Source organism: Oncorhynchus mykiss, chromosome 1 (genome assembly GCF_013265735.2).
Source record: "Oncorhynchus mykiss isolate Arlee chromosome 1, USDA_OmykA_1.1, whole genome shotgun sequence".
Classification (NCBI taxonomy): Eukaryota; Metazoa; Chordata; class Actinopteri; order Salmoniformes; family Salmonidae; genus Oncorhynchus; species Oncorhynchus mykiss.
The window spans coordinates 27204582-27316248 of NC_048565.1; the positions used below are offsets into that span (position 1 = coordinate 27204582).

At 42.6% G+C, this 111667-nt stretch overlaps 2 protein-coding genes and 1 pseudogene across 3 annotated transcripts; 1 reads left to right on the forward strand and 2 right to left on the reverse strand.

The window, feature by feature from the left end:
- Positions 1–1329: 1329 nt before the first annotated feature.
- On the reverse strand, positions 1330–10670 carry LOC110520098 (interleukin-34). Of its 2 annotated transcripts, XM_021597149.2 has the most exons (7): positions 10057–10670; positions 8812–8955; positions 6757–6860; positions 6482–6559; positions 6069–6251; positions 5806–5968; positions 1330–3492 (listed from the first exon to the last, which is right to left on the reverse strand). In XM_021597149.2, the coding sequence occupies exons 2-7, from the start codon at positions 8849–8851 to the stop codon at positions 3437–3439; spliced, it is 624 nt and encodes a 207-aa protein (XP_021452824.1). In that variant the 5' UTR covers positions 8852–8955; positions 10057–10670; the 3' UTR covers positions 1330–3436. The 2 variants fall into 2 exon arrangements, with proteins under 2 accessions (XP_021452824.1, XP_021452832.1); XM_021597157.2 differs by having other exon boundaries at positions 8812–10670.
- Positions 10671–21581: 10911 nt separating this feature from the next.
- On the reverse strand, positions 21582–95278 carry LOC110532124 (annotated as a pseudogene).
- On the forward strand, positions 67319–104134 carry LOC110520111 (CMP-N-acetylneuraminate-beta-galactosamide-alpha-2,3-sialyltransferase 2). Its single transcript, XM_021597170.2, has 7 exons — positions 67319–67828; positions 93430–95690; positions 99444–99637; positions 100752–100931; positions 102647–102692; positions 102836–102955; positions 103055–104134. The coding sequence occupies exons 2-7, from the start codon at positions 95277–95279 to the stop codon at positions 103226–103228; spliced, it is 1128 nt and encodes a 375-aa protein (XP_021452845.1). The 5' UTR covers positions 67319–67828; positions 93430–95276; the 3' UTR covers positions 103229–104134.
- Positions 104135–111667: the final 7533 nt, after the last annotated feature.

Sequence of the window (111667 nt, forward strand, 5' to 3'; positions counted from 1 at the left end):
AAATACCTATATTTCCTCTCTCTACCCTACTGATGTTACATTTGCAAACCCCTTGGTTAACATAGAGATTATGGGAACTTCAGAAGGTGGGGGGAAATGAACTCTATTCTGGTAATCCGACCAATTGAACATATGCGGTGGTACTTAATGAATATGATGTCAGTTCGGTTGTCATCTGAGATATTCTCATCAATGATAAGGTGACAAACTCTACAGTGGAAAGTCTACACATCAGAGTTATCGGATTCACATGGAAGCCAACATCAGCGTGAGCTTTGGTTGCGAATGGTATGAACTTTGAACTCTTATTCACTACAGAAGTAATACCTCCTAGCCGCTGAGTTAGCAACAGCCGCTGCAAACGAGGGTTAGGAAGGAACAGACAGAGTATCCCGTCTATCACACAACGACGTTACTACAACGTATCCAACTGACCACCAGAGACATTCTTCAAAGGACAAAGGACTCGGTTGGGCAACACGGCCTTCCATCTACCACCAACCTACCGAAGCGCAGCACAGAGTAAATATTTATTGCATTTTCCTTTTCCAAATGGGTGGTAATTTAGAATGCATAAGATACTGTATTTTTACGATAGCACAGCTTCGCCCTTTGTTCCTCAGTCTTCCCGCTCTTTCACTCAAACCCAGCCCTTTTCTTTTGTGTAACAAGCTGTCATATCTGTTCTGCTCGCTAGGGACGTTTTCCTTTATGACGTAATTTGTAATCAAGTTATGATTTAATGTGTATGTGTAATTCTGTGTGATTAGTTAGGTATTTAGTAAATAAATAATTAAACTCAATTTTGTATCGCTGATTCAACTTGTTAGCCAGGGTTCGTGCAGATAACCAAGAATTTACAACTTTCAGATGAAACTGAATTAAGATGACGATTAATATTGACTGCTATTGATGTAAAATATTACTAGGTCTTTAAGAGTTTATTCGGAAGATAACAGCTCTATAAATATTATTTCATGGTGCCCTGACTCTCTAGTTAATTACATTTACATGATTAGCTCAATCAGGTAATATTAATTAGGGTGAAATTATTTTATAGAATATGTCATATCACTTAATCCGGCATAGCCAAAGACACGACAGTGGGAATAACTTTATGCAGTGGAGTTTTGCAATGTTTCTAATTAACTGAAATGTATCCAATGTTTTTTTTTAAATACATGGCCCAATCATAGTTATGTCGAAGACATTAAACTTATTTTTAAACATAAAAAAGAGAACACAATTTCCAGATGGTAAATGGCATGTATTTTTCACAATGGCTGTCACATATTATATGAATAGCTTTCCAAATAAATAACTTGACACTGTCTTGTGTATATAAAAACTCTTTATTTTAATGTAACCATACAAGAAATGCAGCATGTCCCAACTCTCAACATGTTGAACCTGTGAATAGATTGCACAAATAGCTTTATTTCAGCATCAATAAACAGTAACAAAACCATGAGTGGCTGGACATTGTTGGAATTCACTGACAAAGCCTGCAAGTCAGCAAAATATCTTAAATCAATTTTAAAAACATAGAACAAAGAAATATCATAATTGCTTAAAATGTCAAAGTGTAAAGTGTTGGTCCCATGTTTCACGAGCTGAATTAAAAGATCCCATACATTTTCCATACGCACAAAAAGCTTATTTCTCTCAGATTTTGTGCACAAATGTGTTTACATCCCTGTTAGTGAGCATTTCTCCTTTTCCCTGAAAGTCCATCCACCTGACAGGTGTGGCATATCAAGAAGCCGATTAAACAGCATGGTCATTACACAGGTGCACCTTGTGGTGGGGACAAAAAAAGGTGAGTGTGCAATTGACATACTGACTGCAGGAATGTGCACCAGAGCTGTGGCCAGAGAATTTAATGTTAATTTCTCTACCATAAGCCACCTCCAACGTAATTTTAGAGAATTTGGCAGTATGTCCAACTGGCCTCACAACCGCAGACCACGTGTATGGGGTTGTGTGGGCGAGCGGTTAGCTGATGTCAAAGTTGTGAACAGAGTGCCCCATGGTGGCAGTGGGATTAGGGTATGGGCAGGCATAAAATATGGACAATGAACAGAATTGCATTTTATCTATGGCAATTTGAATGCACAGAGATCCCGTGACGAGACCCTGAGGCCCATTGTCGTGCTATTCACCCGCCGCCATCATCTCATGTTTCAGCATGATAATGCACTGCCCCATGTCGCAAGGATCTGTACACAATTCCTGGAAGCTGAAAATGACCCAGTTATTCCATGTTGAATGTTGCGTTTATATTTTTGTTCACTATATGCCATTGACTTACATTGACTTACAGTCATGTGTGCATACATTTTAAGTATGGGTGGTCCTGGGAATCAAACCCACCATCCTGACATAGCAAGTGCCATGCTTTTTTTTAAAACTGAGCAAAAGAAAACGACAACAGTCCTGAAAGTAGCTATAATTGTGTTCTGTTATTATTTTTGAATATATTGGCAACAGTTGCTAATACCTGTCACCAACAAGTGTTCCCAGATTGCAAAAAAAGGTATAGAAATGCCATACTCTGTAGCTCTCTGCTTGAGCATAGCCACCTGCGCTATACCATACAACTGTCAAAACACAGAACATAAACATCAGCAGACAATATATTATAAGTACACATATGAAAACTATAAAATATCTCTTTCAAAGTACTATACAACATAGGAGGCAAAGAATGATAAGTAAACAAAACTGTAGGCAAGCTGTGACAATAACAGTGTGTGGATAAAGCTGCAAAGTCCACAGGGAATGTATTTACTGTGGCATCCATAGCAACAGATGAAGTTTGGGTTGTATACCGTTGGTAATAGTTTTCAGGGCATATTGTTGGTGCAACAACATCAGAACTTCACACAGGAGGGGTATGACATACAGCTCAACTGCAACATTGGACATACACTGAGTGTACAAAACATTAAGAACACCTGCTCTTTCCATGACATAGACTGAACAGGTGAATCCAGGTGAAAGATATGATCCCTTATCGATGTCACGTGTTAGCTAAACCCACTTCAATTAGTGTAAATGAAGGGGGGGAGACAGGTTAAAGAATGATTAAGCCTTGAGACAATTGAGACATTGATTGTGTATGTGTGCCATTCAGAGTGTGAATGGACAAGACAAAATATTTAAGTGCCTTTGAACAGGGTATGGTGATAGGTGCCAGGTGCACCGGTTTGAGTCAAGAATTACAACGCTGCTGGGTTTTTCACGCTCAACAGTTTCTTGTGTGTATCAAGAATGGTTCACCACCCAAAGGACATCCAGCCAACTTGACACAAATGTGGGAAGCATTGGAGTCAACAAGCAAAAATGGATGGGGTGCAACTAAATATTAAGAAGGTGTACTTAATGTTTTTTACACTCAGTGTATATTTGCAATGTTTGGAAATTAACGTCCTCCTCAGGTTTCCTGTAGTTGTCTCTTTCTGCCCTTCCGCCAGTGAAGAGTGCTACAATCTGAAGTAAGAAAATAGTTTAAGTGACTGAGATCAATCATCTTAAAATCATGTCTAAATATTTCTGATAAAAGCATACAAACTATTTTGAGTGATCAGTGACACTTCATTCAACGTTTATGGGCCTGCTTTGAACATCCTAGCCATGAAGTAGGCACTAAACCATTCCAACATGTGGGTTACAACATTGTCGCTGTTTTTTCTTCTAATGTTTTTTTATATTCATGACTCATGTTCTGCACATGAGTGCTTTATACTCCTTCATGCCTTACGTTTTCCTTCTATTAAATTGTTAACAGATGTGCTCTAGCCTCAACAACTCTACTGATCTCTCTGTAAAACAAGGAACAAATATACAGTGGGGCAAAAAAGTATTTAGTCAGCCACCAATTGTGCAAGTTCTCCCACTTAAAAAGATGAGAGAGGCCTGTAATTGTCATCATAGTTACACTTCAACTATGACAGACAAAATGAGAAAAAAAATTCCAGAAAATCACATTGTAGGATTTTTTATTAATTTATTTGCAAATTATGGTGGAAAATAAGTATTTGGTCACCTACAAACAAGCAAGATTTCTGGCTCTCACAGACCTGTAACTTCTTCTTCAAGAGGCTCCTCTGTCCTCCATTCGTTACCTGTATTAATGGCACCTGTTTGAACTTGTTATCAGTTTAAAAGACACCTGTCCACAACCTCAAACAGTCACACTCCAAACTCCACTATGGCCAAGACCAAAGAGCTGTCAAAGGACACCAGAAACAAAATTGTAGACCTGCACCAGGCTGGGAAGACTGAATCTGCAATAGGTAAGCAGCTTGGTTTAAAGAAATCAACTGTGGGAGCAATTATTGGAAATGGAAGACATACAAGACCACTGATAATCTCCCTTGATCTGGGGCTCCACGCAAGATCTCACCCCGTGGGGTCAAAATTATCAAGAGAACAGTAAGCAAAAATCCCAGAACCACACGGGGGGACCTAGTGAATGACCTGCAGAGAGGTGGGACCAAAGTAACAAAGCCTACCATCAGTAACACACTACACTGCCAGGGACTCAAATCCTGCAGTGCCAGACGTGTCCCCCTGCTTAAGCCAGTATATGTCCAGGCCCGTCTGAAGTTTGCTAGAGAGCATTTGGATGATCCAGAACAAGATTGGGAGAATGTCATATGGACAGATGAAACCAAAATATAATTTTTTGGTAAAAACTCAACTCGTCGTGTTTGGAGGACAAAGAATGCTGAGTTGCATCCAAAGAACACCATACCTACTGTGAAGCATGGGGGTGGAAACATCATGCTTTGGGGCTGTTTCTCTGCAAAGGGACCAGGACGACTGATCCGTGTAAAGGAAAGATTGAATGGGGCCATGTATCGTGAGATTTTGAGTGAAAACCTCCTTCCATCAGCAAGGGCATTGAAGATGAAACGTGGCTGGGTCTTTCAGCATGACAATGATCCCAAACACACCGCCCGGGCAATGAAGGAGTGGCTTTGTGAGAAGCATTTCAAGGTCCTGGAGTGGCCTAGCCAGTCTCCAGATCTCAACCCCATAGAAAATCTTTGCAGGGAGTTGAAAGTCAGTGTTGCCCAGTAACAGCCCCAAAACATCACTGCTCTAAAGGAGATATGCATGGAGGAATGGGCCAAAATACCAGCAACAGTGTGTGAAAAACTTGTGAAGACTTACAGAAAACGTTTGACATCTGTCATTGCCAACAAAGGGTATATAACAAAGTATTGAGATAAACTTTTGTTATTGACCAAATACTTATTTTCCACCATAATTTGCAAATAAATTCATTAAAAATCCTACAATGTGATTTTGTCTGTCATAGTTGAAGTGTACCTATGATGAAAATTACAGGCCTCTCTCATCTTTTTAAGTGGGAGAACTTGCACAATTGGTGGCTGACTAAATACTTTTTTGCCCCACTGTACCTTAAGAGGTGCTGATGCAAATAACATGTGGGGGTTTAAAATTGAATGGTACAGTCATGTCTTAACGTATATAGGATGTGTAAATGATTAATGAATAGGCTAACAGTAGATATTAACAGGCCTGTCCAAGTCACTCTCCTTTTAAGGCAGAGACCTCATGGGAACCTGTGGCACAGACAACTATCTCTCTTTAAACAGTGTTGAATAAGAACAACTTAGTGTCTACAAACACTGAAGAGATACAATTGACACAACATGCCAAACCAGTTGAGTAGGTTTGTGTTCCTGGGAAATTGCCAACATAGAGAGGTTAGGGTAGAGGTAAGAGGTAATAGAAGACAGGAAATATAATAAGGGAGTGAAGTGCACTCACAGTCTTGCACTCCATCTTCACTGGGAAAGCAGTTTTTGAAGAGACAGTGCATTGTCCTATAGCAGTTATCCAACAGGGATTTGGGGGTCACGAACCTCCACCCTTTTGAGTTGGGCTCCTTCACTCTATTGTAGATCTCCTCTATTCGCTCTGGGGGCTCTCTCTGAGAGGTAAACATACAGTACATGACCATTATGAGTTAAGTTTGTCCACAGAGAGATGAGCAGAGCAGTGACAGTGACACGATGGCCAGTCTTACACACCTCATCACTCTGTGGTGGGAACACCTGCTGGATCTTCCTGAAGAGATCTTCCAGATCAGAGGTGTACTTGTAGGAGGGATGTCTCTCTGGCAGGACCCTCAAGATTCTCTTCAACACCTCCTGGTTGACCAACAGCCACACATCCTGCAGGTCCCCCTCCTCCAGATCCACCACCCTCACCCTCTGGAGGGACACAGAAAAGAGATAAAGTGACGTAGTGGGGAGCGGGATAGGAGGAGGAACAGCTAGAGATGTATAGAGTGATAAGAGTGAAGATTGGAGATAAAGGAAGGAGAATAAGGAAGCAAAGTAGATGAAGGGTGAGTGAATGGATGGTATGATATGTTGATTTTTCATATGACTGAACAAGTTAGAAGAGTGATAATGATAAGGAAACAAAGGGAGGGACTCACCAGCCTGCTGATGTTGCAGAGTTTGAAGATCTCTTCATAGTGAACTCTGATGGTGTAATTAATGGGGAAATTGTGCTTCTGTTAAAGACAGGAAAGATTTTGGTGTCAGATTGTGTTTGTACAAAAAAATACCACCTTTCTTTTCCACATCTATCAACTTTCAATATAATTATTCTGTGCAGTGATCCACGCACTAGTCTTCCCTAATGTGTGTCTAATTTCATTCATATTCCAAACTTGCAAGTCACTGTCTTGATATCCTGAACCATTCTTACAAAGTTACGTCTTCTGTCGGTGAGTTTTGTTTCCAATGTCTTCAACGACTTGCACTGGGCCAATGTTGTGGGTGTCATCAAAACCGGTATTACCCACATCAAACCTACAGGGGGCACAACACACATATCATATAATACAGGGTTCTTCAAGTATTTTAGCTACCCAAGTATTTTTCTCTGCTCATCCCTGAGTAATAAAGGCCTAGTGCACTAATTTGGTGTTTTTTAATTATTATTTATTTTTTACCACCACCATTGAAGTGGTATAGTGGTGTGAGAACTGAACTCAGATGAGTAAAGACATTGAGACATCTCTCACAGTGCAAAGACAGACCATCGCTCCTAGCTAGCCCTCTGTGGCTGGCTGGCTACTGTGCTAAAATGAATTATGCTGAAATATGACCTCTTCTTTCCATCAGACTCATTATCTCACTGAGAATCCACCAATCTAAGGGAGAGCCCCATCTGAGCCAGATTATAATACTGAGTAAACACCTTAATTTTCACACAACAATAATCTCCTCTAAAACGCTTCACCATAATCAGTGATGTACACGCTAAGAAAAATGGGTTCAAAAAGGGTTCTTCGGCTGTCCCCATAGGAGAACAGGTAGAATCCTTTTGGGTTCAAGGTATAACCCTTTGACATGAAACCCAAAAGGGTTTTTACCTAGTACCAAAAAAAAATCTAGAAAGTGCTATCTTATGGGGACAGCCAAAGAACCCTTTTAGGTTCTAGATAGAAACTTTTGTAGTGGTAAAAAAAATACCGGTCGCAGTGGGGAAAAAAGCAGCACTGCCTATATTTTCAATGCATTTTTCTGCAAAAAAAATGCAAAACAAAAAGTTGGTAAACTCCATTATACCACGGACCATAATCTGCATGTGGTCAAGGGAAGGATACACAGTCACGGTCAGCACAACATTTTTGCTATTATGTTTGTGAACACAGGATTGTTCGGTTTGGGCCTGTGGTCTAAACTCAGATTGAGACCGTAAGTGCCTATTTTGACAAAAGGGTATTTTTTTTCTCAGGAGTAACTAGCTCTGGCTGTACATAGCCTGGGGCAGAATGAGTGGTGGCATGCAATCCAAAGCTAGTCTATTGTTGATCACTGTGTGGTTAGATACTGTGGGCCAGGGCTTGGATGCAGACGGCTGTATAGAGACTCCGAGTCAGCAAAGTCTCCAAGACCTCACAACACACTTCACAAAGCACTAGGAATATGCCTCACCGCACAATCTGTATACACCAAACAAGTCCATATACAGTCAGGAGCTCAAACATCAGATATTCATATACCTCACTCACTCACCCCACCTCCCCTCTATTGTCTTCAATAATTATACCTTCTTCCTATCTTTTTTACTCCTGTATGTCTCTCTCTCTCTCTCTCTCTCTATCTCTCTCTCTCTCTGTGCTACAGGACGTGGTTAGATACATAGATACCAAGATTTAACTGCTATCTTTTTTTTTTGTAACAGAAACCGGACCTACGCAATAACTTTTTTTTGGGGGGGGGGGGGGTTCTCTATCAGAGATAGGAAATACCCATAGATGTTTTCTACTGTCTCTCTCCTTTGAAACTTTCTAGCTTGAGCTCTTTGCAATATACATTGTTTGTCAGTGATGATTTCTGGTAATAGTTGTTCAGTTTACAGAGAGCACTATCATCTCTTAAATCTTTATTAGATTTAGCACTCTCACTCTCCAAAGACAAACTGGGGCTCAGTTGCTGAACGTGCACATGGTACAAACAATTCTCAATGGTCTCCACTGACAGATGTACTTCCTCACACTATTAAGGGCCTCTTAGCTTTAAATGTATAAGTGGTTGATGTGATGAGGTCTCACCCAGCCCATTGCAACAAAAGCATAACTTATTAATGAAACCAGGAATAACATCCATGATGTCAAACTAAACATCATCTCAGTTCTGACCCCACTACATTTGGAAGCTAGATTCTTTCCCAACAATATGTCAAGAAGACTCTAGCCTTTGGCCTGTTACGTAATTCTTCACACATGAACATACACCACAGCACTTCTCTTACCGAATAGCCCACCCAGGAGCCAGGTTGTTGGCCGGCACATAGTCCAACTGAGGTCCCTGTCTAAACACGCTGGAGGCCTCCGACTCAGAGCCCACACTGTTCCAGAGCACCACCAGGCCCTTTTCGCTCTGTGTTAGCCTGTAACTGCAACACAGAGAGGCATTTTTAGACATTTCAACATTCACTTTCTTCATTGGTATTAATTCGATATTTTCTGAATAGCTACAAACACAGTACCCTTGTCAGGTTGAAAGAACAGAGAAAAAAGAAGTAACCCCACACTGCTCTTGCTAGTACCACTGCTCTTTATTACGCTTTATGTACCAGCCTCAAGGCCTTCCTCAGAGATTTATGTACCAGCCTCAAGGCCTTCCTCAGAGATTTATGTACCAGCCTCAAGGCCTTCCTCAGAGATTTTGAGGTTGAACGGACAGGAAATAAGCAATGTACAGTTTAAGATGATATTTAATGGCAGACACACGTGTACATCTAGGGCACCAACCACTTTATGTCAAAAGGAGACATGGGTCATTAGCTGAGTTTGAAGTACTGCATTGCCAAAACCAGTGCATAAAGAACTCCACTCTAGTAATGACTTTCCCTCACTTAACCAGGAATTATTACAATAAATGTCTGTAAATGCCATCTTTGTCAATTAAATAATAATTTGAATAATGTATCTATAACTATAATACGGTTATTACAGACTTATAAATACAACGTTGTTAAGTAAGATTAATATATCAGTGATACAATCTATTAATAATTAATTTGCAATCTAGAGAGACCGTCATCAAGTTCAAATTTGGGTCTATGTACACCGAATGTGAATGATGTGATTATTCATTCACATGTGAATTTCCATGATCAGTTTTCCCCCAAAAATGATGGAAATTATAAAATGGATATCAAGAAAATGAATCACACATCATAAAATAAATAACGCAACACGCCTCTAAAAATGAGGGCAAATGTTACATTCTCTATCCAATGGATGGATGGATCCCAGGGGTCTTTATTATATATCCATATAGCCTACAATATCAAAGGAGCACCTTCGGGTTTCCATCATCAGCGTTAATATTCCGTAATAACCTGTTAGTCTTATTTATTATCTTTTAATAACAATATGTATGACTGTATAACAAAAGTGGGCAGCGCAGCAGCCTATGAAACGCAGCAGTTCCAATATTTGCGCCAAGCGTAACAAATTCGATTTCAATATTCAAACTTGCACAATCACACCTGTAACAACCGAAACCCGTCACTTCAACAATCCAGTATCTTCAGAATAACCCGCAGCAGCACCGATCAAAAGCACACATGCCCCACACAAATGATTTACAAGTCTGGGAAACAACGCGTGCGTTAATCCGGACAGTGACATTGGCACGATGTGTCGTCTTCAACAGATTATCTGAGTGTGGCAACACCCAGAACAAAACCCAGTCTCCGACCAAAGCGAATTTAGGAAAATAACCGAAGCCTCTCTTTCTTGCCCTCTTTGGCCCCCAGCTCTTCAAAATGAGTAAAAATTAATTGCGAATCTGTTCCGTCTCCAGCAGCAGCTCCGAATGAGGGCAGAGCCTGTTAAAAAAACATGCTTCTACAGGCCCAGATGTCACGGGTTTTTACTTTCACTTTCCAATCTCCCCGAAATAATGCTCTCTCATCCCTGACCAGACTGCCCTCTGAAACATTCTTTGCGTTTAATAATTGTAGGCGAGGACAGGACTCCACGTTAGTGTCCATATAGGCTTACAACTTTCCCATGTGCTCAAAAGTCACTGGTCCAGGCATGTATGCGATGTATTCACAATCACATCATTGCATGACATTCACACATCACTGTCTTGCTCTCTCTCTCTCTCTCTCTCTCTGGCCACTCTTCAGAGGCTGGTTCCTCTCTAGGTGTCATCCTAGGTTCCCGCCTTTCGAGGGAGTTTTTACTAGCCACATTGCTTCGACATCTGCGTTGCTTGCTCTTTGGACTATTAGGCTGGGTTTCTGTATAAGCACTTTGTGACAACTGCTGATGTAAAATGGCTTTATAAATACAACTCTATGTCATCTGTGTGGCCAGCATACACTGTCATTTAAAAAAAATAGTTGTTTCAACTAAATATTATTAAGTAGCTGGTTATACAGCTTTGTTTGTTTACTCAACTTTTCAGTCAAAGTATTACCTGAACTTAAAGGGATACTTTGCCATTTGGCAATGATGCCCTTCATCTACTTCCCCAGAGTCAGATGATACACTTTGTATGTCTATGTGTCCAGTAGGAAGGAATTTAGAGGTTGTCTGACGAGTCAATGCTAACTAGCGTTGATGCAGTGATTGGAAGTCTATGGGTATCTACTAGCATGCCAAACTTAGCTCCAACATGAATAAATGTAAGAAAAAACATAGGCAAAAATGTAGTCAATTTAAAATGATGTGTTTGCTTAATTTGTCTGACATGTTCATTCAAATATAAATTATTATTTTGGCATTAGTTACGCACACACGCGCACACACACACACACAGTGATTTTAACATACAATGTTTTCAATTGTCAATTTACATATTTGTATTCAGAGCCTTTACTTGGTACTTTGTTGAAGCACCTTTGGCAGCGATTACAGCCTTGAGTCTTCTTGGGTATGACGCTACAACCATGACACACTTGTATTTGGGGAGTTTCTCCCATTCTTCTCTGCAGATCCTCTCAAGCTCTGTCAGGTTGTATGGGTAGCGTCACTGCACAGCTATTTTCAGGTCTCTCCAGAGATGTTCAATTGGGTTCAAATCCGGGCTCTGGCTGGGCCATTGTCTGTGGTCTAAGTGCTCTGGGAAACAGGTTTTTGTCAAGGATCTCTCTGTACTTTGCTACGTTCATCTTTCTCTCGATCCTGAGTAGTCTCCCAGGCCCTGCCACTAAAAAACATCCCCAAAGCATGATGCTGCCACCACCATGCTTCACCGTAGGGATGGTGCCAGGTTTCCTCCAGAAAATGACACTTGGTATTCAGGCCAAAGAGTTAAATTTTGGTTTCATCATACCAGATAATCTTGTTTCTCATGGTCGGAGTCCTTTAGGTGCCTTTTGGCAAACTTTAAGCAGTCTGTCATGTGCCTTTTACTGAGGAATGGCTTCCATCTAGCCATACCATAAAGGCCAGATTGGTGGAGTGCTACAGAGATGGTTGTCCTTCTGGAAGGTTCTCCCATCTCCACAGAGGAACTCTGGAGCTCCATCAGAGTGACCATTGGCTTCTTGATCACCTCCTTGACAAAGGCCCTTCTCCCCCGATTGCTCAGTTTGGCCAGGCAGCCAGCTCTAGGAAGATTCTTGGTTGTTCCAAACTTATTCAATTTAAGAATGATGGAGGCCACTGTGTTCTTCGTGACCTTCAATGCTGCAAAAACGTTTTGGTACCTTTCCCCAGATCTGTGCCTCGATACAATCTGTCTCGGAGCTCTACGGATAATTCCTTCGACCTCATGCCTTAACAGTGTATGTCGGAGCATAAACTGTTAACTGTGGGACCTTATAAAGACAGGTGTGTTCCTTTTCTAATCATTTCCAATTAATTTACTTTACCACAGGTGGACTTCAATCAAGTTGTAGAAACATCAAGGATGATCAATGGAAACAGGCTGCACCCGAGCTCAATTTCGAGTCTCATAGCAAAGGGTCTGAATACTTATGTAAATAAGGTATCTGTTGTTTTTTTAAATACATTTGCAAAAAAATGTAAAAACCTGTTTTTGCTTTGTCATTATGGGGTATTGAGCCATTTTAGAATAAGGCTGTAACATAACAGAATGTGGAAAAAGTCTTTATACTTTCTGAATGCACTGTACAGTCGTGGCCAAAAAAACTAATATATACACTGCTCAAAAGAACAAAGGGAACACTTAAACAACACAATGTAACTCCAAGCTGTTGTGCAAATGGAATAGACAACAGATGGAAATTATAGGCAATTAGCAAGACACCCCCAATAAAGGAGTGGTTCTGCAGGTGGTGACCACAGACCACTTCTCAGTTCCTATGCTTCCTGGCTGATGTTTTGGTCACTTTTGAATGCTCTCGGTGCTTTCACTCTAGTGGTAGCATGAGACGGAGTCTACAACCCACACAAGTGGCTCAGGTAGTGCAGCTCATCCAGGATAGAACATCAATGCGAGCTGTGGCAAGAAGGTTTGCTGTGTCTGTCAGCGTAGTGTCCAGAGCATGGAGGCGCTACCAGGAGACAGGCCAGTTCATCAGGAGACGTGGAGGAGGCCGTAGGAGGGCAACAACCCAGCAGCAGGACCGCTACCTCCGCCTTTGTGCAAGGAGAGGCAGGAGGAGCACTGCCAGAGCCCTGCAAAATTACCTCCAGCAGGCCACAAATGTGCATGTGTCTGCTCAAACGGTCAGAAACAGACTCCATGAGGGTGGTATGAGGGCCCGACGTCCACAGGTGGGGGTTGTGCTTACAGCCCAACACCGTGCAGGACGTTTGGCATTTGCCAGAGAACACCAAGATTGGCAAATTCGCCACTGGCGCCCTGTGCTCTTCACAGATGAAAGCAGGTTCACACTGAGCACATGACAGACGTGACAGAGTCTGGAGACGCCGTGGAGAACGTTCTGCTGCCTGCAACATCCTCCAGCATGACCAGTTTGGCGGTGGGTCAGTCATGGTGTGGGGTGGCATTTATTTGGGGGGCCGCACAGCCCTCCATGTGCTTGCCAGAGGTAGCCAGACTGCCATTAGGTACCGAGATGAGATCCTCAGACCGCTTGTGAGACCATATGCTGGTGCGGTTGGCCCTGGGTTCCTCCTAATGCAAGACAATGCTAGACCTCATGTGGCTGGAGTGTGTCAGCAGTTCCTGAAAGAGGAAGGCATTGATGCTATGGACTGGCCCACCCATTCCCCATACCTGAATCCAATTGAGCACATCTGGGACATCATGTCTCGCTCCATCCACCAACGCCACGTTGCACCACACACTGTCCAGGAGTTGGCGGATGCTTTAGTCCAGGTCTGGGAGGAGATCCCTCAGGGGACCATCCGCCACCTCATCAGGTGCACGTGGAAGCCACACACACTACTGAGCCTCATTTTGACTTGTTTTAAGGACATTACATATAAGTTGGATCAGCCTGTAGTGTGGTTTTCCACTTTAATTTTGAGTGTGACTCCAAATCCAGACTTCCATGGGTTGATACATTTGATTTCCATTGATAATTTTTGTTCTCAGCACATTCAACTACGTAAAGAAAAAAGTACTTAATAAGAATATTTCATTCAGATCTAGGATGTGTTATTTTAGTGTTCCCTTTATTTTTTTTGAGCAGTGTATATATTCATTTTCACAAAGTTTGCTGCCTCAGTGTCTTTAGATATTTATGTCAGATGTTACTATGGAATACTGAAGTATAATTACAAGCATTTCATAAGTGTCAAAGGCTTTTATTGACAATTACATGAAGTTGATGCAAAGAGTACATTTTTGCAGTGTTGACCCTTCTTTTTCAAGACCTCTGCAATCTGCCCTGGCATGCTGTCAATTAACTTCTGGGCCACATCCTGACTGATGGCAGCCCATTCTTGCATAGTCAATGCTTGGAGTTTGTCAGAATTTGTGAGTTTTTGTTTGTCCACCCACCTCTTGAGGATTGACCACAAGTTCTCAATGGGATTAAGGTCTGGGGATTATCCTGGCCATTGAGCCAAAATATCGATGTTTTATTCCCCGAACCACTTAGTTATCACTTTTGCCTTATGGCAAGGTGCTCTATCATGCTGGAAAAGGAATTGTTTGTCATCAAACTGTTCCTGGATGGTTGGGAGAAGTTGCTCTCTGAGGATGTGTTGGTACCATTCTTTATTCATGGCTGTGTTCTTAGGAAAAATTATGAGTGAGCCCACTCCTTGGCTGAGAAGAAACCCCACACATGAATGGTCTCAGAATGCTTTACTGTTGGCATGACACAGGACTGATGGTAGCACTCACCGTTCTTCTCCGGACAAGCTTTTTTCCGAATGCCCCAAACAATCGGAAAGGGGATTCATCAGAGAAAATTACTTTACCCCAGTCCTCAGCAGTCCAATCCCTGTACCTTTTGCAGAATATCAGTCTGTCCCTGATGTTTTTCCTGGAGAGAAGTGGCTTCTTTGCTGCCCTTCTTGACACCAGGCCATCCTCCAAAAGTCTTCGGCTCACCTGCCTGCTGCCATTCCTGAGAAAACTTTGTACTGGTGGTGCCCCGATCCCGCAGCTGAATCAACTTTAGGAGACGGTCCTGGCACTTGCTGGACTTTCTTGGGCGCCCTGAAGCCTTCGGAACAATTGAACCCATCTCCTTGAAGTTCTTGATTATCCGAGAAATGGTTGATTTAGGTGCAATCTTACTGGCAGCAATATCCTTGCCTGTGAAGCCCTTTTTGTGCAAAGCAATGATGACAGCACGTGTTTCCTTGCAGGTAACCATGGTTGACAGAGGAAGAACAATGATTCCAAGCACCACCCTCCTTTTTAAGCTTCCAATCTGTTATTCGAACTCAATCAGCATGACAGAGTGATCTCCTGCCTTGTCCTCGTCAACACTCACACCTGTGTTAATGAGAGAATCACTGACAGGATGTCAGCTGGTCCTTTTGTGTCAGGGCTGAAATGCAGTGGAAATGTTTTTGGGGGATTCAGTTCATTTGCATGGCAAAGAGGGACTTTTCAATTAATTGCAATTCATCTGATCACTCTTCATAACATTCTGGAGTATATGCAAATTGCCATCATACAAACTGAGGCAGCAGACTTTGAAAATGTATATTTGTTTCATTTTGGAAACTTTTGGCCACGACTGTACATGATTACATTGTGCATGTTCATTTATAAAGTAATTCGTATTCAACATGTCTTCAACTGGGATTTCATCTCACTACCTCTTGGTTCACAGCATTCCAATCTTCCTGCTATGCCACCATGTCTGTATCAATAACTGATGTTATCTGTATTGCTACACTTTGCACTTCGAAGTAAATCTCAGCTGTGTTAAAAGTACACAAAAAAATATTTTACCAGAGTGATTAAGGAGTAACATTAAAAACAATGTAATTTGCCCCACTAACAGACGACTACAGAAATAAATGGTACAGTTAGGGTACCAAATTATCCCACATGTGGATCATTATGGATTCTTTGGCCTTCATCCCATGGTAGTGAGGTGGGCAGGAATGACAAGATCTGGCAAATAATACAGTATCTCAATGGCTTCAGGAGTGGTTAGTTGGTTTTTAGTACAATTTCTACAGCTGAATGTTCCAGTTTAAGGAATATTCAGGTATTGGCTGAAATTAATTTGCCCTCTGACCCAAGTCCATTCATTATTATAATCCATTAGTTAGCTAGCTGTAAGATCAAAGTCTAGGCATAATAAGAATTTAATAAATGTCATCACACTAGTAGGAGTGGGTAGCATCATCACCCCCTTGTTTCCTTCCCATCATTTGCTCTGTGTGAAAACATGCTGGTGAAAGTAAACACCTCTGATACATAATATTGTTTTATTTTATGTTTTCACATCACGATCAATGAAGATCAAGGAGAGGAAGCCCCTTTAGACAATTGAGATGCACCCTCATTTGAGATTTCAGGCAGCGGGCCAAGAGACATTATCTTTACATCATCTGCTAGTCCAGACAAACTGACATCAGGGGGGGAAGTCCCAGAAGATGGAGACCAATGACTCTCCAGTGATGGAAATGTCCATCCTCAACATCCTTACACCCTCAAAATAGGGACAGGGTCTAAGTGGAACGACCCTGGTGCTCAGTAGTTAGTCTTCTAATGTTTGAATTATTGCTTGCAGTTACATCAGGATGTTTGAATTTACTTTAGAACACATTGAAGTAAATAAGAAGACACAACCTATTGAACTGAAGAAATGTCTGAGACAGTTTACCAAGTACAACTTTTTATGCAAAAAAATGCTTGCATTTGTGCATATTTGGGAACTCTTTCCCTGGCCAGCAGAAATTATGTTTTAACCTAATCTTGAGAGTACACATTGACATGGCACAGATCTGGGGAAGGGTACAAAAACATTTCTGCAGCATTGAAAGTCCCCAAGAAGACAGTGGGCTCCATCATTCTTATATGGAAGAAGTTTGGAACAACTAAGACTCTTCCTAGAGGTGGCCGCCCAGCCAAACTGAGCAATCGGGGGAGAAGGGCTTTGGTCAGGGAGGTGACCAAGAATCCGATGGTCACTCTGACAGAGCTCCAGAGTTCCTCTGTGGAGTTGGGAGAACCTTCCAGAAGGACAACCATCTCTGCAGCACTCCACCAATCTGACCGTTATGGTAGAGTGGCCAGACTGAAGCCACTCCTCAGTAAAAGGCACAAAGACAGCCCGCTTGGAGTTTGCCAAAAGGCACCCAAAGAACTTTCAGAACATCAGAAATAAGATTTGTTTTTTTGTTTTTTAGCGGCAGGGAGACTAGTCAGAGGAAAAGACAAACGGAGCAAAATACAGAGATCCTTCATGAAAACCTGCTCCGGAGCGCTCAGGACCTCAGACTGGGGCGAAGGTTCATCTTCCAACAGGACAACAACCATAAGCACACAGCCAGGACAACGCAGGAGTGGCTTTGGGACAAGTCTCTGAAAGTCCGTGAATGGCCCAGCCAGAGCCCGGACTTGAACATCTCTGGAGAGACCTGAAAACAGCTGTACAGTTACGCTCCCCATCCAACCTGACAGAGCTTGAGAGGATCTGCAGAGAAGAATGGGAGAAACTTCCCAAATACAAAAGTGTGTCCATCTTGTAACGTCATACCCAAGAATCAAGGCTGTAATCGCTGCCTAAGGGGCCTCAACAAAGTACAGATTTTTTTATACTTTTGCAAAAATGTATAAAAAACTGTTTTTGCTTTGTCACTATGGGATATAGTGTGTAGATTGTATTTAAAAAAAAAAAAAAAACATTTTAAAGGTTAGCCTAGTGGTTAAAGCGTTGGACTAGTAACCGGAAGGTTGCAAGTTCAAACCCCCAAGCTGACACGGTACAAATCTGTCGTTCTGCCCCTGAACAGGTAGTTAACCCACTGTTCCTAGGCCGTCATTGAAAATAAGAATTTGTTCTTAACTGACTTGCCTAGTTAAATGAAAGGTAAAATAAATAAAAAATACTGGGGCTCGTGCTCAGCCCCCTTCTGTACTCCCTGTTCACCCATGACTGCGTGGCCACGCACGTCTAAACTCAATCATCGAGTTTGCAGACAGTAGTAGGCTTGATTACCAACAATGACCAGACAGCCTACAGGGAGGAGGTGAGGGCTCGGAGTGTGGTGCCAAGAATATAACCTCTCACTCAACGTCAACAAAAAGAGATGATCGTGGACTTCAGGAAACATCAAAGGGAGCACCCCCCTATCCACATTGACGGGACTGCAGTGGAGAAGGTGGAAAGCTTCAAGTTCCTCAGCGTACACATCCCTGACAAACTGAAATGGTTCACCCACACAGACAGTGTGGTGAAGACAGCGCCTCTTCAACCTCACGAGGCTGAAGAAATTTTGCACCTAAAACAGTCAAAGTTTTACAAATGCACAAATGAGAGCATCCTGTCGGGCTGTATCACCGCCTGGTACGGCAACTGCACCGCCCTCAACCACAAGACCAAACGCATCACTGGGGACAAACGACAAGCCCTCCAGGACACCCACAGCATCCAATGTCACAGGAAGGCCAAAAAGATCAAGGACAACAACCACCTGAGCCACTGCCTGTTCATCCCTCTATCATCCACAATGCCAGGTCAGTACATGTACATCAAAGCTGGGACTGAGAGACTGAAAAACAGCTTCTATATCAAGGCCATCAGACTGTTAAATAGCCATCACTAGCACAATAGAGCAAGGGGGGGCAAAGTACGGCCATATCCAGCCCACCGGGCACTTCAATCCAGCCCGCGAGACATTTTTTTGTCTTGTCCCATCGCTGCAACTCCCGTACGGACTCGGCAGAGGTGCAGTGCCTTGCGAAAGTATTCGGCCCCCTTGAACTTTGCGACCTTTTGCCACATTTCAGGCTTCAAACAAATATATAAAACTGTATTTTTTTGTGAAGAATCAACAACAAGTGGGACACAATCATGAAGTGGAACGACATTTATTGGATATTTCAAACTTTTTTTAACAAATCAAAAACTGAAAAATTGGGTGTGTAAAATTATTCAGCCCCTTTACTTTCAGTGCAGCAAACTCTCTCCAGAAGTTCAGTGAGGATCTTTGAATGATCCAATGTTGACCTAAATGACTAATGATGATAAATACAATCCACCTGTGTGTAATCAAGTCTCCGTATAAATGCACCTGCACTGTGATAGTCTCAGAGGTCCGTTAAAAGCGCAGAGAGCATCATGAAGAACAAGGAACACACCAGGCAGGTCCGAGATACTGTTGTGAAGAAGTTTAAAGCCGGATTTGGATACAAAAATATTTCCCGAGCTTTAAACATCCCAAGGAGCACTGTGCAAGCGATAATATTGAAATGGAAGGAGTATCAGACCACTGCAAATCTACCAAGACCTGGCCGTCCCTCTAAACTTTCAGCTCATACAAGGAGAAGACTGATCAGAGATGCAGCCAAGAGGCCCATGATCACTCTGGATGAACTGCAGAGATCTACAGTTGAGGTGGGAGACTCTGTCCATAGGACAACAATCAGTCTTATATTGCACAAATTTGGCCTTTATGGAAGAGTGGCAAGAAGAAAGCCATTTCTTAAAGATATCCATAAAAAGTGTTGTTTAAAGTTTGCCACAAGCCACCTGGGAGACACACCAAACGTGGAAGAAGGTGCTCTGGTCAGATGAAACCAAAATGTAACTTTTTGGCAACAATGCAAAACGTTATGTTTGGCGTAAAAGCAACACAGCTCATCACCCTGAACACACCATCCCCACTGTCAAACATGGTGGTGGCAGCATCATGGTTTGGGCCTGCTTTTCTTCAGCAGGGACAGGGAAGATGGTTAAAATTGATGGGAAGATGGATGGAGCCAAATACAGGACCATTCTGGAAGAAAACCTGATGGAGTCTGCAAAAGACCTGAGACTGGGACGGAGATTTGTCTTCCAACAAGACAATGATCCAAAACATAAAGCAAAATCTACAATGGAATGGTTCAAAAATAAACATATCCAGGTGTTAGAATGGCCAAGTCAAAGTCCAGACCTGAATCCAATCGAGAATCTGTGGAAAGAACTGAAAACTGCTGTTCACAAATGCTCTCCATCCAACCTCACTGAGCTCGAGCTGTTTTGCAAGGAGGAATGGGAAAAAATGTCAGTCTCTCGATGTGCAAAACTGATAGACATACCCCAAACGACTTACAGCTGTAATCGCAGCAAAAGGTGGTGCTACAAAGTATTAACTTAAGGGGGCTGAATAATTTTGCACGCCCAATATTTCAGTTTTTGATTTGTTAAAAAAAGTTTGAAATATCCAATAAATGTCGTTCCACTTCATGATTGTGTCCCACTTGTTGTTGATTCTTCACAAAAAAATACAGTTTTATATCTTTATGTTTGAAGCCTGAAATGTGGCAAAAGGTCGCAAAGTTCAATGGGGCCGAATACTTTCGCAAGGCACTGTAACGCTCGAGAGCCGTGTGTCCTCCGAAACACGACCCAGCCAAGCCGCAGTGCTTCTAAACACAATGCCCGCTTAACTCGGAAGCCAGCCACACCAATGTATCATCCCTGCAAATTGATTTTAACAAACTATTTGCCCTCCCAAAAAATTGGGCCCTCATGAATTACAAAATCCCGATGTGGCCCTCAAACCAAAAAGTTTGCCAACCCCTGCATTAGAGGCTGCTGCCTACAGTATTTACACTACTGTTCAAAACTTTGGGGTCAGTTACATATATATACACACACACACTCAAAAGTTTGGGGTCACTTAGAAATGTCCTTGTTTTTGAAAGAAAAGCACCATTTGTCAATTAAAGTAACATACAATTGATCAGAAACACAGTGTAGACATTGTTAATGTTGTAAATGACTATTCTAGCTGGAAACGGCTGATTTTTAATGGAATATCTACATAGGCATTCAGAGGCCCATTATCAGTGAAAGATTAGTGGAATCTGTGTGGGTAGCTGGACAGGTAGGATGACTGACAGTGAAGGTAAACAGAGGCAGGAATTCCTTTAACCATAAAGTGGTATATTTACTGAGTAGTCTGTGGATTCATGGACGCACAGAACTTCTGGATCAGACGGAGTTAAGGAAGAGAGAGCAGCGAGATCAGGCGATGGCAATTTCCTCCTTTTACGGAGTTGAGATCTGTCTGACACTTTTCCACCTGACCTAATTAAAGCGCCCCTGGCCCAGCTGAGTAAGTGGCAATGAATTAAAGGATTATTCTACCAAATCAGCAACCATCACTCCTGTGTTGCAATTGCACATTGTGTTAGCTAATCCAAGTGTATTTTAAAAGGCTAATTGATCATTAGAAAACCCTTTTGCAATTATGTTAGCACAGCCAAAAACAGTTGTCCTGATTAAAGAAGCAATAAAACTGGCCTTCTTTAGACTAGCTGAGTATCTGGAGCATCAGCAATTGTGGGTTCAATTACAGGCTCAAAATGGCCAGAAACAGAGACCTGAAACTCGTCAGTCTATTGTTCTGAGAAATTAAGGCTATTCCATGCATTCAGATAGACCAGAGTGGGCACACTCGCTATATAACGCAAACAAAGAATCCCATTAAAATGTTGTTTTTTTCGGGACATGGGAATTTAATCGCAAAGGAATTTTTTTGTACACCATGTCATCACGCACAGGCTTTTATCTGCAATGTCAATTTGATGGAAACATCTTTGGTGGGAAACTGCACATTTTTTGGGAGGATTTTAAAATATTCACAAAAATCTTGCCAATTGGATGGAAATCTAGCTACTGTAGGTTGTGAAAGTATTTTTTTTTGTGTGTGACATTACGACCAGCTGTTTTTATGGACAAGATAGTTAAATGGAAACACCCTAGCAGGCAATTGTCACATTTTTTTAAATGCAAACTTTCTAAAAAAAAAACAGAATACATTTTTTTTTAAACACTGGGCTAGTTAATGGGAACATAGCTATAGTGACACAGACATGGCAGTATTTCATTTACAAAATAGCCTGCTCCCATTTTCCCATGACTAATATGGAATGGTGTCTCATCTAGTGTGGTGATTGTGGCTGTTGTTTGAAGTTCACAGGACTATTAAGGGGAAAAAGGTTCACCATCCAGCTGTATTACTTGCTATTGTACACAATCCTGTAATCTTGTACAATAGATGTGGACAATTTGTCCAGCAAGGAATATACCTTTTAAGCCCATAAAAAAAAGAGCTGTTTGAGAATCCAAAATCTTTTTAGGATTAAAATTGACATCAAAAAGAAAAAGTCCTTTTCATTTGTGGCACTCAATTACAGCAAAGACTCAAAATGGATTGTTTCAACAAACACACAATGCAAAAACATTTGACCTAATTATATCAAAGTGTTTACTAGGCCATGCGTCACACGCATTAAAACCCCAAAAATGCTCCTGTATGCGTCTATAGCACTGATGATATACACATGATAAATTCAAAAGAATCCAGCTAGGTTTAAATGGCATCCTATGAGTGAAAACCACAGGGTAAATATTCACCATAGATTATTATTAGTATTATAGTATTTATAGGCCTAACAAACAAATCAGGGCCTAGAGGACAAATCAAAGCAGCTACAGATGAAGACTTCGAAAAATGTGTTCACCTCCCACCTCTTCATGTTAACACAGCGGAACAGGTGTCAGTCTCAACATATCAGGTGTTGTAAATTACAGTTTGTATGTGTGAGTGTATTTGTGCATGTACAGAACACGAGGGTTCTAGAAGGCATAGTGTGTGCAGATGTCCTCCAGTTTCTTTGAGACCTCAGGTGGTGTACGGTCCAGCTCTTCAGCAACTCTTCTGCTTGTGGAGGTCCATGGAGTTGAACTGCTCACACAGATCTCCGTCTGTTACATTCTGCAGACACAGATAGACAGGACAGAGGAAGAAGATCAGATACAGTAGGCAGACTGTCTGGATGTCCAACGAACAAGGCTTCTGATTTATTTCTGCTATCATGTTCAACAGACTTAATTCACAGCATGTCTAATGATCTTGCCAAATGTACTGGACTTGGAAAGCGCTCCCCCCCCCCCCACACACACACACACAACAGTTGGTTCTTGGCATAACATTTCACCCAGTGGATTTGGAACAAGACTCCATTTGTAAACATAGTGGTGTCCTCTGTAAACATTCCATTTACATGCTGAGGAATTAGTAGCAGGGAGTATAATGTGTGGCTTTCTTTGTCCCATTATCCTATGGAAATATTAAGTCATCTTAAATAAGTTTGCAGTTAGAAGTCATGGTCCTGAGGACAGATAAGAGGCACACCATAGATTATTAAGTGCCATCAAAACATTGACATACATTATATTAAGTCAAATGGTTCAGGAAGGAATGAGAAAAAGATGAGGGATGATCTGTGTATATGCTGAGATCAGAGATGTTTACGCTCTCTTCATTGGTTTGTCAGAAAAGAGACATGACATCACTTCAACAACATAGCCTATTAAATTACTAGAGGGGCGATGTCAACCTTCAAAGTTCCAGAATGGGATGAAAATGGCAGCCATATTAGTCAGGGACAAATCCAAACCACTCTAATAGGAATTAATGGCAGTAGAGGCATAAAACCTGATTTTACTTAAAAGGAAAATAAAAATGCATGTGATAACATAAATTGTGTAATAGAATTGTCAACCTAAAATATTGTTATAATTATAAATACAGTTTATAAAGGTTTTATACAAATGTATACAAATAGCCTCTAAAATATATGTAAACAAACTACAAATGTCAAAAGTGTTGTTTTCTTGGAAAGCTGTGGGTACCATTATATGGTACAATATCAGTACTTGTTGCATTACAACTTGTCGAAGTCTTATCAACTGATTTCAGCCAGTGTACGGCTGTGGATTAAATTTATTGTTTGAATGGAATGTGTTGGCAGTTAATTAGAAAAATGTATGGAAACATTCCTCAAACTGTCTGGCTAGAGAAATAAATTCAACAAATTAATTATTTTAGACAATATCTTATCACAACACTCACAAACCATGGTTGACCAACTCCCTGACCTAGATCCCATCATAAGAAGGTTCATGTACATACTAGTATTCCAATTCCTTATTCTATGAATACAACTCCCCTGTTTTCAAGTCCTGCCAATGAAGACAGTTTTCTATACAGATGGTGTACTCTAGGTCTTTAATGAATGTGTGTGAAGTACCTCGTGGGAAGTGAAGGGCACCAGGACGCCGACAGACTGTTGTGTAGACCAGACTCTAAGCTGCCGGGAATCCGTGTGGTCTTCTGCAGTGACAGCAGTCTCCCCGATGTGGTAGCTCACGATCACAGCCTGACACAGAACAAGAGACATGGTACAGGGTCATTACATAAACATTCTAACTCACTTCACACTCCCCACCCACAAAACACCGCTTACATGCACCCTTTTTACCACTTGCCCACAATAAGTCAAAGTGGAGGGAATTTCCCACTGAGTACCAGCCAAATGGAAAACAGTATGTTAAACAGCATGTTAAACAGCGATTTGGCCTGGACAGCAGGTCTGTTATAGGCCGGGTCTGGGATGAGGCAAACCCAACACCACCAAGACAAACTCTGATCCAGAGAGAAAAACAGACAGAGTCCTTAGACAGAAGCAAAGTTCCCCTGAGCTCCTGTCTTTACAGAGCTGATGCTGTGACAGGGGAGCAGAAAGACTATACCTTCTGAGAGGCTCCGTTCAGCAGACCCCTATCCCACAACGCCTTGTTCCCAGTTGGGTCCTCATCATCACTGGAGTTGGGGGGCAAACACACCTAAGGTGGTACAAAGTGTAAGTACTAACATCTCCAGCAATAAAAGCCTTCAATATGTTTGTGGCATCATTGAAATATCAATTGGATCAAACTGTTAATGTGAGGCGTCTACAGAAAAGGTAGACAACAGTATAACACCCAACATCATTGTCAGAAAAGAACAATAAAGAGTGAACACATACAATGCTGATGTTGCCAAACTTGTCGGCTGAAGCCATGGTGTCGTACTCCAGCAGGCAGGCGGTGGTTACCCAGCGAGGATGGGTGTCATCGTCAAAGAGGATCATCCGGTTCTCGCTACGCTTGTAGCGCACCCAGAACAGACTCTCCTGTACGTCAGTCACTATGACCCGCTGACAGATGGTGTGGATGCCAGTCACCAGGTTGGGGACATACTGGAAACGAGACAGATGACTTCATTAAACAACTAAATATCAGTCATCAACTGACCTCCTACTGCCATATGGATTTTATTTGAAAGGTGTGGAACCTAAGAGGTTGACCGTGGTAAAATGTCCTCTGGTACAATGCATGAGGCGGTGGCCTTTTATCCTTGCTTTTGAAAGGAGATTCTTACAAAGCAATCATCTTCCCAATCACTAATAATTCAAGTGGTTACCTTGATTACTATGAGACTTTAACCTAAAGTTAGTATTTAGGTTAGTCTTCCAGCAGACACTTCCTCTGTGTCAACATTGTAACATGTAAGAATAGCAAACTTCAGTATCTATTGGTAATTGAGTGAGAAACCAAAAACATACCAGGGATAAAATCAAAACAATAGAGTCCCTCTCTCCCTCCCCCTATATATACACACACACCCTTTTTTTTTTGCATCTAACTTTTAACTAGGCCAACACTGGAGGTGAAGAACTCAGGACTGAGGTGTGTGTGTGTGTGTGTGTGTGAAAAAGAGACAGTCTCCCCGTCTCACCTTGTTCTCACACATGTGCAGCAGCTTCTTCTTGCCCAGGTCGTAGATGCGTAGCAGTTTGCCAACGCCCACCAGCACACGGCCCTGGAACGGAGCGATGGCCAGAGAAATGTCCTCACTTGGAATCTGACAATCAAAACAGCATTCATTTACAGGGATGTAACAACTCACCAATACGTATCAGTCCCTGTTATAAATGTTCAAGATCCACTACATAGCCAAAAGGATATGGACACCTGCTTGTCGAACATCTCATTCCAAAATCATGGGCATTAATATGGTGTTGGTCCCCCCCTTTGCTGCTATAACAGCCTCCACTCATCTGGGAAGGCTTTCCACTAGATATTGGAACATTGCTACGTGGATTTGCTTCCAATCAGCCACAGCGGCATTAGTAAGGTCGGGCCTTCCAAACTGTTGCCACGAAGTTGGAAGCACAGGATCGTATAGAATGTCATTGTATGCTGTAGCGTAAATATTTCCCTTCACTGGAAGTAAGGGGCCTAGTCCGAACCATGAAAAACCAGCTCCAGACCATTATTCCTCCTCCACCAAACTTTACAGTTGGCACTATTCATTTGGGCAGGTAGCATTCTCCTGGCATCCACCAAAACCAGATTCGTCCATCGGACTCCCAAATGTTGAAGCGTGATTCATCACTCCAGAGAATGCATTTCCACTGCGCCAGAGTCCAATGGTGGCGAGCTATCTATCACTCCAGCCGACGCTTGTCATTGCGCATGGTGATCTTAGGCTTGTGTGCGGCTGCTCGGCCATGGAAACCCATTTCATTAAGCTCCAGAAGACCAGTCCTTGTGTTGATATTTCTTCCAGAGGCAGTTTGGAACTCAGTATTGAGTGTTGTAACCGAGGATAGAACTTGTACGCACTACAGCACTCCGCGATCCCATTCTATTAACTTGAATGGATTACCACTTCGCGGCACAGCAGTTGTTGCTCCTAGACGGTTCTTCGTCACAAGAACAGCACCTAAAATTGATCAGGGCAGAAACTTGACAAACTGACTTGTTGGAAAGGTGGCCTCTTATGACGGTGCCACTTTGAAAGTCACTGAGCTCTTAAGTAGGGGCCATTCTACTACCAGTGTTTGTCTATGGAGATTACATGGCTGGGTGCTTGACTTTATACACCTGTCAGCAACAGGTGTGACTGAAATAGCTGAATCAACTAATTGTAAGGGGTGTCCACATACAGACCCCAAACCGATCCAAACGTAGCATGCAGACCCCAAACCGATCCAAACGTAGCATGCAGACCCCAAACCGATCCAAACGTAGCATACAGACCCCAAACCGATCCAAACGTAGCATACAGACCCCAAACCGATCCAAACGTAGCATACAGACCCCAAACCGATCCAAACGTAGCATACAGACCCCAAACCGATCCAAACGTAGCATACAGACCCCAAACCGATCCAAACGTAGCATACAGACCCCAAACCGATCCAAACGTAGCATGCAGACCCCAAACCGATCCAAACGTAGCATACAGACCCCAAACCGATCCAAACGTAGCATACAGACCCCAAACCCATCCAAACGTAGCATACAGACCCCAAACCGATCCAAACGTAGCATACAGACCCCAAACCAATCCAAACGTAGCATACAGACCCCAAACCGATCCAAACGTAGCATGCGTCGGTCAGAAAATGTATTCAAACATTACGGCTTGCCGGTTCACAAGTTAGTTTTTGCTCATATTACAATCTTTATAACTTCCGAAAATACCTCATTTTGTTATTGATCTACAAGTAATTTTGCTTGCCGAACAACCTCAGGCAATATCATTAGCCTAATCCAACTTAGCCCCGCAGCCAGCCCAGCCGCGCGGCCAGCCCAGCGGCCGGCCCACTGACCAACGCAAGGTAGGCGATCTGTTCCTGATCTGCAACATCTGCACGGCACCTTCTGAATTCAAATGCAAAAGTAAGCTACCAGAGACAACTCACTTCTTGCTGTACCTGCTGAATGGGGCTTAATATACACTGCTCAAAAAAATAAAGGGAATGTGCTGACAACAAAATCACAAAAATGTTCAATGGAAATCAAATGTATCAACCCAGTCTGGATTTGGAGTCACACAAAATTAAAGTGGAAAACCACACTACAGGCTGATCCAACTTTGATGTAATGTCCTTAAAACAAGTCAAAATGAGGCTCAGTAGTGTGTGTGGCCTCCAGGTGCCTGTATGACCTCCCTACAACGCCTGGGCATGCTCCTAATGAGGTGGCGGATGGTCTCCTGAGGGATCTCCTCCCAGACCTGGACTAAAGCATCCGCCAACTCCTGGACAGTGTGTGGTGGATAGAGCGAGACATGATGTCCCAGATGTGCTCAATTGGATTCAGGTCTGGGGAACGGGCGGGCCAGTCCATAGCATCAATGCCTTCCTCTTGCAGGAACTGCTGACACACTCCAGCCACATGAAGTCTAGCATTGTTTTGCATTAGGAGGAACCCAGGGCCAACCGCACCAGCATATAGTCTCACAAGGGGTCTGAGGATCTCATCTCTGTACCTAATGGCAGTCAGGCTACCTCTGGCGAGCACATGGAGGGCTGTGCGGCCCCCCAAAGAAATGCCACCCCACACCATGACTGACCCACCGCCAAACCGGTCATGCTGGAGGATGTTGCAGGCAGCAGAACGTTCTCCACGGCGTCTCCAGACTCTGTCACGTCTGTCACGTGCTCAGTGTGAACCTGCTTTCATCTGTGAAGAGCACAGGGCGCCAGTGGCAAATTTGCCAATCTTGGGCTGTAAGCACAACCCCCACCTGTGGACGTCGGGCCCTCATACCACCCTCATGGAGTCTGTTTCTGACCGTTTGAGCAGACACATGCACATTTGTGGCCTGCTGAAGGTCATTTTGCAGGGCTCTGGCAGTGCTCCTCCTGCCTCTCCTTGCACAAAGGCGGAGGTAGCGGTCCTGCTGCTGGGTTGTTGCCCTCCTACGGCCTCCTCCACGTCTCCTGATGAACTGGCCTGTCTCCTGGTAGTGCCTCCATGCTCTGGACACTACGCTGACAGACACAGCAAACCTTCTTGCCACAGCTCGCATTGATGTGCCATCCTGGATGAGTTGCACTACCTGAGCCACTTGTGTGGGTTGTAGACTCCGTCTCATGCTACCACTAGAGTGAAAACACTGCCAGCATTCAAAAGTCACCAAAACATCAGCCAGGAAGCATAGGAACTGAGAAGTGGTCTGTGGTCACCACCTGCAGAACCACTCCTTTATTGGGGGTGTCTTGCTAATTTCCTATAATTTCCACCTGTTGTCTTTTCCATTTGCAGAACAGCATGTGAAATGTATTGTCATTGTTTATTCCTAAGTGGACAGTTTGATTTCACAGAAGTGTGATTGACTTGGAGTTACATTGTGTTGTTTAAGTGTTCCCTTTATTTTTTTGAGCATTGTATTTCATTTGGATGGTTTAGTTTCACTATTAGCAATACTTTTGGTAGTTTTGCCAAATCAGTGTATATGGTCATTTTTAGATATACAGGATAAAGCTCATAATTTCATAACGAGGACAGCAATCACTTTTGTGAGGAGCACTGCATGGCCAAAGCGAAAGGAGAAGATCACTCCATAAAAACTACCTAACGGTCAAAACCATTCGATTTTGAGATGGGGTGAAATCCAAAGTTGTGCTCATATTAGGGGATGCACGATATCGGACGATATTAGCTAAAAATGCCTACATGAGCCCGATGTCTAGTTTAACGCCGATGTGCAAAACCGATGTCAAGCTGACGTGCATACGTGTATAACGTAGGCGTAATGACGCCACGTAAAATGTAGCGCTACAAGTGCAACACAGCTTTTCTAACCTACCACACAATGTCTGCTGTGTGGATCGAGCAGTCAACAAGTTTAGCAGTCATTTGAAAGAATAGGAACATTTCAGCGAGACAACTAAGGTGAAATCCATTAACGCGAAGATAATGGAATTCATTGCCTTTGACAATCAACCGTTCTCTGTCGTGGTTGATGTTGGCTTTCGCCGACTGGTCGAGCACTAGTACACACTAACAAGTGCACTATTTTTCAGATGTTACCCTACCGGAGTTACACAGTAGTAGCGTCGCTACTAACAAAAAAGTGGGAGGCCCCAGTGCACAACTGATCAAGAGGACAAGTACATTAGTGTGTCTAGTCTGAGAACCAGACTCCTCACAAGTCCTCAACTGGCAGCTTCATTAAATAGTACCCGCAAAACACCAGTCTCAACGTCAACAGTGAAGAGGCAACTCCGGGATGGACTTCCTCTGTCCAGTGTCTGTTCTTTTTTCCCCATCTTAATATTTTATTTTTAATTGGCCAGTCTAAGATATGGCTTTTTCTTTTCAACTCTGCCTGGAAGGCCAGCATCCCGGAGTCGCCTCTTCACTGTTGAGTTGAGACTGGTGTTTTGCGGGTATTATTTAATGAAGTACACAGCGTTGTAGGAGATCTTCAGTTCCTTGGCCATTTCTCACATGGATTAGCATTCATTTCTCAGAACAAGTACAGACCGACGAGTTTCAAAAGAAAGGTCTGTGTTCCTGGCCATTTTGAGCCTGTAATCGAACCCATAAATGTTATACTCCAGGTACTCAACTAGTCGAAAGGCGGACAGTTTTATTGCTTCTCTAATCAGAACAACAGTTTTCAGCTGTTCTAACAATTGCAAAAGGGTTTTCTAATTATCAATTAGCCTTTTAAAATGATGAACTTGGATTAGCTAACACAACGTGCCATTGGAACACAGGAGTGATGGTTGCTGATAATGGGCCTCTGTACACCTATGTAGATATCCCATTAAAAAGCAGCCGTTTCCAGCTACAATAGTAATTTACAACATTAACAATGTCTACACTATTTCTGATCAATTTGATGTCATTTTAAAAATGGACAAAAGTGTTTCTTTCAAAACCAAGGACATTTCTAAGTGACCCCAAACTTTTGAATGGTAGTGTGTATCTCTCTCACACACATACGTTCTTTAGTAATACTAGTCCCACCCGAACAGGGCTTATGCCATAGCTAATTTGTAAACGATAAATATTGATACATTACTAGCACAAGTTAGTTAGCGGATGATGGTGATTTCAGAACCAAAGTGGGAGGCAACCCCCCCCCCCCTAATCTGAAGTGGCCTAGTCTCCTTTATGGCTCAGCTAAGGTGCCTACATAGTACATACACCATAGACATACATCACTTACACACAGCTAATGAGCTCCATCAGCAGCAGATTTCAATTTAGAATGGAAAATGAACGTGTTTACGCAACAAATCTCTCGTATCGCACCAAATTGTTTCAAACTAAAACATTATTCTTATATTGTATCGAAGCCCATATATCCAATAGTCTTGAAAGGGAAAGATGCATATCCCTATTAATTTACCATCTCAACAACAGTGTTTATCTGTCATTGACAAGTGAATTAAACAATCTTTAAAAGAAAGGGTCATATGTGAAAGCTTCAAGTTTCTGATTCTATTAATAAAGTGTAGAATACTGATATGACTGGAAAATGGTTCAACAAAGTAACCATTGTCCCTCTGGGAGTTCGGTAAAGGGGAGGGGGTGGTGGCAAGTATGATAGTACTCTGACTCTCTCAGCACAATTATGACCTTTCTGAAAGAACAGCTGGAGAATTCCTGTGCACAGCTGTGGTCAACCAGCCAGAGCCAGAAACCACTGGATTAGTCATATCTTCTGTCACTCACCTTGTGCATAAACTCCAGCTTGTCCCCTCCCCCTCCCAGCCGATAGGTATAGATGAAACCGCCTCCCACAGAGCGGGGGTTAAGGATCATGTCCCCGGGCCACCCCCACCAGTCATCACCTCCACTGGCAAACCGACACAGTCACACTGCAGGGACAGAACAGACAGATCAGCATGTATAACCAAAGTATTTCCCATCAGTCTGATTCCCTATGTCAATGTCTGTGGCCTCCGTGTATAATGCAGTGATCAGAGGTGTTTAAACTATCTCCATTAATATTTAGTCTGAGAAGAGACATGAGGACTCATTACAACAGCATGACATCCCTCTCAAACCCTGCACTGAATGACAGTTCTGATTCCTCGTTTCACCATCTATAGTACAAATACACTGCAATTACACTGAGAATAGCTGAAACCAGCATAGCCATTAATTACATTGCCCTAGTAGCCCTTTTCCATCTATCCTCTCCTCGGTCCTCACCTGAAGGCAGCCTCGTTCTGTTCCAATTGGACCAGGTCCAGAGTGTAGCCCTGGATGGGGTTGACAAGACACACCAGAGAGGCCCACTGGCCTGACCCAGCCTTGGGTGCCCCAAAGATGGCCTCTGGCTGGTTCTCGTTGAGGAAAGCAGCGGCCATCTCTGCTGCCAGCTCCCTCTCATCCTCACCTGCTGCCTCAACCATCTCCAGTAGAGGGGATCACAACACAGAAGTGATGTCAGTTACAGAGAGAAAGTAGGGAGGGGGTGCGAGCCACACAAGTGTAAGAAAAGTATTTGAAAGTCTAATTCCCCATGTCAATATCATTGTACATTGTATATATGCTGTGATCAGACTTGTCATTAAACTCTCTCCATTATTATTCTGTCAGAGACCTGAAGACCCGTCACTTCAACAGAACATCCCTATTCTCAAACCCTGCCCTGAACTAAGCCTCTGGGTTTTATTAAAGCGCTATAAAAAATATTTACGAATGATTTCTATTGAAGTTTGGCGTATCTTTACGGCTGTGACGGCCATGGAATTTTGAATGACGGTTTACTGGTTAGTCAAATTTCTAAAGTCACCGTAATAACCCCAAAATTAAACAAAATATATATACAGCACCAGTCAAAAAGTTTGGACACCTACTCATTCAAGGGTTATTTATTTAGGACTATTTTCTAAATTGTAGAATAATAGTGAAGACATCGAAACTATGAAATTACACATATGGAATCATGTAGTAACCCCAAAAAAGTATTAAACAAATCAAAATATATATTTTATATTTGTAGCCACACTTTGCCTTGATGACAACTTTGCACACTTGTCACTCTCAACCAGCTTCATGGAAGTAGTCACCTGGAATGCATTTCAAATAACAGGTGTGCCTTATTAAAAGTTAATTTGTGGAATTTCTTACCTTCTTAATGCATTTAAGACAATCAGTTGTGTTGTGACAAGGTAGGGGTGGTATACAGAAGATAGCCCTATTTGGTAAAAAACATGTCCATATTATGGCAAGAACAGCTCAAATAAGCAAAGAGAACGACAGTCCATCATTACTTTAAGTCATGGTCAGTCAATATGGAACATTTCAAGAACTTTGAAAGTTACTTCAGGTGCAGTCGCAAAAACCGTCAAGCGCTTTGATGAAACTGGTTCTCATGAGGACCGCCACAGGAATGGAAGACCCAGAGTTACCTCTGCTGCAGAGGATAAGTTCATTAGAGTTACCAGCCTCAGAAATTGCAGCCAAAATAAATGCTTCAGAGTTCAAGCAAAACAGACTTCAGAGGAGACTGGTTGAATCAGGCCTTCATGGTCGAATTGCTGCAAAGAAACCACTACTAAAGGACACCAATAAGAAGAAGAGACTTGCTTGGGCCAAGAAACACAAGGAATGAACATTAGACTGGTAGAAATCCAAATGGGAGATTTTTGGTTCCAACCGTCATGTCTTTGTGAGATGCAGAGTAGCTGAACGGATGATCTCCGCATGTGTGGTTCCCACCGTGACGCATGAAGGTGGTGTGATGGTGCTTTGATGTTTTTACTATTATTCTACAATGTAGAAAATAGTAAAAAAAATAGAGAAAAACCCTTGAAAGAGGAGATGTGTCCAAACTTTTGACAGGTACTGTATATTTTGTTTAAAGGCGCATTTTCTCCTCTACTCTGCTCTTGACTGCATATGCTGCAGGCATGGGGGCGTGGTCTAGGCAACCAAATACTTGTTTGCTACAAGACCTTGCTTGTTTCAGTAAGGCGCAACAAAGTTTCATCACGTTGTAGAGTCCACGTTACTGTAGTCCATGTTACAGCAGAAACAGGACTCAAACACACAAAAACGGTTATTTTACAGTCTTCATCCATAACTGTTGGTTACACAGTAATTGTGCCAGCCCTACGTATCTTATAACACCACTTCCATAATATCAGCCTACACAAGCTACAAAGCCTGGGTGTACAACATGTAGCCTCAGTCAGTCACCCTGTTCCCACCCTCTCAGTCCATAAAACCCTGTTGGTCAGAACCATACCTCTGCCTCTGCTTACCCTGGGCCTTGGTGGCCTCTGTGTAGGCATTGTGATCCGTCTCTATGAGGATCAAGTTGTTGGTCTCTGGGTGGATGACAAACTTGGAGGTGTGTACTGCAGGGGGAAGGCCACCTGGTTGAAAACAGCACCCAGCTTCTCCAAGGCCAGAATCCTAAGAGGGAGACAAAGGCAGTATAACAAGATATTAATGGCATTAACGGGAACATGAATAACTTGAGAAAAAGTAATGGGACATATAAGTTAAATATCAGTGCTATAATTGAGAATTACTATGCTTCAGGGGGAATGACAAAACGAGATGTGATCTCCGTAAATGCTGAGATCAGAGATGTTTACGCTCTCTCCATTGGTTTGTCAGAAGGGACATGAAGACTAATTTCAACAGCATAACTTCCCTTTCTTCAAATCTTGCCAATGAAGACATCCTCATTATGGATGAATACAAATGGAATTGAGGTTTTTAGTGAGTATGAGTGCAAGGGTGTGTCTGTCTACCTCAGGGTGTTGGTGGAGATGGCCACAATGCCCTCAGGACACTGTTCAGAGGCGAAGCCTGAGGCGTACTCCAGAGTCTCATAGGACAGGGGCGTCAGCGGGACTGGTAAGAGTAGCTCAGCCAGGAGTGGCTAGACATGGCCAACACAGAGGAGATCAATGGTCGGAGAGTAAGGATGTAACTGTACACGTATTCGTGCATAACGGTATGGGAATCCCGGTGTAGTCCGCACTGTGAACCTGAATTAATACATAAATAAACACTGCATTGTAGGCTATGCCTGTTGAGGCATAGCTGGCTAGAGCCTATGTGCCAATTGTAATCAAAATTCTAATCCTAACTGGCACATTTCAAACTGTCCTTTTGTGAGGCGCAGCGGTGGGGAGGATAAACCAGGAGGATCCTCCATCATCGTTTAAATCTCCAGTTTGGGAACAGTTTGACTTCCTAGTAGATTACAACGGCGATAGACAGAGTTGTGGATAAAATGTTAACAGTATGTCACCACACTCAACAAGAATAGCCTATGCAGCTGTCAACACCTCAAATATGTTGACATCGCCCCAGTCTTCCAGAGCAAGGAAACGCAAAGATACAACACAGTCTCCCCTCTGCATTCAAGCAGCTGATTCTACCTGGGCCAAAGAAACAACACAGTCTCCCCTCTGCATTCAAGCAGCTGATTCTACCTGGGCCAAAGAAACAAGAGCGATAGGTCGGCTATATTTATAGTCTTTGGTTTATAACCGTGGATATCTGCCTATTCTCTGTGTTTGAGAATAGGGGATTTTAGCATCTCGTGACAGTGCTCGAGCCACGTTACGAACTTCCCTCATGCACCCATTTCAGCAAACAGCTAGTACCCGTTTTATATAACCAAACCAAAGAGTTCAATGAAAATGGCCAATGATCCCTGTGTTGGGCTTCCATAACAGTGACAGCCCATCACATTAGCCCGGAGGGGGAGATGTACTATGCTACAGATATGGCCCCTTTATGAGTCACAAGTGCGCATGTTACCTCTAGAATGTTTTCTAATAGAGCACAGACGCAAGTAATACAGTGCCAGAAGTAAACAGGCAGTCAATCACACAGTGTATGTATGTATGTATGTATGTATGTATGTATGTATGTATATATATGTATGTATGTTGACAGAGGCTTTTTAACATTCTCCATTATTATTTAGTCAGTGAAGAGACAAGAGAAACTCATCACTTCAAGAGATACATAACATCCCTCTCTTCAAACCCTGCCTCAAGACATCACAGGACAGATAGCTTACCTGCAGTCCGATGTTGAGATGGAGCGAAGAGGAAACCAACAGTGCCCTTCGCTCCTAGCTCATCTTCCTTCTCCACTATACACAGAGACTCAGGCTGGGCTGGCAGGGCCTGCATACTGAGGGGCTGAAGACAGTTCTGCACCAGACAAACACAGCAGGGTTAGGGCTACATACAGTTTAGAGAGATGGTACAAACACCTACAAAAGTGGGCAAAATCAACAATAAATATTTTGGAACCCCCCCCCACAACACTTGACTTAAATTGTAATTGATTGGAAAACGCAGCAGAGCAACCGAGCTCTGGATGAGTTTGGCTTTTAAAGAGAGAGGGAAAGAAATACTGTAGCCTGAGAAGAGTCATACCGAGGAATCCAAAGAGATGATGTGGACTGTGTTGTCGACCAGCCCCGCAGCCAGGAAACAGGAGTGCTGCTCGCCAGACGGGACGCCGGCCAAGCTCATACACACCACATCAGTGGACATCTCCTTCCTTTCTGTGTACTCATTCAGCTGGCCAGACTGGGGAGGGGGAGAGAGTGAGAGGAGAAAGGTTATCAAACATCTACAGTCCGATGAAATATTAACTTTTCACTGAGCAGGAGATTCTTCTGGATATCCTGAAAAAGATGATAAAAACAGGGTCAAACTAAAAGACAGTACCTGGGTGACTAAATAAAACACCCAGGGGAGGAGGTTTCACTACTCTCCGTGTCCATCTCAAAGTAAACCAGCTCTCCTCCGGTCAGAGCAATGACCACCTGCCTCTGGTTGACTACACGGCGAATAATGGTCTTCTTCCCTGGAGTCTTCCACTCAGTCTTCCACTCAGTCACACGCTTATCAGCACGGATGTGACGAATACCATCAGGATACACCTGTACAAGAACATTCATAGTTTACACAGGGCTGGGGAAGGGGCCTGGCCAGGGTGTCCATGTCTGTGCATAATGCTGAGGTCAGATGTGTTTAAGCTCTCTCCATCATTCTGTCGGAGAAGAGACATGAAGACTCATCACTTCAACAGCCATATTACATCTCCCATGCACTTAATCTCCCTTCAGCTTTATACCACTTTCACCATCAGCATTGTATTCCCTCCAGAACATAAGGAGCATGTTCAGGACCCTTCATAGGCGTATGTAGAGTGGGTGTTATACTGACCTGCACCAGAGCATCCTCCCCAAGCAGAGAGCAGGAGAGGGTGGTCCCCAGGAAACCAGTCTGTCACTTCCTCTACAGTCTCTCCAATAAGACAGAACCAGGGTGGCGTTGACAAAGGACACAATGATGTAGGCGTCAAACTCATCTGGAAGAGAGGTGTTTAAATGAGCAAGAGTTTCACACCAAGGGAATATCTGGACAGTGAGTGTTCAACAGTATCACGAAGTGAATAATTTGTTCAGTATTCATCTGATACATGAAGCATAATATCATATCCTATATGTATTTATTTATAAATTGTGTCTGTATGTACACAGTGTACAAAACATTAAGAATATCCACCTTCCTAATATTGAGTTGCATCCCCTTTCGCTCTCAGAACAGCCTCAATTTGTCAGGGTACGGACAAGGTGTTGAAAGCGTTCCACAGGGATTCTGGCCCATGTTGACTCCAATGCTTCCCAACAGTTGTATCATGTTGGCTGGATGTTCTATGGGTGGTGGGCCATTGTTGTTGTTTTTATTGTTTTGTTTTACCCCTTTTTCTCCCCAATTTCATGGTATCCCATTGTTTTTAGTAGCTACTCTCTTGTCTCATCGCTACAACTCCCGTACGGGCTCGGGAGAGACGAAGGTTGAAAGTCATGCGTCCTCCGATACACAACCCAACCAAGCCGCATTGCTTCTTAACACAGCGCCATCCAACCTGGAAGCCAGCCGCACCACTGCGCCCAGCCCGCCACAGGAGTCGCTGGTGCGCGATGAGACAAGGATTTCCCTACCGGCCAAACCCTCCCTAACCCGGGCGACGCTAGGCCAATTGTGCGTCGCCCCACGGACCTCCCGGTCGCGGCCGGTTACGACAGAGCCTGGGCACGAACCCAGAGTCTCTGGTGGCGCAGCTGGCGCTGCAGTACAGCGCCCTTAACCACTGCGCCACCCGGGAGGCCTGGTGGGCCATTGTTGATACACACGGTGTGCCTGGCAGTTATTACCCTACCCCGTTCAAATCTTTTGTCTTGCCCATTCACCCCCTGAATGGCACGCATACACAATCCACATCTCAAGCCTTAAAAATCCTTGTTTAACCAGTCTCCTCCCCTTCATCTACACCGATTGAAGTGGATTTAACAAGTGACATCAATAATAATATTTTGCTATTCCTTATCTCCACGTTGTCTCCCTTTTTGATACGAACTTCGAGCCGGTTCGTGACAACAGAGTGTACAAAACAGACGTAGACTGACCAGATGAAAGTTATGATCCCTTACTGATGTCACTTGTAAGAGAGACATGAGAAATTAATCACAACATTCCCTCTCAAACTGTGCCCTGAGACTACGGCAGAATCTCTCCTAATTTGGTACATGAAGCAATTACTATCAGTCCCATAGCTGTATTTGTATTCTTTACTAACCCAGTGCATTGCATAACAATCTTGAAATCTACTTCTGTAAACCAGTGTGTAGAAGATACAATGCCTGACTTATGCAGGCTAACCAGCTGTATGAGCCAAGTCAAGGATGAAAGTCAGAGTGAAAGTGAGCCAGGCCACTGCACTACACTGACAGGCTAAAGCTCCGAAATCACATGATTTCTTGGAATATACTGGCAGAGCAGTGTTTCCATTAGGGAAATGTGGTGACAGACAACTTGACTAAATGGGTCCAGTAAATGTACTGGCCCTATATGCATTGGGTGCATAATCCATTGCCTTCCATTAGTGATGATGTAGTTGATAACTTTAATAGCAAATTAAGAGCAACCATTAACGCTACAGCTCCACTAATGTTGAAAAAAAACACATTTAAAAACAGAGCTCTTTCGAATGAGGAAATAAATCAATTTTAAAAAGACAGGCAGAGTGGAAGTGGAGAAAGTCAATATTGCAGGTCCATTATGCTGCTCAGATCAATTAGAAAACGCCAAACAGGCTCATTTTTCTAACTTGATTACTAATAAATCCAAATAATTTGAGAGCGCTCTTCGACCATTGATGGCCAGATAAATCTTACTTCCGCAAACCTCCTACTGGTCAAAAGTTCTAGAACACCTACTCATTCAAGGGTTTTTCTTTATTTGACTATTTTCTACATTGTAGAATAATAGTGGAGACATAAAAACCGTGAAATAACACGTATGGAATCGTGTAGTAACCAAGAAAGTGTTAAACAAATCAAAACATGTTATATTTGAGATTCTTCAAATAGCCAACGACAGCTTTACACACTTGTCATTCTCTCAACCAGCTTCACCTGGAATGCTTTTCCAACAGTCTTGAAGGAGTTCCCACATATGCTGAGCACTTGTTGGCTGCTTTTCCTTGTCTCTGCAGTCCGACTCATCCCAAACCATCTCAATTTGGTTGAGGTCTGGGGATTGTGGAGGCCAGGTCATCTGATGCAGCACTCCATCACTCATTCTTGGTAAAATAGCCCTTACAAATCCTGGAGGTGTGTTGGGTCATTGTCCTGTTGAAAAACAAAATGATAGTGGGACTAAGCCCAAACCAGATGGAGTATCGCTGCAGAATGCTGTGGTAGCCATAATGGTTAAGTGTGAATTCTAAATAAAAATCAGACAGTGTCACCAGCAAAGCACCCCCACACAATAACACCTCTTCCACCATGCTATACGGTGGGAAATACACATTCAGAGATCATCCGTTCACCCACACCGTGTCTCACAAAGACACGGCGGTTGGAACCAAAAATCTCCCATTTGGAATCCAGACCAAAGGACAAATTTCCACCCGTCATGTCCATTGCTCGTGTTTCTTGGCCCAAACAATTTTCTTCTTCTTTTTGCTGTCCTCTAGTAGTGGGTTCTTTACAGCAATTTGAGCATGAAGGCCTGATTCGCAGTCTCCTCTGAACAGTTGATGTTGAGATGTGTCTGTTTTGCTTGAACTCTGAATCATTTATTTGGGGTGCAATTTCTGAGGCTGGTAATTCAAATGAACGTATCCTCTGCAGCAGAGGTAACTCTGGATCTTCCTTTCCTGTGGCATTCCTCATGAGAGCCAGTTCCTCATAGCGCTTGATGGTTTTTGCGACTGCACTTGAAGAATCTTTCAAAGTTCTTGAAATGTTCTGTATTGACTGACCTTCATGTCTTAAAGTAATGATGGACTGTCGATTATTTTATTTGATCTGTCCTTGCCATAATATGGACCTGGTCTTTTACCAAATAGGGCTATCTTCTGTGTACCACCACTACCTTGTCACAACACAACTGATGGGCTCAAACACATTGAGGTACTAAATTCCACAAATTTACTTTTAATAGAAATCCATTCCAGGTGACTACCTCATGAAGCTGGTTCAGAGAATGCCAAGTGTGCAAAGCAGTCAATGCAAAGGGTGGCTATTTGAAGAATCTCATATTTTGATATTTTTAACACTTATTTGGTTACTACATGATTCCATGTGTGTTATTTCATAGTTCAGTATTATTCTACAATGTAGAAAATAGTAAAAATAAAGAAAAACCCTTGAATGAGTAGGTGTTCTAAAACTTTTGACAGGTAGTGTACATGAACTATCCTCTACATCTACAGTGCATTCGGAAATTCCAAATGTTGTTACATTAGAACCTTATTCTAAAATGGATTCAATTGTCAGTCTCAATCTACACACAAAACCCCATAATGACAAATTAAAAACAGGTTTTTAGAAATGTTAGCAAATGTATTAAAAATAAAAACTCTGGCTGGGCCACTCAACGACATTCAGGAGACACTCCTGCGTTGTCTTGGCTGTATGCTTAGGGTCGTTGTCCTGTTAGAAGGTGAACTTTTGCCCCAGTCTGAGGTCCTGAGCGTTCTGGAGCAGGTTCTCATTAAGGATCTGTACTTTGCGTCATTCATATTTCCCTCAATCCTGACTAGTCTCCCAGTCCCTGCTCCCAAAAAAACATCCCACAGCATGACCGGGGAATTTTTCTGAATAAAAAATAAACTGAATGGAGCTAAGCATAGGCAAAATCCTATATGAAAACCTGGTTCAGTCTGCTTTCTACCAGACACTGGGAGACAAATTCAAATCAATAACCTAGAACACAAGGCCAAATCTACACTGGAGTTGGTTATCAAGAAGACAGAGAATGCTCCTGAGTGGCCGAGCTACAGTTTTGGTTTAATGGTCAACCACCAATTTGACAGGACATGAAGATAAATGTACAAATGTTGCAGAATCTAGGTGTATAAAGCGCTTACAGAAGTACCCAGAAAGACTCACAGCTGTAATCGCTACCAAAGGGGCTTAGGCAAATGAAATATTTCAGCATTTAATTTTTTATAAATTTGCAAATGACTAAAAACATGGTTTTCCCTTGGTCATTATGCAGTATTGGTGTAGATGGGTGAGAAATATTTAATACATTTTTCATTCAGGCTGTAATACAACTAAATGTGGAATAAGTCAAGGGGTATGAATACTTTGAAGGCACTGTAGCTGTGGATTCTTTCAAATCATAAGATTAGGCCTCTATTTGGGAAGACCACAATTTGAGCAGAGAGTGTGCCAATAAGCCTATCTTATTGAAAATGCACATATGGAACTTATAACTGGCACACAGATCGGTAGAAATGTCAAGATGAATTGTAAGCTTCCCTAAACTTGAAACGTACTCGCCGCCTATGAAGTCTTTACATAAGAAATGTCTCTCCGTTTCCATGGTTGGAATTTGCCTATAGGCTACTTTGAAGCAAGGTAAAACATGCCTCATGAAGTAAAACATTCAGGTTTCAAAATAATTGAGTATGTTTTCAAATTGTATACTGCCTCTAGCTCACATTGTAAAGTGGTTATAATGCGCTGACAGCCTGTTGCCTGCACTTGAATGTGAGATGCGCTTCAATTGCCAGTTAAGAAATAATAATAGTAGCTCTTTAAAATCATGCACCAACATGTGATCACATTTAGAATTGTTGCGCAATGAATGGGCTTATAAAATAGCATTGTACTTCAGCAGCAACCAGCTGAGGTGCTGCAGTATGTTGTGTGTGATAGTTGTGTTGGATAAATAAGATCGGCTACATGATGACTAATGAAAATACACAAGGCAATTTAATTCCACTGTATTACGCTAATTAACATTTAGCCTAGACCAGCGATCATCAACTAGATTCAGCAGCGGGCCGATTTCGGAGTGGATGGTCGGGGGGCCGGAACATACTTACAATTTGTAGACTGGAAATTGACCGCAAGAAGCCCAAACACATGTTAAGACAAACAATTTTAAAACCTTGCTTACCATTTGTATATGATCACGTGTCTCTCTATTATGCATGGGATTACTTGGGCACTGATTTCTTATCAGTGCTCAGACTGTCCGCAATAGGCTGAGAGAGGCTGAACTGAGGGCTTGTAGGCCTGTTGTAAGGCAGGTCCTCACCAAACATCACCAGCAACAACGTCACTTATGGGCACAAACCCACCGTCGCTGGACCAGACAGGACGGGCAAAAAGTGCTCTTCACTGACGAGTCGCAGTTTTGTCTCACCAGGGGTGATGGTCAGATTTGCGTTTTTCGTCGAAGGAATGAGCTTTACGGCCTGTACTCTGGAGCGGGATCAATTTGAGGTGGAGGGGCCATCATGGTCTGGGGCGGTGTGTCACAGCATGATCAGACTGAGCTTGTTGTCATTGCAGGCAATCTCAAGGCTGTGCGTTACAGGGAAGACATCCTCCTCCCTGATGTGGTACCCTTCCTGCAGGCTCATCCTGACATGACCCTCCAGCATGACAATGCCATCCTCCTCCCTGATGTGGTACCCTTCCTGCAGGATCATCCTGACATGACCCTCCAGCATGACAATGCCACCAGCCATACTGCTCGTTCTGTGCGTGATTTCCTGCAAGACGGGAAAATCCGTGTTCTGCCATGGCCAGCGAAGGGCCCGGATCTCAATCCCATAGAGCACGTCTGGGACCTGTTGGATCAGAGGGTGAGGGCCATTCCCCCCAGAAATGTCTGGGAACCTTGGTGGAAGAGTGGGATAACATCTCACAGCAAGAATTGGAACATCTGGTGCAGTCCATGAGGAGGAGATGCACTGCAATACTTAATGCAGCTGGTGGTGGCCATACCAAAATACTTTAGATTTTTTTTTAAACTTTTGATACTTTTGATTTTGACCTCCCCCTTTGTTCAGTGACACATTATTCCATTTCTGTTAGTCACATGTCTGTGGAACTTGTTAAGTTTGTCTCAATTAGGGGCCTCCCGGGTGGCGCAGTGGTTAAGGGCGCTGTACTGCAGCGCCAGCTGTACCATCAGAGTCCCTGGGTTCGCGCCCAGGCTCTGTCGTAACCGGCCGCGACCGGGAGGTCCGTGGGGCGACGCACAATTGGCCTAGCGTCGTCTGGGTTAGGGAGGTCGGTAGGGATCTCCTTGTCTCATCGCGCACCAGCGACTCCTGTGGCGGGCCGGGCGCAGTGCGCGCTAGCCAAGGTTGCCAGGTGCACGGTGTAGCCTCCACATTGGTGCGGCTGGCTTCCGGGTTGGATGCGCGCTGTACGGCTGGATATCATCACTTTTACAGCTTCTAATGGAAACCAAACTCTGTCCAAATCTGGTTTCTGGTGTGCATGTGAGTGAGTATCTGCATAAGTTTGTTCAAATGTAGTCATTGCTCAAATACTACTGTGGTATGTCACACACAGTGTGAATGTGTGTGTAGGAGCACTTTCTGGGAGGTGGAATAGCAGAACACATACCTCCAGTCCATGTCTGAGGACGGATTTGGGTCCCCTGCCACATGCTAATGAGGTCACCCCCCAGCTGTCAGGTCAGCAATCTAGAGACGGACAAAGAGTAAGAGAGATGTGTGAGTTAGAATATCAAGTAAAACAGGCACAGTCTCTGACAGTGTCTGTGTATAATGCGGAGATCAGAGGTTCTTAAACTCTCTATTATTACAGGTAGTTTACAATTAAATGTCACAATACATTCAATTTGGCTGCTGGGGGGCAAATTGTCCTCGTCCTGGAGAAGTTGTCAGTTGGACTACGGTCAACATCACTATAGATGACTATATTATTTGATTTGTTTGCCATCTAGTTTATCCCCTGAAAGTTTGTTAACTTGCCATATTGATGCTAGTCAATTTGATGTGGTCCATAAATCAATAGCCCAAATGTCTGTCAGGTGCAAAAGTAGTTAAAAAAATGTTTAAAAGAGGATCATGTTAATTTACTTTACTTACCACTCACTATACAGTATGTTCAGCCAACTGTACAAAGACTGGTGCTTGCAAAGTAAACATCTAACAGTACCACGGCAAATGCGCCCTACTGCTGCGTGATAGGCAGTGCCCACAAAAGATTGGAAATTAACCTAAACCACTCATACTCGTCAGGTATAGTTGGTAAATTTTATATCACGCAATTATCCAATGGCGCCTAATATTGAGAGATAACGTGAGGCTACCCTACGCATCTGAAATGACATGATCATGCAGTATAACAAAGCTAAAATGGGCACAATTGTTTTGCATGGAATAATCAGGAATGTGTAGGTCTGACTACGCTCTTAAAGACCAAATAGTTGGCATTTCGTTAAATTCCTTGAAAACAGCACACAGTTAAGTGGTTTTAGCAGAGCTGTGGGTCTCCTTGCTCCCCAGCAGCCAAATCTAACACTCTAAACCTTGTGAAGTTTTATTGAAAACCATTTAGTCAGAGAAGAGACATGACTCATCATTGCAACAGCATAACATCCCTCTCCTCAAACCCTGCCCCATTTGTCCTCCTACTAACCCGCACGGCAAGCAAGCAAAAATCAGTTTCATTGTGAGGCTGTCTGGCCTCTGCCGGCATGTGGTGAGCCACACCGTATCCAAAAATGGGAAAACACCTCGGTTGAGTACAAGAGGAAAAGGTGCATAACCTACCTTAAATACAAAAATCTATGGGAATCGAAAACTATTGACACGCACATAGGGTTGCACATTTTGGGGAATATTCAGTCGTGGAAACTTTATGGAACAGGAATAACAGGAATATGCAAATTAATACTAATTCAATTTAAATGTAGATGTTTTTTGCATTGTTTATATTTACCATATGGAGACTAACAAACCTTATCATAAGTAGACATAATTGCAATGATTAACTCCTTCCTATAGAAATAAAACAATTTAGTTACAATCTGAACTTTAATTAAATGAGTCGACTCTTCACATGGGATGATTTCACTGAACAACAAAAGGAAATATTGAATGATCCATCGCATCTCCCAAAAGGTTTTCAATATTTTCACTTAGGGGTGTACTCACTTTTGTTGCCAGCGTTTTAGACATTAATGGCTGTGTGTTGAGTTATTTTGAGGGGACAGCAAATTTACACTGTTATACAAGCTGTACACGCACTACTTTACATTGTAGCAAAGTGCCATTTCTTTAGTGTTGTCACATGAAAAGATATACTCAAATATTTACAAACATGTGAGGGGTGTACTTGTGATATACTGTACATCTGTAAAATGATAGCCAAAGCTTTAGCCTAGAAACTGTCTTCCTCTCAGGCTTCCATGTCTTCTGGACCTCCTCAATGTCCATTTCTTGAACAGCAGACTGAGGCCTCATCGTCACTGTCCAACCTTGAGGATGGCTCGTTGTCAGGCTCAAAAAGCCTCAAATTTGCCTGGATGGCCACCAATTTTTCAACCCTTATATTGGTCTGTAGCCTGTTGCGTGCTTTGGTGTGTGTTCCCAAACAAGGGAATTGAATTCACAAATGCAAAACCAGTTGCGCTCTGAGGCGGCTGATGTTGGTGGGATTTGGAGAATGGAGGCAACAGGGTAAAGAGCCTCAAATCCACAAAGTCTCTTCCACCAGGTGGCTGATGATATGTTGGCACGACTGCCATATTGCATCTCCATCCCAAAGGACTTGCTTGGAAGTGTACTTTGCCAGACTGCCAAGAACCTTGCCCTCATCCAGGCCAAGGTGGCGAGACACGGTAGTGATGACACCATAGGCCTTGTTGATCTCTGCACCAGACAGGATGCTCTTGCCAGCATACTTGGGGTCCAACATGTACGCTACGGCGTGTATGGGCTTCAGGCAGAATTCTTCATGCTTTTTGATGCATTTCAGAACTGCAGTCTCCTCTGCTTGGAGCAACAGTAAAGTGGGCAGGGCGGATTTCTTCCCTTACATCTGCAAGCAGAGTCTGAACATCAGACAGGATGGCATTGTCTCCTTCAATCCATGCAATGGCTACTGCTATATGTTTCAGGAGTTGAGGACGCTTACCACTCTCTCTCAAAATACATAATCCAGGAGGCTCCTCTTGATGGAGCTGTCCATATCAGCAAACTGTGATATGGACATTTCTTGGAGAGACTCCTTCCCCTCCAGGAAACTGTCAAACATGATGACAACACCGCCACCCTGTTGCTGGCCAGCTTCAATGTGGTGCTCTTATTCTTCTCACTTTGCTTGGTGAGGTAGATTTCTGCTATAACTTGATGACCCTTTACATACCTAACCATTTCCTTGGCTCTCTTGCAGAGTGTATCCATTGTTTTCAGTACCATGACGTCCTTGAGGAGCAGATTCAATGCATGAGCAGCACAGCCAATGGGAGTGATGTGAGGGTAGGACTCCTCCACTTTAGACCAAGCAGCCTTCATGTACGCAGCATTGTCTGTCACCAGTGCAAATACCTTATGTGGTCCAAGGTCATTGCTGACTGCCTTCAGCTCATCTACAATGTAGAGACTGGTGTGTCTGTTGTCCCTTGTGTCTGTGCTCTTGTAGAATTACTGGTTGAGGGGTGGAGATGTAGTTAATTATTCATTGCCCACGAACATTCAACCACCCATCAGAGATAACTGCAATACAGTCTGCTTTCTCTATGATTTGCTTGACCTTCACTTGAACTCTGTTGAACTTTGCATCTAGCAAATGAGTAGATAAAGCATGTCTGGTTGGAGGGGCGTATGCTGGGCGAAGAACATTCAGAAATCTCTTCCAATACACATTACCTGTGAGTATCAGAGGTGAACCAGTTGCACACACAGCTCGAACAAAACATTGATCATTTCTCTGACCACATTCCTCCATTGAGTCAAAACAACTTCTGATTCAAGAAGGAATATGAGCTGTTGCTATCTGATTCATCATTTTCACCTCGAATAGAAGTAAAGGGACTTTTGTCAGAGGTTGCTTGTTGTGAGCACTAAAGGAACTTTATGCACTTGGCCAGATGATTCTGCATCTGTTGCATTCTTCACATATGATTTGGCACAGTATTTGCAAATGTACACAGCTTTTCCTTCTACATTAGCTGCAGTGAAATGTCTCCACACATCAGATGGCATTTTCCTGTAAAGATGAGGGGTAAAAAAAAATGTAAAAAATGTAAAAAAATACAATTCCATGTACAGATAAATAGTTAAGCAGTTCGATTAAACTCCTCCTTCATAAGATAAATGTTTAAAATGAAACATGGAAATAGGTGAATTAACACTCAGCAGGCTCAAGCAAGCGAAATCCCACATGGTAGCAAAAACTAACTAGCAGAAATTGTTAAGTTAGTAATGATTTAAACACTTTGCTGTAGGCAACCATTTACTAGTTAACAAAATATAATGTATATCATGTAAAATATTCACCCCACCCAGTATTGTAATCAAAACTTACCAGAAAGCATGTGGTCCTTGGCTCAGACAGTGTAGTAGTGTGGGATCAATAGCAACTCAGTGTGCAAGCTCTTGAGAATCAGCTGTACATGTGATGGAAGAATGCACTGTGCATGCAGAGGGTTGCAAATCCACTGAATTGGGGAAAGTTTAACTAAAATATGCCACAAGATCTAGATTTGCCTCGTGTATCCCACAAAAAAGTTCAGTTAAAAGCTAAAATGTTTGATGAATTTAAGCTAAATGAACTTCCCATGGAAAATTTCCCCCAAAATTCTGGATATTTACCATGAAGTTTCCGACCTTTTGCAATCCTACACGCACACCAAATACACAACACAGAAATATATATACACACACACACACACACACACACCTCTGCTAAGCTTCCCAATAAAGCAATAAAAATATTAAAGTATCCCAGAAAAGTGCTAAAGAAATGGCCCACGTTAACATGAGAAGCGTGGAAGTGGGCGGATTTCCTTGTCCTTCTCATCAGCCGTGATTCTGGGCAGCTCCATAATAAGAGATGTGACCGTTCCTGGTACAAAAACAATGCCTTATCCCAGAGCTCGAGTAAATTACCTTACTAAGCTGCTCCCAAATGTACTACTTCAGGACATGGAAATAGATTTAATGACATTATGAAGGGCAATTTTGAAAAGTTGAAACTGGATTTTAAAGAGTTGATTGACTCCTCTGTTAAACACCAATAAGACTCATCATATCTGGCCCTCTGCCATCTCTGAATCACGGCATTGTACGCTTTAGCAGGATTCTCTCTTCACAACTGGCTACGTGATAATTGCAGCTCAATGTGTAACTTTTGTTGACAATTGCGATACCTTTTTGGAAACAAAATACGTTTTATAAGGAGGATGGGATCTACTAAAATCATATGGGATCCAGTTTCCTTTCACAGCACTATAAGGTTGCATTGAGACTAGAGGTCGACTGATTAATCTGCATTTTTGGATGCCGATTACATTGCAATCCACGAGGAAACTGTGCAGCAAGGAGCCAAGGTACGTTGCTAGCTAGCATTAAACTTATCTTATCACTAGTTAACTGCACATGGTTTAACTACCTGGGTTGCATATAGTCAATGCGGTGCCTGTTAATTTATCAGCGAATCACAGTCTACTTTGACAAACGGGTGAGAATTTCACAAAAGCGCATTTGCGAAAAGCATAATTGTTGCACCAATGAACCTAACCACAAACATCAATGCCTTTCTTAAAATCAATACACAAATATATATATTTTTTAGTTAAAAGAAATTCATGTTAGCAGGCAATATTAACTAGGGGAATTGTCACCTCTTGCGTTCAGTGCAAGCAGAGTCAGGGTATATGCAACAGTTTGGGCCACCTGGCTCGTTGCGAACTGTGTGAAGACCATTTCTTCCTAACAATGACTAATTCATTTGCCAGAATTATGACATAACATTGAAGGTTGTGCAACGTAACAGCAATATTTAGACTTAGGGTTGCCACTGGTTTGATAAAATATGGAAGAGTTCCGTATTTCACTGAAAGAATAAACGTTTTGTTTTCAAAATGATAGTTTACGGATTTGACCATATTAATGACCTAAGGCTCGTATTTCTGTGTGTTATATTCTAATTAAATGTATGATTTGATAGAGCAGTCTGAGCGGTGGTAGGCAGCAGCAGGCTCGTAAGCATTCAAACAGCACTTTCCTGTGTTTGCCAGCAGCTCTTCGCAATGCTTGAAGCGCAGCGCTTTATGACTTCAAGCCTATCAACTCCCAAGATAAGGCTGGTAATACTATAATGCCTATAAGAACATCCAATAGTCAAAGGTATGAGAGATACAAATGGTATAGAGAGAAATAGTATTATAATAACTACAACCTAAAACGTCTTACCTGGGAATATTGAAGACTCATGTTAAAAGGAACCACCAGCTTTCATATGATCTCATGTTCTGAGCAAGGAACTTAAACGTTAGCTTTTTTACATGGCACATATTGCACTTTACTTTCTTCTCCAACACTATTTTTGGATTATTTAAACCAAATTGAACATGTTTCATTATTTATTTGAGACTAAATTGATTTTATTTATGTGTTATATTAAGTTAAAATAAGTGTTCATTCAGTATTGTTGTAATTGTCATCTCAGACATATATAAAAACGTGTGTGTGTGTATATACAGTATACACGCACACAGGCTTTGTTTTTTTGGTCCTCCAATCGGTATCGGCGGTGTAAAATCATAGTGGGTCGACCTCTAGTTGAGACAATGACGTAAGCCTAGCTTAGCTAATCCCTACCATTGTGACGTTGAATTGTCATAACACTTCAGCAAATATACATTACACCAGGGGCCGTCAATAGACAATATAAGTAACCTAATTTGTCCCTTTAACTGCCCTGGAATGCCTCTACTGATCCTACAGCTATTGTATGCAGTAATCATGTACCTATGAACCAGATTTATACTGTTAGCATTAAGTCTGTGTGCCCTAGGAGGAAGTCCACTGAGCAGCTCACCCTGCACTAACAAAGAACATGAGCACAGCTGCTGCTAAGATTCCCAGTAAAGCAATGAAAGCAAGTAAGCATCCCAGAAGAAAAGTGCTCAAAATAGCCCATGTTAACAAATGTAGCTTAATTAAGAAACAAGGTTAGCTTATCACAGCAACCCTTTTTTGTGGGATACACAAGGCAATTACAGGTCTTGTGGTATATTTTGGTTAAACTATCCCCAAATCAGTGGAATTGCAACCCTCTGCATGCACAGTGCATACTTCCATCACATGTGCAGGGTCATCAAGTTATAGCAGCAAGCTACCTCACCAAGCAAAGTGAGAAGAACAAGAGCACCACATTGAAGCTGCCCAGCAACACCCGTTAGGGTGGTGTGGTCATCATGTTTGACAGTTTCCTGGAGGAAACTTGCCAATAGGGACAGCCCCATCAAGAGGATCCTCCAGGATGATGTATTTTGGGAGAGAGTGGTAAGCAGCCTGAAACCTATAGCAGTAGCCATTGCACGGATTGAGGGAGACAATGCCATCCTGTCAATCAAGAAAAAGCTTCAAACTGTAACCAGTGCCTGCAACCTGGTTCAGGTTATCAGTCAACCTACCATGGTAGTTACAAACAATACAGGAAATAAATCAACATGTATTAATCACATCTTTACTAATGCTGCAGAAATGAGCTTGAAAGCAGTATCCAGATCCATCAGATATAGTGATCACAATATAGTAGCCATATCTAGGAAAACTTAAGTTCCAAAGGCTGGGCCTAATATAGTGTATAAGTAAGTGTATTTTGTATTGATTCTTATGTTATTGATGTAAAGAATATCTGTTGGTCTGTGGTGTGTAATGAGGAGCAAACAGATACTGTACTTGACACAATTATGAAATTGCTTATTCCAGTTGATAATAAGCATTAAGAAAATGACTGAAAACTTAAATCCCTGTGGATTGATGAGGAATTGAAAAATGGTATGGTTGAGAAGGATGAGGCAAAAATGACGGCACAACCGATTGGCAGACTTATTGCAAATTGAGAAATCATGTGGTTAAACTGAATAAAAATAATTAACTACACTATGAAACAAAGACATTAAATAAAGAATGATAGTAAAAAGCTTTGGAGCACCTTAAATTACATTTTGGGAAAAAAGGCAAACTCCATCATTCATTGAATCAGATGGATCAATTCATCACAACACCAACTGATAATGTCCACTACTTCAATTATTTTTTAATTGGCAAGATTAGCAAACATAGGCATGACATGCCAGTAATAAATACTGACACTATACATCCAACTATACAGTGCCTTGCGAAAGTATTCGGCCCCCTTGAACTTTGCGACCTTTTGCCACATTTCAGGCTTCAAACATAAAGATATAAAACTGTATTTTTTTTGTGAAGAATCAACAACAAGTGGGACACAATCATGAAGTGGAACGACATTTATTGGATATTTCAAACTTTTTTAACAAATCAAAAACTGAAAAATTGGGCGTGCAAAATTATTCAGCCCCTTTACTTTCAGTGCAGCAAACTCTCTCCAGAAGTTCAGTGAGGATCTCTGAATGATCCAATGTTGACCTAAATGACTAATGATGATAAATACAATCCACCTGTGTGTAATCAAGTCTCCGTATAAATGCACCTGCACTGTGATAGTCTCAGAGGTCCGTTAAAAGCGCAGAGAGCATCATGAAGAACAAGGGACACACCAGGCAGGTCCGAGATACTGTTGTGAAGAAGTGTAAAGCCGGATTTGGATACAAAAAGATTTCCCAAGCTTTAAACATCCCAAGGAGCACTGTGCAAGCAATAATATTGAAATGGAAGGAGTATCAGACCACTGCAAATCTACCAAGACCTGGCCGTCCCTCTAAACTTTCAGCTCATACAAGGAGAAGACTGATCAGAGATGCAGCCAAGAGGCCCATGATCACTCTGGATGAACTGCAGAGATCTACAGCTGAGGTGGGAGACTCTGTCCATAGGACAACAATCAGTTGTATATTGCACAAATCTGGCCTTTATGGAAGAGTGGCAAGAAGAAAGCCATTTCTTAAAGATATCCATAAAAAGTGTTGTTTAAAGTTTGCCACAAGCCACCTGGGAGACACACCAAACATGTGGAAGAAGGTGCTCTGGTCAGATGAAACCAAAATTGAACTTTTTGGCAACAATGCAAAACGTTATGTTTGGCGTAAAAGCAACACATCTCATCACCCTGAACACACCATCCCCACTGTCAAACATGGTGGTGGCAGCATCATGGTTTGGGCCTGCTTTTCTTCAGCAGGGACAGGGAAGATGGTTAAAATTGATGGGAAGATGGATGGAGCCAAATACAGGATCATTCTGGAAGAATGAGACTGGGACGGAGATTTGTCTTCCAACAAGACAATGATCCAAAACATAAAGCAAAATCTACAATGGAATGGTTCAAAAATAAACATATCCAGGTGTTAGAATGGCCAAGTCAAAGTCCAGACCTGAATTCAATCGTGAATCTGTGGAAAGAACTGAAAACTGCTGTTCACAAATGCTCTCCATCCAACCTCACTGAGCTCGAGCTGTTTTGCAAGGAGGAATGGGAAAAATGTTCAGTCTCTCGATGTGCAAAACTGATAGAGACATACCCCAAGCGACTTACAGCTGTAATCGCAGCAAAAGGTGGCGCTACAAAGTATTAACTTAAGGGGGCTGAATAATTTTGCACGCCCAATGTTTCAGTTTTTGATTTGTTAAAAAAGTTTGAAATATCCAATAAATGTCATTCCACTTCATGATTGTGTCCCACTTGTTGTTGATTCTTCACAAAAAAATACACTTTTATATCTTTATGTTTGAAGCCTGAAATGTGGCAAAAGGTCGCAAAGTTCAAGGGGGCCGAATACTTTCGCAAGGCACTGTATCTGACCAAACTATTATAGACAAGCATTGTAATTTTTCATTCTGTAAAGATAGTGTGGAAGAGGTGAAAAGTATTGTTTATCATCAATGACAAGCCACGGGGTCTGACTACTTGGGTGGAAAATTACTGAGGACAATAGAGGACGATATTGTCACTCCTATTTGCCATATTTCCAATTTAAGCCTACTAGAATGTGTGTGCCCCCAGGCTTGGAGGGAAACAAGTCATTCCGCTACCTAAGAATAGTAAAGCCCCCTTTACTAGCTCAAATAGGTAACCAATCCGCCCATTACCTTAGTCAACTTTTGGAAACAATTGTTTGACCAGATGGAATGCTATTTTACAGTAAACAAATTAACAAGACTTTCATCACACTTATAGTGAAGGACATTCAACAAGATCAGCACTTACACAAATGACTGATGATTGGCTGAGAGAAAGAGATGATAAAAACATTGTGGGGGCTGTTTTGTTAGACTTCAGTGCGGCTTTTGACATCATCAACCATAGTCTGCTGCTGGAAAAATGTACATGTTATGGCTTTACACCCCTTCTATACTGTGGATATAAAGTTACCTGTCTAACAGAGCACAGAGGGTGTAATTAAATGGAAGCCTCTTCGACATAATCCAGGTAGAATTAGGAATTCCCCAGGGGAGCTGTCTACTTTAAAAAAATCTTTACTAACGACAAGCATAAAGTCAGTGTGTCTATGTAAGGGAAAGGGGAGGATACCTAATCAGTTGTACAGCTGAACATATTCAACTGAAATGTGTCTTCCGCATTTAACCCAACCCCTCTGAATCAGAGAGGTGCGAGGGGCTGCCATAATCGACATCACGTCGTCGGCACCCGGGGAAGTGGGTTAACTGTCTGGCTCAGGGGCAGAACGACAGATTTTTACCTTGTCAGCGCGGGGATTCGGTAACCTTCCGGTTACTGGCCCAACCACTAGGTTACCTGCCGCCCCTATGCGGACGACTCAACACTATACATGTCAACTTCTACAGCGACTTAAATGACTGCAACACTTAAGAGTTGCAGTTCGTTTCAGAATGGCTGGCAAGGAATAAGTTACTCCTAAATAATTGAAAAACTAAAAGCGTTATTTGGGACAAATCATTCGCTAAATCCTAAACCTCAACTAAACAATGTGGAAATAGAAGTTGAGGTGACGAAACTGCTTGGAGTTACCCTAGATTGTAAACTGTCATGGTCAAATCATATTGATATAACAGTAGCTAAGATGGGGAGAAGTTGGTCTATAATAAAGCGCTGCTCTACCTTCTTAACAACACTATCAAAAAGACAGGTCCTGCAGGCCCTAGTTGTCGCACGTGTACTACTGTTCAGTCGTGAGTTACCCTAGATTGTAAACTGTCATGGTCAAATCATATTGATATAACAGTAGCTAAGATGGGGAGAAGTTGGTCTATAATAAAGCGCTGCTCTACCTTCTTAACAACACTATCAAAAAGACAGGTCCTACAGGCCCTAGTTGTCGCACGTGTACTACTGTTCAGTCGTGAGGTCAGGTGCCACAAAGAGGGACTTAGGAAAATTGCAATTGGCTCAAAACAGGGCAGCACGGCTAGCCCTTGGACGTACACATTAATAACATGCATGTCGATCCCTCATGGCTCAAAGTGGAGGAGAGAGTGACTTAATCACTACTTGTATTTGTGAGAGGTATTGACATGTTGAATGCACCGAGCGGTCTGTTTAAACTATTGGCACACAGCTCAGACACCCATGCAGACCCCACAAGACATGCCACCAGAGGTCTCTTAAAAGTCCAAGTCCAGAGCAGACTATGGGAGAAGCACAGTACTACATAGAGCCATGAATACATGGAACTATATTCCACATCAAGTAACTCATGCAAAAAAACGATGAAAATACACCTTACGGAACAGCAGGGACTGTGAAGCAACTCAAACATAGGCACAGACATGTATATATACACACGGTAACATACACACCATTCAGACATAGATTCTGTGTTGTAGATATGTGGTAATAGAGTAGGAGCCTGAGGGCATTCTTCTGTGAATGTATTGTAATGTTTTTAAAATTGTACAAGTGCCTTCGTTTGACTGGACCCCAGGAAGACTATCTGCTGCCAACGGAGCTCCATCCTAAATACACACACCTGGCAGGAGATGGGGGAGAGGTTCTCCTGCTCGTCCACCAGCACCAGGTTCTTGAGGGGGCGTGGCTGGGAGAAGAAATCTCCCTCCAGGGGCATGGCAGAGGACAATTCTGGCTCTTCATCATCATCTCCAAGATGGGCTATCTGGTAAAGGTAACTAGCAGAGAGAGAAGGGAGGAGACTATGAACTCACCGATTCACACAGAAGAGCAAGATGATAAAGATGGATGTCTCAGTAATGTGTGGTATTGAGGGGGATTCTAGCGAAATGAATGACTTACTGGTTGCCGAACTCTGAAGAGACAAATAAAAAGCCGGTCTTCAGCTGTGGCTACAGGGATGGTGTCAAAGTACTTCATCCTCATCTCTGTAAATATTTTTGAATGAGAAGGAATCCCATCATGTGAACACAGACCTGTGTGTGTGCTGAGATCAGGTGTTTATGCTATATTCATGTTGTCAGAGAAGAGACATGAAGACTCATCACTTCAACAGCACTCTTTGCTGCCCTCCCCCAGTTTCTATCTCAGACTGCACACTGCTGCCCTCACCATCTCCTCATCCGTCTCCAGGGTGACCTTGAAGATGTCCCCCTGCTCCGTTTGGGCCAGGAAGAAGAACATGGACTTGGTCTTGTAGGTGGCTGAGCAGACGAAGATCATGCCTCTCTCAGAATCATCCAGGTCATTCTGTGTTTAGGGCAAAATAAAGAATGAGGGCACTGTGTGGATAGTACTAATAACTTAAAACTGATCCATACAAACATTCACAAATTCAACGTGACTGGTCTGGTTAGCCAAGTCCTTTGTTAGTACATTTTTTACTAAACTTTACAGAAACTCACCCTCCTGCGTGGGATGGGACAGCGAATGTCAGGCTGATTGCCAAAGTTTTTGTAGGTAATGTAGTGCTCTGAACAGATGAAAACTCCACTGGGACCATGAGAGCCTCCAGGAACTGGACAAAAGAGGGGGTCATGATGACACAATGTTTACACTAGGGATGCAAATTTCGGTAAATTATGCTGCCGACTAACTGACCCTCCTCATTAACCGGTCAACAAACTTTTTTTTCCAAACAGTAAAATACTATCAGAGACCTGTATATAATGATGAGATGCTTGTCTCCGCCCTAACAATAAGAGTTATTCCAAGGTGGGGAGGCAGGCGACAAGTTTAGGCCCAAAATAAAGACCACAGAAACATTGGGATTATTTGGGACCAATTTTGGTCGAGAGCGAAACCTCTCGCTTCGCCTCTTCCTCTCCGATACCAAGCACACATACAACTTTATCCATTTAAGAGTTTAACAGAAACATGCAACAATAGAAAACCTATAGTCCTCCAGTCAAAAGACTACAGCCTATTACTAAACATGCAACTGCTGTAATGAAGCAACTGCTGTAATGAAGCAGCTACTAAAACATCATTTTCAAACATTACCAAAAAGCAATTCATGGGAAAACAGTTCTAAACAGCACATGTAACAAATCTCAGTTAGAAATTTAGAAAGAGGGGAATTTAATAGTAACTAGGATTCGGAAAGTATTCAGACCCCTTGACTTCCCCACATTAGAATACGGCTGTAACGTAACAAAAAATAGATTAAATCGTCCCCCGCCAATATACATGCCATACCCCATAATGACAAAGCAAAAACAGTTTTTTTTTTAAAAAGTATATGGAAATATTACATTTACATAAGTATTCAGACCCTTTACTCAGTACTTTGCTGAATCACCAGTCTTCTTGGGTATGACGCTACAAACTTGGCACACCTATATTTGGTGGAGCTCCTCCCATTCTTCTCTGCATATCCTCTCAAGCTGTCAGGTTGGATGGGGAGCGTCAATGCACAGTTATTTTCAAGTCTCTTCGGAGAAATTCGATCAGGTTAAAATGTGGGCTCTGGCTGGGTTACTCAATAACTTTCAGAGACTTGTCCCGAAGCCACTCCTGCGTTGTCTTGGCTGTGTGCTTAGGGTTGTTGTCCTGTTGGAAGGTGAACATTCACCCCAGTCTGAGGTCCTGAGCGCTCTGGAGCAGGTTTTCATCAAGGATCTCTTTCCTTTGATCCTGACTAGTCTCCCAGTCCCTGCCACTATAAAACATCCCCATAGCATGCTGCCACCATGCTTCACCTTAGAGTTGGTGGCAGGTTTCCTCCAGACATGACACTTCAGGCCAATGAGTTCAAGCAGGATTTCATCAGACCAGGGAATCTTGTTTCTCATGGTCAGAGTCCTTTAGGTGCCTTTTGGCAAACTCCAAGTTGGCTGTCATGTGCCTTTTACTGAGGAGAGACTTCCTTCTGGCCATTCTACCGTAAAGGTCTGATTGGTAGAGTGCTGCAGGGTGCACCTGAGTTCAAATTTGAGTCTCATAGCAAAGGGTCTGAATACTTATGCAAATACGGTATCTGTTTTTATTTTTAATAAATGTGCAAAAAATATTAAAAAACTGTTTGCTTTGTCATTATCGGGTATTGTGTGTAGATTGAGGGAAAATGTTTTAATTAATATATTTTATTACAAGGCTATAACGTAACAAAATGTGGAAAAAGTCAAGGGCTCTGAATACTTTCCGAATGCACCACATGTGTACAACTTCATGAGCTGGATTGCTCGTCGTCGCAATTGTTTTATTTTCGTTTGCGCTCATTAGCATATTTAGCTAGCAGCCTCCTTGGAAATGTTCTATTATTTGTGCTAATGTGTTAGCATTCTGGTCACATATGCTTAATGGTCTATTTTGTGTTTTTGTGACGATATGAAAATCTGGAAACTGCCCAACCCTAGTTGCTAATATGACTAGGACTGTGCCTTTGGCTTCTTATATGAAACCAAATAGAACAGGAGAGAAATGCTGGTTAATGGCATGAGGAAGTCTTGATAAAATAATTTCCTCAACATTTATGGCTAGATTTTCGCAAGGCTACTTTGAAGCAAGACATGCCTCATTATTTGACATTAAGTAAAAGGTTTAGCTTTCAAACAATTACTGCCTCAAGCTCACAATTTACATTGTAGCTATCAAAGTTCAACATGCGATTGCATTTAGAATTGTTATTTGTTGCTCAATGACTGGGCTTACAGAAGCAGGTTTCACTCCATGACATGCTTTTTGACGAGCTCTCGCGCTATTCAGCTACTCAAACTAGGCTCCAAATGCAATAAATAAGATGCATGACGACTAACAAAAATACATGCGCCAATTTAATTCCACACAATTATGCAAATGACCCTAGAGACCGATAAGCACGACCAGTCAAATGTATTTTCGGCAGCTAACCGATTAACATACCTGGTTTACACTGTAGTGTTACAAAAAACAATCCAGGCTTTGAAGACACTAACAGAACAGCTACAACAGTGAGCTTTTTTGGGTTGAAATCAGAAGCTCTCTCCAGTGGATAGTCAGGGAAGAGACATGATAATCACATGTCAACCCAAATTTTCTGCACAGATTCTCTCTATATAGTGGCACTGTGTCCATTTCCCAGCCAGTGGGTGTGCAGTCATCCAAACAATGAGGACTAATCTTCACCCCAGCAGGAAGAAGTGAGGAGCAATGCGCAAGGGCAGACCTCACTCATCAGTAGAACACAAGAGGAAAGGCTGCAAACAACTCATAACTTGGCTCTGACCACCCTCTACTGGAAATAATAAGTAGCTACCTGTGATGAGGAAGTTGCCATGCTCCTCCTGGGCCTCGCTGTACTTGCGCACCACGTGGTTCAGACCGAGGTCCAACTCATAGAAGGTCAGTGTCTGCTGGGTATTGGATGCAGCCTCTCCAGTGGGGTCATTGTCAGCTTCCTGGACAGAGGTAGAAGTAATAGGTCACATGCTGTGGGTCAGTGGAAACAAAGAGGACGGGATGAGGATTTACAGGACAGCTGTAGTAGCAGAGCAGCTGGGGATCAGAGGTGTCTAAGCTCTCTCCAGTGGTTTGTCAGAGAAGAGACATGAAGACTCATCATTTCAACAACACTTGGGTGGGTAGAGAGCGAATAAAGTAGCAGCACATCTGAGTCTGTGTAAAGAAGTCCAGGTATGTCGAACGTAACAAGAGTGCATGAGCCAATTCACATATCATAGGGGTCAGTGCTGGGCTCTCACCTCATAGTCAGTCTCTAGACAGGCAAACATTGGGTTCTCAAAGCACTCGTCCACTCCTACCACGTGGTACACCTGCAGGTTGGCCTTGTGAGCCTCCAGGGGCGAGGAGATGGTGAGACGTGCTGCTGCATCTCTGTTCAGGATGTATACCAGCTTCTGCTTCTCAATGGCACTTGGAAACACAGAGGTAATCAGTAAACTACAACACCTGGAAACAAATATGTAAATCAGTAAACTACAACTCGGAGATGAAAACCGTCCATCAAGTCACAGATGTCAACAACAAAAAATTACCGTTATCAACACTTTCCAAAACAATCTCTCTCAGTTCTCGGAGCTTATTTACCCATCATGACTGCCCTGCCCTTGGGGTCGACGGCAAGGAACTGTCCAGGGATGATGCGACGACAGCCACTCTTGCCATAGGTCTCCTGATGGATCTTCTCAAACGTGTTATTGGAGGGGTGGTACTCCAGGATCACGATGAGGCCCGAGTCACTGCCCACCACAATGTAGTCTAGGGATGAAAAGCACAAATGTCTCAAAAGAGATTTCAAAATCAGAGCTTTTCAACCACATACATAGAAAATATGAATCTACATTACACACAGCAACTACTCTTTTGACGCCAAGATTGAGTCATATCTATATACCAAAATGCAATCTCAGGTGTACAGGCAGACACACATACATACATAACACACACCTTTAGTTCCTCCAGTCAGCCTGAAGGCCATAAAGGAGCGGATATTGCCAAACACCTCCATGGTGAGGAGGGTATGAACCTTCCCTGTGTTGGCATCTGGACGCAGGAGCTCAATGATCTTCCCCCCCAGAAACAACTATCTCCTGAATCTTGGTTCCCGCAAGGCAAGTCAATAAATATTCCCAAAAATCATCATAGGTGACATCAATTTTATACAGTATATACTCAGGGTGAAAGTAGATTTCTTCCTGGTACTCTTCAGTGTGCACACGCTTGTACTTTTCTGTGTTTCATTCTAAACATAGCATTACATATAGAATCCATATGAATTTAATAGGATCTCTGTGGGCCTAATAGTAAAGATTAGTCATTTAATTCAAACATGTATTACCTTTAAATGTGGCATTACCAAAAACCAGTTGTGATGTTTTCATCTGATTGTCAAACAATAATTTCAAAAGGCACCTGTAAGCCTGGCTACCTACCCACTTGTGTACACTAAAAAAATTCCAGCATCCATACAGTGCACTGTTCACCTACCATTTTAGAAATGCAAACAAAAACATCTCTTACAAAACACCAAGAAGGTTCATGAATGACATTCAGTGATGGCCTTTCATCAAGCATACACTTGCAACCTGAATTGCTGCATAAACTGCACGTTCAAGTCCATTCACTCATTTTCCATGTGACTGACATGCAGTAATGATAGTGTGAAAGCTTCCAGTTCTTGGCATATATGTTTTAATTGTGATAGGCTCATGGTCAACCGGTATGGTGTAGCTACACTATTTATTCTGCCGTTACTGTTTCGGCTTACTTTCACCCCATATAAACACTCAGGGATGAGCGAGCACAAGAGGGGATGTTACACCAACTGCCCAAAAGTATGTGGACACCTGCCCATTAATATGAAGTTGGTCCCCCCTTTGCTGCGATAACAGCCTCCACTCTTCTGGGAAGGCTTTCCACTAGATGTTGGAACATTGCTGCAGGGACTTGCTTCCAGTCAGCCACAAGAGCATTAGTGAGGTCGGGTACTGATGTTGGGCGATTAGGCCTGGCTTGCAGTCGGTGATCCAATTCATCCCAAAGGAGTTTAATGGGGTTGAGGTCAAGAATATGTCCAGGCCAGTCAAGTTCTTCCACACTGATCTCGATAAACCATTTCTGTATGGACCTTGCTTTGTGCACAGTGGCATTGTTATGCTGAAATAAGAAAGGGCCTTCCCCAAACTGGGCATGGTGATCTTGGGCTTGTGTTGCAGCTGCTCGGGAATGGAAATTCATTTCATGAAGCTCTCGAAGAACAGTTATTGTGCTGACGTTGCTTCCAGAGGCAGTTTTGGAACTCGGTAGTGAGTGTTGCAACCAAGGACAGACGATTTTTTAAGTGCTACAGCACTCTGCGGTCCCATTCTGTGAGTTTGTGTAGCCCATCACTGCTCATAGACATTTCCACTTCACAATAACAGAACTGACTTGTTGGAAAGGTGCCATGGTTTGAAAGTCACTGAGCTCTTAAGTAAAACCATTATACTGACAATATTTGTCTATGGAAATTGCATGGCTGTGTGCTCGATTTTATACACCTGTCAGCAATGGGTGCGGCTGAAGTAGCCGAAAGGGTGTCCACATACTTTTGTATATGATGTGTATGTACCTGAGAAGTTGCGTGGGTGACGCCAGAAGCAGGGTCAGGTTATACAGAAACAGTGGCTGTTTCTCAACCTTCAGGTGCAGGTGAAATAGGCCACAGCTGTGGGAGAAAGGATTAGTAAATTGTTGCACACAAAAAAAGTTTAGCATTGTTGGAAGTGTTAAAACATAACTAGCAACGTAGCTTTTATATGAAAGGGTATCAATTGGCTAGAGACCTCAGCTCTCATAATGCAACAAAGTAATGATCGTCGTTGATACTGCACACACATTTGCAAGAAAAGCATTTCGTCATCTGTTGACGATAGTTAGCTAGTCAACATTGACTACAAACAAAACCATAACTATTTAGCTTTAGCTAAGTTAGACTACTGTAGCTAGCTAAGGTTAGCAAGCCAACTTTGTTAAGTGGATTGTACACAAACCCACTGGTCGCTGCTACAACTAGGCAGGTCCGACTTTACCAAGGAAAACACAAGAATAACAGGAGCCTACCATTACAAAAACACTTTACGAAATAGACAAAGCAACTTTGCAATACTTAGCTTGCATACTAGCCTAAAAAAACAGCTGCGGTGCAAGGCTTTCATTCAGCCAGTCGTCTATCCAAAACTGGTCATCTTTAAAATTGAGAAACACGTAAACATTTTTCTATTGATATTTTATTTTCAATATTGTATTGTGGGGATACTGTATGCAAATGATTTACGGTGTAGCATCTGGGATGAAGCTAATATCAACTTGATGACAAATTTAATTCACATTGTGAATGTAATGATACTTTTACGGGTAAAACGCTTGCTGTCGATCGTGGGTCCTTCATGATCTGCGACGTCATTAAACAAATTCGGTCCACAACGTGCCTGAAACATAGCGACACAATTATAAGGACGTAACATGGAGTTCATGTCTATTGAATTTATGCTATCAATTGTTTAAATTAACAAAAAAAATAATGAAAAAGCGGCCAACAGCAACACATTTAACAGTTGACACACAATTCCACTAGGTGGCGACAATGCATATGCTTTGCTTAGAAGCTGAGGTGGCTCAGTGGGATGAAATATGCAGACAAATACAGGAACTATGATGCAGGTAATTAGTGCAGACTCGGGAAAATATGTCCCCCTCGAAACTCCACAACGTGTTAGAATAAATCACTAGCTCACAAAAACGAAATGTAAATGTAAAGATTAGAATATAGATAGAATATGTGTAGCAGCATATACATTCTTTGGTAAAAGTTAAATGTACATAATGAAGAGCCGCCTATAGCAGGGTTCCCCAAACTCGGTCCTATAGTCCATTGCTCGTGTTTCTTGGCCCAAGCAAGTCTTTAATTATTGGTATCTTTTAGTGGTTTCTTTGCAGCAATTCAACCACTAAGGACTGATTCACACGGTCTCCTCTGAACAGTTGATGTTGAGATGTGTGTTACTTGAACTCTGTGAAGCATTTGTTTGGGCTGGAATTTCTAAGGCTGGTAACTAATGAACTTACACTCTGAAGCAGCGGTAACTCGGGGTCTTCCTTTCCTGTGGCGGTCCTCATGAGAGCCAGTTTCATAATAGCACTTGAAGACATTTTCAAAGTTCTTGAAATGTTCCATATTGACCGACCTTCATGTCATAAAGTAATGATGGACTATCATTTATCTTTGCTTATTTGAGCTGTTCTTGCCATTATATGGACTTGGTCTTTTACCAAATAGGGCTATCTTCTGTAAACCACAAATTTACTTTTAACAAGGCACACATGTTAATTGAAATGCATTCCAGGTGACTACTTCATGAAGCTGGTTGATGCCAATAGTTTGCAAAACTGTCATCAAGGCAAAGAAAGGGTGGCAACTTTGAAGAACCTCAAATAAAATAAAATATTGATTTGTTAAACACTATTTTGGTTACTACATGATTCAATATGTGTTATTTCATAGTTTTGATGTCTTCACTATTTATTCTACAATGTAGAAAATAGTAAAAATAAAGAAAACCCCATGAATGAGTAGGTGTCTCCAAACGTTTTACTAGTAATGTATTTAATCATCATCATCATTAATCTGGTATTTGCTCATGCCTGTATTTTCAGGACAGTGCCTGCGTCTTGATGAACATGATGAAACTACAGTTCCCTTGAAGCACACCACTTACCATGGATTTGCCGAATTCGCACAGCTGTGGCGTTGAAAAGAACGTGTATGCAATTTTGTTGCTAGATTTAGCAACTTTTCAGAGTACCCTGGCAACTTTTTTTTCAAACTGCATCTAGCAACAAATTTAGCTACTTTTAAAAATATATATTGGAACTTTTAGCAACTTATGAAAAGTGACTCAAACGCTAAAATGCACTCATGTTCCCTCTAAATGACACAAAAACGATTTTCTCTGTCACATACTCAGTCACAACACACGTTCTGGCAGCAAAAGTGCATTGTGAGTGACGTCAGCAGCAAAAGCTCAGCTCTTGCACAGGCAGCAGCAGGCCAGCAGTAATTTCAGCAAATAAAAAATCATTGTTGGCTGACTGCTTCAACAGAACTTAAAACATCAATCAACATCTCTCAATCAAAATTGTACAGCCAGAAGTACAGAAAAGAGTGGGAGTCTGTACCTGAATTTAAAGGGTGGCTGAAGCCAGTAATTGGGGATGATTGTCGGGCATACTGTGCGAACTGCAGATCAGACATGCTTGCAAAAATGTATGACATCAAAAAACATTGTGCTACAGCAAAGCATATAAATAAATCAAAACCGTACAACCCCACAACTCAGTCTACATTACCACAGTTGATTAAGAAAGTGGATGACTGGAAAAGCGCCGAAGCTACTATGGCAATGGCCACTGCAGAGCATTGTTCGCTGCTAGCATGCAACCATTTAGGTATGGCTTGCAAAGCTGCCTTTTCAGATTCTGTGGCAGCAACAAACTTCCAAATGCACCGCACCAAGTGCACAGAAATGATTAGGGGAGTACTGCCTCCTTATTTTCTCAAAAGGGTAACATCAGATGTGGGGGATGAGAAGTTCAGTCTCCTTTTGGATGAGTCCACTGATGTGAATTGGAGGGGGGCGATGCCAGATCAATAGCAATGGCGGTAGTTGAGTTTCTTGAGAAGTGTAACCTTAAAAAAGAGAATCTTCAGGCACTGATAATGCGTCCTTGATGATTGGGGTGCACAACGGGGTGCACATGATTTTAAAGGAAGAATGTGCATTGCCCAATTTGGTACTCATCCACTGTGTGTGCCAGTCTTTACAATTGACTGTCTGTCGCAGCATCCAAAGAAACCATCCCTGGGAGTGTTAAGTACTTAATTAATCAGGGAAACCTACAACTGGTTTTCCATTTCCCCAAAACGGTGCGAGGCGTACAAAGCAGTGTATGCCACCATTAATTGTGGCCAGAAACCCCTGAAGATCACCAAAGTGTGTGCCACACGTTGGCTATCGATTGAGCCTGCGGTAACTTGTATATTGAGCCAGTGGGAAGAACTGAAACTCCACTTTGAGTTGACCAAGGCCTTTGAGCGTTGCTACATGGCGGATGTGCTCCACGCCATGTACATGGACAAGACCAACTATGTCTACCTGACATTCTTGAAATCAATCCTGTCTGACGTACAAGTTGCAGTGAAGTCATCTGAGGCAGAGCAAACAGATCCTGTCAAGCTTTTGGACAATCTGGTACACCTCTTAACATCAATTTGCAGCAGAGTAGTCAACCCAATGGCAAAAATGGGTGTCCTGAAGGATGCCATTGATGGACATCTCAGTCCATCACCATACCTTCGGTACCTTTTCGAGAGCACGGTGTACCAACTCAGTCTTGCGCCAGAGGACAAAAAGGTCATTCGGAGACAGTGCATCAACTACATTGTTGTTTTAAGCAAGGAGCTGCAAGCAAGGCTCCCAGACAACCTAGAAGTCTTGCGAAACATGGCCTTGTTCAGTGTTAAGGAAACGCTAAAGCACAATAAGGGCACCACTGAAATGATTAAAGTAGCTGAGCTACTGGGATACCAGCCCCAAACAATTGATACAATTGTTTCCCAATGGAGAAACATCCATCTGTTTAGGTGGGACTCAACTGAAAATACAGTCAATAACTACACGGACTCTTCCGGGTGAAATCCATTTGAAGAACTGTGCAAAGCTGCACTCGCTGTCCTCTCCTTGCCACACTCAAATGCGGAGGTTGAACGGCTGTTCAGCCAAATGAATGTGGTCAAGTCAAAGTTAAGAAATAGAATGTCACTGCACTCTCTCAACTCCATACTCCTGGTGCGGTATGGACTGAAGTGGCTGGTGATACCTGTTAACAGCATAAACTACCCAGTAAAGTTCTGCATCAGTTTGGCACCATAGAAGCATACAGCTTTAAAACTTTTGCGGATCATTGGGACGCTAGCGTCCCATCTGGCCAACATCCGGTGAAATTGCGAGCGCGAAATTCGAATTAAATTACTATAAATATTTAACTTTCATGAAACCACAAGTGCAATACTTCAAGATGAAGCTTAACTTGTTGTTAATCCAGCTGCCGTGCCAGATTTTAAAAAGGCTTTACGGTGAAAGCAAACCATACGATTATCTGAGGACAGCGCCCAGCACACAAATGCAAAAAAAATATTTTTCAACCAGGGAGTTGCGACACGGAAGTCAGAAATAGTGATATAATATATGCCTTACCTTTGAAGATCTTCTTCTGTTGGCACTCAACGGCCCCAGTTACATTACAAATTCTGTCCAAATCTACCAATTATATGCATATCCTAGTTTCTGGGCCTGAGTAGCAGGGAGTTTACTTTGGGCACGCTTTTCATCCGGACGTCAAAATACCACCCTCTATCCCAAAGAAGTTAAGGCCACTCCGTTCTCTACTGCTGGTTCCAGCTCCGTGACAATGCAGTTGGACAGTGAAGATGAAGAGGAATTCCTTGCCAATCTATGATTCATCATATCTACAGTACGTATGCAAGGAGTGGACTTTCTGGAACTGGCGGAGATACACAGCTGATGATGGCAGTGTGTACTGCAGTGTGTGCGAAAACAGTGGTAATATCTGGAGGAAACCATTGAGCAGCTAGCCAGCCAAGCAGCACAACAACCTGGAGAGAGCTGGAGAGAGATGCTTAGCGCATACATCATTATATGAGTTAAGTTGCTTGTTCAATAAGATAGCATATATACCTTGTTATTAGCCTGTACTTGTAATTGTTGATCATTTAGGTAGCATGTTAACTAACTACCAATACACTGCTTAAAACTATCATGTTCAGAATGTGTAGGTTTACTTGTTAAAAAGAAAATAAATAAAATGTTATTGTGCAATAATGTGTAATTGTTCAATAATTCAATGTGTTGTGTTTAAAAATAAAAATGTGATCATATAAAAATGTGTTGTGTTTATATTACTTTTACAAATACAAATATATGATAATAAACAAACAAATCTAAACTAACAAATGTCAAATCATATTTTTTGCAGAGATGGCCAGTCAATTTGAGTAGCGTTATTATGTATTCTACGTAATGACGCAGTTTTACGTTATTACGCAATGACATCACAACGTCATTTAGCAACTTTTAGCAACAAATCGAGCTGCCTCTAGCATCTTCCCCTGAAAATTAGTTGGCAACGCTGCGTGTATGACCAGTAGGACTACAAATCCCAAAGCCCTTTTAGCGCGTTTGAGGAATGCAGGGTGGGCTCATTTTTCCGGGGCTACCACTATGTATATACCACAGCCATCGGGGTTTCTAGCCATGACCGGTTTGAGCTGAGCTACACGGTCCTTCTTCGCTTTTAACACTGCCCGACCTGTCGAATTTAAGTCCGTGAAACCGCCTCCAAATCAGTTTTATTTAGCCTAGGCTACATATCACAATATAGCCTCACATCTGGATTCGTCACAGCACAGGCTGAAACAGACATATCATCTCTCACTCTGATGCATTGTTGCGTAAAGTAGAAATGCAGTTATATTCCGACAACCTGAGTGCACAGAGGCAAAAACATAGGCTAGATGTATAGGTGGATGCATAAAATAATTTAAATCATAATATACTTTTTTTTTTTGGGGGGGGGGGGGGGGGGGGGGACGCAGCACACGTAAAGGGATTGCTTTCGAGTTTTATACACTGGCGAAATCAGAAGATTTACAAGGTAAGACTCAAGAATATTGTTTAAATTACATTTTCATTAGACTATACACTAGGCTCTGTTGGGGATGAATAGCCTATATTTGTGAATGAATGACGAGATGTTGTGTATATAGGCTAGTCTATTTCTATTGAATGCATCTGTTGTGTCCCCCTGCTCCTGTTTGTTGGTCCCCTTACCGTCACTGGTCCCCGATACAGGAGGGAGATATCGCCTCTTTGTTATATTGTTCTCAGCCCAGCTAGCACATAACGTTTTGAGGACCATGTTTCTTAAGGTTCGCACACGATCTAGCGTTCGTCTACCGATCGATTGTTCAGAGCGCTGTGTTTTAGGGACCACCCGCTGTAGACATCTAACTACCGACATTTTTCACCGGATTCTAAATGTAAAATCGGTGCGCAGTACTGTTGTCTACACTTGACACTTACATGCAACGTCTGCTGTTAGAATACGAAGCTTGCATTGAAAATACTGATTTAGACGCACCAAAGTCGCTTTGTCGTCTGATTGTGTTCAGATCTGAGGTGGTCAGGGATACATTATGTGAGGATTTATCCTCAGTCTGGACCGTAGGCGATTTTAGCATGTAAATCTTGGTGGGGCAACAAAATAAAGTGGGATGCATGCCAGCAAAGCCACTAGACAACACTAAACAATACATTCATTCCACTATAACGGTGACAAACGGTGCCCACAAACTGTTAGGGCCTACATAAAGCTGTCCCAACAGCAGTCCCAACACCTTACCACTGCTACACCTGGCTATCAGTGGAGTCTTGTCTGGCAGCGAAGCAGTTCATTCTGCCTCATTTACTGTTTAAAAAAAAAACATAGCCGATATGGCTGACTTGCTTAAAAAAGTGTGTTTTCTACTGACAATTGAGATGTACAAACTATAGCATAAGGGGACGACAAGCGGATAAGGGGCAATCGGTAGTTTAGATTAAGACAGTAATGAGCGAGCTAGGACGGACGTAATCAATATAACCATTTGTTCAGCACATTTGAAATGTATAGTGACAGAATTCAGAACATGGACCGTTCTTACAGTGCCCCTGTACAACAAGTCAGAACCGTAGGAAAAATAAAGGGGGCATATAAGCAGACAATGAAAGCTCTGTAATCAAAAACCGGTTATAGGCTACATGAGCACCACCAAGTCATAACAGTAGGTGAAATTAAGAGGTGAAAATAGACCAAATTATTAGGGTGAGGCACATGGGCTTACTACACAACATACACTTAGTAGTACTTTCTTAGCTACAAGTATACTAATCTACCCGGGCAGATTACATAATTTATGCGGCAACATACAATACATTTTTGGACTCACCTTGGTGGTCCTTCATGGGCAAATTTTGTCATCAAAGTCTGGCATTCTCTGTATTTATGGTGCTTTCAAGACAACTGGGAACTTGGGGAAGAAAAAGGTTGAATCATGATGGCGTCAGTGATCTTCAGGTCGTAGCTTTAGAAAGAGACCCGAATCCCGAATTTACAATTCCGAGTTGTATTGAAAGTTCAAAATGTATTTTCCCAGTCATAGCTCGTTTTTCCTGAGTTCCTGAGTTCCCAGTTGTCTTGAACTCACTAAATTCAGATTTTGCAGTTGCGAGATAACAGTTGTTTTGAGCGTGGCACAAATCATGCTTTGACAGCATGGCCAATGTTGAATGTTTATAATTTTAAACTAGGAAAATATACCCTTAATCTTAGACTTGGGACCACACAGCCACTCCACTGAATAGCAAGCTGATGGTTGCTTTGCAATGCTTGCAGTTAGCCACTGATTCCTTCCAAACCACTCATTGTTGAATTTCAATTTCCAACTTGTTGTGTAATGTTTATGTCCAATCGCCGATGAGCACCGAAATGTTTTATCTATAATTTCTCTTAATTATTTATCTTCGTATGACAAGGATTAAAAAGGATTTGCCAGTAGATTGTCGACTTGATTATTGATGACTGCTAGCTAAGATTTTGAAGGTATGATGTTGACATGATGAGTCCAATCAAAGCTACTGTAGATATAATGTGATTCATGTCATTTTATCTGTGGCCAATGACCTTGAGTCTTCTTGGATGGGCACTTCTAATGTAACTATGGTAGTACCCAAGGGGCATTAATTTTCTAGCTCTACCCTTAGACTTGGCGGTGACGTGGTGTCACCATGAGTGACAGAACACTGAGCCAATCACGGTGCAACACTCCGTATTTTCTGCTGGCTTGCATTTTAGAGCTGCCTTACTCAAGAAAACAAAAAAGATACCATGTTTGTATGCAGCTTTATTAACTCAATGATATACAGTGGGGCAAAAAAGTATTTAGTCAGCCACCAATTGTGCAAGTTCTCCCACTTAAAAAGATGAGAGAGGCCTGTAATTTTCATCATAGGTACACTTCAACTATGACAGACAAAATGAGAATTTTTTTTCCAGAAAATCACATTGTAGGATTTTTAATTTATTTATTTTCAAATTATGGTGGAAAATAAGTATTTTGTCAATAACAAAAGTTCATCTCAATACTTTGTTATATACCCTTTGTTGGCAATGACAGAGGTCAAACGTTTTCTGTAAGTCTTCACAAGGTTTTCACACACTGTTGCTGGTATTTTGGCCCATTCCTCCATGCAGATCTCCTCTAGAGCAGTGATGTTTTGGGGCTGTTTCTGGGCAACACGGACTTTCAACTCCCTCCAAAGATTTTCTATGGGGTTGAGATCTGGAGACTGGCTAGGCCACTCCAGGACCTTGAAATGCTTCTTACGAAGCCACTTCTTCGTTGCCCGGGCGGTGTGTTTGGGATCATTGTCATGCTGAAAGACCCAGCCACATTTCATCTTCAATGCACTTGTTGATGGAAGGAGGTTTTCACTCAAAATCTCACGATACATGGCCCCATTCATTCTTTCCTTTACACGGATCAGTCGTCCTGGTCCCTTTGCAGAAAAACAACCCCAAAGCATGATGTTTCCACCCCCATGCTTCACAGTAGGTATGGTGTTCTTTGGATGCAACTCAGCATTCTTTGTCCTTCAAACACGACGAGTTGAGTTTTTACCAAAAAGTTATATTTTGGTTTCATCTGACCATATGACATTCTCCCAATCTTCTTCTGGATCATCCAAATGCTCTCTAGCAAACTTCAGACGGACCTGGACATGTACTGGCTTAAGCAGGGGAACACATCTGGCACTGCAGGATTTGAGTCCCTGGCGGTGTAGTGTGTTACTGATGGTAGGCTTTGTTAAGAGGCCAAGAGGTGATGGTTTGGAACAACCTATTTAGGTCCTTCAATTGAACACTAGAAGCTTAATAGCTAACGGGCAGGAGTTTAAGAAGTTTGTATATGATATGGATGTAGCACCAGATGTAGTGTGTGTACAAGAGACATGGCTCAAACCTCAACTGAAGTTTGTGAATCTGGGATTCAGTTTGGTACGGTGTGATAGAATTGGAGGGGTCAGGTGGGGCTTGTTCTACATTTGTTTAAGAGGGGGTGGAATACAGTGTATTGGAGATAGAAATATGTAGGAATAGAGGTAACATTGTTATAGTTATTTCCTATAACCCCTCCAATCGTCTCATGTTAGCACAGTTAGATGGGATTGATAGGATGTGTAGGGGTAGGAAGGTAATATGGTGTGGTGATTTTAATGCCCATAATGAAATCTGGGGAAGTAAATATAAAGAACAATGGAAGTATAGTTGAAGGATTTATGGATAACAGGGGATTAGTATGTGTTAATGATGGGAGGGGGACAGAGTCATGCTTGGACTTGACATTGGTATCTGCAGTGGTGGCAGGGAGGTGTGAATGGGAAGAGAAACCACGGTAGGGAGTGATCATTTTCAAGTTCGATGTACGGTCAATGTGGATGTTTGTATGCAGAGTAGAGGCAATAACATTAGCTGTTGCTTTGAGAAGGCTAACTTGAAGATGTTCAAGTACCTGTGTGAGCGGGTGGGACAAAATTTATCAATGAAGAGATCTGTGGATGACTGCGCTGAGGCAGTAAAGTCTATAATTATATCGGATGCAGTATTGACCGTTCCAGTGTGTTCGGGGGGAGGAAGATGGCGGGTGGTGCCATGGTGGACAGATGAGTTCTCAAAGGTGGTGCAGGAAAGGGATACGCAGTAGCTCTACGGGTACTTAAGAATGGCTTATCAGAAAGGAATCTCATGGAGTATCAAAGAAAGAGAGCGATGGCGAGAAGAATGATTTAAGACTGCGAAAAGGGAGGCATAGAGGGAATCTGCACCGAAATTGGTGCAGTTTGGAAAATGTTTTTTTAAATAATTGGAAAGGGTAAAAATGCTGGAATTCCCATGTTGGTAGTGTCATGGAATATCACCACTAAAGACTCAAAGTCAAAGTACTTCTACACAAACAAGTCATATAAGCATGGTTTGTTCCTGTGTGTGACTGATTAATACCACACAAGGCTTCTTACTTTGGAACTGAGATATTGTGTCACTAGTTCTAATTCCCAGAGCAATGTTCTGGGCGTACTGCCAAATTGCTTATGAGTGATAACGTGGTTTACTCCTTTGTGCAGTCAATCCGTCACTCGCATGAATCCAACCAAGACAGGTTATTATAAAACAGCATTGTGCTAAACAGAATTATATGCACACAAATAAATGTCCATCACACTCCCTCCTTTTATCACTCTGTGATAACTATTGTACATTTTTATGGTAAGCATTAGATTATGGCTTAAACTATCAAAGGAGGTTATATTAAAATACTTCTAATAAAAGTCAGCGGAATCAACACAAAACCAGACACTTTATCCTTTCAAACCCTTAAGTACAATCAAACTAGTAACTGATCCTTATTCCATAGCTCTTAGACTTGTAAAACAATTGCAGTAGAATGGTTTAACTTAAGACCTTCACTACAGTTACACACGTGCTTCATTACACAATTTAATATATGGCAATACTGTCATCATATGCAGGGGAGAGAACATGGTTATACTTTTTATGACCTTCAGTGAGTTACTTATGGTCCTCATTATCTTCATCATTCTCATCAGCAAATGGCATTTATTTTAGCCCAATCAAACGAACAGTTTCCCCTGCAGTGGCAGAGGTGAACATGATAGTTGCTGAGACCCGTGAAGAGCACAGAGCCTTAGAACAGTGTTATCACACACACAAGGACAAATATTCCCAATAAAGCCCATTTTGCAATGTTCACAGACCATGATCCAAACATAGTTAACAGCTAAGCTGTCACCTCGCACTCATTATCTTCATTGTCAGAGTGGCTTCTAGAAGTTTCTGCAATGTAATCTTTGAGGGTCTGCCCATCTGCAAATCATGAACTGTCAGTGAGCAATTTGATTCTCCTTCAGAGTCCATTGTACAATTGCACACATTTTCACCTAGGTAGACAGACCCATTACCCTGTATACACCAGGCTGCAGTCAGTCAGCTTTCTATTGGGGTGGTTGGGAGACAGGTTTTATTCTCACAAGGTCTTCTATAACTACAGTTGAAGTCAGAAGTTTACATACACTTAGGTTGGAGTCATTAAAACTCGTTTTTTCAACCACTCCACAAATTTCTTGTTAATAAACTATAGTTTTGTCAAGTCGGTTAGGACATCTACTTTGTGCATGACACAAGTAATTTTCCCAACAATTGTTTACAGACAGATTATTTCACTTATAATTCACTGTATCACAATTGTGCTTTTAAACAGCTTGGAAAATTCCAGAAAATTATGTCATGGCTTTAGAATCTTCTGACAGGCTAATTGACATCATTTGAGTCAAATAGAGGTGTACCTGTGGATATATTTCAATGCCTACCTTCAAGGCCTAACTCAGCGCCTCTTTGCTTGACATCATGGGAAAATCCAAAGAAATCAGCCAAGACCTCAGAACAAATTGTAGACCTCAACAAGTTTGGTTCATCCTTGGGAGCAATTTCCAAACGCCTGAAGGTACCACGTTCGTCTGTACAAACAATAGTATGCAAGTGTACATAGACACATGAGCATTGTCACATGTCTTGAAGACCCCAGTTTGTACGACTCCCTAATCTCCCCCTTCCATTGGAGGCTGGTGCATCAATTTCCTCACAGGTTACGTCCGTTGAACTCGCCGTGCTGCTTCCGCATACGTTTCCTTGTTTGTGATCTTATATCTCTGTACCTCACTATGTTCCCCCCGCAGTTACAGTATCTTGCCTTGGCCTCCACCCCACACCTGCCATAATCATGTGGCCCCCCACACTCCGCACAACATCTCTGCACTGGCACAAACTCCCGAACATAAAAGCTGAAGAATCCTAGATGTACTTGTCTCAGAAGATTCCCTTCAAACTCCCTTCAAACTCTAACAGCGCCATAGTGCTTTCTACTCCACCCTCTCTTTTCTTACTGCTCATTTGCCTTGCATCATCCACTTTCCCCCCAGTCACCTCCCTCACACTCCTCCATTGACACCTCCATCAGAACTGCCGCAATCACCAATCACCCCTCTCACTTTCGCCCTACTGCCAGGGATATGGCATCTCACCTTACCTCCATTTAGCGCCTCCATTTTCAGTATCTTGACCCTCTGATCTATATTACCCACTAATATCATTCCCTTTCCCTACACACCATCTTTACATGTTCTATATCTGATTTGATGGCCTTTGACAACATTATCGGATGTAACATTTTAGTGGTTGTTCTCCTGTACTTCATCTCCCTGCCGGTTTGCTCTCATAGACTGAAGGGGGGAATTTATGTCCCCATCTGTGGTAAATCCACCCATGTCTATGTCCCCATCTGTGGTAAATCCACCCATGTCTATGTCCCCTTGCATACTATTGTTTGTGGGGCATCCAGTTAGTACCTTGAGTGGGGAGAGACCAGTCACAGTGTGGGACCTACCTCTAATGCTCATCAGTGCCAACGGGAGTGCTCTTACCCAGGTCAGACTTGGAATGATATCTTGCAGGTGTGATTTGGCCACAGTAGACTCTGTGGCTCTTCGATACAGGAACACCTTGACCCACTTGGAAAACATATCAACAATTGATAGACAATATGTGTTTCCTTCATATGGAGTTAATTTAATGAAGTCCATCATCAAATGCTCAAAAGGTCCCTCTGGCCTTTGGCGGGACACTGGTGTTATAAAAATACCACGTCCTAAATTGTTAGTCATACAGTACCGAGCTACTCCTAATACATCATGTATTGTTTTGTGATGGGTTTCGGCAATGCCTTTATTGATTCTAATCTGTCTTTTGAGAGGGCGCGACCCTCAAGTAATATCATGACCCAAATGTTTAACTGAACTTCTACACAACTGCATTTTCTATGGTGAAACTTTATGGCCATTTTCTGCTAAGAAGATCAACAACGACTTCATGTCCTCCACTTAATTTTTCTTTATTTTTTTGACGAATGTGAAAGAGAACCAATCTTCCGATTCCTCAGCTAGTGGAATGCTGAACAATGCATTAGCCAAATGAAAAACTGAGAAACACAGCTTCCAGGTGGAGAAAATGGTCACTGAATCTAAATTCCCTAGTGGTTTCTTACTGGGAGGATTGGGGTGTTACAAGGTGAATTTGGGCATGGTATAATAGCGCCAGCCTCCACCAATGCTGTGTGTACTGGGATAATGCGGTGTGTACTGGGATAATGCGGTGTGCACTGGGATAATGCGGTGTTGTACTGGGATAATGCTGTGTGTACTGGGATAATGCCCTTTTCTGCATCTTTGTTCAGGGGGTACTGGGCCTTGTAAGGCCTGTGGGTGCTTTTTGGTACAACCATGAATGACGTTGCTCCTTTCATTTTGCCAATGTCCGTCTTCCCCTTGATCCGTATTTTGACTTGCACTTCCTGTAGATATGGAATCGTGTCATTTGTTTCAGCCACTACCATTACTTCTTCTGTGGCTTTGGGGTAGTTGTGTGCTTCCTGCTCTTGCTGCTGCCCAATAGGGTGAGAAAAAGTTAGCTGTTGAGGGTGACCATTTCCTTTCCATGCCACCCAATCAGTTGCTTCTATAACACCTTTAATCCAAGGTCCTTTGTCTTCCCACTTCATGTTTTTGGTTTTTGATAGACTGCAGCGGGGTCAGCACCGTGCACTTCATACAGTTCTCTCTGTGCATCTGTCAGGAGGACCCCTGCTGCGGTTAATGATTCACCATAGTATATTCCATCAATTCTCATTTTTTTTCCAGGAGTTTGTTCCAGGATGTATCATAGGCTTGGTCTTCTTCAATGGAGGGAACTGCTGTTGTGCACTGAAGGTGTCCGGGAACCTCCCAGTCTCTCTGAGTTTTCATTCCATGTCTGCATCTTCCAAATGCCAGGCATAGTAGGACTGTTCCATACATGGGAAAACTGTATTTGTTAGTGACTGAATGGAGACGTCATCTGGGTCACAGGAGAGGTGAGTATTCATTTTGCACATGAGGTCTCTTCCCAGTAGATTTACTGGGCATGATGGTGAATAAAGGAATCGATGTCTCCATTTCCCACTTTCCCAGGAGGTATGTGAGGGGTTCGATAGAGGTGATACCCGACAAGCCGACAGTTTGCATTGTTCTTTTTAAGGGAATACATTTTAAGGCTGATTTTTTTTCCCAGGACTGTCTACTAGGAATGGATTTTTTTTCTCCTAGTATTTCAATGTCAGTTAGTGGATTATCTGTTGAGGGTGTAGTAAGGTGTAGCATCTGCAGGGTGGTTCCTCTTCTTCATCCCGCCTCATCCTATTGTAAACCTCCAAAAAGGTCACCCACCGTCATGTTTCTGGGGGGTCCATTCCACTCCTCCCTGCCTTAATTTTCTTGTCAGTCTCTGGCAAAATGTCCTTGTTTACCACATTTAAATTCCAACCGCTTCTTTCCAGGGGTCCAGAGTTTCCACCTCTCCCCGTCCTCAACCGCTGTAGAACATCAGCTGCAGTAAGATTTTTGGAAATGCTGGATATGGGCTATTCTCTTTGCTCATGTCCTTCTCTCACTTCCCTCTGTTTCCTTTTCTTTGTCTCCTTGATTTTTTTATTTAACCTTTATTTAACTAGGCAAGTCAGTTAAGAACAAATTCTTATTTACAATGACGGCCTACCCCGGCCAAACCTGAACAATGCTGGGCCAATTGTGCGCCGCCCTACGGGACTCCCAATCACGGCCAAATGTGAGCCAGCCTGGATTCTAACCAGGGACTGTAGTGTCGCCTCTTGCACTGAGATACAGTGCCTTAGATGTGCCATTCGTGAGCCCATACTTGCTTCACCATTAATCCTTTCACTGTTCTGTCCTTCCGTACCGTCCGCTTCTCTTTCCCTTTTTGAAAATGATTAACTTTAACTTTTATTTTCTTGTGTCTCTTCTCTGCCTCTTCCAGCTTTTCTCTAACTTTTCCAAGTATCTCTGTACTGAGCATTCCATCTGAAGGGGATGCTCCATTTGTCCATTTAGTCCATTTCTCTGTTTGGTTTCCAAATTTCTGACTCATAATTTTCACAAGGGGCCCGAGGTTTAGAGCGACCTGTGTTTTCATTCTTAGTACAACATGTCTCCATTCTCTTGCTTAGTTCCCTCTCTTGAAACAGGCACACTTTAACTATAATCAGCATTACTGTAAAATACAGTCGTACCTCCCTAAAAAAACAGCATTATTGGTCCATATCAATATTACATTTTGTGTTTCTGTAGTTACTCTTACTTTTATAATACAGGGGTTTGTTTAGATATACGTTTCTCCCATTCTTCTCTGCAGATCCTCTCAAGCTCTGTCAGGTTGGATGGGGACAGTCGCTGCACAGCTATTTTCAGTTCAATCGAGTTCAAGTCCGGGCTTTGATCGGGCTGCTCAGGGACATTCAGAGACTTGTCCGGAAGCCACTCCTGCATTGTCTTGGCTGCGTGCTTAGGGTCCTTGCCAAGACAATGCAGGAGTGACTTCCGGACAATTCTCTGAATGTCGTTGAGTGGCCCAACCAGAGCCCAGACTTGAACCCGGTCGAACATCTCTGGAGACATCTGAAAATAGCTGAGCAGCGACGCTCCCCATCCAACCTTACAGACGCCTTTAGCTCTTGGAGTCACATGCAGGAAAAGTTAGACTAGAATAGCTTCTGGACATTCTGGAATTATTTTAGTGTTTCTTATACCAATAGACTATTCGAAGAGGAACGCAAGCTCTTGTTTGCTGAATATTATTAACTATAGCAGCCACTAGAACTCACGGGTAGTTTGAAAGAAGGGCAAACGCATGATGGCAGTAGGCTATAGCAGTTATTTATTCAGACCCATAACCATTCAATCTTCATGAAGAGAAGTGAAATCTAATTCTAGACCTATATTATTCACGGATGTCATTAGAATTATGAAGGACAACGAAACTGATTTAATTTAACTGATGAAGCAACAATAGAGCGAGAAAGAGGAGGTAGGCTATAAAACAGAGGAAATATAATGAAAGGTATATATGCCTCAGCCTACTAATTATACAAATAGGCCCTATTATTTTTCTAAAATCAAATGCGCTATACTTGTAACTTTGTAGGCCGCATGTGCTGCACCAGAATCTCATGTTCTCTCCCTGCTTTATCATGTTTGAACGATGTGCCAAATTCTAGTCCATATAATACAATACAGTAATACAGTTCACACTCAAAAAGATGAGCCTACTGGAGCTAGTTTAATTTATTTACCCAAGAGAGCATATAGCTAGCTGCATCTATGGTCTTTTATGTTTTTCTCTCATGCGTAATGTGCAGTAGCCTATATCATATAGCTATTAATTGGATAACGGCAAAAATCATTTGGCCTTTTTTGGGCTTGGGTTCATTAAATGTCTTTAATGTAGGGCTCATGAAATGTCTATTGTATGGCTCATGAAACGTCTTTAATGTATGGCTCATGAAACGTCTTTAATGTATGGCTCATGAAATGTCTTTAATGTATGGCTCATGAAATGTCTATTGTATGGCTCATGAAACGTCTTTAATGTATGGCTCATGAAACGTCTTTATTGTAAGGCTCATGAAATGTATGTCTCATCAGGCTCAGGTTGCATCAGGCATGAATTTTCGATCAAAGCTCTAATCAAATCCAGCCTAATTAAATGCTTTTGAATAACACTTCCGGTTTTGGTGGGAAATACCGGGTTACCCAGGAGAAAAGTGATTTATTCTCTAATATTTGTTAGATACCTGGAAAATATTCAACCCTAGTCAGAACCTAGGCATCCTGCTCAATGGTCCAGATTGTCTAAAAGACTGGCTATATTTGCCATACCCTGTTTACTTTGGACACCGTTTCATGTAGTCTTTTACTCCCTCAAATAATGTTTACAACAAACATTTATGTTGTAATTAGCATACAAACACACACACTAAGAACACATAGTATCAGTAAGCTGTGTGAATGAATTTACACTGAACAAAAATATAAACACAACAATTTCAAAGATTATACTGAGTTATAGTTCATATAAGGAAATCAGTTCAATTGAAATAAATTCATTAGACCCTAATCTATGTATATCACATGACTGGGAATACAGATATGCATCTGTTGGTCACAGATACCTTTTAAAAAAAAGTAGGGGTGTGGATCAGAAAACCAGTCAATATCTGGTGTGACCACCATTTGCCTCATGCAGCGCGACACTTCTCATTCGCATATAGTTGATCAGGCTCTTTGTGGCCTGTGGAATGTTGTCCCACCCCTCTTCAATGGCTGTGCAACTTTTGTGGATATTGGCGGGATCTGGAACACACTGTCGTATACGTCGATCCAGAGCATCCCAAACTTGCTCAATGGGTGACATGTCTGGTGAGTATACAGGCCATGCAAGAACTGGGACATTTTTTAGCTTCCAGGAATTGTGTACAGATCCTTGCGACATGGGGCAGTGCATTATCATGCTGATGCATGAGATGATGGCGGTGGATGAATGGCACAACAATGGGCCTCAGGATCTCGTCAAGGTATCTCTGTGCATTCAAATTGAAATCAGTAAAATGCAATTGTGTTTGTTGTTAGTATCTTATGCCTGCCCATATCATAACCCCACCGCCGCAATGGGGCACTCTATTCACAACGTTGACATCAGCAAACCGCTCGCCCACACAACGCCATACGCGCTGTCTGCGATTACGCTGGAGAAGTGTATTTTTCGGGTCAGTGGCCATCGAAGGTGATAATTTGCCCTCTGTTGTTACAACTCCAGACTGCAGTCAGGTCAAGACTCTGGTGAGCATGACGAGCGAGCAGATGAGCTTCTCTGAGACGGTTTCTGACAGCTTTTGCAGAAATTCTTTGGTTTTGCAAACCCACAATTTCATCAGTTGTCCGGGGGACTGTATTCAGACAATCCTGCCGGTGAATAAGCCAGATGTGGAGGTCCTTGGCTGGCGTGGTTACGCGTGGTCTGCGGTTGTGAGGCCAGCTGGACATTCTGCCAAATTCTCTAAAACAATCTTGGAGGTGGCTTATGGTAGAGAAATTAACATTAAATTCTCTGGCAACAGCTCTGATGGACATTTCTGCAGTCAGCATGCCAACTGTGTTGTGTGACAGAACTGCACATTTTAGAGTGGCCTTGTGTAATGGTCATGCTGTTTAATCAGCTAATCAGCTTCTTGATATGCCACACCTGTCAGGTGGATGGATTATTTTGGAGTTGCAGGTAGCCTAGTGGTTAGAGCATTGGGCTAGTAACTGAAAGGTTGCTGGATCGAATCCCCGAGCTGACAAAGTAAAACTCTGTTGTTCTGTCCCTGCACAAGGAAGTTAACCCAATGTTCCACGTTAGGCCATCATTGTAAATAAGAATTTGTTCTTAACTGACTTGCCTAGTTAAATAAAATAAAAAATTGTGCAAAGGAGAAATGCTCACTAACAGGGATGTAAACCAAATTTGAGCTAAATAAGCTTTTGTGATTTTAGAACATTTCTGGAATCTTGTATTTCAGCTCATGAAACATGGGACTAACACTTTACATGTTGTGTTTATATTAGAGCTCGACCGATTAGGATTTTTCAACTCCGATACCGATTGATGGAGGACCCAAAAAAAGCAGATGCCGATTAATCGGACAATTTTTATATATATATTTGCAATAATGACAATTACAACAATACTGAATGAACACTTTAATTTTAACTTAATACATCAATAAAATCTATTTAGTCTCAAATAAATAATGAAACATGTTCAATTTGGTTTAAATAATGTAAAAACAAAGTGTTGGAGAAGAACGTAAAAGTGCAATATTTGCCATGTAAGAAAGCTAACGTTTAAGTTCCTTGCTCAGAACATGAGAACATATGAAAGCTGGTGGTTCCTTCAATATTCCCAGTTAAGAAGTTTTAGATTGTAGTTATTATAGGAATTATAGGACTATTTCTCTCTATACCATTTGTATTTCATATACCTTTGACTATTGGATGTTCTAATAGGTACTTTAGTATTACCAGCCTAATCTCGGGAGTTGATAGGCTTGAAGTCATAAACGGCGCTGTGCTTGAAGCACAGCAAAGAGGTGCTGGTAAATGCAGGAAAGTGCAGTTTGAATGAATGCTTACGAGCCTGTTGCTGCCTACCACCTCTCAGTCAGACTGCTATATCAAATCATAGACCTAATTATAATATAACACACAGAAATACGAGCCTTAGGTCATTAATATGGTCAAATCTGGAAACTATCATTTCGAAAACAAAACGTTTATTCTTTCAGTGAAATACGGAGGCAATATTAGCAGGCAATATTAACTAAATATGCAGGTTTAAAATATATACATGTGTATTGATTTTAAGAAAGGCATCGATGTTTATGGTTACATACACATTGGTGCAACGGCAGTGCTTTTTTTGCGAATGCGCTTGTTAAATCAACACCCGTTTGGCGAAGTAGGCTGTGATTCGATGGTAAATTGATTATATGCAACGTAGGATAAGCTAGATAAACTAGCAATATCATCAACGCTGTGTAGTTAACTAGTGATTATGTTAAGATTGATTTAATGCTAGCTAGCAACTTACCTTGGCTCTTGCTGCACTTGCGTAAAAGGTGGTCAGCCTGCCACGCAGTCTCCTTGTGGAGTGCAATGTAATCGGCCATAATCGGTGTCCAAAAATGCCGATTACCGATTGTTATGAAAACTTGAAATCGACCCTAATTAATCGGCCATTCTGATTAATCGGTCAACCTCTAGTTTATATTTTTGTTCAGTGTATTATTTAGATGTTGATTTCACCTGACATGCATTTGCTTCAGCCTAATTAATAAACTCTACTCTCACTGAAATTAATTGTGATTATGTGACCGACATAATGTAGGAGTCATTCTGCCCATGGTTTGTTGGAATAGATTGGATAAGAGACACAATGAGTCAGTTTGAGTCTGTGCTCATTCACCAATATAGTGCTGAGTTCTCGGCGCAAATTCAATGTCCTGTTTTGGGACTATAATGTCGGTGGCAATGCTGGTTAATAGTGGCGAGGCGGCAGGTACCCCGGTTTTTAAAAGCATTGTTCCAGTAACCAAATGGTCGCTGGTTTGAATCCCCGAGCCGGCAAGCTGGAAAAATCTGATGCAGCCCCCCGCACCTCTCCGATTCTAAATGCGGAAGATACATTTTGGTTGAATGCAACAGACTAGGTATCCCCTTTCCCTTCCCTAAATATTTCCCAGGACCTATAAAGCATCCAGCTGTCTTAAAGGACTACTAACTGTGTAACCATGTATAAACCTTGTTTATACAAAATGACACAATTTACAATGCTAATATTTAACTCTCTCAATAATAAACAATTTAAAACCCACTTAAAGGGTACCTTAATTTAGTGTTATAGATTTTTACGATCCACTATAGAGGACATTTTGAAACATTTTGTTAAGTGGCTAGACATGTAGACTTATATTTAGGTCACTCTGAAGTAAAATCCAATTGAGCTCAACAAACATTCATACATTTTATAGTTAACTAGGTTAATACGCTAACCAGGGAATTCAAACTGCGTGCAGAAGTCCTATAGACACAGCTGTAACTAGATTATTCACTTCTAAGGCCATACAGAGTGCTGTCAAAGTGGGTTCATGTAAGGAGCATCCTCCTTTACAACATCAAATAGGTTACTTCACTCAATGATTCAATTCCAAAGCAACCTACTGTAACGTCCTTGTGCACAAGGACCACTGAGTTTGCCGTAAATAGGCAGGTCGCCATGTAGATAGATAGGTATGTCATATAGAGAGGAAGATATTGTATGTTGATGTTGGGCTCGATTAGAAAACATGCTGGCCAAGGCAAACCGTGGCGGGATGCATAGCTATCTGGATTTGAAGTTGGACTGGGACATCCAACCGTACTCACTTTGGGAAACTCCTTTTTGAAGCAAAAAGGAGCATGTATATGCCCGTCTTCTTTAAAGAAGTGCTTCCAGTGTGTGTGGTGTGTATGTTCGCTCTGCTACTGCCGTTACTGGCTCTGGATTCCTAACAGATGGGAAAGTCTCCGGGTAGACACAGGCATCACAGGAAATGTGATGGCTTTGTGCAGTCAGGCTTTTGATCTTGTCAGTAACAAGTTTCTCCTCACCTGGGAAATTTGGTGTGTACTCAACCCTTGCAGGAGTAAAGACGCTTCCTGAATCTAATATTCCATTTCTCCCACACACACTTTTTATTTGAGGGGGGGCTTCAGACCTTGATATCCACCCCATCTTGTAGCCTACCACCGTTTCCCTTTTCATTGGATAATTGCTACTGCTACCAATACATCAAATCAATGTTTATTGGTCGCATACACAGTTTAGCAGATTTTATAGTGGGTGTAGTGAAGTGTTTTACTGCTCCTAACGGTACAGTAAAATGTTAAGCAAGTACAAAAATAATAACATTTCAGAATGAATCCAATTAACAACCCAAATAACGCTATCAGTAATCCAAGTACAATCTGTTTATGTACACAACAACAAAAAAAACACTAAGAATATGTACAGCAGTAGATATATTACAGTGATCTATGTCAATAATCCGGTATATAAACATGCAATGTGTATAAACAGTTTAACAAAATGCAATGTACAGTAGTAGATATATTAGAGTGAGGTATTTGAAGAATACAGTATATAAATACAGTGTGAAAAAAACTTCTAAAAGAAACAGGAAGTGTTTAGTGTGTATGTAGCCCTTTACACTCATGATGAGAAGCGCCTAAATTGGACTATGTTTTTGATATTCAGTTACAAGAAGACATGGCGTCATACACTTGGTTGTTCTGAACAGAATGAGCCTATCCTTGTCTATTGTGAAGAAAATTGGAACATACACCTGAACGCACTCATGACTCCTTTCTGTGCGCACCAAAATTACAACCTGTTTGCCTTTTGAAAGCTTAACACTGTAAGATCACATTTTATAACAGCTAGTCATGCTGGCAATAGAACACAAATGTACATTGAAATGATACTGAGCAAAAATATGAACGCAACATTTAAAAAAAAAATATATATAAATGCAACAGAAATGTTCCATACGCACAAAAAAGCTTACTTCTGTCAAATTTTGTGCACACATTTGTTTACATCCCTGTTATTTTTAGGCTTTCTTCTTTGCCTAGATAATCTATCCACCTGACTGGTGTGGCATATCAAAAAGCTGAATAATCATCATGATCATGACACAGGTGCACCTTGAGCTGGGGACAATAAAAGGCCACTCTAAAATGTGCAGTTTTGTCATACAATTTTTTTTACAATAACATGCTACAGATGTCTCAAGTTTTGAGGGAGAGTGCAATTGGCATGCTGACTGCAGGAATGTCCACCAGAGCGGTTACCAGAGAATGTAATGTTCATTTCTCTACCATAAGCCACCTCCAACTTAATTTTTGAGAATTTGGCAGTACGTCCAACCGGCCTCAGAACTGTAGACTATGTGTAACCATGCCAGCCCAGGACCTCCACATACATCCGGCTTCTAAGATGGCTAGCCAGCTAAATTAGATAGCTAGCCAGCTAAATTAGCTAGCCATCTAGCTAAGCTAATTGAATCTGCATGCACTTTTATACTGTCCTACAGTTACAAATAACAACACTTCCATTCAAAGTATTAAATAGCATCCTACATGTGGGCTCTAGTTCGTTATAGCATATACTTCTCATTTAACTTTTAATTATTCAATAATTTTAATCCCATCTTCCATTAATTAGATAATCTCCTAATTTGCTTTGCTACACAAGGAGAGTCTATGATTGTATTATACAATGGGTGGGTCTAATCCTGGATGCTGATTGGTTAAAACCGCATTCCAGCCTGTGTCTTTTCCACAAATTACCACCGGTTGAAGCTATGATGTTGAAATGTCTATTTACTTTGTTACAGCTCACTGCGCAATCCACTGTCATCAGCCCAGCCAGGCAGTTTTTATATCTGATCTCCACTATGAAAAGCATCTAGCCATTATCTCCCATTTCTTTCAGATTGGCATTTAAATTTCAACAGCGGCGATTTGTATAAACTTTGCTCTCTGTCTCTCCGTCATTTGCAACATTGTTTCAATATCCAAATTCAATCTCCAGTTGTCCCATAGTAATGAACGTGTTGGGAGTCGGGCCACTCCAAATGATGAATCAGCTGGAATCGTTTTTATGGATATATACAAAGAAAAGTCAATAGAAAACAGGTCAAACGAAACTAAATGCAGCTAGTTTGCTGTCTTTCCAGCTTCAGTTTGAAGTGATTGTGTTAGCTGTGTTGTTGGCTATGTCCTTAGATCAACAGTGTCTTGACAATAGAGCACATTGTCTATTCCAGGCAAAATCGCGCATCATAGCTCATTGTTATGGACGTATCCAAATAAATAGAAAACAGCTTAAACAAACACAAATGCAGATACTTTGCTGTTATTCTGGCTGAACTGTTTGACGTGACTGTAAGTTAGCCGTTGTTGACTAGCTTAACCAAACCGATAGATCGGACGACCAGCCGGCTTGGGTAGCAACCCTAGATTTGTCTCGGGACTATATCTTGTGGAAGGATGAAATAATATGAATAAATTCAACAATATAACGTTTTTAATGAAAATATGTAAATCATTATTTGAATATGTTGGTAACCTGTTGTATGAAAGTGATAATGCCCTCGAAGCCGGTGTTTGGAGGATATATTGGCATGGTAAAAAAGGAATAGCATACAATGTTTTTTCAACTCAGATTTACTCACGAGGCAATGGCATACAACATAGCATAGGCATATTTTTTTAATATATTTTATTATATATTCATTCGGGTTCACAGTGCAGACCGAACCAAGGTCCTCGTACCGAACGCTTTTGTACCAAACCGAGGTCCTCGTATGGAAGGGTTTGGTACGAATGCATGTACCGTTATAGCCCTAATACTTATGCATATGCTTACCATATTCCTTCTGTAAGAAACATTTACATTTAGCCTCATCCATTTAGGCCAATTCCCATGAGTGGAAAGGGTTAATGTCTCTATACATGGGACAGCTTTGGCTGTGAGTATTATTATTTGACCCTGCTGGTATTCTATGAACGTTTGAACATCATGGCCATGTTCTGTTATAATCTCAACCCCGGCACAGCCAGAATTACATCTGCATTGCTTGCTGTTTGGGGTTTTAGGCTTGGTTTCTGTATAGCATGTTGTGACATCGGCTGATATAAAAAGGGCTTTATAAATCAATTTGACTTGATTGATTGTGTGTATTCGAGGTCGACCGATTAATCCGGAATGGCCGATTAATTAAGGCCGATTTCAAGTTTTCAGAACAATCGGAAATCTGTATTTTAAAAAAATTACACCTTTTATTTAATCTTTATTTAACTAGGTAAGTCAGTTAAGAACACATTCTTATTTTCAATGATGGCCTAGGAACAGTGGGTTAACTGCCTCGCTCAGGGGCAGAACGAAAGATTTTCACCTTGTCAGCTCGGGGGATTCAATCTTGCAACCTTACAGTTAACTAGTCCAACGCTCTAACCACCTGCCTCTCATTGCACTCCACGAGGAGACTGCCTGTTACGCGAATGCAGTAAGTCAAGGTAAGTTGCTAGCTAGTATTAAACTTATCTTATAAAAAACAATCAATCAATCATAATTACTTGTTAACTACACATGGTTGATGATATTACTAGTTTATCTAGCGTGTCCTGTGTTGCATATAATCGATGCGGTGCGTATTGTTGCTCCAATGTGTACCTAACCATAAACATCAATGCCTTTCTTAAAAATCAATACACAGAAGTATATATTTTTAAACCTGCATATTTAGCTAAAAGAAATCCAGGTTAGCAGGCAATATTAACCAGGTGAAATTGTGGCACTTCTCTTGCGTTTATTGCACGCAGTGTATATGCAACAGTTTGGGCCGCCTAATTTGCCAGAATTTAACAGGACTATTTAGACTAATGGATGCCACCCCATAGATCAAATATGGAACGGTTCCTTATTTCACTGAAAGAATAAACGTCTTGTTTTCGAGATGATAGTTTCCGGATTTGACCATATTAATGACCTACGGCTCGTATTTCTGTGTGTTATTTTATAACTAAGTCTATGATTTGATAGAGCAGTCTGACTGAGCGATGGTAGGAAGCAGCAGGCTCGTAAGCATTCATTCAAACAGCACTTTCTTGCGTTTTGCCAGCAGCTCTTCGTTGTGCGTCAAGCATTGCACTGTTTACGACTTCAAGCCTATCAACTCCCGAGATTAGGCTCGTATAACCGATGTGAAATGGCTAGTTAGTTTTTGGGGTGCGCGCTAATAGCGTTTCAAACGTCACTCGCTCTGAGACTTGGAGTGGTTGTTCCCCTTGCTCTGCATGGGTAACGCTGCTTCGAGGGTGGCTGTTGTCGATGTGTTCCTGGTTCGAGCCCAGGGAGGAGAGAGGAGAGGGACGGAAGCTTTTCTGTTACACTGGCAATACTAAAGTGCCTATAAGAACATCCAATAGTCAAAGGTTAATGAAATACAAATGGTATAGAGAGAAATAGTCCTATAATTCCTATAATAACTACAACCTAAAACTTCTTAACTGGGAATATTGAAGACTCATGTTAAAAGGAACCACCAGCTTTCATATGTTCTCATGTTCTGAGCAAGGAACTTAAACGTTAGCTTTCTTACATTCTTACACTTTTACTTTCTTCTCCAACACTTTGTTTTTGCATTATTTAAACCAATTTGAACATGTTTCATTATTTATTTGAGGCTAAATTAATTTTTATTGATGTATTATATTAAGTTAAAATAAGTGTTCATTCAGTATTGTTGTAATTGTCATTATTACAAATAAATACATTTTAAAAAATCGTCCGATTAATCGGTATTGGCTTTTGCTGGTCCTCCGGTATCGGCGTTGAAAAATCATAATGGGTCGAGTGTGTATGTGCGTGTGTTTGAGCATGGGTATATGTGTATATGTGAGTACAGGAGTCTTCTGGTTTGTTCCGGTGGCATCCCTAAAGATGACGCCTGATGGCATCTGATGGTCCCAAAGAAACGTTGTTTCATTACACATCATTACAGTGTTAGCGAGCCCATTAAGACCCTTAATGGTGAACTACTGATCCATGCACAGCTCTTTGTCTGTTGGCAAGGTACGGATACCCACAAACAGTGTATGAGGTGTGTGTGTGTGAGTTTTGTGACTTTATCTTTGTCTCTTACTACAGGAGATGTTGTGATGGCTGTTCAAGAGTCTGATGGCCTGGAGATTGAAACTGTTTTTCAGTCTTTCAATCTCGGTTTTGATGCACTTGTGCATTCTGAAATATTCAGGCCCCTTCCCTTTTTCCACATATTGTGATGTTACAGCTTTATTCTAAAATGGATTAAATTAAATTGTTTACTCATCAATCACAACACACAATAACCCATAATGACAAAACAAAAACAGGTTTTTAGAAAATGTTGCAAATGTATTAAAAATTAAAAACAAATATCTTATTTACATAAGTATTCTGACCCTTTGCTATGAGACTCGGAATTGAGCTCAGGTGCATCGTGTTTTCATTGATCATCCTTGAGATGTTTCTACAACTTGATTGGAAATTCAATTGATTGGACATGATTTGGAAAGGCACACACTTGTCTGTGTAAGGTCCCACAGTTGACAATGCATGTCAAGGCAAAAATGAGGTGGAAGGAATTGGCCGTAGTGCTACAAGACAGGATTGTATCAATGCACTGATCTGGGGAAAGGTACCAAAACATGTTGCAAGCATTGAAGGTCCTCAAAAACAGTGACCTCCATCATTCTTAAATGAAAGAAGTTTGGAACCACCAAGAGTCTTCCTAGAGCTTGCCACCTGGCCAAACTGTGGAATCGTGGGAGAAGGGCCTTGGTCAGGGAGGTGACCAATAACACGACGGTCACTCTGACAGAGCTCCAGAGTTCCTCTGTGGAGATGGGAGAACCTTACAGAAGGACAACCATCTCTGCAGCACTCCACCAATCGGGCCTTTATGGTAGAGTGGCTAGATGGAAGCCGCTCCAGTAAAAGGCACATGACAGCCTGCTTGGAGTTTGCCAAAAGGCACCTAAAGGACTCTTCTTTTTTTTCTTCTTTGCAACGCTGTCTAGAAGACCAGCGTCCCCTCTTCACTGTTGACGTTGAGACTGGTGTTTTGTGGGTACTATTTAATGAAGCTGCCAGTTGAGGACTTGTTTCTCAAACTAGACACTCTAATGTACTTGTCCTCTTGCTCAGTTGTGCACCGGGGCCTCCAACTCCTCTTTCTATTCTGGTTTGTGCCAGTTTGCACTGTTCTGTGAAGGGAGTAGTACACAGCGTTATACGAGATCTTCAGTTTCTTGGCAATTTCTTGTAATGGAATAGCCTTCATTTCTCAGAACAAGAATGGACTGACGAGTTTCAGAAGAAAGTTATTTGTTTATGGATATTTATAGCCTGTAATCAAACCCACAAATGCTGATGCTCCAGATATTCAACTAGTCTAAAGAAGGCCAGTTTTATTGCTTCTTTAATCAGCCCAACAGTTTTCAGCTGTGCTAACATAAATGCAAAAGGGGATTCTAATGATCAATTAGCTAATCCAAGTTTATCATTTTAAAAGGCTAACACAACGTGCCACTGGAACACAGGAGTGATGGTTGCTGATAATGGGCCTCTGTACGCCTATGTAGATATTCCATAAAAAATCTGCCGTTTCCAGCTACAATAGTCATTTACAACATTAATAATGTCTACACTGTATTTCTGATCAATTTGATGTTATTTTAATGGACAAAAAATGTGCTTTTCTTTAAAAAACAGGGACATTTCTAAGTGACCCCAAACTTTTGAATGGTAGTGTATATTTTTTTACATTGTTTGGAAACAGATATGTGACACGTATTAATGCCAAAATAACAAAAAAATGTTGGGTTTTGTTTTATTTGTTGTTGCTAAAATATGGGGCTCAAAACAGACCGCTCCCTGACCGAGTATGTTATGTTTCAAGCAGACCACCATAGTCCTTCTGCCCAAGAAAACGAAGGTAACCTGCTTAAATGCTACCACCCCATAGCAGTCATGTAGGTAGCCATGAAAAGTCAGTCAGTTATTTCACATTGATTTCCTTAAGGAAAGCCCCAGGTCCAGTCCCCTCCGAAAGTCTTTGACAGACAGGTAAGCATTTCGCTGTAAGGTCTACCTACACCTGTTGTATTCGGCACATGTGTCAAATAAAATTTGATTTGATAACGCTTAAATGCTTTAATCCATTAAACATGAAATTTGAATAGGCCTCTCGGTCCAGCCATTGAAAATCTGTGTATTTTGTTCAGATTAATCGACAGAGGCAAGCAAACACTTGTTTGCTGCATTGTGGCTGCATCGTAAAGTCTCAGTCCACAGAATAAGGCATCCATTATGGATGGAGTTTTAGGGGTTTTAGACTGGGTTTCTGTATAAGCACTTTGTGACATTTGCTGATGTAAAAAGGGTTTTATAAATACATTTGATTGATTGATTGATTGATAGCACATGCGGTCTGTGGCAACTTAATTGGGGAGGACAGCCATTGTGTTAATGGCCGGAGGGAAATAAGTGGAATGGTATCAAATACATCAAACACATAGTTTCCATGTGTTTGATGCCATTCCCTTCACTCTGTTCCAGACATTATTATGAGCTGTCCTCCCCTCAGCAGCCTCCACTGATTGATAGAGCCTGTAATGCATGCACTTTCTTAAGGTGGCTACGCAGTCTTGTCCATGGATATCTTTTTCTACATTTTGCTACATTGCCATGGCAGCCAGCTGTGAGGCAATGTTTCCAGGGCAACAGAGGCCCTCACCCCTCCAACCCCCCACAACCCTGTGTAGACAATCAGGACAGAGATGGAACAAAGTCTTAATGTGTGTGTGGTTGTGCGCATGCTGCACATGTGTTCTTGCATACATGTGTGTTTATAGAAGTGTTGGCTAATGGAAGATACGTGGGTGAGGTCACTCCTGGACTTCTCATATGGCTATGCTTGTTTTTAGAGCGTGTCCATCTCATCCGCCAATGTGTGCTTGTCTGTTGGCTTTTCCAGCTTTGAGATATTTAGATTGACGTCAGTGAATTTGATTAGAAAAGATCATCTCTGTGGTCAAGATGATCCATGCATACACTGCAAGAGTGTAAGCCAGATTGTCTCTAGGATAACTCTCTCCCCAACATGATTATGCTTTTCTTCACATATTCAAATAGGGGATCAGGGCCGCCCTAGCCTTTTTGGAGCCCTAAATGAGATTTGGTTGGGGGGCACATTGCATTCAAAACATTTGAGAATAATTCAAGTTTTAAAGTACATTTCCTGCAGTTCTACCCATTTGCCATGGGGTGGAGAGCCATTTTGTTCAGTTTCAAAGCTGTGCCTGCGAGCTGGCCCTGTAGGAGATCAGTGCCTGTGCTTGTTGCTGGTACTCTATGTTCCTGTCACAGTGAAGATAGATAGCGTATCTCTACAGGTAGCAATCACTTAAGTCTCAATCCTCTCTCTTGTATCTCCCTCCAACTCCCACACTCCTTCTTTCAATCTCTCGCTCTGACCATCCCTCTTTCTTGTCCGATTCTTGTCCCACTTACGTGGGCTCTGCAGCTTCAAGGAACAAATGCAACGCTTGCTGGTGAATATGTAATGTAAAAATGTTCTAATTGGTGACAAAAATCATTATCGTGGCATTATCGACGCTTTAGCGGTACCCCCACACATATAATCACAGTGCCCATCATTCAATCTGAAGCTGAGGCAGCATCCTTCAGCAGCATCCTGCCATATGACCACATGTTTAGCTATTTTGCTATTGTGTATTTTACTGATCTCTTCTTCCTAAGTATTTGTGTGTGCTGTATGATGTTGTTCTGTCTTTTTTTGGGATGGTTCCCATGTGTTTTGGAAGCATTTTGGCAAGTCCAGGCTGGCCCATTTTGTAAACATTGAAATGTTTGTGGACCAACAGTCTTTCCTGTATATACGCCTTTCTGTAAATCTGATTCAGTGAGAGTAACACGCATCTCTGGACAATCGCACAGAGTCTAGTATGTAGCCATGGAAACCTGAAGTCTCCTCTTTGGTGAAAGCAAGCACGTTTTTCATTGGGGGGCATAGTTAAAAGAGTACAAACACTGATCCTACTGAACTAGAATGAGAGATTATATGTATATGACTGGTCCATCCATTACCAATGACTCCAACATGTATTTACAACAGGCGTTCCATCACAACCATCCATCTACGTAGGGCCCTACCTACACTGTGGCCTGAGAGTTGGAGAGCTGCATTCAGATGTGGTTTTCAGCGCCAACGTATTATGGTCCAGTCATTGTGTAACATTATTTGTTGATTGTCCCTTTCTTTCTACATGTCATGTCTGGTCTTTGTCAACCCAGTGCTTTGGCCCTGCTGCAGATACTCTGTCTCCTTTCATCTGTAAGCTTAGGTCCCCACAGAGGCCCAAAGATAGAAGCACATCCCCTGTTCTTCCCTCAGAGACTGGCCCGGAGAGAGAGAGAGCGAGATGAGGTGTTTGGGGGAATAGACGAAGTCACAAAATGCATTTAGCAGTAGAGATGGAAAGTGGTTTTTGGCTGAGGCAGGGGAATAAGGGAGATGAAGAGGCTGCTATACTGAGATATAATAAACTCTAATTCTGTTCAATTAGATATGCTCCTAATGAATGGGGCTTTGTTTTGTTTTGGGTTGTTTGTGTTTGGGTATGTGGTAGCTGAACAGACTTGACAAGCACCAAACCACAAATGTAAAGTCTGATGAGCATCATTATTCTGTGCTATTCTGGTAGGGTAGGCATGATTCATCTAATTTTTCAAGAGGTTTGGGGTTTGTTTTGAATATAAAGACCAAGGAAAGAGTAAATGCCGAGAGGGGCTCAGACAAGGGAGCGTTCTTTACAGCAGACACAATAACTTGAACGACACAAAAGCTTTCAAATCAAACACTGTCATGAAGTCAAAAACCCAGGTAAATGTCAGTATCTCTATTGCCGGGAATGCCATGATGCCTGTGTGTTATAAATGCCCAGTCTGTTGAATCACACCCTCACTTATATTATCTCCTCTCTCTCCTCCAGCTGTCCACCACTTTCTGAACAGCGGTGTGTTGGTGTCTCAGGAGGACAGGGACCTGGAAACAAGCAGATAGGGAGCAGGAGCTACAGGGGCTACGGTGTCTATCTGCTCCTCAGTTCCCCTGTGAGGCTGTCTTTGTGTCAGGGATCGAGAGGTGGACACACACACAGACAAGGACTGTCTAACAGCAGGACTGCACCACTTTGCAGGGCACTGGAGCGACACTGGGCGGAAGGTTAGCATCTGGCTGGCAGAGAGAGGGAAGAGAGTGGATAATGTGGTGGGCAGGCGACTGCATTGCTGAGATTACAGATTAGGGAGAGCAGCAGGTCAGGGCACATCATCCTGACAAAGCCTGCACTTCCACCAACACTACACAGCAGAATTCAATTAAACCCTACAGCTACTGGCAGGCAGTGGCCCAGCCTCACATACACTCACACACAATTATACAAAGAATCTCCACTGCTGGACAGCCCCCCTTCCCTCTTGTCCTGTTTGATGTTCAGTGCCAGATGGGATTTTTTCTTCTGATTGATTTGTCTTTTTTCAATCCAGTCACTCATAGCCTCAGTTCCTTTCAGGGCATTCATTGGTAAGCCCTTTTAAGGTCCTCGTATCTACTTTTCTTAAGACTCTGTGGCAATCCTCTTTGTCATTACGGCCAGAATGTTTTGATTACTTTAGGAGCTTTTACAGTATTGCTTTTTCTCTGACTGAAGAGCACTGGAATTCTGATGGTCGCGCAGACTTTTTGAGGCCACACTGCGATGAATATTTGTGCCCATATTCTCCTGTCAATCAGACTTGACATGTCCAGAGAGCTCCTCCCCCAGACAGACAGACAGAACGTGGATGCAGAGCATCTGGAGGGCTGGTAGATGCTCAGTCTGCCACACAGAGACACACACCACTCACAGCCTCAATGACAACTAGACTACAGGACACCTGGCCCTACGTTCTAGCGGAGGAGAACACAAAGTCCTGAGTAGCTCTGCTCTTTCTGCAAGTCTCAGAAGCTCCAAAGTGGATCTTCTGACAGAAAAAAAATCAAGCTCGCGCGAGACGGGCAGAGATGTGAGAAGAGGGAGGGAGAGGAGGAGACGTGTTATTTGTTCAGGTTGACTAGAGACTCGATGGAGCTTCTTTCATGCCAGCCTGCCTGCAGTCGCCGCCGCCTTTTACCCTCCTTCTCCCGTCTAGCCCGCTAGAGCATACTACTCAGAAGACTGCTTCAGCACTTGACAGAGGACCTCCAAACACCAGGGCGGGCTACTCACATGGACGGCTGAGATGACACTAATGACTCGCTACCTGACTTTTACTATGGATATCACTATAGGTGGGACTGCTAACACAGCGTGATAAGCTCTGACAGTTTCTCAGACTCTATCAGTGTACAATTTGTGCAGAGTTCATCAGAGTTTTGTATGTGCAGGCACTGCTGGAGCTCCCATCCAGGACTGGAGCAGTGCAGGGAGTGAAGAGCCGGGCTGGTGGGTGTGAAGAGCGGCAGCTGCGTGCGGAGAGACGGAGAGTGGGGAGAAGCAACAGACACAGACTCTCTGACAAACTGTTTAGTGTGAGACACTGAGAGACTCTCTGTGGAGCAGCGGCTCTCCCTCTCTCTGTCTGTGGCGCTGGGAGAGTGTTCTCTCTGAGCCAGCGTGAGCCAGCCAGCACACTGAGTGGCGCTGAGGCCAGCAGGGTGGGGACGGTGGCAGGAAACAGCGCATGGAATTGGGGGGGCCGGGTGCCCTCCGTCACCCAGCACCGGGAGGGGCACTGGGGCTGGGTGTGGGGCAGCCCTGGAGGGGTGAGGGTCCAAAGATCAGGGGAGCTGAGGCCCATGTTGACAGGCGGGACCAGCGTGGAGAGGGGTGGTCGAATGGCAGGGGCCAGGGCCGGCGGAGGGGGCATGCGGTGCTCATTGAGGGTGTGGGTTCTGCTGGGCTCCCTGGGCCTTGTCTTTCTCACCTCCCTCTTCTTCTCCATCTCTCTGAGGGGGGGCGTTGGCCTGCCCTACCTGGAGCCCCCCGGGTGGGAAAAGTCCAGCCGAGTAAAACTAGTGCCCAACTACTCTGGTGTCCACCAGCTGGGCCCACTGGAGAGCACCCAGCAGCAGAAGACATGTGCCTGTCCCCGCTGTGTGGGGGACCCTGGGGTGTCGGACTGGTTTGATGAGAACTACGACCCGGACATCTCCCCCGTGTGGACACGGGACAACATCCAGCTGCCTTCAGACGTCTACTACTGGTGGGTGGTAAGTGATCCAGCTGAACAGCTTCTATGTTTTACTTCATTTTACCATCCTCTATTCTTCTGCTCTCCCTGGAAAGAATGAGAGCAGCTCTGCCAATCACATTAAAGGAAGGCAAGCACATGATGTGTCTGTTAAAGAGGACATTGAGTAATGTCTGAATATTGAAATGAACAAGTCAGACAAAGCTGTAGAGGTCCAGTGGAAAAATATTCCCTGTAAGTCTGTTTGAATTACAGACAGGAAAGCACGCCTAGGTGATTACGTAGCTTAAAGAGGCTGATATTCTTAACAGACGTGAACACTGAAGTAGAAGACGTGTGAGAGAAAGATGCTGACCTGTGAGAAGTACCATTTTTAGAAAACTAAATTAGTTTGTGTTTGGTCTGAAGTTTAACTTATTTAGTGTCACATCCTCGAGTTCCTGGCCTTGCTTTATATATTCTGAACAAAAATATAAACGCAAAAATGTAAAGTGTTGGTCCCATTTTCCATGAGCTGAAATGAAAGAGCCCATATGCATTAAAAGCTTATTTCTCTCAAATGTTGTGCGCAAATTTGTTTACATCCCTGTTAGTGAGCATTTTTCCTTTGCCAAGATAATACATCCACCTGACAGGTGTGGCATATCAAGAAGCTGATTAAACATCATGATCATTACACAGGTGCACCTTGTGCTGGGGACAATAAAGGGCCACTCTAAAATGTGCAGTTTTGTCACACAACACAATGCCACAGATGTCTCAAGTTTTGAGGGAGTGTGTAATTGGCATGCTGACTGCAGGAATGTCCACCAGAGCTGTTGCCAGAGAATTTCATGTTAATTTCTCTACCATAAGTCCCTATGTAGATGGATGGTTGTGATGCAACACAGTTGTTTTAGAGAAATTGGCAGTACATCCAATCGGCCTCACAACCGCAGCCCATGTGTAACTGGCCAGACATGTGAAATCCATAGATGATGGCCTAATTAATTGGTTTAAATTGACTGATTTCCTTATATGAACTGTAACTCAGTAAAGTCTTTGAAATTGTAGCATGTTACATGAATGTTTTTGTTCAGTATATATCCTACTCGATAATTAGGTGATTGCAAACAGAGGCAGACCAGTTTAGTGCCAAGCTACTAAGTGGTGTTAAGTAAATGAGCTGGTGAAAGGATGAGATTAGAGAGAGGAGCTAATGAGGTAGGTGCACAGGAAAGGTGAAAGGATGAGATTAGAGAGAGGAGCTAATGAGGTAGGTGCACAGGAAAGGTGAAAGAGTGCATAGATTAGGGTTAATGGATCTCTCGAAGAGTTAAGTCGAGTCTGCACTGTTGAGTTGGTTAGTACATAATACCTAGTATATGGTCAAGGTTGTTGAGCAATGAAGAGCATGTCATAGTTTCTCTACAATGGAGCAGAGCAGGAGTAGAGCAGAGCAGTAAAGACACTGTTTGGCAGCAGCAGTGCCCACTGAACATCTGCCAATAATTCGTGACCCTGCAGAAAGCCGGTGTGCTGTTCCAAGTGCTGGAGGGGGAGGGAGCAAGACAGAGTAAAGGAAAGAGAGGGAGCATTGGGGAGAGGTCATGCAGGGGAAACTTAGAGGGAGAGAGAAAGAGAGGGAGGTGTGAGAGAGAAAGAGAGGGAGGTGTGTGAGAGAGAGGGAGGTGTATGTGAGAGAGAGGGAGGTGTATGTGAGAGAGAGGGAGGTGTGTGTGAGAGAGAGGGAGGTGTGTGTGAGAGAGAGGGAGGTGTGTGTGAGAGAGAGGGAGGTGTGTGAGAGAGAGGGAGGTGTGTGAGAGAGAGGGAGGTGTGTGAGAGAGAGGGAGGTGTGTGAGAGAGAGGGAGGTGTGTGAGAGAGAGGGAGGTGTGTGAGAGAGAGGGAGGTGTGTGAGAGAGAGGGAGGTGTGTGAGAGAGAGGGAGGTGTGTGAGAGAGGGAGGTGTGTGAGAGAGAGGGAGGTGTGTGAGAGAGAGAGGGAGGTGTGTGTGAGAGAGCGGGAGGTGTGTGTGTGTGTGTGAGAGAGGGAGGTGTGTGTGTGAGAGAGGGAGGTGTGTGTGAGAGAGAGGGAGGTGTGTGTGAGAGAGAGGGAGGTGTGTGTGAGAGAGAGGGAGGTGTGTGTGAGAGAGAGGGAGGTGTGTGTGAGAGAGAGGGAGGTGTGTGTGAGAGAGAGGGAGGTGTGTGTGAGAGAGAGGGAGGTGTGTGTGAGAGAGAGGGAGGTGTGTGTGTGAGAGAGAGGGAGGTGTGTGTGTGAGAGAGAGGGAGGTGTGTGTGTGAGAGAGAGGGAGGTGTGTGTGAGAGAGAGGGAGGTGTGTGTGAGAGAGAGAGGTGTGTGTGTGAGAGAGAGTGGTATGTGTGAGAGAGAGAGTGGTGTGTGTGAGAGAGAGAGAGAGAGAGAGTGGTATGTGTGAGAGAGAGAGAGAGAGTGGTATGTGTGTGAGAGAGAGAGAGAGAGAGAGTGGTATGTGTGAGAGAGAGAGAGAGAGAGAGTGGTATGTGTGTGAGAGAGAGAGAGAGAGAGAGTGGTATGTGTGAGAGAGAGAGAGAGAGAGAGAGAGAGAGTGGTATGTGAGAGAGAGAGAGAGAGTGGTATGTGTGAGAGAGTGGTATGTGTGAGAGAGAGAGAGTGGTATGTGTGAGAGAGAGAGAGAGTGGTATGTGTGAGAGAGAGAGAGTGGTATGTGTGAGAGAGAGAGAGTGGTATGTGTGAGAGAGAGAGAGAGAGAGAGAGTGGTATGTGTGAGAGAGAGAGAGTGGTATGTGTGAGAGAGAGAGTGGTATGTGTGTGAGAAAGTGGTATGTGTGTGAGAAAGAGTGGTATGTGTGAGAGAGAGAGAGTGGTATGTGTGAGAGAGAGAAAGTGCTGTATGTGTGAGAGAGAAAGTGTTGTATGTGTGAGAGAGAAAGTGCTGTGTGTGAGAGTGCTGTGTGTGTGTGAGAGTGCTGTGTGTGTGTGAGAGTGCTGTGTGTGTGTGAGAGTGCTGTGTGTGTGAGAGTGCTGTGTGTGTGAGAGTGTGCTGTGTGTGTGAGAGTGTGCTGTGTGTGAGAGAGTGCTGTGTGTGAGAGAGAGAGAGAGAGTGTGCTGTGTGTGTGTGTGTGTGTGTGAGAGAGAGAGAGAGAGTGCGCTGTGTGTGTGTGAGAGTGCGCTGTGTGTGAGAGAGAGAGCGCCGTGTGTGAGAGAGAGAGCGCCGTGTGTGAGAGAGAGAGCGCCGTGTGTGAGAGAGAGAGCGCCGTGTGTGTGTGAGAGAGAGCGCTGTGTGTGTGAGAGAGAGCGCTGTGTGTGTGAGAGAGAGAGAGCGCCGTGTGTGTGAGAGAGAGAGCGCCGTGTGTGAGAGAGAGAGAGCGCCGTGTGTGAGAGAGAGAGAGCGCTGTGTGAGAGAGAGAGAGCGCTGTGTGAGAGAGAGAGAGTGCCGTGTGTGTGTGAGAGAGAGCTGTGTAAGAGAGAGAGAGCTGTGTGTGAGAGAGAGAGCTGTGTGAGAGAGAGGTATTTAAAGGTTGGTGCCGATAGCCTGATGGAACTGTTTTGTTTGAGGGTTGGGAGGTTTGCATGTGCTCCTATAGCAAAGACTTGAAAAACAGACTCTTTTCACCTCCATTTAAATAGGTTGTAACCTCTTCTCTTTTCCATGAGTCACTAGGACACTAAAACCTACCCCTCTGCCCTCTTTTGACATCCTGTAGGAGGAATGAGAGAAAGTCTATGGTACTCTCCCAGTCCCCCTGTACTGCTCTCCTGACTGTGTGGCCTCTCTGTCGCCCCCTGCTTGTAGATGCTGCAACCTCAGTTCAAGCCCCACACTATCCAGCAAGTACTGCTGCGGCTGTTCCAGGTGATCCCTGGCCGCTCCCCCTATGGCTCCTGGGACCCCGCCCGCTGCCTGCGCTGTGCCGTGGTGGGGAACTCTGGCAACATGCGTGGGGCCGGTTACGGACCCACCATAGACAGCCACAACTACATCATGAGGTGAGGGAGGGAGGAAGAGACAGGGGGTTTACAACATAGGTTATGTTCATCTGTTTAGTAGTTGAGGGGGTTTACAACATAGGTTATGTTCATCTGTTTAGTAGTTGAGAGGGTTTAGAACAGGTTAGGTTCATCTGTTTAGTAGTTGAGGGGGTTTAGAACAGGTTATGTTCATCTGTTTAGTAGTTGAGGGGGTTTAGAACAGGTTATGTTCATCTGTTTAGTAGTTGAGAGGGTTTAGAACAGGTTAGGTTCATCTGTTTAGTAGTTGAGGGGGTTTAGAACAGGTTAGGTTCATCTGTTTAGTAGTTGAGGGGGTTTAGAACAGGTAAGGTTCATCTGTTTAGTAGTTGAGGGGGTTTAGAACAGGTTAGGTTCATCTGTTTAGTAGTTGAGGGGGTTTAGAACAGGTTAGGTTCATCTGTTTAGTAGTTGAGGGGGTTTAGAACATAGGTTATGTTCATCTGTTTAGTAGTTGAGGGGGTTTAGAACAGGTTATGTTCATCTGTTTAGTAGTTGAGGGGGTTTAGAACAGGTTATGTTCATCTGTTTAGTAGTTGAGGGGGTTTAGAACAGGTTAGGTTCATCTGTTTAGTAGTTGAGGGGGTTTAGAACAGGTTATGTTCATCTGTTTAGTAGTTGAGGGGGTTTAGAACAGGTTAGGTTCATCTGTTTAGTAGTTGAGGGGGTTTAGAACAGGTTAGGTTCATCTGTTTAGTAGTTGAGGGGGTTTAGAACAGGTTAGGTTCATCTGTTTAGTAGTTGAGGGGGTTTAGAACAGGTTATGTTCATCTGTTTAGTAGTTGAGGGGGTTTAGAACATAGGTTATGTTCATCTGTTTAGTAGTTGAGGGGGTTTAGAACAGGTTAGGTTCATCTGTTTAGTAGTTGAGGGGGTTTAGAACAGGTTATGTTCATCTGTTTAGTAGCTGGTAAGTTATATTATGTGTTGTGCTATAATGCTACTGTAGGGTCTTTACAGTTATTGTAGAGAGAGAGAGAGATTTGTATTTAACTAGGCAAGTCTTGTTGAGATGTCTTGATATCCCTCTGTTTGTGTGTTTGTCTGTCATTGGAGCTGCTCCCAGCATGGTCTGATTACCTGTGTCTGTCAGGATCAATCTGGCGCCCACGCTGGGCTATGAGGAGGATGCAGGCAGCCACACCACCCACCACTTCATGTACCCAGAGAGTGCCAAGAACCTGGCAGCCAATGTCAGCTTCGTCCTGGTGCCCTTCAAGACCCTGGACCTGCTGTGGATCACCAGCGCACTCTCCACTGGACAGATTCGCTTGTGAGAACAAAACTGCCAGCACATACACGCAGTCCATTCAGTTCCGGTCCTTGTTGTTCTGCAGCCCTAAGCTAGACCAAAAAATGCTGCTAGACTTTAAAAAGTCCCAGTAAGCAAAATGACGTTGAAAAGACAACTAAAAGATTCAATTTAGGTTCTGAATGAATGTTGAAAGTATATTTTTTACGTATGTTTAGAATACTTGTTTTAACTTTTCAGATGTTGAAGTCAGGCTCATTTTTGGTTCTGAATGAAGGTCTATAAATTACGTATTTTCAACGTCTATGATTGGTTCAGATTTGGCCCGTACCGGATGTGGAAATCAGGGCCGGTCCGGACTGCACCAAAAAAAGATTGTCCAAAAGATGTCGGCATCAGTCTGTGTTTACTGAGGTGCACCCGACAGTGTTGCCTGACATTACATTTTATGAATGCCCATCTATGTGGTAAGCCTACCGTTTGTAAAATACCCCCAAAACAATGTCCAAAAGACGTTGGCTTGTGCTTAATGGGATGTAGCCTAATGTGTGGCCCCAAAATGGAATTGTATGAATGCCCGTCCATGTGGTAGTCCCACCATTTGTAAAACCAGCTGCTGCATTGGCTTTATTAGTCCTGATTCCTGTGACTAATCAATTTGTCTATTTAAGCTCTGACTATCAGCTACCCAACTTTATCAGAACTTATCGTGAGCCTATTTGCAATGTGTTTATACAGCAGGAAATGCAGAAGTATTCTCTTTTTCGCTACGATCAGCTTGTCAAAAATGTACCGATACAAACTTGAAACCAATGATCATGACGATGGTTGTGATTGTCCATCCATGTTGTCCATTCTACTTTGACCTGTTCTGTTTTTAGGATATGTTGTTTGTTAACATGACAGCACATTTTTTCATTTTGATTGAGCACCATTTAGGTTTGGCTATATGATTTGAGAAACCTGCATGATGTAAATAAGTGTCCATCTCTACATCTCTTTGTCATTTTATCTCCAGCCAGTAGCCTACAGAGAAGTCCACACACTCTTTCTACCATATCCTATATCTGCTACATGATTTATGTTAGATTATTTTCTTGACAGAACGTTGGTGGAGCTCCGCAGCGTTGCGTCTCTCCAACAGCACCTTGGAGAGGCGCGCTGGGATTGGACAAGCAAAATATTTTGCGCCCCTGCCTTTGACAAAGTGGGCACTGCTTATCACAGGGCGAAATCGCTCGCCTAAAAATACCTTATGCCTCTGGTTGAGAGAAATTGTCATTTTTGGGGGGGGGGCAGAATTGTGTGAGGATTTATGTTGTTGTTGTTGGAGTTGCGTCTTGGTCAGTTTAGCTCAGAAAATGCTGCCTTCGTCAATCTGCCACTTAGATTAGGATTTAGGCGGACACCTAATCCTGCCTAGTGAGCAGGCCGGACCCGAGTCCATTTATATTGTTTTACATAAACACACCTTTTCACACGAGCACATTTTGTTCACGTTCAAAGTGAACTGCTGGCTTCACAATCACATCTTCACACGCTGCGCTCTCTGTCTTTCTCTCTCTCTCTCATCCCATTCCAGGTCAGAGCACATCATCAACAGAGCACTCTCTCTGTGGGAAAAAGGAACGGCGTGCCATCTGTGAATCAGTCAATCATTTCACAGCAATTTAGAAATGAAAGGATAAAAGTGTGCTAAGACTCTTTCGCTCTCCCTTTATCTCTCTCTCCTTCAGTACCTACGCCCCTGTGAAGCAGTTTCTACGGGTGGACAAGGACAAGGTGCTAATCTATATTTATAATCTCTCCATCCAACCTTTGTCATGTATTTGTTCAATAGTGCAGAATTGTAAATAAATATGTCTGTCTCCAATATCATTGGTAAACCCAGCATGGTACACTGTGCTGCTATCTAATCTCCCCAGGCTCAGATCTTCAACCCAGCCTTCTTCAAGTACATCCATGACCGCTGGACCAGGCACCATGGACGCTACCCTTCCACAGGCATGCTGGTCCTGTTCTTCGCTCTGCACGTGTGTGACGAGGTGAGGACCTCGCTAACATACTTTCACACAAACACCCAATACAGACATGTCTCTCGGCCAGTCTCTCTGCCTGTTTTAAAACGTTATCTTGTATTCCAGGTGAATGTGTTTGGCTTTGGCGCTGACAGTCGAGGCAACTGGCACCACTATTGGGAGCAGAACCGCTACTCTGGAGAGTTCCGGAAAACAGGGGTGCATGATGCAGATTATGAGGCCCTGATCATTGACTCGCTGGTTAAGGCTGGCAAGATCACCATCTTCCCAGGAAAGTGACGAGGGCTGAAGGTGTGGTGGGCTGGACAGGTTTACAGGAACACTAGAACACCCATCACCACAAGGCTTTTTGATGTTGTCACCTGCTTCTTTGTGCTTTGCATAGAGAGGGATCCAAAACAGTACATTATACAATGCCTGCTAATCATGTTCCCATTGTGGTAAGATGATGGTGGTTTTGGGTCGAACTACATGTGATTACACTCTGCCCCCAACAGGCCTACTACCTCCGACAGAACTATAGAGGGGGCAGATAAGTCTGTCCTAGCCACTGAATGGACCTGTGAACCAGTCCCATCCACAATCCCCCCCTCTTGCTCAGCCATTGGGGGTTGAGTCATCACACGCCTTGGGGGTCTCACGCCCAGAGACTCAGTCCCCTCCCACTCTGTCGCCCCCACCGTAAATACCATGACAACCAGTGACGGTCACTGAGCTATCCCTGCCATGTCCACACCCACCTGCAGAGCTGCTGCTAAAGCCCTCTCGCTAGCCACACCTGCATGGTGCTAGGAGCAATAGGTAGTTGAGGTTTACATGCTTTCAAGCCCAGAGGCTACTTCAAAATAAGAGTTCCTGTTGTAATTACATGACTATCATCTTGAAGGTATGTACAGCCCACAGCGATTTGACCACATATACGGTATTAACCGTTTTATTTGTGTTAACCATTTTAAGTGACTAATCATACTGCTGATTAGGTTAATTGGGGAGAGGCTTACGCACAGTCAACAACACAAGCAGACACAAACACAAGCTGACATACAGATAAGACTAAAACCACTCACTCATTCACACATACAGTGGGGCAAAAAAGTATTTAGTCAGCCACCAATTGTGTAAGTTCTCCCACTTAAAAAGATGAGAGAGGCCTGTAATTTTCATCACAGGTACACTTCAACTATGACAGACAAAAATGTTTTTTTAAATCCAGAAAATCATTTTTAATGAATTTATTTGCAAATGATGGTGGAAAATAAGTATTTGGTCAATAACAAAAGTTTATCTCAATACTTTGTTATATACCCTTTGTTGGCAATGACAGAGGTCAAACGTTTTCTGTAAGTCTTCACAAGGTTTTCACACACTGTTGCTCGTATTTTGGCCCATTCCTCCATGCAGATCTCCTCTAGAGCAGTGATGTTTTGGGGCTGTTTCTGGGCAACACGGACTTTCAACTCCCTCCAAAGATTTTCTATGGAGTTGAGATCTGGAGACTGGCTAGGCCACTCCAGGACCTTGAAATGCTTCTTACGGAGCCACTCCTTCGTTGCCTGGGCAGTGTGTTTGGGATCATTGTCATGCTGAAAGACCCAGCCACGTTTCATCTTCAATGCCCTTGCTGATGGAAGGAGGTTTTCACTCAAAATCTCACGATACATGGCCCCATTCATTCTTTCCTTTACACGGATCAGCATTCTTTGTCCTCCAAACACGACTAGTTGAGTTTTTACCAAAAAGTTATATTTTGGTTTCATCTGACCATATGACATTCTCCCAATCTTGTTCTGGATCATCCAAATGCTCTCTAGCAAACTTCAGACGGGCCTGGACATGTACTGGCTTAAGCAGGGGAACACGTCTGGCACTGCAGGATTTGAGTCCCTGGCGGCATAGTGGGTTACTGATGGTAGGCTTTGTTACTTTGGTCCCAGCTCTCTGCAGGTCATTCACTAGGTCCCCCCGTGTGGTTCTGGGATTTTTGCTCACCGTTCTTGTGATCATTTTGACCTCACGGGGTGAGATCTTGCGTGGAGCCCCAGATCGAGGGAGATTATCAGTGGTCTTGTATGTCTTCCATTTCCTAATAATTGCTCCCACAGTTGATTTCTTCAAACCAAGCTGCTTACCTATTGCAGATTCAGTCTTCCCAGCCTGGTGCAGGTCTACAATTTTGTTTCTGGTGTCCTTTGACAGCTCTTTGGTCTTGGCCATAGTGGAGTTTGGAGTGTGACTGTTTGAGGTTGTGGACAGGTGTCTTTTATACTGATAACAAGTTCAAACAGGTTCCATTAATACAGGTAACGAGTGGAGGACAGAGGAGCCTCTTAAAGAAGAAGTTACAGGTCTGTGAGAGCCAGAAATCTTGCTTGTTTGTAGGAGACCAAATACTTATTTTCCACAATAATTTGCAAATAAATTCATTAAAATCCTACAATGTGATTTTCTTGATTTTTTTTTTCTCATTTTGTCTGTCATAGTTGAAGTGTACCTATGATGAAAATGACCTTGACCAATTGGTGGCTGACTAAATACTTTTTAGCTGTATATACTGTACAGTGCCTTCAGAAAGTATTGCAGCCTGAATTCAAAATGGATTTTTTTTCACCAATCTACACACAATAGCCCATAATGACAAGGTGAAAACATGTTTTTAGATATTTTTTCAAATTAATTGTAAATGAAATAGAAATATCTAATTTACATAAGTATTCACACCCCTGAGTCAATACATGTTAGAATCACCTTTTGCAGGGATTACAGCTGTGAGTCTTTCTGGGTACGTCTCTAAGAGTTTTGCGCATCTGTATTGTACAATATTTGCACATTAATATTTTTTAAATTCTTCAAGCTCTGTTAAGTTGCTTGTTGATCATAGCTAGACAGCCATTTTTAAGTCTTGCCATAGATTTTCAAGCCGAATTAAGTCAAAACTGTAACTACGCCACTCCGGAACATTCAATGTCGTCTTGGTAAGAAACTCCAGTGTATATTTGGCCTTGTGTTTTAGGTTATTTGAAAATATATATATATATAACCATTATTTAACTAGGCAAGTCAGTTAAGAACAAATTCCTACCCCGGACGACACTGGGTCAGTTGTGTTCTGCCCTATGGGACTCCCAATCACGGCCAGATGTGATACAGACTGGATCTGAACCAGGGACTGTTGCGACACATCTTGCACTGAGATGCAGTGCCTTAGACCGCTGTGCCACTCACGCAGCCATGTTATTGTCCTGCTAAAAGGTGAATTTGTCCCAGTGTCTTTTGGAAAGCAGACTGAACCTGTTTTTTTCTATAGGATTTTGCATGTGCTTAGCTCTATTCTGTTTCTTTTCATCCTATAATCTCCCTAGTCTTTGCTGACAACAAGCAAACCTATGACGTGATGCAGCCACCACTATGCTTGAAAATATGAAGAGTGGTGCTCAGTGACGTGTTGGATTTGCTCGAAACATAATACTTTGTATTCAGGACAAAAAGGGAATTGCTTTGCCAAATTCTTTTCAGTATTACTTCAGTGCCTTGTTGTAAACAGGGTGCATGTTTTGGAACATTCTGTACAGGATTCCTTCTTTTCACTCTGCCATTTAGGTTCGTATTGTAGAGTAACTACAATGTTGTTGCTCCATCCTCAGTTTACTCCTGTCACAGCCATTAAACTCTGTAACTAGCCTCATGGTGAGATCCCTGAGTGGTTTCCTTCCTCTCCGGAAACTGAGTTAGGAAGGACGCTTGTGTCTTTGTAGTGACTGGGTGTATTGATACACCATCCAAAGTATAATTAATAAGTTCACCACAAAGGGATATTCAATGCCTTTTCTTTCTTTTATTTTTTACCCATCTACCAATAGGTGCCCTTCTTTGCGAGGCATTGGAAAACCTCCCTGGTCTTTATGGTTGAATCTTTTTTTAAATTCACTCCTCAACTGAGGTACCTTACAGATACTTGTATGTGTGGGGTACAGAGATGAGGTAGTCGTTCAAACATCATGTTAAACAGTTATTGCACACAGAGTCCATGCAACTTACTGTTTTATGTGACTCGTGACTCACATTTTAACTTCTGAACTTATTTAGGCTTGCCATAACAAAGGGGTTGTATACTTATTGACTCAAAACATTTCAGCTTTACATTTTTTATTCATTTCTAAAAATATCAGAAAACGTCATTCCACTTTTATATTTTGGGGTATTTATTGTGTTTAGGCCAGTGACAAAAAAATCCAAATGTAATACATTTTAAATTCAGCCTGTAACACAACAAACGGTGGAAAAAGTCCAGCGGTGTGAATACTTTCTGAAGGTACATACACACTCTCCCACACATACACAGGTACACACACACTCTCCCACACATACACGGGTACACACACACTCTCCCACACATACACGGGTACACACACACTCTCCCACACATACACGGGTACACACACACTCTCCCACACATACACGGGTACACACACACTCTCCCACACATACACGGGTACACACACACTCTCCCACACATACACGGGTACACACACACTCTCCCACACATACACGGGTACACACACACTCTCCCACACATACACGGGTACACACACACTCTCCCACACATACACGGGTACACACACACTCTCCCACACATACACGGGTACACACACTCTCTCCCACACATACACGGGTACACACACACTCTCCCACACATACACGGGTACACACACACTCTCCCACACATACACGGGTACATACACACTCTCCCACACATACACGGGTACACACACACTCTCCCACACATACACGGGTACACACACACACTCTCCCACACATACACGGGTGCATACACACTCTCCCACACATACACGGGTTCACACAATGTTCTTGGTAAATTCAAGATAATACCACTAAGAATAAGACTGAGTAAAAAGAGCCCTAACTAAGATGGCCTGCTGCCTCCTTCTGCCTGTTAAGGGATACTGCATCACTCTGAAGCCCAGACATTATGCATGCATAGGACAAACTGAAGGCTGCCTCTTTCTGAGTCTAATGATGACCACTTGATAGCTGAGAGTAATATGGCTAAACATAACTAAACCGACTGCTAGTAAGAGTTTAGGAACTCTGAAAAAAAAAAGAATAGCTGACTGAAGATGGGTCGGCCGGTTGACCGTGGTCATTTGGCTGACCAATAGCCGTCATCCAAAATTCCATGACCATCCCAGCCATTGTTGTGCATGCGTGTGTGTGTGAGCGAGAGCTGAAGAAAGAAATGTGATTCTCTTAGTTTGATTTTCAGGAAGAGCCCTCATAACAAAGACACATATCAATTACAGTGCCTTGCGAAAGTATTCGGCCCCCTTGAGTCTGCGACCTTTTGCCACATTTCAGGCTTCAAACATAAAGATATAAAACTGTATTTTTTTGTGAAGAATCAACAACAAGTGGGACACAATCATGAAGTGGAACGACATTTATTGGATATTTCAAACTTTTTTAACAAATCAAAAACTGAAAAATTGGGCGTGAAAAATTATTCAGCCCCTTTACTTTCAGTGCAGCAAACTCTCTCCAGAAGTTCAGTGAGGATCTCTGAATGATCCAATGTTGACCTAAATGACTAATGATGATAAATACAATCCACCTGTGTGTAATCAAGTCTCCGTATAAATGCACCTGCACTGTGATAGTCTCAGAGGTCCGTTAAAAGCGCAGAGAGCATCATGAAGAACAAGGAACACACCAGGCAGGTCCGAGATACTGTTGTGAAGAAGTTTAAAGCCGGATTTGGATACAAAAAGATTTCCCAAGCTTTAAACATCCCAAGGAGCACTGTGCAAGCGATAATATTGAAATGGAAGGAGTATCAGACCACTGCAAATCTACCGAGACCTGGCCGTCCCTCTAAACTTTCAGCTCATACAAGGAGAAGACTGATCAGAGATGCAGCCAAGAGGCCCATGATCACTCTGGATGAACTGCAGAGATCTACAGCTGAGGTGGGAGACTCTGTCCATAGGACAACAATCAGTTGTATATTGCACAAATCTGGCCTTTATGGAAGAGTGGCAAGAAGAAAACCATTTCTTAAAGATATCCATAAAAAGTGTTGTTTAAAGTTTGCCACAAGCCACCTGGGAGAGACACCAAACTTGTGGAAGAAGGTGCTCTGGTCAGATGAAACCAAAATTGAACTTTTTGGCAACAATGCAAAACGTTATGTTTGGCGTAAAAGCAACACAGCTCATCACCCTGAACACACCATCCCCACTGTCAAACATGGTGGTGGCAGCATCATGGTTTGGGCCTGCTTTTCTTCAGCAGGGACAGGGAAGATGGTTAAAATTGATGGGAAGATGGATGGAGCCAAATACAGGACCATTCTGGAAGAAAACCTGATGGAGTCTGCAAAAGACCTGAGACTGGGACGGAGATTTGTCTTCCAACAAGACAATGATCCAAAACATAAAGCAAAATCTACAATGGAATGCTTCAAAAATAAACATATCCAGGTGTTAGAATGGCCAAGTCAAAGTCCAGACCTGAATCCAATCGAGAATCTGTGGAAAGAACTGAAAACTGCTGTTCACAAATGCTCTCCATCCAACCTCACTGAGCTCGAGCTGTTTTGCAAGGAGGAATGGGAAAAAAATTCAGTCTCTCGATGTGCAAAACTGATAGAGACATACCCCAAGCGACTTACAGCTGTAATCGCAGCAAAAGATGGCGCTACAAAGTATTAACCTAAGGGGGCTGAATAATTTTGCACGCCCAATTATTCAGTTTTTGATTTGTTAAAAAAGTTTGAAATATCCAATAAATGTCGTTCCACTTCATGATTGTGTCCCACTTGTTGTTGATTCTTCACAAAAAAATACAGTTTTATATCTTTATGTTTGAAGCCTGAAATGTGGCAAAAGGTCGCAAAGTTCAAGGGGGCCGAATACTTTCGCAAGGCACTGTATTTACAGCCATGTGACAACACACACGTCCATGCTTGCGTGCCTTTTCCCATTGTTGGACATACAGTACCTTTCCTGTAGTGCACCATAAACCTCAGCTACAGTACAGTGCTATCTTAAGTGTTGGTAGTCATGCACATTCACACACCTACTATAAATACCTGCATGTGCTATTCAAATCTTACTGTTTGTTAGTCATGTCTCTTACACATGCACATTCTGAGGGATTCAAATGGCTTCTTTTCCCTGATTTAGACCACACATTACCGTACATTATACACACCCCCTGGTCTCGGCTTGGCTGAGAGCTGGACCCACACACATTACCGTACATTATACACACTCCCTGGTCTCGGCTTGGCTGAGAGCTGGACCCACACACACACACCGTACATTATACACCCCCCCTGGTCTCGGCTTGGCTGAGAGCTGGACCCACACACATTACCGTACATTATACACACCCCCTGGTCTCGGCTTGGCTGAGAGCTGGACCCACACACATTACCGTACATTATACACACCCCCTGGTCTCGGCTTGGCTGAGAGCTGGACCCACACACATTACCGTACATTATACACACCCCCTGGTCTCGGCTTGGCTGAGAGCTGTGCCTTCTGGACCCACACACACACCGTACATTATACACACCCCCTGGTCTCGGCTTGGCTGAGAGCTGGACCCACACACACACCGTACATTATACACACCCCCTGGTCTCGGCTTGGCTGAGAGCTGGACCCACACACACACCGTACATTATACACACCCCCTGGTCTCGGCTTGGCTGAGAGCTGTGCCTTCTGGACCCACACACACACGTACATTATACACACCCCCTGGTCTCGGCTTGGCTGAGAGCTGTGCCTTCTGGACCCACACACACACCGTACATTATACACACCCCCTGGTCTCGGCTTGGCTGAGAGCTGGACCCACACACATTACCGTACATTATACACACCCCCTGGTCTCGGCTTGGCTGAGAGCTGGACCCACACACATTACCGTACATTATACACACCCCCTGGTCTCGGCTTGGCTGAGAGCTGTGCCTTCTGGACCCACACACATACGTTTCACTCTGCCTTTCTCTAGGAGCCACGTAGAAAGGCTTTCTTTATGTTACTTTTTATACAGAACACATTACCTTGACATGAACTCTATCTGTGACGACTAGTTTTGGGTGATATGACAATGGCTGAATGAATTTGCTGTGCTCAATCTGTGTTTTGCCGTTGTCGGTGAGCTAACGTGTTCCAAGATGACAGCCAATGGCGATGTATCTAGTGCTTAAAACACAACTCCACCCTGTTTCACATGGAAAGTCTAAATATTCCCACCACTTTTCTGGGTGGTGCTGTCCGTGCCAGAAATAGAATGTACAATACTTCACCAAAGAGTATCAAACATAATTAACATTGTTCTAATGACTTCTATATCTTTCATTCCATTACTTCCTATCACTTTTCTAACTCTATAAATGTTTATTCAACAGTATATAAGGCCCATATGTAATGTATCAATAAAGCTAGCCCACTAATGCTTAACGCCACATCCTAGCTCAACTTGCATCATTTTGTTTTCACATAGTAAGGACACAGTATTTCCCCTATTATGTTGTTCAATTGCAGTGTACCTTCTGGGGAAATTGACTGTGTGAAAGGTGAGATCCCTTTCCACTCTGCTGTCCCCGAGTGTATCGTTGGATAATGGATCGTTTTTTAATGTATTTTGAGTTTATTGGTTCTGGTTTGTAGCGTTACCTACATG

Coding starts and splice junctions, on each gene's coding strand:
- LOC110520098 (XM_021597149.2), bottom strand. CDS start 8,851: ATGTGCCGGCCAACAACCTGGCTCCTGGGTGGGCTATTCG. Junction 6,861..8,811: donor GCTCCTGGGTGGGCTATTCG/GTAAGAGAAGTG, acceptor TGCCCCCTGTAG/GTTTGATGTGGGTAATACCG. Junction 3,493..5,805: donor TGAAGATGGAGTGCAAGACT/GTGAGTGCACTT, acceptor TTCTTACTTCAG/ATTGTAGCACTCTTCACTGG.
- LOC110520111 (XM_021597170.2), top strand. CDS start 95,277: ATGTTGACAGGCGGGACCAGCGTGGAGAGGGGTGGTCGAATGGCAGGG. Junction 102,693..102,835: donor TACGGGTGGACAAGGACAAG/GTGCTAATCTAT, acceptor TAATCTCCCCAG/GCTCAGATCTTCAACCCAGC. Junction 102,956..103,054: donor CTCTGCACGTGTGTGACGAG/GTGAGGACCTCG, acceptor CTTGTATTCCAG/GTGAATGTGTTTGGCTTTGG.